General features: G+C 40.5%; 1 protein-coding gene across 2 annotated transcripts; it reads right to left on the bottom strand.

Annotated features, from left to right (window-relative positions):
- Positions 1–10,678: 10,678 nt before the first annotated feature.
- Positions 10,679–123,812, bottom strand: znf385d (zinc finger protein 385D). 2 transcript variants are annotated; one of them, XM_075466239.1, is made up of 8 exons: positions 123,574–123,812; positions 110,049–110,191; positions 64,130–64,237; positions 52,661–52,829; positions 31,325–31,609; positions 27,419–27,600; positions 18,515–18,616; positions 10,680–12,588 (listed from the first exon to the last, which is right to left on the bottom strand). In XM_075466239.1, the coding sequence occupies exons 1-8, from the start codon at positions 123,593–123,595 to the stop codon at positions 12,358–12,360; spliced, it is 1,242 nt and encodes a 413-aa protein (XP_075322354.1). In that variant the 5' UTR covers positions 123,596–123,812; the 3' UTR covers positions 10,680–12,357. The 2 variants fall into 2 exon arrangements, with proteins under 2 accessions (XP_075322355.1, XP_075322354.1); XM_075466240.1 differs by lacking the exon at positions 64,130–64,237 and having other exon boundaries at positions 10,679–12,588.
- Between the last annotated feature and the right edge of the window lie 4,120 nt (positions 123,813–127,932).

Raw genomic sequence — 127,932 nt, 5'->3', positions numbered from 1 at the left:
GCTGGCGTCAGATTGGTCATTGGGAATTTTTGTGTATGTTATCTTTGCTGAGAAGAACAAAAAAAAAACCTTAAAAACAGGCACCAACAAAGACAAAAGCAATAGACAAAACCCACAGTGGTAACACTCATTCCCAGCAGGTGATTACCTTGTTAGGCGGCTATTGTTCTGGAATCATAATCAGTACCTGGTTTTAAAGGGATAGTTCGCCTCTTGACATGAAGCTGTATGACATCCCATACTAGCAATATAATTTATTAAATTTTCTTCCCCCCTGCTGCGTCCTGTGAGCAGAGTTCCAGCCTCGTTTTGGCGTTGACGAAGGTAGTCCGGCTAGTTGGCTGGGGTTTAAAAAATAAAGCGTTTTGCTTCTCAAATCAATATGCGTTCAAAAGAGTAATACATTTGCATCACAAAATCGTTAGCCAGGAAAAAGTCAGACCTCACAATCGCTTGGCGCTATTTTCTCTCGCTTCGTATCACTGCCTGCTGTGCAGACCGTGCAGACCGAAGTGCAAACCGAGCAGTAAACACCGAAACAGGCGCGGCAGGTGGCAGCAGTGATACGAAGGGAGAGAAAATAGGGCCAAGCGATTGTGTGGTCTGACTTTTTCTGTTGAACGACTTTGTGATGCAAATGTATTACTCTTTTGAACGCATATTGTTTTCAGAAGCAAAACGCTTTATTTTTTAAACCCCAGCCAACTAGCCGGACTACCTTCATCAACACCAAAACGAGGCTGGAACTCTGCTCACAGGACGCAGCAGGGGGTAAGTCAAATTTAATAAATGATATTGCTGATATGGGATGTCATACAGCTTCATGTCAAAAGAGGCGAACTACCCCTTTAAGATATACAGGTCAAGGCCAAGGCAAAGGAGTTCACGTCACTCAGTGCTGTATACCGGCTGGGTTTTATATTTAAAGTGACAGTTAGTGACGGCAGCTCCTGAAGAGGTTAGCATAAGTGTTGCTACAGCTTTAATTATTGGAAGGTGCATTTCAAACTCGTATCTGATGAGTTGTCAGGTCAGTCCAGTGGAGATTAATGGTGACAGTCCAGTTACCTGCAAAATATTTCTGTCAAAGTGTCTGCTCCTTTACAGACACTTTCCAATGACAACTTTACACATGGTTCTGTTTTAACAAGCCATCTGCTGTGAGGGGTTATGTGGTGCAAGGGTTTAAAATCCCACATGTTGCCTCCATGACCCGAACAACTGTCAGGATGGCTGCACAGGCCAATGATAACCATGTGATTCTAAATGACTGGTACTCTACCCCACTTTGGGGAAGACTCTTTGATGAGAGGCGAAACGTCCCCAGACCCCAAATCTCCATTTTCCGTTGGGGTTGGGCCACAGCTGGCTCCGACTCTGGCTGCAACCTATGTCGAAGCCGGCCTACGACATTTGGGCCACATCTGGCTCACACAACGATCACCACAGCTCAAGATAGGCTCAGCTCAGGCTATTTGCCAGTGGCGCCAAATGAGCCACAAGTGCCAAAAGTAGCCCAGATTAAGCCCAGATGTGTCTGCTGTCTGGAATATGAGAAAGTCTGCTGCCATTTTTTTCCCTTTTTTTCCAGATTTTTTATAATCTTGTTATCATTTTTCTTTTTACAAATTACAGCTCAGCCTTTTGCAATGCATGAGAGAAGGTTTTCAGGATGGTTACTGTAACAGTAAGATGGATATCTACCTTACGTACCACACACACACACTTTGATGGAAACTTATCCAAGCATCACAGGGAGGATAATGAACACTTTGTAACAGCAACAGTCCCAAAGCACACAAAGGTCTGAACTCTGAGAGCTTCGGTGCGACTCTCTAACAGCCGAACTGAGCGAAATAAGCTCAATAAGCCGGGGCAGAGAAATCATATCACTGTCTAAGCTGAGCTACTCTGCAGGTTTCCATGAAGATTATAATAAGATGTTGGGATCTTCCAGCATTGACCACCTTGCATAGCAGTAGATCTTTTTGATGTAGTGTTTCCAGCTTCTTAACGGATACTTTCCCCCCCATATGGCCCAAATTAAATGTGCTAATGTCTCCTACTGGAGTGCTTATTTGGTTCTTTGAGGTGAAATGGAGCAGTGTAAGTATTTATACCATCCTAGAGGCTGATATATGAGCCAGTCATTGTCATGGGCACGCTCCTTTTACTAGTTCCCTGCCCTCAGAATTTATAACACCCCTGAAATGTGTTCATACACCAGTGCTCATGGCCGGACGGTCGGACTAACTCATTGTTTATGGTTCTGTGTTATTCACCAGGGTTAAAGTGTCCGTCTCACTTGACTGACATCTGTTCCAGGCAATAATTAATGGCTCAATAATTGATGTCCTGTCATAGAGGCAAAGAGATGACGGAGGGTTTCAGGTCAGTCAGTGCTGAATGCTAACAAGAGGTCAGACAACCTCCACAGAATTGCAGCTACACACTGAAGTGGTGAATATTTCTCTGTTCATCATTAAGGCTTGTTGTGTTGCCTTGAACACATGAAACAGAGCAAATAGAAAGCTTAAAAAAAGCTTTTTTTGTTTGTGTGTTCGCACAGCAAACGCAGCCCCAGCTGGTGTATGTTTGTCTGGATCTCCTCAAATCATTCATGAGTGCCAAAGAATTATCGCTGCTTACATTTTCTACAGAAAGAAGAGTGAATTCTATTCATTATTTCACTCCGTGTAACAGCTTTTATCAACCGTAATTCGATAGTTCTGCAACACAGATAAGTTCTACAGGATAAAGCAGCAGTCAGCGGATTAGACGGTTATTAAACAAACCTTGAGGTTTAACTTTGTGTTAGTAAAGTCGCCTCGATCTTCGTGAGTTTGATAAGAATATTGCTTCTAAATCTGATACAGCTGAAGCCTGAGGTGTTAAAACAAAGCCCAAGAAGTAGTTTACTGTATCCTTTAAGTAATGTGGAGTCTTCCAATATGACCTGGGCTCAAATTCAGTGATCGGTCGTTTTACACCAAAGTCTACAAATACTTGTCCCCTAAAGTAGGCTGTGATACCAAGACTCAGCACCAGCATCTGTTCTTTAACGATGTGCATCAACCAGACATTGCGTTAGTCCCCGCGGTGGTCATTGAAAGATTTGCCCCATTTCAGATGTCAATCAACGTTACAATTCTCCATTTTTAGCTTATTTAAGTTTATTTTTAGGGAAATCAAACAAAAATGGGGAATAGCAGCACAAATCTCACACGTCATGAGTTCTGTTACGTCTTCCTCTCGTGAAGTTTCATGAAATTTAGCCTGGAAGTGTTTGCGTTGTATTTCTTTTTTAATAAGCGGACTACATCTTGGAGTTGTTTGTTCTTGGTCTCAGTCAGATCTTCCCTTAGTTTCCTTTCTTCATCCATCAGTGATCCCTGGTGACTTTCTCGCTCCTCGTGAGCTCTCCACCCATCACACCTGCCACTTGTTGCCATTCTGCACACCTGTTTCCTCTTACAGGAACCCCCTCAGTAGTACTTGACCCTCAAACTTTTAATCATCACTGGTTGAGGTCTTCTGTTTTGGAAGTGGATGTTAGCGTTTTTCTTAGACTTTGTCTCAGCAAACCCGTTAGTCTGCTTGTTTATTGAACTTGATTTAGTTAAACTGCACCCCACCATTGACTGCAAACAGAACTCTTGGCTCTCTCTTTTGTGAATTGCACAGCTCTTTGACAGTTTAAAGCAAATATCCCTACTTTTAAGATGTCTTTGCCTTAAGAATGTGCTTACAATGGCCTAATATTTCTAACCCTTATCTGAACACAAGGAAAATTCGTAAATGTCTTCACCAGAAATCTTTCACAACACCCCATATGATGCTACTTTTCATATTCAATTCAATTCAATTCAATTCAATTCATTTTTATTTATAAAGCGCCAAATACAATAAATGTCATCTCAAGGCACTTATATAATAAAGTCCAATTCAAGCCAATTGGAATTCAAGTCATTGTAATCATAATTATTTATAAAATAATCCAATTCATTCATATAGAGCCAATTCAAAAACTATTTCCTGGCTAAGGAAACCAACAGATTGCACCGAAACTTGTCTTGACCTATATCTATTCCAGATTATTCCTGTGGGTGGATACGGATCGGTGGATATTTGTATGTCTTACACATATCTGTAAGGTGGATTATAGGGTTCTGTTCATGTGAAGTTAGTCCCCGTCTCTTAACTCTGAACCTGTTTTGGGCTTCAGTGAATCACCTGGATAAAAAATTGCAGAGGTGTTCTTCAAGCCTTTCAGCGACGCCTCTGCACGCCTCCCCTCTCGTTAAATCTTCATCTTTTTTCACTGGAGCCTAAAAGCATTCTGCAAAAAAACACGCAGGGCACCATAAAACCGGGACCACTTTTAATGTAGGTGTTCTGTCAAATTCACAAGGAGATCGCTGGCCTGGAGCGAGGGCCTTTGTAAACTGTGAACGTCCAGATGAAGAAATATGTCTCAGCCTTAATGGACTGGAATGTTAATTGAGGCATTAGTCATGATGTTGAGTCAAAGCCTTTACATGCACATACGAACGGGCTGCCTGGACCTGCCCGGCCCTGCCAGGAGTCCCCACAGAGTTTTCAGTGCAGCACAGTGTGTTTCGACATCCTGTCTGAGCGCCGCGGCCTTCGGGGGGTTTCTTGTCTCAATCAAAAATGGAAAAACAGCGAGCGATAACTAATGAAAGGCAATGACTTTCCTTCTTGTTACAGTGACATAAAAGCACAAAGTGATTAATCTGACAGAGGAATTTGGCCGGCACACTCGGTCCAGCTGTGCCAAGCAGGTAGCCTGGTTATAAATCAACTGGCTGTACACTGAAGTAAGCACGGGGGCTGTAGAAATGAAGACCACATGGAGGCGAGTCTGAGGCAGCGAGATGAAATCATCTATTTATTGATTTCAATAACACCGAATGTTTTGTTTTTAAAGCTCACATCCATTAATCCCGTCGCTGTAAGTGTGTTTAACGCCTCACTTGCCTCTGAGCTTGATGTGCAGAAGCTGTATATCCCATCGGTTGTTTCAAAGTTATCTGTTGCCCACTATTCCAAAACCAGATGTCAAAATGCTCTTAAATGTTACTGTGGGCTTGTAACTTTGGAAATGGTCATAAAAACTTTGTCCTGTTATTATTTTTTATTGGCTGAAGAGTCAGAGCTGCTTCTTCTTCGGTCGTAACACAGCAGACAGGTCGGAGAGTTGAAGCTTTTGGTCCATTGTTCTCTTTGTGAATAAGGAAATGTCACGCGCATCAAAAAGGGCTGTTTTGATCACAGGAGCTGAAAATGTCACATCATTATGACTCCAGATCCGTGACTACAGACTGTCTGGCAAAGAATCTTTTCATATTCTCGGATCGTAATGAGCTGCGTGTTTGCCTGCAGCTTCATCAGGCCTGATGATAATGACGCACAGGTTTTGCCCATTAAAAACTAATGAAACAGGAGTGCGTCGGCTCACTTTTCTTCCAGGTTCTTAATGTATATTTATCTCATTCGTCTTTTTTTTTTTGTTAATTTCTGGATCTCCAAAAATGGAGAATTCTATCTGTTCTTGTTATTTCCAGTTGATACATAAGCAGCAGCTTGATGGAATATGATACCCGCACCTGTTTCATTTTCAACTCACGCTCTCTTTCCGTTATGAAGCTGTTGTTTTTGCCAACATTCCTCTGGCTCGAAAACATGAAGTAAACATGTTCTTTTTCTTAATCCCGCAAACAGAGCTCCATTTGTTCTGCTGTTTTTTTTGCAGCACAACACCAGACTGCCTTTAAATCTCTTTAAACATTAGAGAGGTGGGCTGAAATCTGGAAGGAGACAAAGGAGAACACCAAGGTCATGTCTTCCATTTTTAGTTTTATGTATTGTGAATAGGTGGTTTGACCATAAAGGAGGGAGATTATTGCCATTTTAATCTAGCTGTATAATTAGACTTGTTGGGTTTCAGTCTGGCCTGCAGAGTTGGGTGGTGTTCACAGCAAGAGGGTCTCTGATGCATGGTGGGTTCTCTTTGGGTACTCTGACTTAAAACTAGGGCTGGGCAACGATTAAAATCTTTAATCTAATTAATCACGTGATTTCCCTGATTAATAACGATTAATCGCATTTGTACGCAAAATCCAAAAATGAATTCAAAAGTAGTGTATAGCTTTTAGCTTTTAGTTTTATTTTAAATGTGCTGCCATATGAATGAAAGTGCCATAACATTTGTTGTGCAAACACACTTTTAACATCAGCATCTTTCTGTAGTTTTTATGTAGAAGCCTCGCTCCACTGTCTGTTTCCTTGAATGACTTGCTGCTATCAGTTGTGTGTTTTGCCTTTAAGTGATATTTTAGACTGGAACTACTACGCTGAGAAGACAATTCAACTTGGCAGTGTTTACAGATGACTTTGGTTCTGTTGACTCCGCCGTCTGGAAGAACTTTAACATGAAAATGGCCGAGTAAAAGTTCCGTACCCTTCTCCATGTTTGGTGGATCCGCCGATTACTTTCTTTTCTGGTTCCACAGCAGACAGCAACAGACTTTTACAAAATAAAAGCCTGTGAGCAACAGACTTTTACAATAATAAAATTAATAATAAAATAGGGGTGGTTTGTGGCGTAGTGGGTTGAGCAGGCGCCCCATGTACAGAGGCTATAGTCCTCACTGCAGCTGGTTCGAGTCCCGCATCGGTCGGCCCTGTGCTGCGTGTCGTTCCCCCTCTCTCTGCCCCTGCTTCCTGTCTCTCTGAACTTTCCTATCCATTAAAGGCACAAAAGCCCCAAAGAATTATACGAAAAAAAAAAAAACTGCCTTAATGAAATAAAATATTTAGCGGCATTAAATAACTAACGAGTTAACACAATAATAACGAGTTAACTCGCCCAGCCCTACTTAAAACATACATGTTAGAGTATTTAATGAGTCAAGATTAACCCTAGAAGTGAGTGTACATGGTTGTTAGCCCTGTGATGGACCGGCGACCTGTCGAGCGTGTACGCTGCATCTCATTAGATGGCAGCTAGGAGGATGTCCCCTTTCCCACCTGCAGATTGTAATGTTTAGGAGCTAAAAGGTTAGAGTTAATGTAGATGTCACAGAACTCCACAGGATTTTATCTGTTCTGAACCAACACGCTGAACTGATCCACATTCTCGCTCCTGCTTGGCTGAACTTCCAGCTGTTCACACCAACTTTCCCTGCTGACTGAGGAGGAATAAGTTGCTGTTTTTCTGCTGACGCTCGCCTGACCAGCAGATAGAGCTGCTCCCTATCCCACTTACAGATGTTCGGATCTTTGTTCCAGGGAGATTAAATGGAGGTGAAACGATGGCCAGAGCCTGCGCTCGCAGAGCGGCAGGCTGGTCTTCAGGCAGCTCGCTGTATGTTGATCTTGGAGGCAGGTGGGAAGAAGCTGCCTTCATCTGGCTGGACGGCCAGCTTTCTCTTGTCAGGGAGTTTGGGGGGGTGGGGTGTGCTCCAAACGAGAGGTGGATGAGTGAGCTTCAGGGTTCGTGGAAAAGTTCAGTGAACAACTGAGTTAAATATGTGGCAGATGAGTAATGGTGTTTTCAGGAATTTGGATCAATCCGACATTCCAAAACATTAAGGCCTGCTTTGGTCAGTGATATTTCCAGGATGGATGGAAGCCATGCGAGGTTTTAGATGTCAGACTCGATCTGTGTATTTATGGTGAGTGTGCATGCGTGCATTGTCTGTAAAGTTTGTGTGCATATTCGGTTAATATGACCTGACATTTGTCTGCCATGTGGACGTGTTTTTATAGAAGGCTTCACCCCAGTTATGGATTCTCTTTGTCTGTTATTTTGATTCAAACTATTTCGCAGAAACTGTGAATGACTTGCTCCATCTGCTTATTTTTTGGTCTCATTTATTTCAAAAGTTGTGCACAAATTTAAAGTCTATCACACACAACATGGATAGAAAAGGCTCGAGTAAGAGGGTGTGAAATGGCTTCTGTTCTACAGTTAAAAATAAAGCCACTGGTAAGCCACAGGATGGCACTGGGTTAACCTATTTTAACTCATCAACATAAACACACACACTGGTTTATTTCGACTCCATCTGAACAGTGAAACACTTGGAGCACCAAATGTTTAATTATTCACAACTGAAAATAAGAGCTTATTCAGGTTTTTTTTTTGCTTTAAACTGCAGCATCTCTGCAGCATTTTAATTTATAAATATATAAATTTGTTCTTTAATGGAACAACAGACGAGTGTTGTGCTGACTGGGTGCCTCAACATGACAACATCCAGATCACAAGTACCACAGCGGCCCGTTTGCTAACTTAAGCAATGAATTCACAGAATTTCTAATCACTTCAAGACACATCAGCTCGACTTCCTCATTTTAGGTAAAACAATATAAACTAATTCCACTAACGACACTCCAAATTCATGTCCTCAGTTAGACATGGTGTAGATACGGAGAGTGAACAACCTTTCAGGAACAGAATACAGCTGTGCGTGGAGTTTTAATTCTGTATCCTCCCTTTAAATGTTTTATTCTGAAGGTGTGTATTAATGGAGCTCTGTGTTGTTTCTACCTCGACCCTGAAGCTGAGTGATTATGGTCATCAGTCACATCTCATTGCATGCAGAAGGCATCTTTTTGCCTCTTTAGTATTCTCAAACTTCTTTCAGATATACTGCTTTCCATTAAGCTGTCTGCGGAAGTCTGTCTGCATCACGTCTGAAGAAGAGCAGCAGTACTTTTTTTGTAACAAAACCCTGACTTAAAGCTTTCAGTCACTGGAACATCCCCGGAACAAATGACGTATCTGACTATATTGACTATATTACATAATAAGTTGCTCTGAAAAGCTTCAGAGCAACTTATTATGTAATATTAAAGTTCCAATAAATGTAATTTTACACTTAAATACTGCGGGAATAATTACTTGTTATGTGAATATCTAAGAAGGCTTTGATGTTCCTTCCAGAGCATGCAGCATCTCTCCTGATTCCCTCCTATTTTCTGCTTGGTCTTGATGCCAACATGCATGCGTTTCTCTTTCAGATCTTTTCAGTTTAAGCTTTTCCCAAAGGTAATAACACACTTTGCTCAGTTAAAAAGAGAAGGTTATGATTCCAAAGGCTGCACCTTGGGCTGTGCTGTGCTCACAGTAGCTTCATCAGGTCTCTCCTTTCATAGTCTGCGGTTTTCCTCACCGTTATTCTGAGCGGCCGAGTAGCTTCAGTCTTTGAGCCAAATGAACGGAAAAGGATTTGCTTTACGTTCGCCACAGCGGGCAGCTGCTCTTGCCCTTATGCATGCACAGCAGACAGCACAATGATGACAGTGGAGATAGTATATACACTTCTTCTTTTAACCCCAACTGTACATTAAGTCCAAACATTTCCAGTTGATCCCATTCACCGCTCTGTTCCGTGGAACCGCACCAAGCTTGTCAGGCTACATGAATTTTTATAGCAATACTTGCTTGGGGTGCTTGGCAACCTTGTGTGGATGTAAATCATGCGTGTGCGCCCTGGCTTCATTGTCACTATTGAGATTATGTCTGAAAAAAGGCTGTGAAGAACACCTTTGACCAGTTTCACAGATCAACAAAGCCGTTAATGTTGTGTATGTGATGCCACCCTGCAGAGGAAACCCATTTATGTTGCCTGTATACACAATCTCATTTCAGTCGCTACCCAAACCTTAGACGTGGATCATGCTGACATACAACTTCATGCTAACATGCATTACATACAGTCTACCAAAGTGCACTGATGTTTAACTAATTTGAAATCTTTCACGCACTGTTGCTCGCTTCATCTTCCAGCTGGATGTTGCTCTTTGCCTCATCAGACTCAAGCACGGGGACCTTATTCACAAAGCTATTCTTGGTCTCATTTATTCATGTCTGGTGATCAATTAAAGTACAGGAAGTACTTTTTATTTGCTCTCCGCTGTATGATCTTGGGAGTTGGCGGAGAACTTCGGGAAAAAGTATTAGATGGCCGTACCTATCATCTGGAATCAGCAGCAAAACCACTTTAATCTCAAGCTTATCTTCAGAAAGGAACGGATCCTTCTGGTCTGCCCTCGTTTTCATCCTGCTTCACTTTGTCACCTCAGTTTTCCCACGTTGTCAAACTCACTCCATTCTTGTTTCTGCCAGATTGAATCCAAATGGTCTTGTTACCTGCTACTTTTGATGCCAGCCGGTCTGATCTTTGTTTTTAACCCTCCTGTTGTCTTGCAGGTCAAAAGTGACCCACCACCATGTTTAGCTGTAGAAAAAATACCTTAAACTATCTTTTTCCAACTTGAAATTTTATGACTTTTCCTAAAGGGACCCCATCATTAGAAAAAGTCACACTTTATTTTTCTTTATGTTTCAATGTTTGTGCTGTACACCACTAGGGCACAAAGATTGTCTTATGGGTCATTTTTGACCCGTGAATTATAAAAACATTTAAACACCAGAAAAAAGTTCAGTTTTTTTTGCCCTTTCCACATAATTAATTCAGAAGTAATTACTTCACATTTATATAATAGCAATAATAAACCTTTATTATGTCAAAGAAAACTGAGAAAACAAGAAAACTGTTGGTCCAACTGACAGTTGGTTTGTGGTAAAGAAAAAAAAGTGTAATCCTGAAAACTGGTGATTGTCTTTTTGTATTGTGTAACAAAAAATACATGATAAAAAATGTATTGAATTGAGCTGAATAGATGAATAACAGGTGGTTTCATCATACAAAATAGATTTTGGATTTAAAATTCAATTAAGTTGCTTTATTTTGGGGCTTTGGTAGGGCGGGTCACAATGTTAAGACCGCACAAGGGTTAATGCTTCTTGTCTGTTCCATCATTCCACCTCCCCATCTCCATCTCTTCCCGATGCCCAAGAACCTCATCAGAAATCTGTTCATCCACCACCAGTGTCTTTAGACTGCAGAAGGGTCCTGTTCCTCCCCCTTCCTTCATTCATGGCCACAACCGAACAGAATTACACTCTTGTATAACCCAAATTCCAAAAAAAGTTTGATAAAATGTAAAAAACAGAATGCAATGATTTGCAAATCTCAAACCATAATTTTTATTCAAAATAGAACATAGAAAACATCAAGATGTCATGCCTGAGACATTTTACTATTTCACTTACATTTTACAGCGTCCCAACTTTTTTGGAATTGGGGTTTACATAAAAAAAAAACTTTGTTCCATCCGTCCAGTAAATCTCTCCTCAGGGTATTTAATTTGAAGCAGTTTTCTGGATTAGGGGCGGCTACACTGAGGTGTAAATGTTTAATCTGCCACAGAGGGTTTGCGGGTGTGGACACGTTGTGACAAATGGCTCGGCATTTGAAAGCAAATCTGCAGAAATTCTGGAAAATTGGGCGCCGCAGGTTCTCGGCTCCATGCTCCACGCGCATGTTGGTGAGTGATTCATCCAAATGTTTTAACCATCCATCAGTACCATGACTGCTCCCACATTATATTTACCATTGAACTACCAAGGGACACCGGCAATAACAAATTAGGTCTCTTTTATTTTAAATTTTCCACCACTTTTTACACACTGACAGTTAACACAGACAAGCCTTTGTGGTCCCTCTGGCCCGAGACATAATGACTATGTGTAATGGATATCAATTCGAATGGCTTAATGGATGGAAAGCTCTCACTCTTGCACACATATATATCCTAGATGACATACTGATTCAAACATACAAAGATATACACTCTCACATACGTACAGATATGCAGGGACGAGTACAAAAAAACACACATTACAACACTTACTAACCATCTAACACAGTCTAGCCATCTAATGTGGACATCAACAGAGAAGGAGCTTAAAGTGCATACAGGAACAGAGGAGAGCCTCGTTAGCTCTTATCAGTAACGACCTTTTTTAAATTATGAGTGACAACAATCCTCCACAAAAGCAATGATCTTGGTGCCGCGCTGTAGCTTACAAAAAGCTCATCCCTACCACGTCTTCAGCTCAAACTGTGCCTGAATCATGACGTAATGACACTGCATAGTTCACGGGGGTTAGTCTTATACATTATTGCGGTACAATGTAGGTCCAAAGTCTGGCGTCCGGGGGCACGAGCCATGGGCTGCAGGGTGGTACAGACAACATATACAGTCCAGTGAGATTAGAGAAATAAATCCAGCACCAGAAAGCATCAAGTGCTGCGCCATTTTGAATGGATAATCCACCCGAGAAGAGAGGAGAACTAAAGATCTAGAATTGGCATGGTGATGTTGAGTATCCCAGATGCATAGTAGGAGGCCGAAAGGGCTCCTTGGTGTGGTTTGGGTGAGCCACATGACGTGGTCCTTGAGCCTGGGTCAAACCGCTCAATATGGGGCAAAGAGGACTTGTGGATGGGCGGTCCTGACAGGCCCGGGGGCCGGGCGGAGCAGTGCAGCGGGGAGCGTCTGTGCCTGGAAGAGGCCAGGGGTTAGGGTGTGATTAGTGGCGTTGTTCGTGCGGGATGCGAAAGAGTTGAGCACTGCTGCCAAATGAGCAGGTATGATCTGAGCAGTGAGAGGCTGGCACCGTCGTTCCTTTCCCAAAGTCAGCTTTACCTGGTCGCAAAAAAGACAAAATGCAATCATTACAGCCGGCACACAATATACACTGGAAAAAATTAAAGTCTTACCAAGTATATTTGTCTCATTTCTAGTCAAAATATCTCATTACACTTAATATAAGACACAACTGCCTAACAAGCACCATTTCAGCCAGATATAGGGACTTGTTTGAAGACAATACATCTGGAATATCTTGTTAAATGAAAAAGTCTTGAAAACAAATTGTTTTGAGTCGGATTTCATATGAAACAAGCTTTTTTTGACATTTGAAGAGGTTTTTAAGCTAATTTCAAGATTACTTTTATCTCAAAAGTCCTAAATATCACATTTTATTTCAAGAAATCTTGACAAGCCGATTTTCACGAGTTCCATTGGCAGATTTTTTTTTGCTTATTTCAAGCAAAAACGTCTTTTATTTGTTGTTTTTCTTACTTATTTTTGGAGGGGCATTTTTCCAGTGTATAAATAAAGGTTTAGTTTCCACTTTATGTGTGCAGAATAAAGTAATAAGAAATCAGTGTGACAGTGTTGGTGCATCTCAAGTAGGGCAGGCAGTCGATAAAATGTTTGATAGGAATAAAAATTAATAATGTTCCATTTTTCCCCGATTTTCCCATTTGATGTAAAATATTGATGGGCGCAGAAATGTTTGTGAAAGGATCGATACTGAGTGAAAACACCATGATTTGGCAGCTGCTTAACAGCTACAGCGTGGTAGAAAGGAGCAAATAAAGGCTGCATCGTGTAACTGAAAGGCTCAGGTTTGTTATGAGTGTCGGACAGCATAACAGAAAAGATGCCTCCTGACATTTTGGCCAGAGATCCCCAGTGAGGTGAGTGGTTGCAGGAAGTTGGCCTGCAAATGAGGAAGGGGAAGCTTCCCCTGGGAAGACTGGCGTCACGCTCCAGAGCAAACTGTAGCAACAAAATGTTGAGCATCACTCAACAAAACCTATCACATTTCTGATCCATCCATCCATCCGTCCAGTCTTTCCACCCTGCTTAATAGACATTTTTAAATCAGGTTAAAAACAGTTATTTTCTCATGTGTCTATGCATGAAATCTGCACGATATCTTTGAACTTATCTGGACTGTTGCTTGTTTTTAAATTCATTTAAATGATTTTATTTGTTTCTCTTTATATTCTTTTATGTATTCTTAATGCTTCTTCCACTCCCTGCTGCAATGCTTTTATTTTATTTGAAGCACTTTGAATTGTTTTGTACAGAAGCCTATTGCATTCACTTAAAAAAAAATAAATAAATAAAAAATATTCCAGTTTTTCTGTCAAATTTATTTTTTGGTTTGTTTTTGGGGGTATTTTTTTTTTTAGTTTAGAAAGCAACAATCAACGCATTCATTCCTTTATGAGGGCTCGATTTAATGGAAGCGAACATGACTGGTTTGTTTAGTTTAATCAGGTTTTACTTTGACCTGGGTTTAAGACACTGGGAGATAGTCCTGTCTTTAAGTCATGTAGATGGTATAACTGTTAGTTTGTCGCCTTTACGGAGGCACCTGAAGACTTTGTGGTTGTTCAGAAGGAAAGCCAGATCTCCTAGACATAGCAATGTTGTTCAAGACGGGGCATGTATGGGCGGGGGCAGGAGTCACCTTAGGTCCACCGGAGTCACTTGAAGGCTGGATAACCTCGCAGGATTTCAAAGTATCTGGATATTTCCAAAAAAAATTACCCCGAAAAACAGAAAACAATAGCCAGAAAAACAGAAAAAATTACCCCGAAAAACAAACCAAAAAATAATTTAGAAAGTTTTTCTAAAGTTTTTTTTTTTTTAATACGTACATGAAATGTGCTATACAAATAAAATTGATTCAGGTGGAAGCCTATCCCAGGTGCCATTGGGCGAGATGTGGGGTTGACCCTGGATGGGTCGCCAGTCCATCACAGGGCCACACAGAGAAAATTCTAATCATCATTAATATTTAAAAGATAAAAAATAGATAAATATAGAATAGATAATAAAAATTTAGATAGAATAGAATAGATAAATAGATAAATATTTTATATTCAGTCCTCACAAGTGCCCCTCCCTCTCCGTAATGTTGCTAGTGTTGCAAACACAGACATTTTTACTTTGCCACATTTAATTGGTTCGTTAAATCACACTGTAGCTTTGTAGCACTTGCCAGTGATGGGATTCTCACTACAAAGGTTATCGTGATCCCTGTTCTAGATGATCAGTAAGACAAATCAAACCAATCTTCAATTAAACAGTTTACTCTGCAATCGGGACGTCGAGCATGTGGAAAGCTGTTTCTCAGCGCTCTGTTACTCACAACTAAAGGATGAATTATAAATCTAGATTTCTTTAAATAGACATCAACTAGATGAAGTGTTATGGTTGTTCTCAGAGGTCAAGTCAAAAAAAGGGATTATATCCAAAATCTGTAAAGCACTACAACACGAATGCAATGATAACAACTTGGATATCAAAGAAAAATGGGAACTGGAAGTGAATATCATAATATCAGAAGAAGAGTGGGAGGAAACATTTAAAGAGGGACATAAACTAACTAATAGTCCAACATGGAGGGAATTCGACTGGAAAGTGAAAATGCGTTACTTTTACACTCCGTTCATTACATCGAAATACAGCAGTACAACTAATTCATGTTGGAGGGAGTGTGAAGCAGTGGGCCACTCCACTCATATTCTGGGATTGCCCAAAAATACAGGATTTTTGGAAGAATATTCAAAAGGAAATTAAACAGATTACGGGCATTAAGCTCCATCTGGAACCAGCGCTTTACATTTTGGGTATAATTCCTGACAGTATGACAGATAAGAGCTCTAAATATTTACTGAGAATCCTGCTGCTGATAGCAAAGAAGACTGAAACAGCTTCCTGGTTGAAACCGCAGCCTCCAAGCATAAAGCAATGGAGAGACGGGGTAAAAAATGTGTTTGTCATGGAAAAAATAACAGCAAGACTACAGCTAAAAACAGACGTGTTTGATTAAACATGGTCATTATTAGTACAGGATGCCGGGACTCTAGTTACCTCTAAATTCTTGTTTTTCTTATTTTTTTTCTATTTAAATTTTTAATTAAAAAAAAAAAAAAAAAAGTAAGGAAAAAAAAAATAGACATCAACTGTTGCAAAACTTCCTAATGAGGACAATGGAAAAAAATCTAAATCTTACCAAGTATATTTGTCTCATTGAGTATCTCATTACACTTGATATGAGACACAACTGCCTAACACAGTGTTTCCCCACCCTGGTCCTCAAGGCACACTGCCCTGCATGTTTTCCATGTTTCCCTGCTCCAGCACACCAGGGTGGGGAAACACTGGCCTAACAAGTACCATTTCAGCCAGATATAGGGAGTTGTTTTAATACAATACATCTTGAATATCTTGTTAAGTGAAAAAGTCTTGAAAACAAATTGTTTTGAGTCATATTTCACATGAAACAAGCTTTTTTTTCATTTGAAGAGGTTTTTAAGCTAATTTCAAGATCACTTTTATCTCAAAAGTCCCAAATATCACATCTTATTTCAAGAAATCTTGACAAGCCGATTTTCACTAGTTCCATTGGCAGATTTTTTTGCTTATTTCAAGCAAAAACGTCTTTTATTTGTTGTTTTTTTTACTTATTTTTGGAGGGGCATTTTTTCCAGTGAAGAATTTGGTGGCACGTTTCTACAGTGGAGACTAATTATTCCAAAGTTAGTCTTGTTTGCATGTGAAAGTTTCACGTCGTGGTGTTTTCAGATGCATGAGAAACAAATGTGTGAAAAAAAGAGAAGACAAACCGCCTCCAACCTTCAACAGCAGCCTGATGGGGGGGGAAAAGGTCACCAAAGTTATCTGGCTTAATCTTGTGTATCAGTGATGGAAAATGTACATTCTCACAGCGCCAGTGTAGCAGCAGTTGTCACGGGTTATCAATCACTGACTCAGGCATCGGAACCCTACGGGAAGCATTCTTTACTCTGCGCTCATCAGAGACGCTCCTCTCCGTTAACTCAGTCAATGATGGGTTTCAGGAAAAGTCATTTCCCCCACACTGATAAACCTCCTGCTTGGTCTGGAACAGCGGGTGTGATGCATGCCGTTTTCTTATGCTCCTTGTAAAATGAAAACCAGGGTTCCCCCTTTATCTTTGCCAAATTGAAACCTTGTGGCTTCTCAAACCGTCCTCTGTGTCAAGCAGAAACCTGAGCTTACCGTGTCCCAGAAAGTTAAAAGAAAGGTTACTTCAGTCCTCTCTTTTTCTCTGGGTTATCACCTTGCCTGACTCTAATTTGAACCGCTGTGATGGTTGAAACCAAACCACCACAAATAAGCCTCTGAACAGTAACTCACCCAAATCCACATTCCCTCCAAATGGTTGCATCAAAACAGCCTCGATGCCATTTTTGTCAATTAAAAAAACTATGGCTGGGCAACAATTAAAATGTTTAATCTAATTAATCACATGATTTCCCTGATTAATCACGATTAATCGCATTTGTACGTAAAATCCACAAATGAATTCAAAAGTAGTGTATAGCTTTTAGCATTTAGCTTTATTTTAAATGTGCTGCCATATGAATGAAAGTGCCATAACATTTGTTGTGCAAACACACTTTTAACATCAGCATCTTTCTGTAGTTTTTATGTAGAAGCCTCGCTCCACTGTCTGTTTCCTTGAATGACTTGCTGCTATCAGTTGTGTGTTTTGCCTTTAAGTGATATTTTAGACTGGAACTACTACGCTGAGAAGACAATTCAATTTGGCAGTGTTTACAGATGACTTTGGTTCTGTCGACTCCGCCGTCTGGAAGAACTTTAAAATGAAAATGGCCGAGTAAAAGTTCCGTACCCTTCTCCATGTTTGGTGGATCCGCCGATTACTTTCTTTTCCTGTTCCACAGCAGACAGCAGCAGACTTTTACAAAATAAAAGCCTGTGAGCAACAGACTTTTACAATAATAAAATTAAAAATAAAATAGGGGTGGTTTGTGGCGTAGTGGGTTGAGCAGGCGCCCCATGTACAGAGGCTATAGTCCTCGCTGCAGCTGGCCCTGTGCTGTGTGTTGTTCCCCCTCTCTCTGCCCCCTGCTTCCTGTCTCTCTGAACTTTCCTATCCATTAAAGGCACAAAAGCCCTTAAAGCCATAATGTGTAATATTTCACGTTGTCTATTAACAAATTTGAGTCTTATCATTCACAAGTATTACCTCAATCGTTATTAATTACCTCCATCACAAAAGTGCAGTGTTCTTATATTCTTTATATTCAGCATGCGAATGTACATAAGAGTGTTACACCCCAATGGATGTCGCCATGTTTCTCCGCCATTTTTAAACTACGGGATTTGTAGAAGGACATGTCATCAGCTTCGCATTTTCCGTTTACACATTGGAAACGGAAAATGCGAAGCTGATGACATGTCCTTCTACAAATCCCGTAGTTTAAAAATGGCGGAGCGACATGGAGACATTCATTGTCCGTGAAATATTACACATTATAGCTTTAAAAAATGTTTTTTTTTTTAAATAAAAAAATAAAACATTCGTTAATGCACGATAAAATATGCGTTATGCGTTAACACGATAATAACGAGTTAACTCGCCCAGCCCTAAAAAAAAAGTTACATTTTAAAATCATCCTGTTTGGGGATGTCGAGTGGACAGATCATCACTTGTGATAGCTGCACTAAAAAAGAAGTGAAGGATTTCTTTTCCCTGACAACCAAAACATGTCTTGTCCAACATTTTCTTCCATGAAAACTATTTGAAAACTGCAAAAACTGCAGAAACTGCAGAAACTGAAAGCAGCCGCAGGAGAGAACGACAATGTACACGCAGACTGGCACTCGTGAGTCGAGCAGTCTGTCCCCTAAGAGGTCATTGTGTCGCCGCTGAGGCTCGTTGCTGCTGATAAGACGACGGAGGGGTGCAGGGACTCACCGGCTGCTTGGTCTGGCCTTTCTGCGGCTTGCTGTAAGGGCTGTATTTAGGTTTGGCTGGTTTACCCGCTGCTCGGTCTTTATGACGCCGACTGCTGATGTGCTGAAAATGAGACAGAAAACAGGCAAAGAGGTTTTCAGTGTGTCACTTTACTCCAGCTGATGCAACACGTAAGGGTACTTTTCACATCACAAAAGGAAAAAAACGTGAGATAAAAGACTTTTTGGTATATCCAGGGGTTCCTGGATCCAGGACAGTCCAGGTAGAGGAGATGAAACTAACATTTACTTTAACTGTGTTTTCAGCACGAATGCAACCAGGTCGCCCACTATGAGCAGCAACAGCAAAGACTGCGGAGCTGGTTGACAATGCTTGTGAATGTAAACTAGTGTTCCCCATATTCTAATGGCTGGCTGTGTAACCACACTGAAAAAAACAACTCATACTTAAAAAACCCTTTGTAAGTATTTGCACTCAAATGATTGAAGTAATATTTAATGATGCAATATCAAGTAAATTTTACTTATCATAAAACATAACAGTTTTGAAGATATTAAGTAACATTTACTTAATTACATCTAAGTTTTAAGTTTTATTTATTTAAACAAATTAAGTAAAGTCTACTTGTTTTTCATAGGCAGGAACATCATTTTACTCAAAATTTTAAGTAAATTTTATATATCTGTAGTATTTGCTGTTATGAAGTAATTTAGTAGATTTTAACGAAACACTTTCAGTATTTCTAGGTGTATGTACATACAACTATTAAACATTTAAATTGTATGAGGAAACCTAAGTAAAACTTACTCTTCCCCCATAATTCATGTATTACGTTAATAAAATGTTTAATTTTACTTAAGAAGCTCTAGTTCTTACTGATTCTTAAAAATACAAAGTAGAAATGATGACAGTTACTCTAATAGAGTTTACTTCAGCAAAAAGTCACTTTTTCAGTGCATGCAGAGGGTAAAAACAACACAGAGTCTAATCAGATCTGTTAGCCAGCAGGTTGACTGTGATGCTGAGCGTATACATCAACACTGAAATGCATGTAAAGTTTGACAGGAAGCTGACTTTTGTCCTGTTGACATTTAGGCGTTTCAATCAGAACTGTTCCTTCTTCCAGCAACTTTCATGCAAAACGAAACTTTGAGGAAAAGAGGAAGAGGAAGGTTTAATTAGACGTTGACGGAGCACCTCGCTGCCTCGGCTTCTGGATTTAATTAGACCACCTTTAAACCATTCCTGCTTTTTGTGAAGAATCCCCCTCCATAGGGCGTGTTTTATGATACCCTTTGTATCTTTTCACTACGTGGCTTCATTAAATCGAACATAAGCAATCAGAGTAGCGTGGGAATACTGGTTATCATGTCAGGTTTTCCAACTCTAGCTCATCCGCGTTGGCACGAGAGGACCAACTCCAAACCCTGATCCAGAGAGGCGTATTTCTCTGTGATCTTAAACTAAAAATAACTGCTGTGTCCAAAGCCGGGGAGAAAATCTGACTCTGAATGAGAGTTAACAGGCTTATTAATGTTGATGCCGCATAATTAAGGCTCGAGCAGACCTGACAGTAATTACAGTTGTGTATTTCATTAAACTGGTGTGCAGCAGCAGGTGTGTTCTTATATTGTGCAGAACGGTTTGAGCCTTTCTCTCTCAGCTTCAATCCCAGCTGTGTTAAATGTTCTTGGCAGCAAATGGATTTCTCCTTCAAAAGGTCTTTTGTGACTGAAACATCAACCCTTTTCAAATGAATCAATGCAAAGGTGCAAAATGGCCTTTTTCTTTCACCGTGGGATGCTTAGCGGGGGTGCGTGTTGCTTTCTGTTCATAAGAAAATGAAGGTTGAAAAAGCATAAGTCAAAGTGGTAAAAAGGCAAACTTCCTACTATAAGTAGACCTGCCATTTGAATGAACATCTCAATTAAAGTTACTTTGAAATCTAAAAAATGCAACATGTACAAGGCTTAAGAGCTTTAGTGCAATCATTTCCCATTTTGTCAAACCACGACCAATTCCCTCCGCTGACAGAGACGTTTATAAAGATGCTCAAAGTGGGTTTAAATGATCTCAGTCTATCCATGCATCACTGTGTTCCTTTTACTTTTGCTTATTTCCTTATCTTGAATGACCTGTTTGTGCAGTGATTAACAAACTTTACAATGAAAACTCAGGGTTAAACCTCGGCTTAACTTGCACTGAGCACCGAATCTTGTTGTACAGACTTTTGTAACATGAGCACAAACCTACAATTTTTTTTTCAACAGTACATGTGGAAAATAATCTGCTAATACACACCAAATCTTATGAACATATTGGCACAACCTTATTTGCAAATTGAATCAGAGAGAGAGAAGAAGGAAATAATATACACATCTTTAGTTCTGCGGATCCATTTTTGTAGATTCCTTCACACAAATATGTACACATGCAGCATCAGAAACAGTAAACCTGTGTGATACCATTTAATTTTGCCTCTATTTGCTGTTATCAGTTTTTAATAAACATAACTTATCATGTGTGTAATGGCTATTCGCCCTCAGTGTCAATAACCAAAACTAAAAAATGTCAAAACCATGATAAACTAAATCAAATCAAATCAAACGGCCACTGAGACACCTAGAGAGTGAATTTATGCAGGAAAAATGAGTCCATTGTCCGGGCAAAAAAATGAAGTTTCTTTAGGTTTATTGCTCAAACCAAGCAAACGAACGAAGAACAATGGGCCTTTGCCGCCTCTCTTGTCCTGGTCAAAAACCTTTAGCCCTCCCAGGTGCCTGCCCATCTAAGTAAACTCTCCCAGTGCGCCCCAGCTTCCCAGTGCTTTCAAAATAAAAGCACAATTAAATACCCAAATTAACTCAAACAATACTAAATATGATAAACAGCCAAAAAAGGTGTATTCCCCAAACTAAACCCCCAAAAGATAACTAAATAATAAGTGAGCCAAATATTACAAAATAACAAATCGCTCCTACAATGTGCCTTGAGTAAGATAATTCATCAGGCTTGAAAGGTAGAAGCGGACACGCGTTGCATTGATTTTTAACGGGTTAATCTTCGTGTTGAGGTGGGAACATGACAAACAATCACACACCTCCCTGCTTTGCAGGGATTTGAGCCCCCTGTGGTGAAAATGACTGCAGAAAGCATCGACCGAATGACACGTTGTGTTCCCATTTTAAATACAGCTGAGAATGCGGCTTTTCTCACGCTGAAAGACCAGAAACAGCTGGTGGATCTGAATAAACAAAAGAATCTGGATTGACACATACAGAAATATTCTCCAACCTCAAGCTCGTAATTAATTCAGTGTGGTTTTTATGTTGATGACAGAAGATTGATTTCTGGCTGAGTCGAAATTTCACAAGTCCTCACAGCGGATTTAACAATCACACTTTTCTTCTGGTTTCAAGCTCTAAGGGAAATTTGTTGTGGTGGATTTTTTTAATTTCTTTTTTTACAGAGAATAGCTGCTGTTTTAGGCCCGAGTGTGAAGAATTCAAAGAAAGTCTGTTTGTTTTTCACAGAGGAAGCTCAAGGTTAGCTCAAAGCTGTTGTTTTCACATATTGTTGAAAACATTCCACACATGACAGAATGATTGTCATCAGCAGGAGGAATATTTGTGGCGTGCCTAACAGCACCCATCTCGTGTTAACCAGAAACATGCTGTCCTTTAACTTTGTCTGCAGTAGAGTTTCATGCTTTAGTACAGTAGCACAGCGGGATTAAAGGAAAACCATCAGCACGTGCATCCGAGTCCAACAAAGTGAAATCTGATGCTAAAGCCAGACTCAAACTGGTTTGTTTTTTAAAAACCAGCCGAAATGTTTGTGTCTTTCATGTATCGTCAGTCTAAATCAGAGATACTCATTCTGCGGCTCCTCAAGCTTTAATTTGCGGCTCGCACTCGCATAGTAGCTTATAACAATATGATAACAATAACAATTAATTTTTTCAAATAATATAAAGTGAATACTGCACAGTATTAAATATTTTTTTTTATCAAGTTTGCGTTTTTGTAGTATTAAGTATTTTTATTAAGTATTAATTAAGGCTTAATGGTGTTTCCTAAAGGGGGAACTGTTAAACCTGGCAACGCAGCCCGCTTAAACCACCTCACATTTGACCACAGAGCACGCTAGCTCCTTTAGCCGGCGCCAGATGCAGGCACAATGGATCAGTTTTTAATTTAAAAAAAGGCAAAAACCAGCACAAAAACCATGCTCACCCTGAATGTCTCACTATGATTACAACAACAAACTACAAATACAACATGAAGAAAGTCAAAGACATGCACGCCAGCTTCCGCTCATCCCAGTATTAAAGGTAAATGTGGTCTGAATTGAAAATGTATTGGCTGTGTTGTTTCTTTTTTTGTGGGATGTTTTATATGTAGTTATGCATATTTGCAAAAGGGGACTTTAGTATGTTGTGGTAAAAGTGGCTCTGCCCTTGATTTTGCTGCCAATGTGGCTCTTGTGAAAAAAATAGTGAGTATCACTGGTCTAAATCCTCTCAAGAAAGAGAAAAAATAAATAAACTGCAGAAATTTCTGTGTAATACAAGGTCCAACAGAGCCAGACTGTTTGCATCAGCTGACTCAACAAAAACCAAAACCCCAATTATGAATAACAGGTAACACAACAGTTTTCATCAACTTCCTTTGCCACATGCCTAACTCAGTGTTTCTCTTTTAACGCCAGCTGCTGACTGGAGCTTTTAAACTATAAACCTGACAATATTTAAACAGCTCATTTAGATCTGAAACTTCATCGATTGAAATCCCCATTTTTTTTTTGGGCCTAATCAATATGCAATACCAGCACATAGAAAACTGATTTGTCCCATGTTTTTTCTGCAGATTAAGCAGTTTCAGAGGCACTTTGGAGGGATTATTGAGAAGCAACTCAACAGGTTTGTATGTATATAATGCAATCATTAAAAAAATATGATCAGGAAAAGAAATGTAGGCAATTACAGACAGATAAACTAAAACTATGAACATAGCCTCTTCTATAGCACTGCGCAGTGTGTTCTACCATGATCATCTAGACAAAAAAACCCTCATGACATTAATATCTCTGACTTTAGGCTCAGCATACCTGTGTTAAACAGGTGCTGTTCTGGTACCAGTGGAGCTTCAGTTCAGCCGTCAGAAGCTCCGGTGAAAAGCTTTTCCGCAGAGCCACAATGTCCCTGTAAACATCTGTTCCAAACACCAGCTGTATGTCACTTGAACCTTCCTCTAATGGAGTGTGGATTTCCGTAAAGGACCACAGTGCAAGTTGGCTTTTATAAATGCAAACAGCAGTTATGTTTCTAAACATCTCTTGCAATGTGGAAGCTTTTTTAAGAAGAAAAAGTCCTTTTCTAAAAGAGAAAGGAAAAAAAACACACACACACGCAACATGGTGGTCACTATAAATGCTCAAGTCTCTGATGTAATCAGTTTTTAGATCTGGACCAGCAAAGAGCAAGAGCTTATCTAAAGCCCTTTTCTGCCATGAGTTACGAGCTATGATTACCGCTAATCTCGGCCTTTTAACTGGACCACGGACCTTGCGCCAGAGTTCATGCACGAGAGCAGAACGAAGCAGAACTCACTGTGCGAGGTACGTTCAACTCGGACCGTGTGAAAAACATTTAAGACATTCCGCTGCCTCCAACCTTCTCTGCTGGAGATCGTCCTACATGTTCGCACAGCAGGATTTACTGCACAGATGTCTTTAAGTTACTTGAACGGCTGATTTCGTCAGATAACTCTGTGGTTATAAATTCAGAGCAGAGCAACAGCCTGGAAATGCTCAAAGTGAGTTAACAAGTAGTCCTAATGGGCTGATTTTCAGTCCCAGCCGTCTGACAAAAAAGAAACAGAAAAATATTTCATTGGGAATTTGGCTGTATTAATTTGCACTTCACTGTTTTTACAAAAAGAAGCAAAGAGATGGAACCTTGGAGCATGTGCTGAGAGCCCAGGCCTTTATTATCTTTCATTATCTGGGCGCATTGGTCCAGATTTTTTCATCTATAAATTATAGATGAAAAAATCTTTATTTCTCCCAAAGAGAAATTATATGGGAATAAAGAATGAACCAAACAAACAAGCAGCAGTGTGTTGTGCGACTGGAGGATTTGAAAATATTTCTGTGTTATCAGACAGACAGCAGAAAGACTCCCAACTTCATTTGCCTCAGACATTGTAAATGGAAAATGGACTGTACTTATGGCACTTTTCTACTCTAGTTGACCACTCGCAGCGCCTTTACACTCATACGGCACGTCTCTCGATAACACCTCGATGGTTGGCACTGGGGTTCAGTGTCCAGGAACACTTCGACATGTGGTCTGCGGAAGCCGGGAGTCGAACTACCGACCTTCCCATGGGCAGACGACTGCACAGAAAAAAAGGATTGTGCTGCATCTAATTATAGGTAAAACCAGAGAAGAAGAAAGCTCCACCATCACTGTTTATTTAATAACTTTATCTGCCAGATTCCTCTTCACAGCTGATCAAATGAACCCACTGATGTTGTGTGGTTCCATCCCTTATGTGGCTACAACAGTTCAGATTTTTTCCTCGTTTTCGAGTGATAACTAGGCCGAAGTTTGTAGTCACAAGATGTAAAATATGATTTACACGACACAGACACAACACGAGTTAGTATACAAGTTTGAGTGTGCGAGAAGTTCCCGGATGCATACTAGATTCTCCGAAATGTTGGGTATGCATCATGAGGTTACTACTCATACTCAAACTACCCAAGATGCAACGTAACGTGACGTCGCCGATCGTCATTTCCTGTCAAAACGGCAGTTTAAGCTAGCTACAACGAGGGAAGGTTCACTTCCTGTTTTCAAAACAAAAGCACCAATTGTATCGTAATGGCTTTCCCTATGATAAAAGGCAACGGGTATTTTATTTTGTGAAAATAACCAGAAGTGCGTTGCTCACTGCGGCTAGCTTTAGTAGCGCCGAATTCGTCGGAACAAAATTGTAAACAGCCGGTATTTTGTCAGGTTTTCAACACATTGGGGATCTAAACGACTACTTTCTCGCCTGAAAAAGTTTCAAATGTTGCTAAAGTTTACAGAGTTTAGAGCTTAAAGCTATGGTAGGTAATCCTAGAGAGCTAGCAAGAGAGCTAGCAAGAGAGCTAGCAAGATTCGAAAGTGGCCCCTCCTCTAAGCTCCACCCCCCCCCCCCATTCCGTCAGTGCTTCATCCAAAGCCGGTAGAACCGCCTGCGTGCACGGAGCAGGGAGCCAACAGAGGGGGGCGTAGGCAGAAAGCGCAGAGGCATCTGATTGGTTTTTTGTAGGTGCTCCAATCGGTCAGCTTTTTCTCAGTCCTGCAGCTGCCACAGAGGTCTGATCATTTTCGTCCCTTTTTCTAAATACATCTTGTATAGATTTCTCTCAGGATAGACGGACCATTTCACCCAGTATTACAAAATGTGTTTCTGAACAGGATTACCAACCATGTCTTTAAGCAAAATCAGCTTCAGGCCGGCTGATTTCGGCTCGGGCAGGAGCGAAATGCATTGTGGGTAAACGCTCTGCATACTGCAAGCAAGTGATGATCGGATGAAGACAGGAGGATGAAGGTGAACTGAAGTAATTTATCACTTAACGAAAAGCGAGTTAGAGCCGGAAATACATACAAACTAAAACTGGGGGGAAAAAAATCCACAGAGAGAAAACCAACCAGAACTAGACTAGAACCTTAAAACAGGTTGTAACGGCGAGGATCTGACAAAGTGAGGAATGAGCAGGGAGCTTGAATACTGCGGGAGCCTGATGAGTAAATGGATGCAGCTGAGAGGACTGAACACAGGTGAAATGAGTGGAACTAATGACCCGAAGTGGAGGAAACCGAGGAAACTATAGAATAAATATCATGAACAGATACAGAACAGAAAGCAGCAAAAGGAACACAGAACCAGACGAATACAACTATGATCAACTATGAAAAAACACGAGAAACTCAAAACAAGCCACAGATCATTATACAAAACTACTAGAAAACCTCAAAATACGGGAAAAACAGAGCATAAAACCAGATCCTGACAGACTTAAGAGAGACAACTGATGAGACAACAGTTTGGAAACAGCATTGGAACCGACAGATCTAACCTTTGTTTTTAATATGCCTGCAAACAGATGGAGTGGACGGTTGATCGCAGTGTTTATTGTCCACTTCTCTTTGTTTGTATGATAAATATAGCAAGAAAAGTTGCTGCAAAATTAACTTTCTCCTCACTAAACTTTCCCCCAAACCTGCTACAGATGACACATCTTCATACTTTCATTTATCAGTTCAGTTTCATAGAACAGCATGTGCTTGAGTGTCAGTCACCAAAAACATAATTTGCATCAAGTGTGTGGCTGTGCTCTGATTTATCATTTCTTCCCACATCTTCCTCTTGCTGATAGAACTGAAGATGAGGGAGGAGTGTTGGCATCCAGCAGCCCTCCAAAGCTCCATATAGACCCTTTCATCGGAGATATTTTGACACGTTATGTAAGTGTGAATAATTTATGAACGTTGAATTCCATTTAGCTATGTGCCGGACCATTTCCCGGGCTGGTGCACGATTTTAGAGGTGACTGATATGCAGGGGTATCAATCTCCTCCTGAATGGGAATATTTTCAAATGCAAAACGACTGAAGCAGTTTTTCTTTTTTTTCCCTCTAAATGTCAAAAAAATTATTAATGTCATTACTTTTAAAGTGTTATGACATTTGTACAACAAGATAACCTGGTAAAATAATATATTAGCATTTGATTAAATGTCATTCCAAACCAGATCTGTCCTATATTCTTCCAGCTTTGATGCTAAAAATGTAGAGATAATTTAACTTGAGATCCATTTTAATGAGCAGTCTACACGTCTCACCTGTTTTAGCTGAGTCTCTGAATTGACATGCACATCACACGTCTCACAGTAAAAGGTTTTGTTCTGTAGGCCTGTTGATGATTTGGACACTGTGGCCAATTTGCTTTTGACGCCCGGTCGAGGAAAAGACTTGATGGAGCCCACGCCGGTCCGGGCCTGGAGCATAGTCTTGTGCTTCGTACCTATGGGTTCAAACAGAAAACAGCCTTGTCAGAACACGATTTTCACCATGGAGATGCAGCCTGAGGAACTGATGGAATCAAAGGTTTGCTGTTTTTTTTTTTTGTTGTGATCGGTGAAATATGAGGGTCACTGTGAAAGGGTCAGCTTGTAAACTATAAGAGAACATCCCTGATCAAAGAGAGTTGAGAACGCTGTTAAATTCTATGGCGAAAGTGACATCTTTGACCTTTGACTTCTGTTTGACACACCAGAGCAGTTACCAACGCTTCTCTCACAGTGGAGTGCTGCAGGAAAGGAAAGTTCTCTACATTTTGTCTTCTTTCAGGTTCATTGTTGATTAGCAACGATTAAAATGTTTAATCTAATTAATCACATGATTTCCCCGATTAATCACGATTAATCGCATTTATACGCAAAATCCAAAAATTAATCCAAAAGTAGTGTATAACTTTTAGCATTTAGTTTTATTTTAAATGTGCTGCCATATGAATGAAAGTGCCATAACATTTGTTGTGCAAACACACTTTTAACATCAGCATCTTTCTGTAGTTTTTATGTAGAAGCCTCGCTCCACTGTCTGTTTCCTTGAATGACTTGCTGCTATCAGTTGTGTGTTTTGCCTTTAAGTGATATTTTAGACTGGAACTACTACGCTGAGAAGACAATTCAACTTGGCAGAGTTTACAGATGACTTTGGTTCTGTCGACTCCGCCGTCTGGAAGAACTTTAACATGAAAATGGCCGAATAAAAGTTCCGTACGCTTCTCCATGTTTGGTGGATCCGCCGATTACTTTCTTTTCCAGTTCCACAGCAGACAGAAACAGACCTTTACAAAATAAAATAAATAATAAAACAGGGGTGGTTTGTGGCGTAGTGGGTTGAGCCCCATGTACAGAGGCTATAGTCCTCACTGCAGCTGGCCCCGGTTCGAGTTCCACATTGGACGGCCCTGTGCTGCGTGTTGTTCCCCCTCTCTCTGCCCCCCGCTTCCTGTCTCTATGAACTTTCCTATCCATTAAAGGCACAAAAGCCCTCAAAATTTAATTATTATTTTTTTTTAAACTTGAATTCATTTACTTTTTTAAAAATTTAATTAATTAACTTTTTTTAAATAAATAAATAAATCATGCGTAAATGCGCGATAAAATATTTATCGACGTTAAATAATTAATGCGTTAACACGACAATAACGCGTTAACTCGCCCAGCCCTAGTCTACACACAGCTCTCAACAATGATGACGCAGAAACAAATACCTCTGGAGTGTGACTAGGAGCATATCCCGCTTTCATTGGTCCTTCAGCTTTACTTGAGTTCACCAAAGACAACTCAATTCATTCTACGTATGAAAAAGGCTCACATCTGCTGTCGGAGTGAGAACCGAGGCATGTCTTTTAGAGACCTGTGAGACAGGAATGTGTAAAACGTATCTGGATTTAGAACATTTAAAGAGTTCAGAGACACGGCAACCTCCTTCCTTTTCAACTGGCCCGTCTGCAGAACTCCTCGAACTGGTTCTCAAACTGAGTAATTGGGGCTCTGTGCCCTTGGTCAGACAGGTGACCAACAGGTCAGGTCAGAGGTCATTATGAATGAGATTCAGAGACAAGAGAACTTCACAGAAGGACAACAATCAGTGCAGACGAGCACAAGCCTTTCCCCTCTGCATGGGTACATGTGGAACCTCTGGGATGAATAAAAAGACTTTCAGATCATGACAAAAAAAATAAATCTCTGATCTGATTAAACAGCGAGGACGAAACCGGGAACTAAACATCCCCTATTACCATTCCTATTGTCAGACACGGTGATGGCAGCATCATCCTGTGGGGACTGAGATCAGTCAAGATAGAGGGGAAAGCTGAAGAATATATATCTTTTCAAGAGTTATCAGGATTATATTACAAGAAGACAACGTCTCAAAGCGTTCTGCCAAGTAGCCTGTCAAATTCCTGGAGTGATGGAGTCAGAGTCTGGTCCTTCACCCAGTAGAGCGTCTCTGCACAGACCTGAAAATGGCAATGCAACCACGCTTCAAATCCAGAAAAATGGAATAAAAGTCCAATGGAAAGGTACAGATATCATTCATCTATGTACAGTAACTAAAAAACATGACAAAGAGCAACAAGCAAGAGACCTAAGGAAGAAAGAAGTGATCAATGCCGGTCTATTAATATGCTACTCATAGCTCTGCCACCAACCAATATTGTAAACGGGTCACTTCCAGAATTGGTCTCCATAATCATCCAGGAGCTGGCATTGATAGCATACTTCTATAGTAATGGTTATTGTAGCATTACAATTTATAATGTTTATATATATATAGGAAACATGGTACCCCAATTCAAGGGCACTATTCCAGAAACTCTTTCCATTTTCAGTACAGTATTTTCTGACTGACTTGATCCTCCAGCTGGGAGCCATTACTTTGTTCTTTATTTTGGTCCAGTGGTTGCGGCTCAGAGGAGCGATATCTAACAGGTTGGACTGCCGAAGAAGGAGTTCCAGTGCTCTGCAAAGCTGTCTTTATCAATTGGACTCAACCACTGAGGGAAAGAACCTAACTCTTTCTTTATTGGAAGCAAATGGAATATTCCACAACAGCTACAAAGATACTGCTGTGACAATAATGGGCTGTAAAGAAAACAGTCCAGCTGGCTGGTCATGAAAGGATTCTCTCTTTTGAACAAGCTTGATCGGTGTGAGTTCACGTGGCATTTTGAGTGCACTCGTGTGATCTCGACTGACCACGAGTCTGCCGGCAAACAGCTTAACGGTTGTTTCTTTCTTTTTGTGTGTGTCATCTCGGACACCTTGCAGATAAATCTTTGTATTAAAGTGTTTCCTTTTTCAAAATTTCAGTAAAATTGCTCTAAAAAAAAGCTGTCAGTCAAAAACAGAGTGACACTGTGCTGTCCTACACTGACATGAGGACTTTGACACGATTGAAGGCAGCAGTTTTTGAAATCAATATCTCACAATACTCGATCAATACTCGTATTAAAGGTTTCGGTAACACTTTACAATAATCATCATTTATAAAAAGCATATTTAACATTAATAAGCTATCTGTTTACCATTTATAAACGGTGAATATGCCGTTTATAAATGATGGTTAAACATTTATAAGCTGTTTACCATTTATAAATGCTGCATATGCTGTTTATAAATGATGGTTAAACATTTATAAGCTATCTGTTTACCATTTATAAATGCTGCATGTGCTGTTTATAAATGATGGTTAAACATTTATAAGCTATCTGTTTACCATTTATAAATGCTGCATGTGCTGTTTATAAATGATGGTTAAAAATTAATAAGCTATCTGTTTACCATTTATAAATGCTGCATATGCTGTTTATAAATGGCCTATTTACCATTTGTAAATGATGGTTATTGTAAAGTCTTACCAAGGTTTCTATGGAGGCTGAGTTTTTGTCCATGAGTCCTGAAACTGATTAAATATGACTAATGTAACTTGACAATGATGACAGAACAGTGAAGAAACCCAGCAGAGAAACCTCTCCCCTGCACACTGACTCACCATGTAAATATTTTCAATACAGATGTTGGTGTATTTGTAGAGGAAATTACACAAGATGGATTGAGAAACATGCTTAGTCAGTGTTTACTGAGGAAAAACATGAAACCCAGCACATAAACACTTCCCTCATACAGTGGTTTCAGTCCCTGTCATAATGAATGAATACACTGATGTCTCACCACTGTTATGAGCCTCCAGCTGCGATGCCGAGTTGACCGCAACTTTACAGAGCGAGCAGTAGAGGAGACGCCGAGCTTTTTCCTCCTCTGTCTCTGTTTCCGCCTCCGTCTCCGGTTCCGCCTCATGCTCCAGGTCTGGTTCTGAGGGTGAGTCGAGCTTTGGCGGCCTCTCTTCTCCTCCGGCAGCCGAGGTAATCTCTGGGGTGGCGGCGCTCGGGCCTATCAGCAAGGATACAGGTGCAGGAGGTGGTGCGAGCAGCGCCGCCAAGGGTTGCACAGGCCCATCTGTGGAAAAAAAATCACATTGATATAAAACAGTTCTATTTAGCTGTGCATATGACAACTGGAAGTATTGTATCTGCCCTCTTTGCTTTTAATTTAATTAATTAATGATTATTTTTTGGTTTTAATGATTTTATTTGCCTTCTTGTTATTTTATGTGGCTGTAAAGCACTTTGAATTGCCTTGTACTTGCCTTCACTTTGCAACAGTAGTTTAATGTCTACTAAAACAAGCAATCGTTTTTCTAATCTTGTGTTTGGTTGCTCTAAATCAGCGAGAAGGGAGAAAAGCTTTCTTTTCATTTTTGTTATTCAAATAAAAGAAAAAGGTCATCATAACCCATCCATAATCTTGAAAATGATTTTGGTTTTGATTTCGAAGCCAGGAATAGATTTCGGTTTTAAGTTGAGGCAGAAGCAAGAAAAGACTCAAAGAATGAGATGTGAAATCTCTTTACGAGGGAAAAAGCCTAAAACTAATAACTGCCGATTTTCTATCAGCCTTCAGGCAGCTCGTCATTAAAAAACAAACCCCGCTCTGTAGTGTGAATCCACACAGAGACGCTGTTGAAAACCACCATCAGTGAGCACACTTTGTCGCTACACCCACATCTGCTGGTTAAAGCTACCAAACACAGCTCGTTTGGGCAAACAGCTGGTCATCAGCTCACGGTTAAAAGTATCCCCATTCATGACGTTGGGAGGGTTCAATGGTAACTCCAGTAATGCTGTATGAGCTCTACAGGTTTTAAGAAAAGGCACCCGACAATAAACGATAGAGGAAAGACACAAAGGACACTTTGATCTCATATCAAGAATGTGGGAAAACATTGTACAGTGTGTTCCTAAACAGGGCATTACTGAAGATGATGTAATGCAGCACAGTGGTGACCATGCTCTTCTGTATCAAATTCAAAAGGGTGCATAACTTAAATAGTTAAACAGTTACTTTCTGTACATTTATATGTGGTCTCTGAACTATTTCCAAGTAAAAGCCGAGTTGAAATGACCTCTAAGTGTCCTCAGATGCCAAAGTTGGAGAGATGGAGGAAATGATCTCACCAGAAAAAAACAACACAACAGGATTGATTTCACAACCTTCAGTCATGTTGGGAGTAAACAAAGCAACATAAATCCCTGCGTGGCTGTAAGACAGAACAGAGCTTCTAAAAGTGTGTCACATGGTGCAGTAAGTCATTCAACTTTAGACAGGCACACATACAGCTGCCTCTTTTGTGTTAAAAGGCTGCGGTGTCGGGTCAGTGAGCCATTTTAAACAATGAATACAACTAAGATGGGAACTCCATGGCTGTGGGAGAGTTGTGAGTTTGGGTAGATCTTTGAGCTCAAAAGATGTAAACTTGTTGTTTTCAGATCTTTTGACCTTGTGCAGACACACTTATTGGGATGCATTGTTATAACTGCTTGAACTGCCATGAAACTCTTTTCAAAATAAGATTTAGAGCAGTACAAATGTGCCTAAAAACTATAAAAGGAAGTTAAATAGTAACAAAACTTCTATATATGGGCTCATGTGGTATAAACCTGAAATCTGCACGATATCTTTTAATTTATCTGGACTGTTGCTTGTTTTTAAATTCATTTAGATTATTTTATTTGTTTCTCTTTATATTCTTTTATGTATTTTTAATGCTTCTTCCACTCCCTGCTGCAATGCATTTATTTTATGTGAAGCACTTTGAATTGTTTTGTACATGAAATGTGCTATACAAATAAATTTGATTTGATTTGATAAACAAAAGGAAAGATGTAGAACAACTGAACTCCTTCAGCTAATACCTGATTTCTATTTATGATGAAGGATAAGACAGATATGTCAGATCGTTATTTATGAATGCATCAAATCAGAATCGGATAGCTACAGAAATCACATTAACATGTACAAAGAGCTGCTGCATCCATCCTGAAAGAAATCTCTGGTAGTTTTAGGAACAAAGACAACGACAGATCGATATATTTGACTCATAAAACAACTCCACATGTTTCAGGCTATCGAATGGAGGACTGCTGCCACATTTACGAAAATGAAATTGTGCCTCTGGCGGCCCCGCCTGATCGATGCCAATGTCTCAGAGTTCTCCGCACTTCAGCATCATGGAATGAAGATCAGCCAGCCAGGAGAGCAAATCAATAGTGAATTATGTCATGCTATTTTTGGGGGCCATTATATACAGTTCTTATTTGCCACAACACAGGTGTCGGCAATTGGCACCACAGAAGCCTTTTACACTCACACTGTCACAAGGATCACTTCTGTCAGAGGTTAGAAAATGTTTTTCTGCTCGGTGGGGTGAAAGAAGACATCATTTGCAGGGAAAAAGGAGCTTTTTGGTGGAAAAACCGCCTGGAATACTCTTTAATGATATAAAAGGATTGATGTTTTTACTTTTGCACTGACAGGTGGAATGAATGCTTCAGCTAAATGCCTCAAATGTATGTAAATATATGCGCTGTGGGTTTTTCAGTGTTTGTGAGCATCAGTCCATTAACCTCTTGAAATGGATTTGAGGCACATTTATACTTATAATTCTCCCTTTTTCCACTTGACTGACTCCAACTATGAAATTTGCTGCATGATCATAAAACTCGGTGCATGTTTTGAATGCAAACCTTTGCAGAAATGAACAGCAGCAGGTGGAGTATAAATACACAAAAATTAGATGAATTCAATGAAATACAACGAGCTAAAGTTGGGAGCTAAACAGCATGACGGTTCTTCTGATATTGTAGTGATGCAGGTTTATCTGGAGTGTCAGCCTGTGTCTGTCAGACTCTTTTAGTGGATACGAGAGTTCAACAGTCAATGCTTCGATCAGAAACCACATTTGTTTCACCAACTAAAGTACAACCAACAGCCAAGTTGTCCATCTTGCAGCCTGCTGATCTTTTCATATTGAGGAAGCCCCAACTGAGGATCTCCTCCCTATAGAGGTCTCAAATGAGCTATTAGTGAGAGGTTTACGTGGATTTAAAGCCTGCTCTCTAAATGCAAGGTTTCAACTCATCCAATCAAAAAGTGATCACTGCCTGCATATCTCTCAGTCAATTATTAACCTAATTTTCACCTCTGTTTCTCCCACCTTCTGGGCTCGTCCTAAACTGTTTCTACCCGAAGGAAAAGTTATTTCTGATTCCATTTCAAGTTTGTAAAGGATCCGAGGAGCTTTTATTGGACATCCAGGAAATATTAACTCAGAAGCCACTTGGATGAAACTTAAGTAGTGAGCTGTAACCTGGATTAAGAGGTCCATAGCTGCAGTTTCCCGTCCTTAACTGTCTATTCGGTTTTCTTTCTTTTCATTAAAGGACGTCTCATGACATTGTTTCTACAGCTAACGTCCTCCTGGACAACCTTATGACTCAGATCCACAGTCTTCTCTGCGGAATGGCAGTTTATTGTCACAACTCTTATTAAAACTAAAACTACTTCTGTAAATATCTAAATCACGAAGCCTGACATTGTTACGGTTCGGTGGCGGTGGGGAGAAGAGGACCCAAATACACAAAAAACAGCAAACTGGAGGCTCAAGGAAACTTTCCAGGAGGTTTAGAAATGTTGCAGAGCCGGAAAACCGTGAATAAAAGCTAAATTACAGACAAATATCATGTCAAAAACAGAGAGGAGCAGAACTACAGAGAATTACCATGGAGACAATTATGGCGAGGATGTGACAAGGACTGAGATTGACTGAGGGAAATATATATATATATATATATATATATATATACATATATGGAGGGGAAAAAATGAGGAAGTGATTGGTGCTGTGGCTGATTGAGTGTAGACAGGTGTGTCACTGGAGCTGTGGACTAAAACAGAGGAAATGAGGATAACTAGGAGTAATGACCAGAATGAGACTCTGAAACACAGTGAAAGGTATAAAGTCAAAGAAATGTCCAACTAAGAGCATAGCACAGAGAGCAACCAAAGAACTGAGAAATGATTAAACCATAGAAAAGACCAGAAACTCAGGAAAGCATCTTCCAAACTTCCACAACTGGCTCATTTAAACACAGGAGAGCAGCAGGTCTACTGCAGTCCCCCTGGACCAATAGCCCTTTTACACTGACATTACCGTGCAGATGTGAGTTTTAACATGGGAACACAAGCTTAAACGAGCAATTTAATCATTTCACATTGCCAGGTGAAGTGTGGTCATCCTAAAAAAGTCCACAGGCTACACATGTTCCTACAGAACCTGACTTAAGTCCGGTGTAGGTACCAGATCGGCTCGGGTTCCGTCGTCGTTTGATTACGTCACACAATATGGCTGTCCACTTGAATGGGAGTACATTGTGATTGACTGTAGTAGCCATAGTAACCGTAACTAGGCGCTGTGCATCGGAGAGTTTTTTTTCTCGTTCTTTCAGTGATCGGCAGCAGCTTTTATGAAGAAATTAAATATTTCCTACAAAATAGTGTGTACCACACCTTGACCACCACTAGCCCCAAACCTTTAAAATCGAGTTTGTTTTGTTGAATCATTTTGGCCTTGGTTCACTGAAGAGAAGCTTCATTTTCAGTTTTGTGTATTGTTTGTGTGCTGAGCAGCAATAACCTGTTTGACTATATGCGAGCTCCTATTCATAAATGTACAAAAAACTTAAAAATTGTTCTGTTGGATATGTGTGTATATACATACACTACATATATATACATACAGTCTAGGTAAATAAGACAAATACACACACTGAAAAATTAGCTTAAAGAAATGGAATCTATCTATCTATCTATCTATCTATCTATCTATCTATCTATCTATCTATCTATCTATCTATCTATCTATCTATCTATCTATCTATCTATCTATCTATCTGTATGTCTGTTGTGAAAGTCGAACGCAACAAAGTTTGTCTGAGCCAATCTCAACTTTTTTTTAATTTATTTATTTTTTATTAAAGATTTTTAACAAAATGTACAGAAACATGTGGCATGTATACACAAAGGTAAATCGGGTTGTACATGTTCAAGGCACACATAAGGTTATAAGATGAAAGAAAAAAACGAGCCAATCACAACTGTCCGACGTAAAGCCAATCACAATGTACTCCCATTCAAGCGTACAGCCATATTGTGTGACGTGTTCAGCAGACAACGGACCCCGAGCCGATCTGGTACCTACACCGGTAACTATCTCCTGTGAGGAGACAACCCTGTAAGCTTCTTAAGCATCATCTCTGATTCGTGCGGGGATTGAGAGAAATAGTCAAAATTTTGATTGGAATTAAGAGTGAGCTGCCACCTGCCTTGTTCTGGTTGATAAAGCTAAAACCTATCCATCATGTTTCTTAACATCTGCTGGTTGCTGCGGTCAGTTTCAGAGCCTCCATGTGAGACATCGCAGCTAGTAAACCGTTCTTTCTGTCAAGAACCGAGCTGTGCCCACTCCTGCAGCCCCCCGAGCACAGCCGACTGAGTGAAAATTAGTGTCTGCACCCGAGTGTTGTGTTTACTTTGGTACCAACTGGAGCTGGAACCGATAAATACCCATGACTACTGCAGTCATTTGATGTACTTGATCCATTTCCCACGGTAAACAAAAGCCAGATGTTAGCAGTTATTAGTGAGTCTGTTTAGTCCAGAGTGAAATGGACCTAAAACTAAACACACAATTTCAACGTTCAAAACAAAATCACGATTTCCAACAACACACATGATGATCTCCCCCCTCCCTCACCTAACACGGCATTCTAAGCAGCATCCAGCGGGAATTTGCCAACGATGTGAGGCAATGAGCTTACTCTGGAGATGAATGATGGAAAAGTTTTCATGTCAAGTCTTATCAGCCTGATGTGCCAGATGTTTCTTTTTCCACATGTGGGAGGTCCTCTGCAGAAAACAGCTTGGGAAAAAAAAAAAATCTAAAAAATTAGATTGAGTGTCTGTATCAAAGTCAGAAGCAAATTTCAGCCAATTAGATTAACCGAAAGTAGCATCCAGAACCAGTTATAGAACTAAAACTAACAACTAAAACTAAAAACTGTTGTGTTTCAGGCCACAAACTTAGAGCCCAGAAATGATCTTGCAAATATTATAAGAATCCAGCTGCTTTGAAAGGTTATTGTTTTCTCAAACTGTAATAAGTAATACTCAGTGCTTATTGTTCCATCTGTGCAGCCTCTTTGATGTCTGGTCTTAAGGTTCCAGGAGACCAAAATCTATTTGGACACATTTAAAACTCATGATGGTCACTTATATCCAGGGGTGGAAGTAACGAATTACAAATACTCACGTTACTGCAATTAAGTAGATTTTTGGGTACTTGTATTTTTATGATTATTTTTTTCAAGTGTGTAATTTTACTCATACTTGAGCAAAATTTACACCAAAATCAAAAGTCGCCACTGAGTACGCCCACAACTTGAATTAATATTCAAACCGTCAGATTTTTTTTTCCCCAATGCAAATCCTTGTTGGCCGTCAGATTGCGCCTGGGCCGATTAATCTAAGACGTAATGTGAGGAAAGGCCAACTCTGCTGCTGCAGCAGAAACAGGTTTCTGGAGGAAACACACCTGCACAGGTGAGCAGAGAGACTGAGGAGACAGCGTCCAGAAGCAGGGAAACTCTGTTTGAGCTCCACGGTGACATCAGTTTACAAGACTTCAACGTCTAATCTCAAAAAACACACTGCGGGAAGAGGTTTTACATCTATACCTTTAGATATTGCTTTCTTATTTTACATGTCTTAAGGTTATTAATTTGGCTGAAGCTGCCATTTGTCAGCCTGATGATAAAATGGAGCGAGCCAACACCAAAAGTATTCATGTGTGTGCCATCTGTTTACACTCCTGCCTCATAATAGTCACATCACTGCAGTAATTTCACTGTATATGAGCTGTTGATTGGTTCAAAAACCTGTTGCTCAGTGCTGAGCTGGATCTCAAATTAATATTCAGGTTTCCAGCTCTCTGCTGACATATAGCACGAGACCAGGGGTCAACAGGGGTGGATATTTCATACCGGTGAATCCAATAAAACATCCGTTGGTTAAAAAGGAATTAATATATATTAACTTTATTACATGCTCTAGGCCCAATAGGAGGACATAAAACATATACATAAAAAATAGGCAGTAAAAGAAGAGAGAAGAGGGGAAAAAAAGACAAGCAATGATGTATGTACAAACATACTATCAGTCATGACAGTCTTAAAAGGCAGCCATACCAATGCTTCCACATATAGGATTGATATCTGACAGAGCTGCATCTGGGGCTTGTGAGAATCCTTAGACTGTAATACAGTTTTGAGACTTATCCACACGACACATGAACTTAAACATTAGGTTCCTTAAGAGAGCCTGTAAAGTACTTAGTCCTGAGTCACAAAATAGTTTACTAGCACTGCAACTCCTAGGCTTTTTTAGCAATATCCTCAGGCAGTCATTATATGCTATTTGGAGTTTACGCAGGGTCTCTTTTTTGTAGCTGACCCATAATGGGGCTGCATACATAGGAGTACAGTAGGCATGAAACAAGCTTACTTTCACATCATCAGAACAGAAATGAAATTTTCTTACTCTGAGTAGTTTTTGAGAAGAGTACTTTGTACAAATTTGAGTACAAATTTTCAGTACTATTTCCACCACTGCTTCCTGTCACCTGGAACCAGTCTGCCCATTCTCCTCTGACCTCTCACATCAACAAGGCATTGTCACTGTCTTTGACATATTTATATAATACTTAGAATATTTACAGATATTTATAGCACATTAATCTTGCCTAAAAAGCTAATTTTGCGTTAAAACGTTAAATTACCCGGTAGTAGCGACTGGCACTAGTGGAAATTTCATTTCCGGTCTGTTTACGCGTTAGCGGAAATTGACGCGTTTTCCGTTCCGCCACTCATTCGACTGCGACCGAAATCGAGACTCGTCAGACCAGGCAACGTTTTTCCAATCTTCTATTGTCCAGTTCTGGTGAGCCTGTGTGAATTGTAGTCTAGTACTAGAATATTCTTACTTTTACTTAAGTATTTTTTTAACACTAGCACTTTTACTTGTACTTAAGTACACATTTTCAGTACTCTTTCCACCTCTGCTTATAGCTGTGATCTCTTAGTTTGGTTCTGATTCGATGTAAACTCACAACCACTTGGCTGGAATGTAGTTTGACGGGTAAATTAAAAAGCTTAATCTTTCAGAATTGTTCCTTCTGTTAGCACGGCACCAGTCCAGCCATTGATCTAGGGCTCCATCTTTGCGTTCACTTAAAGATAAGTCCCTAAAAACTCGACTTGAACTCTGTTTTTTAACGCACCCACACGTGTCTTTGATTAAGTGACATGAAATGAATGAATTTGATTTAATAACCCAAAACTTAAACAGTTTGGAACGGACTTGGAAGCCCAGACCAAATCATGAAGTGTTTTATTTTCTTTAGCAGCTGTGTCGTTTCTCTCTGCGCTCTGACTTTCTGCTGTGGTTCTTTTTCAACATTTACAAAGTGTTCCTGACAAGATCTGTCCATCTCGTGACCTTAAGTAAGGGCTCCTTTTGATTACTGTTGCCAGCAGATGATTGAGCTCTGGGGAAATAGTGGGGAGCACCTGTGGGTAATTGACCTCTACCTGTGTGTGTTTCCTGACTTTAAGGACAAACAGCTGGTATGAAAAGGGCTTTAATCCCAGCTGTTACATTCAATATCAAAGGAAACATTTATTTAAAGTTTTTTTTCCCGAATTCGAAAGTAGGAATAGTGACATCACTGTACAATGGGGAAGTAAGCAAACTTCAGCCTGAGTGTAAGTTATCATTAAACGTCATCAAGCCCAGGTGATACCTCAAGAACAAGAAATGATTAGGGAACTTTTTTATGATATGGCTGACCTTGGCAGTCCTGATGAGTGATGTTTATGCCACAAGCAGAGCGGCCGCGACCTCTTTGCTCGCCGCAGTTAACGACCACCTACTCCCATTCTGCTCTGGATTGCCAAGCATCAAAACAACCTGAAATCACAGCGATTAACTCGCTCAGTGTCATCGTGCTCATCGGCGTCCGTCGGGCTGCCATCACACCTGCTTCTCTGGGCAGCTGTTCAGCGGCACGGTGACCAGACTGAGTGCGTTTTTAATGGAAGAGCGACAGCAGCTTTGGAGTTCATGCGAGCTCGCAGCAATTCTTTGCCTTGTAGGCTGTCGCCAAGAGAAAAATCTGAAAAACTTTCAGCTAATAAACAAGAATTATGTGGTCCAGGTCAGGGGCGATTTGGTTTTACACCGCACTGTTTGTCCTTCATGTGTCGTTGCCTGAGAAACAACGACGAGTCGCCGTTTTGAGCAGAAAATTCAACGGAGGAAATGAGCAAATTTGGAAACTCATTCCTAAAAACTTCAAACTGTTCATCAAAACAAAGACAGATTCAGCTTTTCAAGGCTCCTTTCTTGTCTATCTCCCTTTAACGTGCATTTAATATAATTATCTCCAATAACAAAAGGGTTAAGTTTGACTCCTGTATTTATTCCCCAGTTTGTTTCAGCCACTGAGTTTTTTTTTGCTGGCAACAATGCAGAACAGAAAGAAGAGATCACTGCCAACACTTTAAATCAGCAAGTTTAGTTTTCACCAAAACGAGCCAAACACAAAACTGCTACCAAGGCTGTGGCAGTGAAGTCACTTTGAGTGCATCTGCCAGCAGCTGTTGCCACTGTTCGGGCCAGCTACTGTAATGTGTGTGTGCTGGACCGAGCACTCATGCAGGCACATGTTGAAGTGAAAAAATGGGTTTTTATTTCAACATGTGCCTGAATGTCTTTTTTTAAAAAAAAAAAAGAAAGCCAAGAGCTTGTGGAAACAAAGGAAATGGGACCGTAAAATAGGTGAAAGTATCAAACCAAGGCACCAACTCAACCAACTGACGCAACACGATGAGACAAAATGGAAACTTAAATCGTGGCTAATTGACGGAAATAGGCAGAAAAAAAGGGGGAAAACACACAAACACCTACTGAAACTAAACGCACATCGACCCCATTCTCATGCCGTGATGTCACTCACGTGCAAATAAACTTGTTCTAAACCAGGTTCTGGTCTTTATCCTGTGACTTTAATGATTTACAAATACATCTGTGATATGTCAGAGAATATAAAGCCAGCAGAGCTCTGAGATCCAAGGACTCAGGTCAGCTGGTCCAGTCCAGAGTCCAGACTAAACATGGAGAAGCAGCATTTAGCTGTTATGCTGCAAACAAGTGGAACAAACTGCCAGTGGAGATTAAACTTTCACCAAATGGAGACATTTTTAAATCCAGGTTAAAAACATTTCTGTTCTCATGTGTCTATGCATGAAATCTGCACGATATCTTTTAATTTATCTGGACTGTTGCTTGTTTTTAAATTCATTTAAATGATTTTATTTGTTTCTCTTTATATTCTTTTATGTATTTTTAATGCTTCTTCCACTCCCTGCTGCAATGCTTTTATTTTATGTAAAGCACTTTGAATTGTTTTGTACATGAAATGTGCTATACAAATAAATTTGATTTGATTTGATTTGACCGAAAGAAAAATAATAATCAAAACTGTACGTGTTTGTGAGATGGATTGATATCACCATGTTTTATTCAATAGGTATAGCTGTGGATGCAGCCATCACAGCGTGACACAATCTATAATTCATGGTAAAAAATACAGCAACTCAACTGTAGCGTTCCAGTTATCTGATCACATTCGTTATTATCAAACGCTGTATCAATAAACCGTGCCTCCTGTGTCTTAATGTCACTAACAGCTGATTACTTGTTGAGATCTGCAAGGACGAGGAGAGATACTGAGAACGCCGAAGCGGTACATTGATATCATAGTTGCTCTGTAACCTTGACCCATCAGGACACTTGAAGATAAGTTATTCAGTCACTACTTTCTGGAGACGTCAGCTGCTTTCTGCTTCCTTTAACAGCTCACAACCCCATTATCAACAAGGTGAACGCTTCACTGGGAGGCTAATAGTACATTTGAATAGAACTTATTTGTCTTTTAAATCTTTCGTTTGCAAGGTTTTTTTGGCAAACAGTCCCTGACTGTTGGGCATTCACCAAACCAGATGCAACCTCTACTTTTTCTCTTCATTTGTGGAATGAAAGCAGCAGGCAGTCATCTATTCTGAAACCACACACACTACCTCTTCTGAAACGCCCCGAAGGACACATTATTACACAGCGTAAATGTCTCCATCATTTGCTGTTGGAAAGCAACTCATATAGTTCCTGAAATGCCTTCAAAAGTGAAAAATAAGAAACTCATGCTAGTAGAATAAAACAGGCGACGTACTGGAGGAACGTCCAGTTGACCCACTAAATCGGACACTGTCGTACACGGTTGTGTTGAGCACGAATGTGTTAAAATCATAATATATCCCTTCTGCCCTTGGAGCGCCTCGGGATCCCCTGACAATAGATGGATGGATGGCAAAAGTTTCTTTGCTTGCTTTCTTTTTTTTATAACCCTCTGATGTTGGTGCTTTGATTAAGGAACTGGAGCCAAGTGTCTGTTTATTCTTTTAATCTCATTAACCCTTGTGCGGTCTTAACATTCTGTTTACTCACCTTGTCCTACGGGTCAAAAATGCCCCGTCCTACCAAAGTCCCAAAATAAAGTAACTTAATTGAATTTTAAATCCAAAATCTATGATGAAACCACCTGTTATTTATCTATTCAACTCAATTCAATACAGTTTTTATCATGTATTTTTTGTTACACAATACAAAAAGACAATCACCAGTTTTCAGAATTACACTTTTTTTTTTTTTTAACCACAAACCAGTTGGACCAACAGTTTTCTTGTTTTCTCAGTTTTCTTTTACATAATAAAGGTTTAGTATTGCTATTATATAAATGTGAAGTAATTACTTAATTAAATAATTATTTATTTAATTAATTATATTGAAAGGGGAAAAAACAGTGAACTTTTTTCTGATGTTTAAATGTTTTTATAATTCACAGGTCAAAAATGACCCATAAGACAATCTTTGTACCCTAGTGGTGTACAGCCCACATGGAAACATAAACAAAAATAAAGTGTGACTTTTTCTAATGATGGGGTCCCTTTAGGAAAAGTCATAAAATTTCCAGTTGGAAAAAGATAGTTTAAGGTATTTTTTCTACAGCTAAACATGGTAGTGGGTCACTTTGGACCCGCAAGACAACAGGAGGGTTAATATCTGCTAATAGATTAAACAGATAAAGTTGTATTGGCTCTGGAAAAAATGAGGTATACAGTACACGGGTTAGAGGACGAATGTGACAGAACCTGGTCACAGTTCATAACTCATATCAAGAGCCTGCATGACTCCTTGTTTTTATTTATTAATGTATTTATTTTTCTTTTTTTCTCTTTGACTGCCGTCCAAGTCTTCTCGATGCCCATATTCTCACTGTTGGGACTTTTGTCTTTTTTATTATGCCAGAGGTCCAGAATCTTGGTGTTATGACCATAATGATCAACATAGATTGGTTTGAGTCTTTTCTGTGTATTTTTCTGTCTGTTTTTGTATTTGTGTATATTTGTTTTCTTCTTTTGGTGCTCTGCTTGCACGTTTGATACGTGAGTGTTTTTGTGGATGTGTTTGTGGCGAAGCCACCTGGATGGAATGGGGGGGTGGGACGGGTTCACAACTTTTGTAAGAAATGCTTAACTAATGATGTCAATGTTTTCAATATGGAAAAATGATAATTAAAGTTGTAAAAAAACAAACAAACAGATAAACAAACAGTAGACAACAAAGTATATGCAATATTCTACATGAATTTTTATGTTGTACAGTTGTGAATTTATTTTATCAATGGAGAAATTGAGCCGCCTTGCTTTGTTGTCTACAGTAGCAGATCAACCCTCATCTTACTTTGAAGCTCCCAGCTCTCTGAAGTGACGTTGACGCAGCTTTAGCAGCAGAAAAGCTATCAGGCTTGTGTTGATGATAATAATAAACTCCTGGACTATGTACAAACTTCCAAATGCATCGTTTGGTGAGTACAGACCATATTTATACTACTGTAGAAGTTTGGTGTCATGACATGTGATTTTAGTGGTAATTTTGGAGATACTGCCAGGGTCCGTTAGCGCTTGTACTAAGCTATTGGGGATAACTCAGTAACTCAGCTGATGTTCAGCCAATATCGAAAAAACTGCGGGTGGGCTACTTGGCTGGATGTCACGGTTCAAATGACCCTAGGGTGAATCTAATCCGAACTATCACTTTAAAGCAGCAGCAGTATGACAGTTCATGCATATGTAACCTCTTGATGTAATAATCCTATCAGATAAAAAGCTAATTTGTCATGATCATCAACAAAGTTCTGCTGTTATCTGCGTGTTATCTACAGAAGCTGAGAATTTGTCCTTGTGTTGGGGTGAACCCATCTACCACGCTATCATTAAAGGGCCATTTGCTGTTGAAGGGGCAGGTGATTAAAGTGTACTTTGGCTGGCCTCGGACACCCTGCGTTCTGGGAAGCCTCCAGTAATCCATATCCCCCCTCAGAGTGACCTATCGGGCTCTGCGAGGCCCAGTTAAGAACTCAATCCCCTCTCATTAATGGAGGTAATGACTGTGATCAATCTGAAGTTGGTATGGGTGAGCAGAGTCCCGACAGCAGAGTAGGAGGGAGAGAAATAAAGAGATAGAGATTAAGACCAGGTAAAAGAGAGGATAAGAGACGAAAGATTAGATTTGGACGACAGAGAGAGATGGAACCAATTAACAGGTGAAGAGTAAATGAAAGTGAAAATGGAAAAGTGAGCCAAGTTTGAGAGCAAACAGATGTGGAGAAGAAAAGTGAAGGAGAAAGAAGAAGCTGGGTAAGGGACACGAGAAGGTGAAAGGATGAGATAACATTAAAGACGAGTAATCGAATATGGTACACAATGAAAGGAGAGCTGGAGACAACAAAGACGAAGAACTGAGAGACAGGCCGACCAGGACAGGTGCTACGACCCTCTGAGACAGTACACATCCTGTTTTTATACTCTGTACCTTAATCTCACTCGACTCTCCCATCATACGTCATGTGGAGGAGGGAGTAACGCTGCCCTGACGTCCTTCCACTTTGCTTAAGCTTTCAGGCAATCACGGGACTCCCCAGAGACGTGGTTACCTTTCTCAATGAAGCTGGATTAGGCTCTTTAATTAAAACGATTGGGCTTTATTATATGCTGTCACAACCTAAAGGACAGAAATCCCTCATGGCTCCTAAGCTCTGTCAAATTTCATTCAACCTCAGATTTTTTTTTCTTGTCGGTATTCAAAGTCAATAAATGAGGAAAGTCACGTCTGAATAGGACAGCCGAGGAACACACCGGTGCTCGCGTCTTCTGTGATGAAGGATGAGAAACACATTATCTCAGTGACAGCACCAGGTGTCATTGATTTGAATTCACTTTGATTTATCTATTTCCAGTTTCGTCCGAAAGCAAATGGGCCGCAGCTAATTTCCGTCGGGAAATTTCTGCGGTTGCGCATCCCCATCCGAAATCTTCCCAAATGAGAACATTTGCGCAGCTAATCTAATCACACACTCATCAGGTCTGCTGCCATCTCAGACGTCTGGAACTTTTTTTCCCAACCCATCACATATGCACGCAGACTTTGGCACAAAAGCACTTTTTTTTGGGGGGGCGGAGAAGGTTGTTGGAGGGCGTCAGCTGCCGAAGGCTTCCTGTTGTGTGTAAAAAAAAAAAAAATGGCTTGAGCTAGCCTCCTGCCTCCCTGCAGCCTGCTCCGCTGTACAGCTGCTGTCAGTGCTGGCATGGCTCCCTTGACAATCTGCTCTTTAATAGCTAATATCAGGGTACATTTCCTCAGGCACTGGACTGGAACTGAGAGATGACGGGCTGTGCTGTGGGCATTTCTCTCTACCTCTGCTCTCATTCTGGTGCTGGTGTAAGGACACACATTTTAACTTAACAGGCTGCTGCTGACTCTTCCCGTTAATATACACCATCTGAGTCCAGGTTGCTTATCCAACTCAGAAAAACATGCATGTTAATGATTAGGTAACAAATTTGAATCCATGAAAAAAAGAGTAAAATAATGGGTGGGGCATCCGACTGCAGGGTAGGTTACACACAGTTTGTACAAGTGAGAATCAAAGCCGGTAATTTTAATAACTACAATTATTCTCACAGCCGTAAAGGGATAGTTCGCCTCTTTTGACATGAAGCTGTATGACATCCCATATCAGCAATATCATTTATGAACATTTTCTTACCGCCTGCTGCGTCCTGTGAGCAGAGTTCCAGCCTCGTTTTGGCGTTGACAAAAGTAGTTCCGGCTAGTTGGCTGGGGTTTAAAAAATAAAGCGTTTGGCTTCTCAAAACAATATGCGTTCAAAAGAGTAATACATATGAAGGGAGAGAAAATAGGGCCAAGTGATTGTGAGGTCTGACTTTTTCTGGAGAACGATTTTGTGATCCAAATGTATTACTCTTTTGAACAAATATTGTTTTGAGAAGCAAAGCGCTTTATTTTTTAAACCCCAGCCAACTAGCTGGACTACTTTCGTCAACACCAAAACGAGGCTGGAACTCGGCTCACAGGACGCAGCAGGGGGTAAGAAGATGTTCATAAATGATATTGCTAATATGGGATGTCATACAGCTTCATGTCAAAAGAGGTGAACTATCCCTTTAAGGGTTCACATTCAAAATATCTTCTACTGATCTGAAAAGTCATTTGAGAAATCCCTCCACATGTCAGTTTTTATATCTTTTTTCACTCTTAAACTGAACCATATGCTGTGAATCCCTGATTTCAAATGAACATTTTTAGGAGTGAATCACTGTTTACTTGAGCTTTCAGCTGCTGTTTGGTGACTGGTTTACACATGCAAACATGTGTTTGTCAGACGCTTTTATCTAAAGCAACTTACACTCATATCTCAGACAGGCAGCGTTAGGGGGTCTTGCCAAAGGAGGCAGTACCTTTCATGCAGGGGGGAAGTCAGGATTTGAACCCCAGTCACCCACATAAAGGGCAGCAATCTTCCCACTACACTATCCAGTCACTAAAACATGATTTATGTCAAGAGAGACAGGGAAAAAAAAAGCATGTTTCAAGCTGATTTTAAGCGTAGTACGAGTGGCATGTAGAGAAGAAGGATAAAAGTTTTGGTTGACTTCACACCATCCCAATATACACTGCACTGTGAACTTAAAGTCACACCCTCCTCTTTTAGTATGCAGAGAGACTTCTCACTTCCACACACATCTGTTTGGCTTAAGTTTTATAAACTCAACTGTAATCTTGGGACTTTTTCTCATTTGTAAGAATCTGGTTCAGCTCAACTTTTCAAGTCAGCGGGGGAAACGGCTGAAACATCTTTTACATTGATGGGAAAGAACGTTTAAAAGCAAAACACAGCTGTTTTCTTGACACAATCAAACACATTTCTAAAGATAGAAATTAATAATGTGGTTACATTGTTCCCACCGTGGTTTTCACAGATCTTTTAAGAGCAAAAAAAGCCATTTCGTTGTTGTCTCTGCCTCCCCGTTCCCACCTACTCTCACTACAACCATTACTTTCCCCTGAACTCAGCTTTTCATGAGGGCAAGCTTAGCGCCCCTGATGTCCCATCAAAATCTTCACCCGCACAGATAATGCTGCATTTATCCGCCTCGACAATTAATTCTACTGACATCTGAGCGCATTAATATTCATTACCTGGTGCCACTAGTGACAAACCGCCACCCCCGTCTGCTGAAAATATGTTGGTGAGATGGTGTGGTAATGTACTGGTGTTTTTTTTCACTGAAATGATTAATATCTCCAAGGTCTCCGAGTCCTCTGTCAATGCATAATGTGTTCACAATCCTCCTAATATCAGAACTATGCAACTAATTTCAGGTTGAATAAGAGGGGCATTATTTAGCCCTCTGGTTTCCATGATGACGGAACATATTTGAAAAGCGTGGCCATCCAGCGTGCTTTAATTTTCCCTTCACATGGTTTCAAGGTCCCATAGACTTCTCTTTAGATTGTACTAAGGCTAAACTGATGTGAGCACAACAGAACAAACCCCCAAAAGGATCACTTTTGGAAATGCAGTGTTTCTCAAGCTGGTGAGGCATCAGCCACCGGGACATGTAACCATGGTGACGTGGAAGAGACCAGCTTTTCTGAATAAAAATGTAATACATTGAGCCTTTTAACTCTTGGCTGGATGCTTTCCTAAGTTTAACCAAGTATTTTGTTCATGTCTAATATATATTTATTGAACATTTTTCTTTACAGAAGTACAAACTCACAGTTCTCCATCAAATCAAGAAATATGAAATATCGATTAACAAGAACCATGAACAGAAAAAAAAGAAAAAGGAAAAAAAAAAAAGGAAATAAGTATTTTTTTTCTGGAGAAGTAAGACAGTAGGATCATCAACAGAATTAAAGGTTTCCTCTCCCAAAAAAGACCAGGAGAAACTCATCCATGCATTCATCTCCAGTAGACTCCATCACTGTAATGCTCTTTTAACTGGAGTTCCCAAAAAGAGCATTAAACATCTGCAGCTCATCCAAATGGAGACATTTTTAAATCCAGGTTAAAAACATTTCTTTTCTCATGTGTCTATGCATGAAATCTGCACGGTATCTTTGAACTTATCTGGACTGTTGCTTGTTTTTAAATTCATTTAAATGATTTTATTTGTTTCTCTTTACATTCTTTTATGTATTTTTAATGCTTCTTCCACTCCCTGCTGCAATGCTTTTATTTTATGTAAAGCACTTTGAATTGTTTGTACATGAAATGTGCTACAAATAAATTTGATTTGATTTGATTTGATAGGAGAGGGAAAAAAGTCACAATAGAAACCAAAAGGAAAGAAATGACAGCAGTCTCGAGGTCGTGCTCTGGAATCAGTGGCCTATCCACGTCTTCCTCTTCAAACTCCTGACACAATCACTGATAATCCAGCACCGCTGATGTGAAGCTACAGAGAAGGTCACTGTGCATTAAAACCATGACGACATGAAGGGTGTCGGAAAAAAAGAAATTCATAATTTCTTTCCATTTACACAAACACGATATTCAAATTAAAAAGAGTTATCTGGCATTAGGATTAAGAAATAATTCTATTTGTTAGTTGGACTTTTAAGTGCTGTATATATTACATTATACACATTTTATGTCTGAATATGTTCTCATAACATTTCTTTATTTTTAAAAAAGAATGAAGTAAAATACTGCAAAACTGGCTGTTTATTTACAAAGCCTGGATACTGAAGGTTTCCACAGCACATGATTGCCCCTCAATTCTCATCCATTATGAACGGAAAAAGAACACAGTGAATGTAATCATAACAAGTAACAAGTACTTCTGTTCAGTTTCATGGCAGCGTACTTCTAATTGCACCAATTGTGGGGGTTTTTCAAGGCAAATTGACATGTTCTTTTGACAAGAATCTAATTTACATATCCACTTCTCCACATGAAATCTCTCTGAAAGTACAAGCTGAGAAACTGTAGAGCAGATTAGTTTTGGGAAAGTGCACATTGCTCCATTTACTGGTTTGACATTTCCATAGCAGCAAAGTAACTATGTGAAATGTGTGATAGATTGCTTCCAGCTGTACAGCTCCAGCTGTCATACAGAATATATATCGAAGCAGTTGTTTTTGTGTTTTTTTATTATCAAAATAATAAAGAGAATCAGGATCATTATGGATATTTGAGTCCAAAATCACCAAACCTGGATGTTCCCTCTCAGACATAAGTCATCTGTACCAGTCATAAATTGCCTTCAGTAGGTTTGAGGCCAGATAGATCAACAAATAGTTCACAATGCAGCATGAGCTCCAGAAATGTGCTCCTAATTTAAATTCTAAAAGTATTGGATTGAGGTCAAATTAATCCCAGTGTGTGATGGCTCAATGTGTTTCCAATTTTTTGAAAAAATATTATTGTTACAGATAAATGAAAAGACATCCTGCCCGTAAGAATATTACAGTGAAAGAGACAAAGCAGGAACCCTCAGTGGCTTTGGTTGTGGAACATCAAGTAATCATACTGGAAGTAAGTTATTTGTTATTTACCCTTTTAAAACATCTATATGTATGAAAAGGCCACAGAGAATATTTCTCAGAAGACACCTGGCCAAGATAACTGGATTCAAGCAGCCACCTGGCTGCAACATAATGAATTCCAAGTTACAGAATCAGCACACAACAGTGTGCACCAAGAAAAATGTAATTAAAAATGGGATAATGGGCAAATGCAAAATACCAGCTCAACAGAGATGAATGAAGGTTGGGTTTTAGAGTGAAGATTTGAGTTTACTCAGAGGATCTGGCTGGTGGACATGATTTCCAACCATGTCTGTGTGTTTATACCAGTTTTAAACCATCAAATAGGACAAAAAGTTAGCAAAAGCATCACACACCTCCCCTGTTATCTCTCCAAGAACTCTCAGAGGCAAAGACAGAAACAAATGCTCAAGTTTGAACCTTATTTTGATCTTTTTCTCTCTGTGAAAACCTATGTAGTGCACACAGATAGTGCCATGTGTTTTCTAAGTTACTAATATCGCTATACTAATGCAACTTACTGACAGCTGCATTATAAAACACAAGCATAATTTACAAACCAGGTTGAATGAGCAGCTGGCTTCTCATTTGACATCAAAACATTGAAATCTACAAGGCTGCTTTATGCAAATCAGAGAGAGCCCCCCGCCTCTGGAAAAGTCAACAAAACTTAAGTTATTTGGTGTAAATATAAAATAAAGACACATTAAGCAACTGCAACTATCATTAACTGACTCGAGTATTTTACCAAAACACTTTGGCTCACGTCTTTGGTGAGGAGAGAAAGTTTCCAAGCAAACCGCATGTTAGTCTGGTTAAAACCTGGAAGTGGACATCATGAAAGTTTTATGAAATGTACTGCTTTCCAACCCCCATTAGGACGGACAAAATGGGCATAAAGCATTAGTCATGATTCACACAGAGGAGTTGTAGATGCAACTGTTTGTCACGGGCAGATCAGCGGCGGGGCAAGAGGGGCAACAGCCCCTGAAGAGCTCATATCAAGTCAATGGTGGCTCACTCTGTACAGATTAGTAAGAATGATGCACAACTTCTTAAAACTATAGCAATCGGTGCTTATATATGGCGGGAAATAAAACAATCATTGACAAAACTCGGATATTGATAAAGGGATGCAGCAATAATGCCGCAATACCGAATTTGCTGGAAGGCAGCATGATGGATCACTCCAATCAAACCATTTAACCTGTAACGCCACCAAAGTTCCTGGCTGTATTAAACAGTTTATTATCACAGCCATTTTTACTTTGAAATTACTAGTTTCACCGCTGCTGTTTGTGTTCTTTTGATAGATATATTTATTTATTATTATTATTTATTATTTATTATTATTATTTTCTATACTTTTTTTTGTTCCTTATTATTATTATTAGTTAGTAGTAGTATTTTTAGTAGAATTGGTATTATTATTGTTGTTGTTAATACAATCACTGTAAATATTTAAAAATTTTTTGAGCTACTTGACTAATTTAAATTTCCCCCATTGGGGGACGAATAAAGTATTTTTCTATTCTATTCTATTTGTATCCACAAATTCAGGCTTTGTCGCATATATTTAAAGGTGAAAAGCAGAATAAAGCCTTTGCATTATAATGACATCGCATTGCAGCCCAGCAGAAGCTGAACCCAGTTCAACATGCTTGTCGTACAATCATACATTTGTGCCAGTGTACTGCAACCAATGTTGCATACAGAGTGGTCCCATTAAAATAAAATAAAAAAAAGACCACTTTGACAATTTAACAAGTGCTGCTTTAACCTTCCTGTGTCTGACTGTCCTGTCTGGACTCTCCGGTTTAAAAGTCCTTTTTGAGCCAGTGAGTCAGCGGCCGGCCAATGCCAATCAAGCCAACACAAGGTTGATGTGATCAATACAAAGTACATCAACATCCAGAAGTGATTATATGCCAGAGAGGTGGGTTTTGGAGTTCAAACAGAAAAGCAGCAGCTTCATAAAGAAAACTAGTGAGTGAGTGCAGAGGGCAGGAAAACACAGACCTTTCCTGTCGGTGCCGTTGGGAACCTGTGAGGTCTTGATGCCCTTGGCGATCTCCTGGCTGGCGGTTTCCTTGGTGACAGATGAGCCTTTGAGCTTACTCTTCGGGGTTTCCAGGGATTTTAGCTTCTTGGCATGTTTGGTGCCCTTGTAGTGGGCCAAAGCCTGGCTCTGTGAAAGGAACCAGATTAGAATTATTACATGTGCAGCTAAAATGCAGCTAAACAGGGTGAAAATACATCTGAAAACTGAGTCCACGAAGCCAACAAAACATGTTAACAGGGGTCACTTAATATCTGTAATCTTTGAGGAAAATAATTCGAGAAACGTCCAATATACAAAATATGAGTCACTGGGCATCACCCTCAGAATCTCATGCCAAAACAAACAGATCTTAATGAAGGTGAAACCCAACCTGAAGCCCTCTAAGCACCACATCAGTCAATCCATATTTCTTCCTTTGTTCCTGTTTTCACTTTTATAATGAAGAGATAATGCCCGAATGTCAGTGATTAAGAAACTGGATGACCCATGAAGTTTAAATTATGAAGTGGTTTGGTTTACAGTCCGAACACGTAGGGCCACCAAGATTCACCTTCACAAAAGACTCATCCAGGCACATAGACAGGGGACATAATGCAAAGACTTTGAGCCGCCCTTGTTTACCGCTGCACATTTCCCTGCATACTTTGCCTGTGGCAGGAAGGAAGGTATCAGGAGGGATGCAATTGTCTCTTAAAATAAATAAGTCTGCCAACCTCACGTCCCCAGAAGACGCCGGAAGGCATTTTTATTCATGGCCTACGGTGAGACAAACACCCTTCTCTGTAGTTTCACTGTAATAACCTCATGATAACATTTAGTTTAAGGTGCTGTATGTTGTTTAGGCTTTTCCCAATTTATCCCCCACGAATGTTTGAACTTTGAACGATGACTCAGAGGGTGTGTATGACGAGCTAATAGGATGACACGAATAGTTTCATTGCATGGGGGACATGAGCCGCCATAAATCTGCAGTTCAGTCGTGTTGTTGGCAAAAATTATGAAACTGCTGGACTACCTCAAACATTTCCCTTCACTCAAGAGGCCATTTTGGATGAAGCATCACTTTTTCAAATAGAGTGCACATCTTGTTCTGGCATGAAACTGTTCATTTCAACCAGCATTCATCACCCTGCAGGTACCAGAGACATAACTTACACTTTGTCATGAGGCTCCCGTAATATCGATGGGTGTTTAATGCAACCGCGGCCATAATTCATCTTTCATTAGAGCACTGAAGTGGAAGAATTGCCTGAATTCCAAGTCTGGCACATGCATTATTAAAACCAGGAAAGAAATCATTTGTTTTCCTACCAGGTGCTCTGCGGCGAGAGTGAAAGACATCATGCAAACCAAGTTGTTTTTGGATTCAGAGAGGCTGTTCAGAACCGAAAAGGTCACAGTTTAGATCCTCATGTATCCATCATCCACCATGTGCCCACGAACTAGTTGCACCTTACGTAAACCTTGCTGTGAGTTTCAGCCAAATTAAAGCTGAAAGCTTATTTAGCCGAGCCATCAAGCTGAGACGTTTGATTCTTTGACACGCACAGAAACAGAGTTTGGATAAACTACCACGCTATTTCTCCTTTGAAGCTCAGACAACAGTACAGGAAAACCTTTTCAGAGACAAAGCTCTAAAATAAGAAAGTGAAAGCCCCTTTGTGATCTTTATGATTGTGAATATGCATTTATTTCTATTCTAAAACAAGTATGAATGGAAAACAGATGTACTCAGGTTAACAGGCGATGGGAGAGGGAATAAAAAGACAAAAGGAATGAAAGCTTTGATCAGAATCCTATAACAACTATTAATGCAACATTAATTCATTCCCGGAAAGCCAGAATTCATCCCATGAGGGGAAGCTTTTATCCCACTTCTGCAGCTTTTAACAGTTGTTTATTTGTTGTCTCCCACTTTTCTTTGCAGTGCAGAGTTTAGGCACCATTTTCAGCCAGTAATAAATCTTTATGACCCAGATTTACAGAGTAAATATATAGTCTTGCAGCCACAGCGGACATAAGAATGCAAATAATAGAAAGAGATTTATTTAAGGGCAAAATCTATACTGCTGCAGATCTTAGGCATTTTTTTCTCCTATTAGGGAAAGATGGAGTTCATTGTTGCTCCCTCTGCAGAAATCATCATTCCTGTGGATGAATTAGGACTGCCAGAATGATTCAAACTTGCTTCAAAGAACCAGTAATAACAGGTGCAACTCATGATATCCACGAGGGAGCCAGACTGGGTAGACTGGGAGTCATTGAGTGGCTCAAATATGTTAAATACACATGTTCTTAAAATGCATGCTCTTCTCTTACCAGCCAGCACCTGCATATTTCTTATTTTTTGTTTAATTAAGTTCCATTTATATTTACCTTTTAACCAGCTGAATCAAAATCAACTTATTTTAGCTGGATTGTTGCTTATAGGTTTTATAAAGAGCAGTGGATTTGGATCTAAGGACAAATGTTTGATTCAAAGCGGAAACACGAAGTACTTTCTTCTGCCAAAAAAACGTGTTCTTCAAAACCTTTAAGCTCTAATTCAGTGGCTATAGCTTAAAGAACATGCAGAAACACACAACCAAATTCTAGATTGTATGGAAAAGATTAACATATTTAAACATTAAACATATTTAACAGCACTCAGATGTTAAGCCAGGAAGGAGGTGCCCATTCAGTAAAGACTCCCATCCAAAAAGCATCAACTACTCTCATGAAATACTAAGGAAATGGATTTTTATAGTTATTCAGGTGTTATGAGCTGGTTATTAGCCCTCTAATATTTTTAATCAGTGTGCTGGTGGTCCTTTAGAAACAATCTCATAACTATATAAATATTAGACCTCAAATGGGTGCATTTTTTGTCCAGTCAGGTTTCACGTATCAGTCTCCAGCTTCACCTCGTTGTTCAGACACGGTCAACCTTTGGCCCCAAAAAGTCCAAAATGGCAAAAGCTGAATAAATTTGAGGCTTCAAAACAGCAGTTGAAACCAGTTGCGCTCAATACTTGTATACATATTACATTAACTCAATATAGTGGCATAGCAACCTATCTGTGAACAAGCATTTTGGCTTGCAGAGCAGTGTAGCAACGAGGCTTTATTTTAGAGGCCCTAAAAGGCAAAAATATGACAAAAGAGAAACACATTTCATGAAATGCAACAAAATTCGAAATTAACAAGATAATCCCACAGATGGTAAAGATTCTTTAGAATAGTTTGTACCTTTATTCTATTTGTGAAAGTGCAACAGTTGAAATTTGACCAGGTCAGTGTTGTGGGTTGTAAACTGGCCGGTCTAGATGCTCTTTACTGGCTTCATCTTTAACTGCCGAATCTGAAACTGTGAATCGAATGACAATTTAATCATTTTTTCCAGGTAAGTTGTAGGCAGTGATTGTTACAACTCAAGGAAAGCTGCAAGGGCACTTAGTTTGAGGGGCCGATGAGTGGTACACACCACAGGAAACAGGAAACTACATCAGCCTGAGTCCCTACTTTTTCTGTCCTTTCTTGGGAAATGTCGCTTTTTTCCTCTCTGTGCTACTGTGCGATGCAGTGATCTGCAAATTAAAATCAGGGGCTGAGTTTAAGAGTCTTAGAAGTCGTCATTTGAAATGTCTTCAGAACAAGTGGAAGTGGAGTTAAAAAACTGGTCGTTGCATTGATGAAGAAGAGATTTAGAGGGATAAAACATCATTTAGAATAATTAGTATTGGTGCACCTTTTCAGAACGTCCTACCAATGAACACTTTTATATTATTGTACTGGATTGTAAAAGAAAAGGACATAAATAGTTGTAATGAAAATGTATAGGAGAGCTAGACAGAGACATACAAAGGCTGACTCCTCTTTCACCTCTTCACAGATGGCAAATCATTGTGTGAAGTGAGTGTGAATGTCAGCTTGCTATTTTGTGAAAATGACATATAATAAAAGACAGACACCCCCTTATTTGAAACCGTAAAGGTGAAATTTACCAGCTGATGTGCAATCCAGACAGGCCGTAAATCCTGTTTAACACTCTGTGCAGCATCTTTTAAACAGTCCTTTACTGCGAAACTTCAATGGCAGGAATCCAAACAGACTAATTGGGGGTATTTGAGAATTAGGGCAAAAATACTCTGTGGTTAATCAGTTTTGACTGCTGAAATCTATTGGCGATGTTTCATTTCATGTATGAGACTAACACAGTTAAAATCATTTTAATAAGTACACCTTATTATTATTATTGTGATAAAAAAGCGTGTTGTTTGAGCTGGTTTCTAGAGGCATACATAGCAGAATGGGCTTTTTGTGGACTGTTCTGTTTTTGTCACGTTTTAGCAAAGAAACAATGTGATCAGCACCTTGTGTTATCCATCCATCCATTTTCTATACCTGCTTAATTCACCTGTAGGGTAGCGGGGCGATGGAGCCTATCCCAGCCGTCATTGGGCGAGAGGCGGGGTGCACCATTGCCATCACAGGGCCACACAGAGACAAACGAGACAAACAACCACACACACGCTCACACTCACTCCTAGCGACAATTTAGAGACACCAATTAACCTAACAGCTATCGGCAGGTGGCAGCACGCAGTGATATGAAGGGAGAGAAAATAGGGCCAAGCGATTGTGAGGTCTGACTTTTTCCTGGAGAACGATTTTGTGATGCAAATGTATTACTCTGTTGAACGCATATTGTTTTGAGAAGCAAAACGCTTTATTTTTTAAACCCCAGCCAACTAGCCGGACTACCTTCATCAACACCAAAACGAGGCTGGAACTCTGCTCACAGGACGCAGCAGGGGGTAAGAAGATGTTCATAAATGATGTTGCTGATATGGGATGTCATACAGCTTCGTGTCAAAAGAGGCGAACTATCCCTTTAAGGCAGTGGTGTAGTCTACGTTGAACGCAGGTATACGGCGTATACCCACCTCTTTTTTTGGGGGATTTGGGGGATTTTTTTTTGGCTCAGTATACCCACCTAAAATGCTCAGTATACCCACCTAAAATTCGTTTTTCAATATTTAGAATAGCACAGCCACGTTTCATCAACTACCACTTTTCATGGAAGCCTTGTTATAATTTAACAATACAACGACAACACTTCAGAATTGCATTCATTCGGAAATTGCGGCAGTCAGTCAATCTCCAACCAATCAGACGCGTTTTTTATGTCTCGCTGTCAGCCAAAACAAAAATCTATCATGGGGTGCGTACGTAGGTGCTTAGTGGCTAAGGAAAGGACTTTGTAAAGACGAGGCTTCTACGAAAAGTCATTGTACATCTGTAATGGGCTGATACGATATGTTCTCCATGTTCTCACCATTCTGATGGGATTATGGAATTATTATCTCATCATCTCAACCCGAGAGTTTGCATTTCCAGGGCACACTTTTCCATGGCTGTTGACAGGTATGGTAGTGATTTATTAACACGTTGTCTAACTTTCGTGAACATATTGTAATGACTTCACGGAGGCTCTGAGACCGGCGGTTGCCGAACGGCTCTTTATTAAGTTATTACAAGCAGTACAATCGCAGAACACGGGTGACTCTCAGTCCTGCTCCGCAACCAGCCCCAGGAGAACACCAGACCTGCACACAGACTGGCCCACGCCCACTCCTCTCCCCCAATCACCAGCCCACACCTGAGTGACATGACCTGCGGTCCAGTGATTGACAGGGAGAGGAGGAAACAAGCCAGTCCTTGTGCTTTTACCTTAATTCTTGGTCGTTACAATATATTATTATTATGATGATGATCATTATTATTTGAAAAGCCTCAATGCGTGATGAAAACATGCCAGTGAATTTCGCTAGTTAGCCGACCGCGAGCTGCCAGGTTAAACAAAGCAGCAGCGTTCCAGGTTTTTAGTTGGGGACGACGAGGATCATGGCCAGGCGCAAGGGACAGCAACACCTTAGGAACTTTTTTAATAAGGTTGCCCGACCTGACGTTTCCGAAAGTAAGTTAAGTTGAGTCAAAAACATAATTCACGCTTTTTATGAGACTAGTATTGCTACCAAGTTACCCTTCTAGGTTGTTTAAGTTGTGGACATAACACGGCAATAACACAGGCTAGTCATGCTGTAGTCTAGCTTTCGTTCTTCTCTCAATACTAGCAAGCTAGCTACTCTGATCCACGTTTGCTTACTTAGTTTAAAATTCTAGATGTTTGTTTATCTGGGATTCTTCTTTGGGAAAAACTCCTAATCGCCATACCTGTCTGTATATGGTCTACATGATGATATGTACAGTGGCTGTCTGGATTAAGTAATTTATCTATCATAAACTAAACTTTATTTACTAGCCAGAACCATGCTATCTCCATGGTATGCATGGATGGGGAGACGTATCTGTACATAAGCAATGGTAATTACATTATCTACTACACTGTTACTGCGATATAATGTCAGATGCAAAAACCTTTAGTGCATGTGATGAGTTTACAAAACAGGCTATATTTCAATAGGCCTACATTTAAAAATCAGTTCATTTCATTTTGTTTGGGCTTGACTTGCTGTAGGCCTACTTGATAGTAACATTTTTGATTGTCATAGATGAAAATGCTTAAAAATGAAACTTTACATTGGCCTATTTTTTGTCATAGTTTTTAGAGGGCTTTTCATCTTAACTGTGTTATGTCATAGTATTGTAGTACTATGGTACTTATTACTTTTCAATGACTATTACAGCACGCCACTGGAGGTACGGCGTGCATTGAGGGGCTACTATTGGTTCCGAGGGGTCCCGAGTCCCGACCCCTAGTTTGGTACCACGGGCCAATGACTGGCCAACTATACAGTATACCCACCTCAAAAAGGTAGACTACACCACTGCTTTAAGGGTTAGGGTTAGACAGGTAAGAAGGTAAGAAAGCCATAATAACGAGCTGCTAACATTAGCAGTAGCTAGCTAGCGCGCTCCTGGCTCCAGACTGCAAATCATGATGGTCCATTTTGACCAATGCAGTACACAGCTTCTGTACGCTGCTTTAGGTGCACTACATGGCCGGTTTGTTGTGCACTACATTGTGAATGGAAGGTTTCAGGTGAAATAGGCCAACTAACTAAATAGTGGGCTACAGAGAAAACGAGTGGACAATTCAAACCGAGCTCCAGTCTCAGTTTCTGATAACCAAAGCTATTGTTCATTTCTAACTACTCCCCGCAGGATTTAGTGCCTCGGCTTCCTTTGTTCAACTCAAGGTCTTTGTCATTTCTGCTGCTTCCCATCCGCATGTCTGCCCTGCTGCATAGCTTCTTGTATTTCTATTTTTCTTATGTGTTGGTTTTCCTGCTTCTGCAGTGCTTCTTTTCGCTGTAAGTTACTTAAGTTTATGTTTGCCGTACACCTTCTGCCTCCTGCCTGTTGGTTTTTTGGTCGTCCTTCAACCACAGACCATTAGAAGGTTGCTTTAGCAGCACAGTGGTTGTGAAGTCTTTAGACAGTGATGAAATCCATGGTTAAATGGTCTAATCCTAACTCACCATTTCATACTCCTGGATGTGTGAAGTGCAAAAACTTGGTGCATATATTTAAGGAACATTTCAAGAACATTTTAACAAGCTATCATTTGAGTTTACTTTGGTCTGTACCTCAACTTGTTCTAGTGAACTTTAACTATTTACCTTTCAGATCTTTAACAAACTGATATGAGGTAATAAAATGCGCCCTGATGGAGTAGATCAGACTACCCGCTAATTCATTCCTGCAATTTACAGACTGGAGTCCAGTTTATGACCTCGGCTAATAAACGTGACTGCATCCAGTAAAACAGAAACATCTTAAAATCTTTTTTTAAAAAAAAGAGGCTTTTTACCTCTTAACGATCTCAGGCCATTAACTTGTTTACAACAAACTGTTCTCCTGAAGAAATTCAGCAGTCCTGCCTGTCACCAGGCTGAATTTAAACAATCCTCTGATGAATCTGTAGCTGAAATAAAAACTGCATTTGCGGTTCATCACTTGCAGCGTTACCTCGTGGATGACAGCTAAACACAGGCTCTGTTTCTCTAATGAATCTTTAAAATTAGCAGCTGACGAACAGTAAATACGCACAGAGATAGATTTCCCCATGTAAAACATAATCTTATCCCAAGTAATCACAACCTATTCAGCATTGGAAATGGAATGATTACTGCTTGATGAAAGGTGCCGTGACACTGGTAGTTCGGGATGCTTCTGATTTAACATGCGGCAGCAACAGTCATTTTCTTTTAACTTTTTTTTTGATTACATTCAAAACTGGATGGAAATTAGATGCTGGTAAACATCGAAACCCATCTGCTCGCTTAGATGTTTGTCCATCGGTTCGATTTAGCCAGTTTATATCAGTGATGTGCATTTCATTACAAAGCGAGAGCACGTTTAAGCCGATGCATGCGGAAATATATTAATAAACAATCCATTCTTTGTTATGTTAGTCAAACATTATGTAATGATGACAGGATCATGGAAATGTGTTATAATCGAGCTATAATGGGCTTGATTTAGAGCGCAAATTACAGGATTGGAGGAGTGTGGCATGAAAAGAGGACAGGCTATTTTAAGATCTGTAGCCTCTTCACTGGCCCCATTATGGACCCTCAGGCAGCACCTGATGTCAGGTGACTGACGTCCTGCTGTTCTGAGCCGTGCAGCAACCTTTGAAGGGAGACCCCCAGCCCCCCCACACCCAACCTCACTGTAGTTTTACCTCTCTCATCCACCATCTTGTTCATTAACCCCAGCATGAAGTAGAAATGCTTTTAATAGAGTTTTGGGGATGAAAAAGGAACCAGTGATGAGTGATAAAGAGGCACTTTCTTCCATAAAATGTGCTGCAGATTCCAACATGTTGGAGGCCAAATGGGAGACTGACCTTGGGTTCATCAAGGATCTGAGCTGCTGGTGAAACATGACACTTAGATGAGACTCCTACTGCCCCCACGTGTCCAGCTTGAATGCCATGAAACACTGGTCTCCAACAAGAGAGACAAACCCTAACCAGTCTACATCTGGACACAACTGTGCGATTATGTAGTGTGACTATTAGACAGGGTTTACAACCACCATTTCATTCAATTTCTTGGGTCCTTTGAACATTAAAAGTATGTCATGGTATTGATTTTTAGAAAACTTCTACAAACTACACAATACATGTATGCTTTTTATTAGGGGAGGGCAACGATTAAAATTTTTTATCCAATTAATCACGTGATTTCCCTGATTAATCACGATTAATCGCGATTTTGTACACAAAATCCAAAAATGAATTTAAAAGTAGTGTATAGCTTTTAGCATTTAGTTTTATTTTAAATGTGCTGCCATATGAATGAAAGTGCCATAACATTTGTTGTGCAAACACACTTTTAACATCAGCATCTTTCTGTAGTTTTTATGTAGAAGCCTCGCTCCACTGTCTGTTTCCTTGAATGACTTGCTGCTATCAGTTGTGTGTTTTGCCTTTAAGTGATATTTTAGACTGGAACTACTACGCTGAGAAGACAATTCAACTTGGCAGTGTTTACAGATGACTTTGGTTCTGTCGACTCCGCCGTCTGGAAGAACTTTAAAATGAAAATGGCCGAGTAAAAGTTCCGTACCCTTCTCCATGTTTGGTGGATCCGCCGATTACTTTCTTTTCCTGTTCCACAGCAGACATCAACAGACTTTTACAGAATAAAAGCCTGTGAGCAACAGACCTTTACAAAATAAAAGCCTGTGAGCAACAGACTTTTACAAAATAAAAGCCTGTGAGCAACAGAACTTTACAGTAATAAAATAAATAATAAAACAGGGGTGGTCCGTGGTGTAGTGGGTTGAGCAGGCGCCCCATGTACAGAGGCTATAGTCCTCGCTGCAGCTGGCCCCGTTTCAAGTCCCACATCAGACAGCCCTGTGCTGCGTGTCGTTCCCCCTCTCTCTGCCCCCTGCTTCCTGTCTCTCTGAATTTTCCTATCCATTAAAGGCACAAAAGCCCCCCAAAAAACTGCATTAATGTGCAATAAAATATTTATCGGTGTTAAATAATTAACGAGTTAACTCGCCCAGCCCTAGTTTTTATCCATAAGAGGCAAAACAGGACAAGATGTAAACTCTAGTGGCAACTTCTTTGTAGGAGTTTGAACTTAAACTATCATTTGTATCTCTTATCTGATCAGCGCTGCTTATTTGACCAGCTGTGAGAACATCGTCAGTGATGGTTGCAGCAAGAGCCGAGGCCAAAGCCGAGTGCTACTGCTAAGGCTAACCCTATGGCTGCAGATACCCACTGCACATAAGATACAAACTGGATTTGTTCTGGTCAAATGATGCCATCAAAATGCTACGTGAAACAACCTCTGTTGTCAGCACTGAGGCCTGGCAACAGGATGTCATGGCGGATTGTGGAAAATACCTCAATTTACCTGCAATTTCAAATGGAAACAACAATAAAAATAAATGATTGAAATCTTTTTGAAAAATACAAACATTGCATTTCCCTTTCTTGGTTCGCTGCTGTGTTACGATGTCAAAAGCCGACACTGTTGGTGAGGGCGACCATGTTATTTCGGGGTCCTTTAGTGGACTGTGTCAAACCAAACTCTCAAGATTGCAAGTGCAAACCATGTCCTGAATAATATTCTCCACAGTCCTTCACTCTTCCACTTTGCACCCACCCAGAAATTGTAAGGATTAGAAATACAGATTACGAAATACATGGTTAGGGGTGTAAAATTCAGCTCCCCTCGTGTAACCCAAAGCTGTCAAATCACAGTTTTTAACCCTGGATTGTGGTAAAAAAGGTAGATACTAAGTGTTTTCTGGTGACATTGGGCTGGACTTGCAGTAAATGCCACGTATTTTCCTGCCATTTTCAGTTCAGGAGCTCTGGAAGCTTGTTTCAGGTTCCAACAGATTTGTGAAAGCGCCACATGTCTCTCTGCCTCTCTGCAGTTTTTAGTTTGGTGTAAAGAAAATTTTCATTGTCCGCTTTCATTATAGTCGAGTGAAGGCTGACACATCTGTGGAGTCAACGTTCAGAGCGATACATTTTCCATTTTTGTCTGTCTCATAATTGAGCTGCAAAAGGTTTCTTTTGGGCAAATGTTGCTGATCTTATCGGTCTGAGTGACGGGAGGCTCCTGGTTGCACGTCGTAAAGTTCCCGCAGTGACTACCAGTCAGCTCTTTGATGCAGTGAACTATTTCACCTTCAGAGGACTGAATACTTTTACTGCATTTCAGTGCTTCGTGTGTACTTTCTCAGCATCAAGCTTAACTTTTACACGACCTTTTAAATGACCTTTTCACTTTTATCATTGATTTGTATTACTAGAATAACTCATTTGTGCACTATTTTTTAAATAAACATGTGACAAACGGCATAGTTTCCAGATTAAGCTATTATATTTTCCTGCTGATGTGGTGCTGATTGTACTCTGACTCTTCAGAAGAAAACTTGCACACCTGTGAGTTGAACCTCAGCTGGCAAACGCTGCAGGACACATGCCTCCTCTTGGCCGTGGGAGGCAGGCCAAGGGTGTGATGGAGGACAGCTTTCTGCACAGGGTCCATCTGGAGGACAGAGAGACACAGAGTGAGGCTAATTAAAATGGTGCTAAAGCTGACCTGTAGATCAGCCCGACTCTGCCCACGCTCTCTGGGCTGTGAAGAGGAAACAGGTTGTCTGGGAGCTCCAAGAAAACCAGGCATCAACCTTTCACTTCAACAGGTGAATTTTAGCTTATCCTTCAACGTTTTTTTTATTTGTTTTAATTTAATGTTTTGCTACGGTTGCCCATGCCAATGTGCTAATTCATGCTATCAACACACATTGACTGTTAATACAAGAAACGCATTGTGACAGCTGGATTGGTCCACAGCGTTTAACGTTCAAGGTTAATTGTAAGTTCTCGAGAATGGTATAAATCCCTATTTTTTCACGACTAGTTTCTATAGAAACTGAAAAACTGAAACTGAAAAAAGGGACTTTTTGGTGAAGTAAACTCATAATCTCCACCTTGTATTTTTAAGATTCAGTAAGAACTAGAGCTTCTTCAGTAAAATTAAACATTTTATTAACGTAATACATGAATTATGGGGGAAGAGTAAGTTTTACTTAGGTTTCCTCATACAATTTAAATGTTTAATAGTTGTATGTACATAAACCTAGAAATACTACATAAACTTTACTCTGAAAGTGTATCATTAAAATCTACGAAGTTACTTCATAACAGCAAATACTACATATTTATAAAATTTACTTCCTGCCTATGAAAAACAAGTAGAGTTTACTTAATTTGTTTAAATAACCCCCCTTAACGCCTATTGTCGCATATATGCTACAAACCGTTTGACTCAATCAACCAGCTGAGATAGCATCTTTATTCCCCCAATGCCGGTTAGTCCATATTCACCACAGACCTAGGAACCTTTATATAAATAAATATATTTTTAAAAAAAGGGTGAATAAAAAAACATTGTTTTTTCACTGTTATATTACTGTGTTGTTGTTATCTTATTATTGACCATTATGCCTGTTGTCGCAAATTTGCAACATACCAAAATTTCTATTTATTTTTTGTGCTAAAGTGAAATCAATAATCTTAGCATTATTTACCATCTGCTTAAAGGCTAAAACACACACAAAACATTTTTTTATATACAGCTATATAAATTCAGGCGTTAAGGGGTTAAAACTTAGATGCAATAAAGTAAATGTTACTTAATATCTTCAAAACATTTATGTTTTATGGTAAGTAAATATTACTTGCAAGTGAGTGTTACTTGATATTGCAGCATTAAATATTACTTAAATCATTTGAGTGCAAATACTTACAAAGGGTTTTTAGGTAAATCTTATTGTTGGGTTGTTTTTTTCAGTGTAAAGAGAAGTTAGTAACGTGCCAACTTGGTCGTTACATGTTTCATAGATGTTTAATACCATCATTCTAGCCAGAAAAACATGATTTTTCCCACAGAATTTTGACTTTTCTACTTTGTTCCCACTACTCAGTTTCTGGTGTAAGTGCCAGTCAACTTTATGTTTGTTCACAGAGAGAATGTTTTGTATGTTCCAGCAAAAGTCTTGTTCAAGAGGAAGTTATGCTCTTAAATCTAACGAGTTGCAGGAAGACAAAAGAAAATGTGAGTTCTGCACTCTAAACCTTTGGGATTTCAGAGGCATTGTTGCACATGTTTCATATCCTAAAGCCGTCAGAAAAAAGGAACATGACAACAAACATGATGGAGAGCGTGGTGAAGAACCAATAACCTGCTCAGGAAACAGCAGAATTTGATTAAAACGTCGGCGAGAACATTCGTGCCCCTTTGATGTGTCGAGCTTCTAATATCATGACAGAGAGAGAGTGTGGAGGGAAACACACCAGCAGCTCCTTGTATCATAATGCAACGTTAATAACGAGACAGAGACTTGTCTTCGGGACAGCTGGGACTGCTTGATGAAGATAAAAAAGAGGAGTCAGAGGTTAAGTCTGAACTTGGCTTAATTGGGATACAAACAGATGAAAACCTGCAAATGATCATGTGTGCAGAGTTCATTTCGACTCCTGCCTGTCAAACTGGTGAAGGAACAACACAGCTCCCTTTCCTGAACAAAACCTGTTCCAAGACTGCACTGGTGCAGAAAAACACCAGGTGAAAACATTAGTGTTTGGTTTTTGTGCTGACCGGGTGTCAGTACATACAAAAAGCATCCCAGCTTGACAGCAACAACAAGCTGTTGATGCACACAGTTGCTCCTCAGGCAGCAACCAATCTGCTTTCCTGTTGCCAGAGTTTTTATTCAATGTTGGTCAGACATAAAGAGGAAGAAAAATATCAGAGATGTGGACTCAAGTCACTGTGACTTGGACTCGAGTCGCTGTTTTGATGACTTGTGACTTGACTTGACAAAAAATAAAAGACTCAAGACTCGACTCGGACTTGGAAGTTAAAGACTCGGCACTTGACTTGACTTGAGACACGATGACTTGAATGACTTGAGAGTTATTCAGTTCATGTTTTCAGTTTGAATATAAAATTAATAAATTAATTAAAAAAATAATATGGATTACCCGGTAGGAGCGCAGGCTGAGAATGGCGTCATGATTGGATCCCTACCCTGTCAATCAGTCATGCCCGCTCTACATACCTTAGTGTTTATTGAAGAGAATAAACTCATATCAGATATGCATCAACATGTCAGCGGGACCGAGAGTCGTTGTCTTCGGCTTTCGTAATTACCATTTTGACGGCAAAAGACGAACAGCACAGTGCAAGACATGCGGCGTCAACATCTCAGACAGCCAGACGACAACTTCCAACTTTGTTCGTCATCTGAAGATCCATTCTGACCATTAAGTGCTTGTAAAATTAGCTAATATTAACCTGTTAGCCTAGTCGGTAGTTAGCTAACGTTAGCTTGATATGATACGGGGTGGACAGGTTGGACACATTGGCCAATGATGTTTACTGACAGTTACTTATATCTTTGTGTTTTCACTTTATCTTAATCTTTACAAGATCAGATCCTGCGGGTAAAATTGCAATAATAAGATGACTTGACTTTGACTTGACCTGTCACAGGACTTGACTTGACTTGAATTGCCCAAAAAAAATTACTTGAGACTTACTTGAGACTTGCACATGTGTGACTCTAAAAAATATGCCCAAGCTTAAAAAACACTTTAAAAGAGAACAGCACTCGCATCACATTTTTCCTTCACCTTTCTTTAAATGAACACTGATTATCTTCTTCTTATTTTCCTTTTTTGTGCTTTTTGGCGCAGTGTCTGATCTTCATTTTTCAAACCCAGCGTGCAAAACAATGAAAAACAACCAGAAGATAACGTGTTTCAGCCAACGGTCCATGTGAAAACTTTATGTGAGCTTTAAACTGCACCAGGACCATCCCTTTAAACCTCCATCTGTACTTACTTTTCAGTGAATACTTCAGTTCGTATTCATCTTCTTTACTTCGGTTTAACAGCTGGCCTGGGAGCCTGCAGCTGCACCAGCTTGTTCCTCCGCCAAGACAAGAGCCGAGAACATTTTTGTTTTAGATCCGAGTTTTTCTCAATAATTATATCAATTACTTGTTAATCTTGTTGGAGGATGTACTCGTGATCTCTCTGTGTTGGTCACAGAAATGCAATGACAGTGGAAGACAGTGGAAAGGTGATAACACTTCTAACACTACATATGTTGCCATTTTTAATACTGTTGAATGTTTGTTGGGATTAAAGGATGCTCAAAATTCTTCCGTGTTTTGCTTGTGAGAATTTTTCCTCTACAGCAACAACTTATGTTCATTTATCTTGGAGACGCCGCCGGCGGGGCTGCGACTAGCAGACAATGTGTAGTACCTCAGGCCCAGTATCCCCCTCATATCTCACTCTTTCACAGCTCAGCTCATTAATCTAACGATGCAGGAAAAAAAACAGTGTGTAGTTGGTTTATTTCAAGTAGAGTTCCATGACGTGTAGGTATAAGCGATATCATGCTGTGGCTACTTATATGACTCCTGGTTGGATGGATTCATTGTTCATTTGACAAAAGGAAAAAAAATACCAGTGCCCAGAGCACACAAACACACACAAAAGACCTTCTGCTGCACGGTAAAACTGGTGAAACTGCAGAGTTGCACGCTGCTTGTCTGTTTGGTGTGCCTTGCACTGCGAGGTGGCACAGCTTTGGGAAATGAACAAACACATCTGCCTTCCTCGGAAAAATTCTCAATAGGGACCACTTGGCGGGAGAAAGTGGAAAGGTGCTGGCACAGCGTGGGAGGATTAATCCGGCTCGACAATTGTTCCGCAGAGGGTAGGCATGATGATGTACGCTGTTGCTTCCTGTGGATGCTGTTTGGCTGGAATAGAACATCACTTAAGACGGCTGAAAAATATTTGTGTGCGGGAGCAAGAAAAATAATACTGAGATATCCATGACTGTGGAACTTACACTAAAAAAAAACAACTCATAAGATTAACTTAAAAAACCCTTTGTAAGTATTTGCACTCAAATGATTTAAGTAATATTTAATGCTGCAATATCAAGTACATTTTACTTACCATAAAACATAACAGTTTTGAAGATATTAAGTAACATTTACTTAATTGCATCTAAGTTTTAAGTTATATTTATTTAAACAAATTAAGTAAAGTCTACTTGTTTTTCATAGGCAGGAACATCATTTTACTCAAAATTTTAAGTAAATTTTATATATCTGTGGTATTTGCTGTTATGAAGTAACTTAGTAGATTTTAACGATACACTTTCAGAGTAAAATTTGTGTAGTATTTCTAGGTTTATGTACATACAACTATTAAACATTTAAATTGTATGAGGAAACCTAAGTAAAACTTACTCTTCCCCCATAATTCATGTATTACGTTAATAAATGTTTAATTTTACTTAAGAAGCTCTAGTTCTTACTGAATCTTGAAAATACAAGGTAGAAATTATGACAGTTACTCTAATAGAGTTAACTTCAGCAAAAAGTCACTTTTTTCAGTCTACTAATGAAGAACCACACAGCTGGAGTTTCCTTTTTGTCAGAGTACACAAAATTATTATCTTTACTTTACCATTAGCCTGAAAGTTCCTCTGAGATTTCGATTGCCACCCACATTGGCAAAGAGCGAGCAGTTGACATAAGACGAATATTTCTAAAAGGACTGACGTAGGAAGAGGAATAATCAGGTGCAGCTGGTGCTGCGGCTTCGGAGTAACAATCTGGCCATAAACCGGTTGGGGCTGAGTGAATGAAGAGCAGCTGGGCGGGCGAGCAACGGGGTCAGCTGATCTCTGAAGGAGGTCATCTCACTGAGGGCAACTAGAGGCCAGGTGATGTAAGGCAGGGGACAGGAAATTCCCCAGAAGACACAGTTGGAGAGGAAGAAAAAAAAAGAGCTGGAGAGAGATAGGAGGCGGGGTGCAGAGATAATCACGACATAAATCCTTCTCTGGGGACAGACACCAACATTCCTCCTGGAGACAAGATGACCCGGTTTACCCTGCTGAGTCTAAAGAAAAGAATAAAGAAGAACCAGCTGCTTCAGAGCAGCTATCCATACTTTTTTTTTTTTTTATTGTTAACAGGGTTGGAGAACACATCACACTGACCATGTTTGATCCCAAATTGAATACAAAGAGTGGACAGACTCAGAAATGAGAGAAATGTGGAGGTTTAGCCAGATGTGACGAGCTCAGAACAGAATCAGGTTCAAAATGTGGCTTCAAGTTCTCATCGTTACCCCATCGTAACCATTCATTATGTCATTTAACAGATCTTTCCCCGAAGATCCGTGTAGCAACGAGCGACACCACCAGATCAGGTTACAGATGAATTATTCTAACTCATGTCTATTATGATGGCACATTAGAGTTAGGTCCTCTCATTATAATTCTGAGGTTTTGAGAGTCACTAAAAGGATAAAGTGGAAATTAGAGTTAGTCCTTAATATGGATAATGAAAGGAGTGCCACAATAAAGGATGTGCAAAATAAGAAATGAGAAAATAAACAAAGATAAACGTTTTATTAAATAAAGTTTAAATATAGATATATATATATATAACACAAATGAACCAACATAAAAGAAAAATCATTTAAAAACATTTTTAGATTTAATAGATAATTTTTTTATGTACACATTTAATTCAATCTGTAATTTTATTTGTCTCCTCTTATCTAAAACATTGATTTGTTTCTTCTTCTTTGCTTTTCCCCCCAGCTTTACGTAACTAAACGTTAGAATTTAAATGTAGTATTTCTTCATTTCCATTTCATTCTTTCTGTTATTTATTTGCCCTTTTATTTCCACTTTATGTATTCATCTCCGTGCACATTTCTACCTTTATTTTCTTATTCTTTTACAGATGTAAACCTTTGTGGCAGTCTTCTTCCACATTAAAGTGGCTTGAATGTAATCTGACTACATCAACAGACAGCTAATAATGTGTGGCTATAGAAGCTAACGTTGTTCTGGAGCCCTGAAAAGCTGATGGAACTGGTTTCTCAGGTTGTTACGAACAACAAACATTTGAATCTGTGTCTTGGAGACAACTTGTTAAATGTCTTCTAAGCTATAAAAAACATCATGTGGACATGTTAGAAATATTGAAAACTTGAGATAACAGAACAGAAGTATTCCTCTACTTTGAGCGAGTAGGCTTTTTATGTAATGTGGACATTAAAATGTGGTCTTTGTCATTTGAAACATGGTTATTGTCATAGTTCTCAGGTGCTGACCCGCCGTCTTTCCTCCCTCTTTGTGTGTCCGAGGCTGTGGGCACCAACTCCGTGTACCCCCCAGTTTCTCCTGCACACCTGACCATCATCATTCATCTACAGTATCAAACCTGGACTCTCTTTCCACTCATCGTAGTCTGATCAAGACCCCTCAACCATAGTGTCAACTTGCATTTTCATCAACGTTATCTCTTCATGTACTATTTATCTGAGATGAAGTCAGCTTTACTCTTTATTTCAGCCAAAATGAGTTTTCTTGGTGTTTTTTTTAATCAAAGTCTCACTATAATAAGATTTTCTCTTCAGACACAAAGAAATGGTGGCAATTAAGTCTATCAGAAAAGAGTTTTTAAGAAATCGCTCGGCGCTTATAGTTACAAACAGCACACAATAGCCCAGTAGGTGTTTTCAGACACTTCTGATCCACTGCTGTGATCATCACTCAGGGGTGTCATTGTATTTTCAGAGCTGCAGTCAAATTGCTGTGCTTTGATGCAGAATATGTCACAGTATGGTTTGATCCAGTCGGAGATTCGACTCACAAAATGCAAAAAAATACAGGAAAGATGTTCGCGTTTGGAGCCGATTTATTCTAATGCAGGAAAACGACACAGGCCTTATTCATGATTACCGGTGGGAGGATTATCTCTAAGGGATGGAGTCCTCAAAACCTGGTGCCAGCAATCAGCAGCAATGGGCTCACTGAAGCAGCTGACTAGCACTCAGAAAATTAACATAATTGATGCCCATCAAGCAGAAGAAAGCTATAAGAAGATAGAGAACGCATTTCCAGGTAACCATTTCTCCAGTTCACAATGCAATTATGAAATGGGAGTTATCAGGAACTGCCGAGGTCACGCTGAGGTCGGCAAGACCGAGAAAACTTTTTCAGACGACTGTTCACAGGATGGTTTGGAAGACAAATAACCTGGTTTGACTTTAGAGGATTTATTTTCCGCTCTACTGCGTCAGAAGCCTGCAAAGAAGCAAACATGCCAGATGTGTTTTTGAAACACGTGCTGTGGACAGAAGAATCCCTTGAATAGAATTATGTTTTGGCCACAATGAGCAAGTCTTTGGAGAAATGAAGGTATATTTAGTCTCACTCTGTGCTGCAGCCAGTGGCACACAGAACATTTAAATGGTAAAACGAAAGTAGAATTCGATGAAATACAGTCAAATCCTGGGAAAAACAAGCATCAAACATCTGTAAACAGTCGAGTTGAATAAAAGGAGAATGGCTTCTGCAACACAATAACAACTTAGAATAAAAAAATCTCCAATGGATAAAGGCTTTGCAGCACGGATGTCATCAGAAACATGTGGACAGAACTGCGTAAAAAGAGCCAACAGTCTCTCAGAGCAAGAAGCTTCTGTAGATATAATCAGCGAAATCTGTCGTGCTGGAAGCCTCCTCTCCTTTTTTCTTTTTATTTCTAAAATTAGATTTTACTCAAGATATTTTTAAAAAAGTGATATATTCTGACTACTTTTACATGCCACTATACAACAGCAGAAGCATCTTCAGACGTTGGAAAACGAAGCGATGACTCGATCTGCAGCAAAGTTTAAAGAAACTTCTGATGACTTATGATTGTGCAAACGCATCAGCAGAGGACTGCGAAGCATTAACTGCTTGTTCTCAGCAGGTAATGATCTAACACACCTACTCAACAGATGGAAGAAACCGAGTGCATAATAAGCTTTTAATGGTTAATGCATTTATAGAGAATATCACATATTTAAAGCAGACTGCTTTAACCCTCATACCTGATTTAAAACACAACTTAATTTCTGAAAAGGGACATTTTTGTCCCCTTTTAAAACGACCTAAAAACATTATATGTTAATATTTTTTTCCGCTTTTTTTTTCCGTAGATCTTTTATTCCACTTCTGATTGTAAAAACCAAGTTTTCAATTTATTTAAAAAAATTTAACCCTTTAAATACTGGTTTATATGATGTAAACGCCAATTTCTGTAAAAAAAAAAAACCACGAAAACTGCTATATTTTCAATATATAGAATGCAAAGTGGAATTGTTTAGTGGGGATAATTATGGTCTGGGATATGTCAATGATTAACAACAACATTGATTTTCAGGGATTTTTAATTTTTTTTGTTATGCCTGATTTAAAGGGACCATCCGGGATTTTGGACACAGGACCTCATTTCCAAGTCAGCCAGGGTGTAAGAAATGTGTCCAGGTGTTTTTTTTTACATTCCATGCAGTCCTTGTGAAATCTCGTGTTCCTGTTGCTAAGCTCGCGCAAGTGAACGGCTATGCTCTAGCCTGCCCCGAAAACACTCTAAACCTATTTATTTAACACTGAAAGCAACTCAATTATCATGGCAGGTTATCGATGCAAATATATGTGTTGATGGGGGCGTTAAGGAAGTTAACCAACCTTGCAATTGTGTTTGATCACCATCAGCAATTCGGACTGAAATGATCACTGCAGATCACCCGGGTACGTAGCGTCTCCATCGGCGTGTTGATGTCTAGTCCTGCAGCCAAGAGCCAGAGTTTGGTTCTTTCCACATCTTTTACCGGAAAATGGTGAAAACTTGCTGGTACCCATCTGTGGGCTTTATTGTTGCAGTTTATATATGCACATTGATGTTGCGATGTCGCTGTTTTTTAATCAACTATTCGATCCGAAAGCAAGTTGTAGAACTAGCCTTGCTAAGCGACGTCTCTTGCGCCTCAGCTGTTGATGACAGTGTGGTTACATCACAACTGAAGACAGCGAGGTAAAATTCCGCTGACCCCGAGAAAATAGTCCCTCAACATTCTAAAATCCAGGCAGTGCTAGGTCGGTTTTATTTCAAACCTCATTATATGAAGACAAACATTTACATTCGGAGCCTGGCATAATTACGGTTTTGTTTTGAATGTTGTTTAAACTGGATAAGACTGTTTTTGGGACAGGCTAGAGCATAGCCGTTCACTTTCGCTAGCTTAGCAACAGGGATATGGGATTTCACAAGGACTGCTTGGAATGCAAAAAAAACGTTCTGGACACATTTCTTACACCCTGGCTGACTCGGAAATGAGGTCCTGTGTCCAAAATCCCGGATGGTCACTTTAAAAAAAAAAAGTGGAAAAAAATATTAATATATGGTATTTTGGGGACAAAAATGGCCCTTTTCAGAAATTAAGGAGTTGTTGTTGTTGCTAATCATTGACATATCCCAGACCATGATTATCGCTACTCAATAATTCCACTTTGCATTCCATATTTTGAAAATACTGGCACCTAAAGGCTTAAAATTTGGGCTAAAAAGTTCAAATTGGCATCTAAAGGGTTAATTTTTTGTAAAATAATTGAAAACTTGATAGTTATGATCAGAACTGAAGTAGAAGAAAAGATTTATGAAAAAGAAAGTGGAAAAAATATTAATATATGATGTTTTTAGGTCGTTTTAAAAGGAGACAAAAATGTCCCTTTTCAGAAATTAAGGAGTTTTTTTCTACACTATGAAAAATTGCATTGTATATGATGTGTGTTTGAAATTCGAAAAAATAGTCAAAAATGCACAATTGGACCAAATATGATGAGTATCACTATCTATAGTGTGAAATTAGAGGAGAAAGTACACCCCAAGGATCAGGGATTAGGGTTAAATTGTTGGATAATTTAGAGTAGTGTGCAACCATTAGATAGTAGATCCCTGAAATGCACAAACAGCAGTATTACACATGCCGTAATAGACGTGCTGGCAGTGTGGAAAAAAAAGTTAAAGCAAGAAAGTCCCAGTTCCTAAACTGAGAAAGAATCAGACGATAGTGAAATGTGAAGCCTGGCAGCGAGATCAGCGTGACAACACTGAAAACTCTGCATCACATTTCCGCAGCGGGGGCTCCTCTCTGCCTTTGCCTTGACACACTTTGTTGCTGAACTGGAGAGAAAAGAAAGTGTTATGCAACAGGCTACCTTTGTTCTATGAATCTCACCCAAGTTTTTTTTTTTTGTGAAGAGTGAAGAGGATGACACACTGAGTTGGCGGCAGCTCGCTGGCAGGGGAAATACTACAGCCGAGATCCAGACTCGCTGAAGCCTTCTGGGAAACTGAGCTATGGAAACTAACCCCAGTTAAAAACATCTGGGCCACGAGAGAATGGGTGACCTCTTACTAGAAACATGCGCTGGGCTAGAAACATGTTATTTCTTACTCACTCCAGTGCAGATGCTGGGAGATGAATCTGTAGTAATGAGGCCACAAAAATGACATAATCCAGGAAAATGATCAGTAGAAAATTTAATGCCTATATGTGGAAATATCATTAATCAGAAGCAATAATGTTTAAAAAGAAAATACACTGAAAAAAGTGACTTTTTGGTGAAGTAAACGTCAGAATTTCTACCTAAGAACTCGAGCTTCTTAAGTAAAATTAAACATTTTATTAACGTAATACATGAATTATGGGGGAAGAGTAAGTTTTACTTAGGTTTCCTCATACAATTTAAATGTTTAATAGTTGTATTTACATAAACTTTACTCTGAAACTGTAGCGTTAAAATCTACTAAAAGTTACTTCATAACAGCAAATACTACAGATATATAAAATTTACCTAAAATTTTGAGTAAAATGATGTTCCTGCCTATGAAAAACAAGTAGACTTTACTTATCTTGTTTAAATAAATATAACTTAAAATTTAGATGTAATTAAGTAAATGTTACTTAATATATTCAAAACTGTTTTGTTTTATGATAAGTAAAATTTACTTGATATTGCAGCGTTAAATATTACTTCAATCATTTGAGTGCAAATACTTACAAAGGGTTTTTTAAGTAAATCTTATGAGTTGTTTTTTTCAGTGTAGCATGCATCTTTTTTAGAGATCCCCCAGTGATGTAGCATTTCATTCCTCCCTAGACTGAAGCACCGTGTCTGCAGAGAGCAGCTGCGATGCCACTGACATGTTTTCCCCAAGTTCCACACTCATCAGCCACCCACTGAGCCACACAGGACACACCAGGCACGCCTTCCAGGAAGAAAATGCAGCCTGACACAGATAAAATCCACTCAGTAACACACCAAAGTGTACCACATATGCCTGTTCTGAAGCCTGCAGCAGTCTCAGGCTGCGGCAAATTCAGTGTCATCTCTCAAATTACTTCCTAAAGCACTAATATGCAATTTTTCCTCAGCAGGTCAAGCTCCAGCACCAAGACTTGTCAATCATCCTGATGAGCTGTCTGCTTTGAAACAGCCTCTGGCCTGAGGCGGAGGGAACAGGCAGAGAGCAGTCTGCAGATGTACAGAAACCAATGAACAAAAAGCTTTTCAGCAGGTCTTCACAGTCCAGTAAATATCATTAAAATCATCAAAAAAAGTGGTTTTAGGGAGCGAAACATCCTGCACCTTAGTCCTGCGTCTGCCGTCTACGTTCTGTAGGTTTTTACTTGTTACACAGGGTGTGTGATGCATGTGTGGGCGTGTTTTTTTCAGTCCGTCTTTGTGTCAGGCTAAAGATACGACAGCAGAACAATGTCAGCATGCTCAGATTCTCTGTGCAGTCTTTCAGAATTCCCCCTTCCCGTTTTTTTTCCTTGACCTCATATTTTCTGTTGAAGAAAAGCAGTCAAAAGAATCAAAAGCATCAAAAGTCAAAAAGTAAACACAGCCCCTCTTTTAACGTCCCATTTTCTATGCCCTCAGAGACACGAGAGCACTCAAAGCATTCGACAAAGTCAGTCAGCTTGCATCAGAGGCAAGATTTTAATCAAACACGAATAGAAAAACGACATGTTGCACAGCTGCGTCAGCTGTCCTCTGTTTTATTACAGCCTTCTGTTGTACTTTATGATTTCTGTCATAAATTAAAGAAGCTCACGACAATGTGCATATTTACTTTTAATTACAGGATGGCGACCCCCTTTATACGTGATGGAAGAGAAAGAGGATACACCTGTGCATATTTTGGCCAGCCTGCTTTCTTTCGCTGCGTTTTTACAGTTTGCCACATCTTTAAATATGTCACTCTGAGACTGATATCCAGGTCACAGACAGAGGGAGACAATAAGACAAAGATTAGCAGTCTGGACACCCTACACTGGAAAAAAATCAAAGTCTTACCAAGTATATTTGTCTCATTTCTATTCAAAATATCTCATTACACTTAATATCAGACACAACTGCCTAACAAGTACTATTTCAGCCAGATATAGGGACTTGTTTGAAGACAATACATCTTGAATATCTTGTTAAATGAAAAAGTCTTGAAAACAAATTGTTTTGAGTCACAAATAATATGAAACAAGCTTTTATTGACATTTGAAGAGGTTTTTAAGCTAATTTCAAGATCACTTTTAACTCAAAAGTCCTAAATATCACATCTTATTTCAAGAAATCTTGACGAGCCGATTTTCACTAGTTCCATTGGCAGATTTTTTTGCTTATTTCAAGCAAAAACATCTTGTATTTGTTGTTTTTCTTACTTATTTTTGGAGGGGCATTTTTTCCAGTGTACCGATGTTATATGAGCTATATGTTGTAGGCAGGGGTGGAGCAGTGATTTTAAATGTGGGGGTGTTACAGGGGGGGCACATGAGAGCCACATCAAGCTCATAGACACAACGCTGAAGTTAGCATCCGATTCGCGAATTAAATGGATGGGCATAAAGGGCCATTTCACAGCATTTTTGCATTTTGATCGCCCTAAACTTGGTCCTGTATAGAAACTACAATGGTTAGACTGCTCAAATCTGGATGGAATTATTCTAAAGAGGGTACAGGGTCTTTAAAACACATTGTATGTTGGTGCAATATGAGGGTGGGCAAACCGTTAATATAATACATCCATGGGGCAAACGGGTTTACCTTTGGAAAATGTGGGGGGGTGAAATCCCCCATCCCCCACAGGTGCGACGCCCATGGTTGTAGGCATTCATGATTGCATACATTGATCGTTTCCTCGGTTTGCAGCTTTTGCATGTGCATTAACGATAAAAAGCTATTTTAGGGGAAAAGGAAGGTTTTAAGATCTTAGAAGACACACAGATTTATGTGGCTTACAGTTTCTTTACTGTGTTTATGTAAAATCGTTGCCTAATGGAGCTTTTATTGCTCTAAGTACATTTCATAGGAGTATGACCACAATCTCTGGTCTACAGACACAATTTAAAGCTTGCAAATCAGCAATTCATCACAGCTGCTACGCTAGATTTTTTTCAGAAAACACATCAAACTTTAGTTATGCGAGAAATATCAGTGAATTTCTCTCTTCCTCCCCCCTGTTTTCTGTCTGTGGGTGCCTCCTTTCATTCATCTGCACAACTTTGATTTCCGCAGATGTGTTTCCGTCAGGGGGAACATCAGAAGAGTGTCAACAGCGAGGGAGAATAAGCAGGTCATTTGGTGGATGCTATCTGACAGCCCACAGAAGGCCTGTCCATCTTAAAGTTCAGCGCTGCGGCGGCTGCTGACATTCCACCGCTCAGCGCTGCCAGATGATGTGACAGAACAAGACAGTGATGAGCTGAGCTGGCCGACTGTTACTGCAGACGACTGTTAAAGGGTCATAAACACACACTGAGTGCTATCTGTTTCAGGCCGCACGTGACCTGGTCCTGCTCCTAATCACGGGTGTGTGACGGGAGGATTTAGAGCCAAACAAATAAGCTGCACCTAGAATATCCATTTCTTGACATTTAGCTGTTTTTCCATCTCTCACAACGGTTTCAGGTGGATTAGGATCATGCTGAAGCAGCTGCAACTCACATGTTTACTGCTGTGCATGATTAATTAGCTTTAGCTAAAGTGCATAAGTGCAGTGGGTTAACTGATCAATACCAATAACATGATAATTACCTTAAGGGGAGTTATGACATTCACTTTAATATTTCTGTGAGCAGAAACCAGCCTCTTACCGGATTTACCTACAAACTGGCTTTGAATTTTCAAATTGGAGGTTTGGATGTTTGCACTTTCCAAAAATCCCAACTCATAGTGCACGTATAAACATAAAGAGGTTATTTCCTACCAAAGAAAATAGGTCTTCACTGTCACATTATATTCCAACACCAGACAGAAATGATTCACCTTCTTTACTGGAGACGTCTTCCTGTCATGGTGCGTTTACATCAGTGAAGCAGTAAATCTGGTGTGTATTTGATCTAATCATCCAGAAGGCAAACACAAAATGGTGGTTTACAGTGCTGTGTAACTCAGATCTTTTCATTATGCATGTGTATAGTCATACATCATTTAAAATGTATGTTTCTAATCTCGTGCGTGGCAAACTGAAAAGGATAAAGGGTTGTCTGAGAGGCAAGTTTATCTTCAAAACACTGCCATATGGTTCTTTTGACAAAATCAGAGTCGTCTGCCGTTAATGTCCCTGCGACTTAAACATCACCTTTTTAAACGTTTTAAACATCACCTGCTTGCTAAACAAATGGCTGATGCAGGCATCCCCACTCCCTCTCCCAAAAGGAAGGCCACGCCAAGCGTCTTACAGCGGAGATGCCTGAACAACCGGACCCGCGGCAAGGTTAGACCCAGTTAGTGTGAATGTCACACATGTGAAAGAATGTTGCTGCCCATCTTTGGCCGCAGGCTAAAAAACCCTTCTCTTTAGGAAACACTACCCAGATCCGCCCTCTTAGGACATCACCTGTTTCGTCCCAGCTCCTTACGCACTTAATTGTTTTCTAAATTGTCTTCCCATTTGTCTAGGTACCTAACTTACTGCACTTACTCTAGCACTAGTTATGCTTTTAGCTGTTTGGTTTTGGAAGGAAATGCACTTATGATTTCTTGTGACCTGAAGTTCTATTGCCTACCGATGTGGAACAGACTTATTGTAAGTCGCTTTGGATAAAAGCGTCTGCAAAGTGACCGTAATGTAATGTAATGTAATGTTACATTCATGTTACATGTTGTTGCTTGTTGGGCTTGGCTGTCTTTGCCATAATAAGCTTTCAGCATATATTTTGGGAATGCTGAAGAATGTTTTGTTGCCAGTTTTTTTGTTTATAAGAACAAATGGTTCATTAACGAAGCGGACTGGTCTGGTCTGGTCTGGTCTTCGATCATCCGAAAAGAGCACACGTCACCCCTTTGCTCATTGAGCTCCTCTGGCTACCCTCAGCCGCCCGCATCAAATTCAAGTTACTGATGTTAGCCTACAAACCTCTTCAAATCTAGGCTAAAAACCTACTTATTTAGGATTGCTTTTAATACCCAGTAGTATGATGACACTTTTATCGCATTCGATTTTGTTGTATTTTATTGCTTTCATTGTTCTTTTATTGTTTTTATTTGTTTTTACTCATTGTTCTCTTTGTTTATTACCTGCTGTAAAGCACTTTGGTACATCGTAAGGATTGTCTGTAAAGGGCTGTATAAATAAAGTACATTTACATTAACAAAGTCCTTAATGGAACGCCTCCCATCTACTTGAACGCTCTTGCTTATGTCACGACTCGGTCACTCGGGTCGTCAAAGAATTGTCGTCCAACAGCGCCTACACCACGCTTCAGACCATCAAGACTCTTCTCATGTGTCGTTCCATGATGGTGGAATGACCTGCCAAGTGCTACCAGAACATGAATATCATCAAGAAACTCTTGACCCAGCTTTTCAGAGAGCATCTCCCGCCCTGTACTTCATTCTATGCCACACTGTGACCCCTGACAGAGCCTGACCAGTGGTTTCCTTCTACGTAGCTCATTGTTAGCTTTGATGTTAGCTGTAATGTTATATCCTCATTTGTAAGTTGCTTTGGATAAAAGCGTCAGCTAAATGCAGAAACAGAAATAAATATAATATGCAATTGCATAAAGCAAACATACTCCTTTCATTTCAGGAGATTTGTTCGTGTGTCATTAACCAACAAACGTAGCACAGTACTTTTAAGATCCAAGGCTCAGAACCACAAGATCAATCTTTTGCCTCTCCTAACTAATTTTAGGGCTGACATATTTAACACTCCGCCCCCTCACTTCTACAATGAATCTGTACCATTTGAATTTGTTCGATTTTTTTTTTTTTTTTAAATCAAAGAACCAGAAATCTTCTAATCTTGTTATTTGTAATTGTTGGCTGCAGGATTGCTCTCCAACTGCGAGTCACATAGCGTCACCTACCAGCAAATTAAAGGCTAATATGACTTTTATTAATGGCAAACCTTTGCGTCCTTTTTTTTAGGAAAAAAACATCTAGATTTTTATTGATTTCGAACCCATCTCGTTCTCAAAATTCAAAATAAAACACTAATGAGACTGAAACTGTCCCTTCACAAATAGGAGATCTATTTTCAGCAGTGGCAGATCTGGAAGCTTTCTGATGTCAAAATGAAAGTATGATAGCACATACGGTGCCTTTCCAACAAAAAACTGCTGTCAGTGTTATATTCAATGTCGGCTATATTTGAAGATGTATAACTGAAGCTGTCATGTTTATACTTGGTGTTCTCTTCACACCTCCCTGGGATGTGAGGAATCTAGTCTGTAATGGAAAAGGCTAATTCAAAATATACCCTCATATATCTGTCTAAAAGAAGGAAAACGACTGGGCGATGACTTCTCCACTTTTGAGGTCTAAATGCTGCATTCACGGTCACCAGACTTGTTTACCACTAAGTAAAGTGGGATGAATGACCTGTCGAATGCAATGCTCCCCTCCGTGTGTCTCACGATTACCTCCACTGCCAGATCGAGTTCTTTAGTTCATCACCAGCCGACGCCACACGTAAATGACTTTAGAAATTAGCAAGTTAAATCCAACAATGGGCCCCAGGTGTTCATAAAACAGAGAGCTTTACAGCACAGGAATGTGAATATCCACCAAAATATTAAGGACAGCAAATTTATCAGATAAAAACAAGAAAACCTTGAGATGGAAGCTCCTTAAAGCACTAAAAACAGCGTGTAATATTTCATTAAAACATACTACAACTGCAACAGAGGCCCAGAAGTTACGAAATAAGTTATAATGGCTTAAACGAGTAAAAATTCAAACTCAATATATTATAAATGTGATTGTAATGGAGCGAAATCACGGTTAATACTTTTCCTTTATCCCCCTAATCCCTGCTCCTGGTATGCATGTACACACTGAGTGCGTTCATGGGAAATAAAAGACGTTGTGGAGATGGAAATATTCTGTGGGCAAAAACAGAGTAAACAGTTAAATCTGAGCCAAGGCCGGTAATTAAATCACCTTGGCAACCTCCGCATACCATATACCCGGTCACGGTACAGGAACCACAGGGATGTTAGGTGTTTATTTTTGTTTTTCTTTTCAGTTTTGGATGAAAAATTAGTGAAAAATTAGTAAGACAGATTGATATAATAAAGTCTGAGCCAAGAAGGCCCGACAATAGGTCTGTTGGAGACGAACCTAAGTGGAAAATTAGCTTCGTTGGCGATTCCATTGCCTCCTCATGCTGAAAATGAGGAGCAAACTCAAAGCCGAAGAGATCTCAGAGATTAATCTTCACACTGACAAGCTTGTGATGGTCTAACAGAAACACAACTGCTCTGTTGAGTCTGTCCTTCATCATCTTGAGGTGATGAGTCCCATCCTGGTTGTTGGTGACGTAAACCGATGTAGTGAAACCTTAGTGACACTTACAAAATAAGTTGTTGTGATCGTGCTTTTCAAATACTTGTTGAATTCGATAAAACGTGGAAATTATTTCTGTTTATATGCTGTCAAAGCAGGCTTAATGCAACAGAAATCCAGCATGCGCACACAATAAATCCTATTAATCAGTTATTCTGTGTAGAATTGAATTAAATCCGAGTTAAACTTGTATAACTGCCAAACCATTATACTGTGCCTACCTGCGTTACTGCTGCTACATGCAACTTAAATCGTTGATATTCTCCACTGTGAGCCATGTAAATGTAAAGGGTACACACAGGGTACCCTGGGGGGGGGGGGCAAGACGAGAGGGTGAGAAGATGGCGGCGACGGGAGGAGCACAGGTGTACAGACGTAGCCGGCTTACAGTTGTCCAGAGGACGGTTTAATAACTTCAGTTCACTTCAAGTTAACGTGGGAGATCAAGCCAGCTCGGAGTGGGTGCGCCACTCATGAAAGAAAGACAGTCAGAGCTTACGAAAGAAGTGCGGCCGGGACGTCACGAGGACGAGTGGTCTGAGCGGCTGCACCCAGAACCAGAAATGCATCTCCATTCGCAGGGGATGCATATTTCGAGAGACCTTTGCCGAAAAATGCATCCTCTGTTGGTCCCCTGCTTTAAAGAGAGTCTGGAATGGAATGATATAACTACATTAGAATTTGTTAACCTGATTAAATTAACAGATGTGAATTTCAACAAGTCCAAAATTGTCTCTAAAATTAAATTAAAATAGTCAAATTTCATAGTTCTAGGTTCATTTTTGGATTATTTTATTTGGGCTACACTGAGTAAAGACTGATATTCATAGAAAATGTCTCCAACCGGCTTTCTGGCTTACTGCAAAAGTGATAGTCACGGCCCTCACTTTGGAATATTTGTATAATAATAGGTGAAAGACATGCTCTAAACTGTACAATTGTGGGATTATCATAAGTGTACTGTACATGTATTATTCATCTTCATGAAGAAAAAAGATGAACGAATGAAAAACCATTGTCAGCTCAATATCATCACTGTGACTTTATTGGAAAAATGTAATAATCCACACGCCTGAAACGGTTTACGCGCGCTCCCGCGAATGGGGATGCATTTCTCGGCAGGCATGCACTTCTCGGCATAACACCGGCCAGCGAGACTGACGGTGGGCCGTGAGTATTTCCCTGCCACATGAGATTCTCCACAGTCGGCACAAATTAGTTAGCCGATACGTTAGCCAACTAAAGACTCCATGGGATAATTACAACTCCTCGGACGAGTGAAAAGACTGCAGAGTTTAAACACAAAACTGAAGGACTGAAAAGCATGTTATGTGGTTGTATTTATGCAAATTCATAAGGTTGTGAGTCTAAGACTGAACCAATTCCATCCTGAAGTTTGAGATCCAGTGTCATGTGGTATATAAAAAAATATTGTTTTATTGGAGATTTTTGTTACTAACCCACAGTGACTCACCGGTGAGCAGGAAGGTGTTTTATTTGTTGTGCTTAAGAGAGGTTCATGTTGTCTAAAGGGGTTTAACACTGGAATAAATGTTCTATGTTTGATGTAATACATTTACTGTAACGTACTTGAGTCCTAGTAAGCGTTGTTGGTTTCATCCGTTCCATTTTGGCGTCACGAACAGGATCGATACCTAGTCCAATTCCCTTCTATTGTTGTTCTAGCTTTTAATTTGTTAGCACTGGTGGGAAGTGGGGTCCTTGCCCTCATACAGTCATGGAAGAATTGAGAGAGCAATTTGAAGAACTTTAAACAAGGTTTGCAGAGCAATCCACACATATGAGAGAACAGCTGATTCTGCTTGAACAGGCTAGAAGTGACCAGAGGGAGACACCATCACTGGCAAAGCTGGTCATAGACCAGAGAAACTCAACTGCAGTATATGTACAAAGGGACAGAAAATGTCCAGATTTCAGTGGCATTCGGAATCAGGGAGAGATGTGTGTTGAAGATTGGATTGCTGCAGTTAAATCCTATTTTTCTGTATGTAAAATCCCTGATGAAGATAGAGTTGAAGTGGTCAAGAAGCATGTGACAGGATAAGCTAAAGCAACATTGAAACTGATGGTTGAGGACACAACCAACGTTGATGTTGTTTTCAAGATCCTGGAAGAGGTCTATGGGGACAAGGTCCCAGTGGGCGTCCGATTGCGAGACTTTTATGATAGAAAGCAAGCAGCTGGTGAGAGAATACGGTCGTATAGGTATGACCTCCAAGAGAAACTTTGCTGTTTAAAGTGTCGTGATCCAAAGTGCATCGCGGACCCCGACACCATGCTTAAACAGCAGTTTGTGCTAGGTCTTAGGGATGATAACTTAAGGAGAGAAATAAGGAAGCAAGCAAAAGAGCAGTCGGGACTAACATTTAACTTGTTGATGCAGTCAGCGATTGATTGTTCAGACGAGGAGGAGTCCTCTCAGACTACCCAGGTCAAGAGCCACGCTCGGGGCTTGATTAACAGTGCAGCCACAGACAATCCAACTTCAGCCTTGTTGCTACAAGCGAAACATGAGTCAGTTCAGAAGTTAGCTGCACAACAAGAAGAACTTTACCGAGCTGTTAAAGAGATGGGAAAGCGAAATGACTCGAAGGTTAGACAACAAAAATCTCCACAGAGGGATGAGACGGGACAACTGATTTGCTACAGCTGTGGTAGGCCGGGACATATAAGTCGAGAATGTCAGGCAGACCAGGGAAAGCGACGAAAGTCTGATGCTATTACATCAGAGGGGCCCACTGAAGATCTCGATGATTGGGCTGAGGGGTCCATCAGTACAGCTACATTAGGTCCCATAACACAGGCTCCAACACTTGTGGCTGACAGTGGTCATAAGTATAGATGGTGTGAAGACGCGCTGTTTAGTGGACACTGGTTCTGAAGTTACAACCATGTCCGAGGCTCACTTCAAAGAACACTTTGTGGGGAAGAAGTTATCCCCAGCCAAATGGGTAAAACTTACCGCAGCAAATGGACTGGACATTCCTGTCCTGGGGTGCTTTTATGCTGATATTGAGAGTTTTGGGAAGAGATTGACTGGGAAGTGTGTGTTTGTGTTACGTGATGGTGAAAAGGGTGAGAAAGAGCCCAGCGAAGTCCCTGGCATACTGGGGATGAATGTTTTAGGCGATCTGCGTGACCTTTTCAATGACACCCAGGGAGTTCAGATGATGCATAGACATAAGCATTCAGAAGGAGGAGGGAGCTTGCGACGCGTCTTTGCAGAGATGTCAAAGGAAGAGCAGTATGTGGGCCCTAAGGGTGAGATAGGCTATGTTAGAGTGGCAGGTCGCCAAGCCGTTGTGCCAGGTATTGGTCGAAGCTTCACCAACCGTCAGCATGCCACCTGGTCTGTTAGTTGCAAGTGTCTTGACCCATGCAGTTGAGGGCAAGGTGTCGGTAAGGCTGCTCAATACACGTCGAGAGCCTGTTGTGTTGCCACGTCGGGCAAAAGTAGCAGAGCTTCGCAAACCACAGAGGGTGCTTCACAAGGACCTGTTGGCATTCGAGGAGGCGAACGGAGAGGTTTATGTTAGGGCCTTGGAGGCTGAGGCTGGAGACCGGTTGATGCCAAACCCCTTGCTCTGCCAGTCCAGGCTAACTTAGAGGGGTTAACACCCACTGAAGTTTGTGAGCTGAATCAGCTGTTGCAGAAACATCACGATGTGTTCTCTCAAGGTGATGGGGATTAAGGCTATACCACCACAGTAAAGCATAGTGTCCCAACAGGTGACACTCACCCTATTAAACAGCGTCATCGGACGATCCCACCTCACGTGTTTCAGGAGGTGAAGCATCATGTGCAGAACCTCGTGGCTCAAGGAGTTCCCAAAGAGAGTTTCAGTCCATGGGCCTCACCAGCAGTTATTGTGATGAAAAAAGATGGGTCGGTGCGATTCTGCTGTGACTACAGAAAGTTAAATGGTGTCACGCATAAGGACGCTTACCCCCTTCCCAGGGTGGAAGAGTCACTGGATGCTCTGGGACAGGCACGCCTCTTTTCGTCTCTTGACCTTACTTCAGGTTATTTTCAGGTGGCGGTTCAAGAGCAAGATCAGGAAAAGACAGCTGTGACCATGCTTTTTGGTCTGTTTCAGCAACGTTTCAACGACTGAAGGAGTCAGTCTTAGGTGATCTGGCGTTTGACGTGCTGCTTGTTTATCTGGATGATGTTCTGGTATTCTCCAGAGATTTCAGCAGCCATCAGGAAAAGCTAGACCTGGTGTTTAGGCGCCTTCATGGCCTTAAGCTGAATCCAAAAAAATGTTTTCTCCTGAGGCCAGAAGTTAAGTTCCTTGGACATGTGGTGTCTGCGGCAGGGGTCCAAGTTAATGAGGAGAAAGTTCATATCTTGAAGGTCTGGCCTACTCCCAGTTCTATCAGGGAAGTGCGGGAAGTGGTACGGTTCATGTCTTATTACAGACGTTTTGTCCCTCACTTTGCCCAAGTGGCTAAGCCTCTACATGCCCTAATGAATAAAGCCAAAAAAGGGGGCCACAATCCTGTTAGGCATTTGGAAACAGCCAATCTTGGGGCTGTTGAGCAGAGGTGGGTGGCTCAGTTGGCAGAATTCAACTTCGAGGTTCTTTATAAGCCAGGGAAGTCTAACCAGAATGCAGATGTGCTATCCCGCCTTCCTATAACTACAGAACCGGAGGCAGAGGATACTGGTAAAGACTTCTTAGTTATCCAAGAGGACGAAGTGGGGGCTAGTCTGTGGCCTGCCCAGTGGGACCAGCTCAAAGAACAAAAGAAGCCTCAGGCTTCTATAGCTGTTGTGAAAATGAGGATCTAAAGTATAAAGTATAAAGGCTTTAATAAGAGCAGCCATGAGTACACTCGGTGAAAGACTGGTGCGGTATATAGATAAAAGGGTAAAAAGAGCTAAGAATTCCCACTGTGCTTTGAATTAAATTTAGGAAATTAACGTTCACTTCTCAAACATCAAAGTGTATTTTGCTTTTGTTATTAACTTAACGTTCTTCTGGTTATTCTTTTAATCAAATTATTCAGCTCAAATAAAGGAGAATGTAAAGTTTCACTCAATTTAAAGCCTTTTCTAATGAACTCATCTCATATTTTTCATAGCGAGGTTGCTAAGAGACGGGAATTAAGTAATAAAAGGGACACACGTGAAACTGAAAGGATGACATGTGGGTAGATAGATGAGACATGTGAGGAAGGTCGAACGCAACGCCCTCCATGTCAGCTTCAGTTTTTGACTTTATTTCGGTGAATATTTTCTTCACCATCCATCACTTCATTTAAATTTCTTTCACAATTCAACCCTGAATCAAGTCTCCTCTCTTTGATCCTCTTCACGTGGACACGGTGTTGCTCATCAGGTATGTACTCTATTCCTTCCACATTCTCCCATTGCTCTTCCATGCTGACCCCTCTCACACCACTGGGCTCCATCAGGATGAAATATTTAACTGGGAGAGCTCCTTGGAGCCATTTGGCAACCTCATTCTCAGTCCCCAGTTCAGCTTGAGATGAAATATAAAAAGCTAACACCATAAAATGGTCACACTGCATTCAGCACTATCATACTGTTCTGTCAGCTCTTATGACTCAAGTAAATATATGTGAATCTGATCTAATTAAAGCCACATTTGTCTTTGATATAAAACAGCTTGTCAAGCTTTTCAGTTAATTCCTCCAAAGTTCTCCAAACAGGAAAAAACAAGGTTTATTTTCTTTTGATAAAAAGAAACAACCAAAATCCTTAATCTTGGATCTCAAAACCAAACCAAACAATGTTTTAAAATCTATATTAGATTGATATTTATTTTTTATATTAAATTAGAGTTTAAAACATGGTTTGGTTTGGTTACGAGATCCAAGATTAAGGATTTTGGTTGTTTCTATATTAGATTAATATTTATTTTTTATATTAAATTAAACTATAAATAAGAAAAACCGAAAGAAACTCAACATGGAAGTCCAGTTCCAGCCGTGGCACTCGAGCTCGAGGCCACGACAAAAATGCTTTGTTTCAAACCTCCAAAACCTCAGAACCTTTGGTCATTAAATCCTCACCCAGCAAAATGCATTTAAATCACTCACATGGATATTGAAAATTAACAGTAATGGGATACCTGGGCAGTAAAAAGAGATGAAAAGGGCTCCTCATCAAGTGTCAGAATGTGATGAGTTTGGCATAAAAATGAGTGAGCATGTAAAACCATGTTTATGTTAGCTTGTAGCTTCAGCTCCACTTTGCTGCCACACATCAACCATCATGTCTTCAGACTTTTAGCATTCTACTTCTTATTTTCATTAGACTTGAGACATACGCACAGTCTTAGCTCACCTAAGGATGTCATTAAAGTGTCTTCACTGCAGATGGGACTGGTTGAACACAGATTTTCTCAAGTGATCCGTCAGATCTGCTGTGATGAAACAATAAAGGACTAAAACAGTGTAAAACTTTAGTGAATTTTGGAATATTTTCCTTTTTGATAGGGCACATGCACTTAAAGAAATGTATTTAACTTGTAGCACTGACCTGAGCAAGCTTTGGAAAAGTGCAACGTCAGTAAATTGATAGTCTTTTTTGCATATAAATCACCAAAATTAAACTGCTGGTCGATTGTATTTTCTAAATTCTCACACAGGCTAATTTCTAATCCATCATTCTATCAAACGGCTGCAGCTGCACACACAGTATCGGGGGGGGGGGCAGGTGTCTCAACCATGACAGGGCTCAATGAAAACTAAGATTAAACGATTTATCTTTTCATAATATTGCACCATGAATATCAAACAACCCTGATTCTGTGGTAATGAGAGAGGAGCCCGAGGAGCGTGGCTGCCTATTGGATTTCCAAAATCGATGGTCTTGGATAGAAAAATGCATGAGCCACCAGCAAACACTGAATCTTAACAATGTGCACGACTCTCTGTGACGTTCCTCCCGGACCCTGCAGCCATTCAACTTTCTAATCCTGCTTGTTGGTGTTTTTAGCTTCACTTTATGCTGGAGAGGTTTGCTGAGCAAGCACGCTTCTTATCAGAGCTCCCTGCTTCTCATTTAAACAGTTACACATTATCTGCTGAAGCAAAGCCTGGAACTGTTGAATATGGACGCGCACTCATGTGAAGCATCTTTGGGGTCACATGCTTTCTCAAGACAGTAACACAATAAACAGTCGTTGCATAACATCTACCAATAATTTCCCAGGAAAAGCAGGAATTCTAACAACTGACTTTGAGGGCAGTTTCTTGAGCTCCGAGCAACTGGCACTGTCCTTTGGGGGGGGGGCTTTTCCGCATGAATGGTTTATGGCTGATCCTTGTTTTAGTTCTCTGGGCGCACAGGGGACACATTTATGTAAGCTCAGAAAGACAAACACGCTGCTCTGCAGAAAAATACATATGAGAACGCCTCTCAGAGGGGAAGTATCAGCGCAGACAAACAGGGTGTGTTTCGAAGACCTCGTACCACTGGCACGCGGCTGTGTGAGCCCCAGGCCGCCTCATCCAAATAATGATTTAGTTCTTGGAGTCTGTCACTCTCGTAAATCCCTGGGTCAGCCTAGTTTCTGTACAAAAAAAAAAAAAATACAGCGCTGAACTCTCCTCTGGGCCTGGTGTGCTTTTCATTATGGGAACAATGGTGTTGCAGGTGCAAACTGCTGGGACTCACACCCCAGCTGGTTCTGCTTTGCTGGTGTAACATGGTACAGCACCACGCCAACCTTGACACACGCACACACAACGGAGGAGATTACCGAAGGACGGATGTCAGGGAAGAATGTTCAGTTCTGGTAAACTCAAACACAGCTGTGTTTAGGGTAATTGTTCTCCATTACACAGTATTCATATATTTGCAGAGTTCAGGTTGTTAAAGTATCAATCATAGAAGCATTTCTTGGTGGGAAAAAAGTATTTTCGGGTTGAGTTAAAGCTCGATGGGTGAAGACGCAGTGACATCACTCAAGCCCCCAGTGAGAAAGGCTGTTAACATGGGATAGAACGGTATTGTGATATGAATGCTCCTCTCACATAATAACATGTTATAAGACTTTATAGAGTCAGTCAGGTTATCTGGTGATCTTCCAGAAACTGAAGGTCTGAGTTTATACCCGCCATGCTGTTCCCACAGTCGTGGAAATCAGGGATTTCCAAACATTTGGACTGTGACCCCTCAGAAAAAACAACTGCGAGAAGCTGAACCAATAACCTCTTCATTCGATTTGTTTTTACAGGCCTAGAAAGGCTGATTTGACTTGCCAGATGGTTTGTAACGCAGAACCATCTGCAAAGTCATCCATAGAAACGGTTTGGGAAAGGACCATCTGTCTGTCACTGGCTGACTTCGACCAATCAGATCAAAGAAGCACTGAAAGAGGAGCGAGCCAATGAGCAGAAGTTGCCATTGAAACACCTAAAACTTGGTAGGATATGGCAGCTTAAGATGGTGATCGGTCCAAGCCGAGCCAGTTGGTGTCATGTCTGTGGGGTTTTGCCATGTTTTAGTTTCTGCTTAAGTTCTTAGTTTTCTCACGTTTTAGGTTCAGGTCTTTTAGTTTTGTTCCATGTCATGCCACCTTCTCCTGCCATCAGCCTCACGTCCCTCACCTGTGTTTTCCCCATCAGCTGCGCTCTATCATTAATCACCACAGTATTTAGTCCCCAGGTCTTTTCATGTTCATTGTCAGATTCTTCTGTCAGAAAGGGTGGGTGTGAGGAGAAGGATGCGGATGCAGATTCTTGGAACACAAAACTTGATTTATTTTCTCAAAAAGGTTTTAACAGAAAACGCGGCCAAGCCGGATATAAAAAAACTGGATGAGACTGTAAGAACAAAACAAGACTGTGAAAAAACAAAAGACTTGACTTGACTTGAATAAATACGTGGCTTACTGTGACCTGGACCATAGATGACGGGGAAGAATCTGACAATGAACATGAAAAGACCTGGGGACTAAATACTGTGATGATTAATGATAGAGTGCAGCTGATGGGGAAAACACAGGTGAGGGATGTGAGGCTGATGGCAGGAGAAGGTGGGATGACATGGAACAAAACTAAAAGACCTGAACCTAAAACATGAGAAAACTAAGAACTTAAGCAGAAACTAAAACATGGCAAAACCCCACAGACATGACAGTTAGTTAATTAAAACAAACAAAGATAGTTATTGTCTTCTAGTGTTTCTTGCTTTTACTGAAGCCCTTTGTACGTGGAGCCTCTAAGAAGGAAATATGTCATTTTGACTTGTTTACCACCCACCCACCGGCTGGCTGTTAGTTACTTCAGTTCTTATCTGTGGTGCAGTCTTATTTTAACTAGGGCAGTTCAATGCGTGTCCCAGAACGAGACTGTGCCTAAAAGGAGGATCTGCATCAATTCTCTGTGGCCTAAATGTAAAAAAAGGGGAAACACAAATATTTGAGGATAAAATCGTCTGAGTCTACATCACTTTGATGAGTGCTAGCACGAGTTCTCAGCCGAAGTGCTGGATGTGTGCAATTTGTATTTAAACTGAGGTTTGCATGGCAGCTCAAAGAGCGGTGGACTGGAGACACCGCTCTGCCTTATAGACCTGCATAACATAACTGCTTTAAAGGCCCAGTGATGGACTGGCGACCTGTCCAGGGTGCACGTCACCTTTTTCCTGATGGGAGCTGGGAAAGGCTCCAGCACAGCCTTAACCCTGAATTGGATTAGGCGAGCAGAGAAAATGGATGGACGGCTAGATGGATGAATGGATTATGGTGCAAGCATCTCCACTGGCCTCTTAAGGAGGCACCACTGTCCATTAACAACTTCCTCATGTTGAGAGGACACAGGGTTTTTCTTCTGCTGCTGTAGATGGCAACATGTCAGTGTGATTTATGTGAAACAGTTCTGAGGCCTGTTTGTTCAAAAACACCAGCTGTAATGAAGTTCCCATCTGCTGTTTTTGATGACTGCTGATGACCTCATACGATTTCTGCAGTACATTCTTTTTTTAAATTTGCATCTTGAGGAATGTAAACAGCAGCAAAAACATGGCTGTAAACCTTGCTGAGAGTTTTGCATGTTTTTAAGTTCTGATAGTGAAGTGTAATATAAGCGCATTAGTTTAATTCAATCCAAAAGCTGTTAAATTGTAATTGCATACTCAGAGATCATCAGGGAGGAAGAATGCTAACCACACCAATATGCAATAAAGTGCCTAAGCTCTGAGCATCCGTACTTCAACTGAGCTCTGTCAGCAGTATGATAATTTGTGCTCATGCAGTCACAGACAGTCACAGACAACACAAATCTTCAAAGCTTTTACTGTTGTTTACAGCAATCCAGAAACTGTCTCCCTCGAACAAAAAAAAAAAAAAATCAAAAATCAAAAACACACTCTGCTGTTTCTAGCTGCTACATACGGTCTTGAATTCCCAAATTGAGTAGTAATCCCTGTTTTAAGCTGACCAGATGGGCAGTTAAAGTTGAAATATTTTTGTTATCGCCTCAAAAGAACCTAAAGCACATGGCACCACCATCAAATCAAAAACAGATTGCCCCTGTCTCCCGTTTCTCTCTCACTGATGGCAGAACAGAGCAGAAGGGCAGCTGTCTTTTCTCAAGTAATGGTGTCCAGTAATTATCATGCTGTGGTGGACGCTTTGCAGAATTCCAACAAGGAAAGTTTGTTTGTTTGACTGCATAGTAGAATTCCAGTGGGGGGGTTTGCATAACAACATCAGCTCGTCTGGGAAGCTGGCACTAAGCGCCTCCATAAAAAATCATCTCGTGCTCTCTGGATTCCACCAGAGAACGCACGGTGAGCTGGCAGCTTTCCAGGGAGAGTGAAATATTATCGTGGGAGAACACATCGAGATGAGCTCCGCCGACATCAAGCTTCCACTCAGTTCAGGGGGTTAAAAAGCCCCAGAGCGCCAGCTAAATGATAAGGGCCGCCGCGCACGCACATTAAACAGATACACACTCAGCTCCACTCCAGCAGGTGCGACTCGCTGGAAGGAAGACGGCTGGCACTGTGGTGGTCCGCTTGTTCTCAAGCTTTGATCATTCCCTGTCGTTTTGTGAGCTCGCATGCTTCCCCGAGGAATACAATTTATAGAGTCCATTAGATGTTTATGGGACACGTGTAAATCAAATGAGTCTGCAAAGCAGCCTTGACTCACCCTTTGTTCTTATTTTTTCATCACACTTTGAGCACTTATTTGCCATTAAAGCAAATGTGTAAAGAAGAAGACAAAGTTTTTTGTGTGAGGGGCTGCGCCATCATTCCCCTTTTGAATGATATTCTAAATGTTCTCGAGCGATACACGAAGATAAAAGACTTTCTTTTGTATGAAACGCATTTGTTTTACAGTGTTATTAAAAATGGATAAAACTTCAAAAGTGTAACTATATTCAGTTATACATAAAAATGAAGTTCTTCACTCTGTGACCTTATGAAGCACAAATATTCTAACCTGACATGTTCACGAGTCATTTTTTCCAAGTCTAAAGTCTTTGAGGACCAATAACAAGTCACGTCTCAAATGACTGAAGAAATTGTAACCTATATTATAATATGAATAAAGCAGAGATGGGACCAAGTCACACATGTGCAAGTCACCTTATTATTACAATTTTACCTGCAGAATATGATCTTAATAAAGTGAAAACACAAAGATATAAGTAACTGTCAGTAAACATCATTGGCCAATGTGTCCAACCTGTCCACCCCGTATCATATCAAGCTAACGTTAGCTAACTACCGACTACGCTAACAGGATAATATTAGCTAATTTGACAAACACTTACTGGTCAGAATGGATCTTCAAATGACGAACAAAGTTCAAAGTTATGCTAGATGCTTAACACTCAAGTCATTCAAGTCATCGTGTCTCAAGTCAAGTCAAGTGCCGAGTCTTTAACTTCCAAGTCCGAGTCGAGTCTCAAGTCTTTTATTTTTTGTCAAGTCACAAGTCATCAATCATCAGTCTTCCCAAATTTCACAGGCTGCTGCAGATAAATCAGCAACACCGTTCAGTGAACAACGAAGCTATGATCTGCACATAGTTCACAACACTTAGTTGCTGTTGATACGCGGCAGGGATGGACTGGCTATAGGGCTAACCGGGCAATACCCGGTAGGCCGACGCATATCTTTGGGCCGGGGCCGTCCTAATTTTATTTTGAAAAATATATTATTATTATTTTATTGGCCGTGACGGTAATTGGAACACATAATGCGGCCATAGGTAGAATTTCTCGGAGGACAATGGGCTAGTCCAATGAAATCTCTCAGCACTTCTTTGGCCCGCCCCTCCCCTCACCGTTGATCCAGGTCATCAGTCCTACCATTTGAGCTGAACGGACTAGGAGAGAACAGTCAAAAACCGAAATGGATATGAAACCAACCTATGTTCTACTGTCTATTACTAAAAGACTGAAAATGGTAGAAACAAACTTTTTTTTCCTGATCAAAGAAGAGAGTCTACTCTTTCTTTTGGTAATTTCGGTGTGTACATAGTCATAAGACACACTTTTCTGTGGGTCTTGGAAAATCAGTCAAAATACTGAAAAACACTTGTCAGTATGGGTGTCTGCACTGAAAATGGCTGGCAGCCAATGAGTTAATGAAAAACTTCCTTTTGTAAGGTGAGGAGATTTATTTAAATGAATACATTTGTGTTAGGATTTAATTGCATTTTTCACAGGAAGTGATGCGATTACTTTTGTGATCGTATAAATATTCATGGTGGGCCGCCATGGCCAAAAATGCCCGGGCTGGACGTAGTTGAGCCGGCATCATTTATCCTGACTCCACACACTTTGCAAGTGGCCGTTCGCTTGTTTGCTGTCTGCGTGAACGCTTTATAACCAAATGTGACAGCATATTTTTGTTGGGGTTCTGGGGATGGTGCCTTCACTTTTTATCCAGCAGGTGGCGTCAGGGAGCATGCTGGAGTGAGCCGGTCGTTTACCAGGCACACCTGTGGTCGATCACACCTGATTACAGGGAGCATTTAAGAAGCACGCTGCCAGTTCTTCAGCGCCGGATTGTAAACCATACGTGGTACTCCCAGCCTTCTAGTTTTGAGCCTTAGTCTGCTAAAGCCAAAGCAACTTCCATGTTTTTTGACCTACTGTGTTTTACCTCTCCAAGGTTTTTTCCAGCTTCCCGATCGGACCAAGCCTGATTTCCTGCACCTAGGATCCTCTCTAAAAGGAACTCAGTCACGCCCGGATCAGATCTACAACTGGCAACTACAACCTCTTTCCATGCTCCGTTCCAAATCGAACCTTGTCCGCTCTCCACCGCGCTCCCCAGAAGAGGATTACCTATCGCCATCTGTGAGTTCAAGCTCCTTCCCAGAATCTCAAGAGTAACTTCTCCATCTTCCCTGTAAGTGAACCATCTAACCCTGTGTTCTCTCTCGAAGTGACTGCCGAGAATTCGAGCCATTACACCAGACGTCTCAGCCGAAGCCCCCCCCACGAACCATACTTACCCGAGAAAATAAACTACTGTCAGATTCCTGAGTTTTTCTGCATGTGGGTCAGACAAGTAGGCAAAGTCATGACAATTTTTCTTTGTTCCCACAGCCATAAGGCTTTATAACAGTGACTGCTGAGTTCTTCTCAAATTGATTGATTGATTTTTATTTGTTTATTTTGCCATTCATTATTTAGTTAGTAGTAGAATTATTATTGTTGTTAATTCAATCATTGTAAATATTTAAAAAAATGTTGAGCTACTTGACGAATTTGAATTTCCCCCATTGGGGGATAAATAAAGTATTTTTCTATTCTATATGGCACAGTTCCAGATGAGCTTGACGCTGCCATGGTTACAGTCGTTTTGATCCAGTGGCTGCACGCATGCGTGAGGCTATGTTGCGCTCAGCCTTGCCACACATCGGAATGAATGAAATACAGATCAGAAACAATAATATTCACCATATTATCTCTGAATGCTCCACTGTCGTAACCAACAGGCCACAAATTTTATTGGAGCCTAAACGGAGAACAAAGTAAAAGCTTAAAGTTGGTGATATGATTTGTACTGCTGAGTTTTGTTGTTACTTTCAAGAAAAATCCATCTAATGTTTTAACCTGAATCCGAGTTGATTAAAGGTCCCACAACAAAAATCTTAAATGTCTGTAGAATTTAAGACTTTCAGGATTCATCTCATTATATTCTATCCTGCAAGGCTGCCGACACAGCACTTTCCAGTAAACTGGTGGTATAAAACACAACGTTTTATACCACGTTTTACAGGTATTGGAACTATAAGTCTGTATGGTTTATTTGTTTGTCCTGTTGGTGGAGTCATTAAAATAAAGTTATTGATGGAATTGCTTAAACTTTTTACGAAAGTTTGGGCCCATTTTAAAAGCGTTTGTCTGTGATGTTGATCCAGGACCTGATCTGGATTCTGTTATTCAGCCTTGGAAGTATACATTCTTGCCCTGTTCTTGTTTTTGAAACGTGCACGCTATCAGTTAACAGCAACAAAACAGTAAAATGAGGCTCTGAGGCATTATGTAGATAGTAACCTTCATGCTCTCTTTGTCCATTAGTTTAAAATTGGCCTTAGTATCCTTAGCATAACTAAAGGCTGGTTGCATACAATGAAAAGCAATGCCACATCAGCCTGGAAACTTGCCAATTTTTCCATGTTTCTCTGGGGACTTTACCAGCAAAAATAAAAAAAAATTCCTCTGCTGCCTCAAGTGCACAAAGACACCCACAACAGCACCTATTTTTCATGGCAGAGACATTTTAGATTGAGCAGAGGCAGGGTTACCTATATTTAAGGCCACCACGAAGAGCTGCAACGCAGAGCTGCTGTTAAGAGACACTTTCACAGCGAAGGAAGTCGATGAAGGGGGAGATATTTGCATTTTATGTGTTTCTTGTCATCATGTGGACATATATATTGTTAAAAAAAACAATGTATTTCTCCTCATATCCCTTCCTTTTTTTTTCTTTTTGGTTGATAAAAATCAATTTTTTCACCCTCTTAGCCAGCGTTCCAGATCCTTTTCACTAACAAAGACCACGTCGCAATGTTGTCATTTATTGATTGCATGATCTGAGGCTAGGGGAGATGTTGAAGGGATGGGATAACAGAGTCAAGGAGGAGAGATGAGAGAGGCTGAGAAACGTAATGAAATTCTGGGGTACATCTGGGAAAGCTTTCAGCTCCTTGACCTCTGGTTCCTGTAAGTAAATAGGAAAGCAAGATGGAAAAGAAGGGCTTGGGATCAGGGGCTTTTGAAGACTGAGACACATGACAAATTTGTTAAGTGAGGTGTTGGCTCCGTTCCTGAATCTCAGTTTAAAAACTAAAAGATTTAATGTTTTCCTTTAAATCATCTGTCTCCTTGGTGTATTTACATGCAAAAAAGACAACTGCACTTCTTCTTTTAGTCCTTGAAAATTCACCTCTCATCTGAAAAGCTTCAGTTCTAACTCACTGGTGGAGAGTTTCAGGCTTAGAAGCTTTTACTGAGACGTTCACATTGCTGTTGAGGTCACATGTGTGCTCGTTCTGTGGCTCATTTAGGTTACTGCCGCCTGTGAGCCGGCACTTACAGCTCGATTAGTCCATTTAACTGGCTTTCTGTTGTTTCCATGCATGGGAGTAAATCGAGTTATGATTTGAAGTATCTCTGACATCACAATGCTGTGGACTGTGTGAGATTATCCTGTGTAAGTTTAGCTGAATTCACTGCACATATGCTCTTTAAGTTACTTGAATGTTGTTTTTGTGGGATGGTGCTTTGGTTATATTGGATTTTATTAGAGCAGAGCAACCGTCTTGAAATACTTTGAGTGACTGGAAGTTGACAGGTAGTGGTAAAGGACTGATTTTATGTCCCAGTTTCAGCCATGTTTAGCCATCTGACGAAAGAAATAGAAAAATGTGTGAATGAGAACAGCTTTTTGGGGAATTCAGCTGTGCTAATATACAATTCTACTGAATGGTTTCCAACTTCGCAGCATGAACAGAGCAGCCAGGCCCATTTGAGTCTAGTTGAGTGCATACATGCAGGAGTGATTCAAAGCCCGACAGTATTATCTGGGCGTGTTATTTAGGTTTTGAGAAGCTTGATTTCGTTGGATTTTGGTCAAATTAACATGTTTTCTTTTTACTCAGTACTGTCATGTATACTTGCTGATTGAGCTACCTCATCAATTTGTAGGATGTTTTGGTCAAGATACAATTAATGAATGATTATAAAACTGGGAGAGGAGATTCAGGGCTGCATTGTAAATGTTAGGTGATACCGAATGTGCAAAGAGCCGCTCCCCGATCATTAGTGATTAAGACTTTGAGCTGAGAGTTCCTCTGGAACCAATAAAAGAAGTCCAGTTGACTTCTATTCTACTTAACTCACCACTGCTGAATGAGTGAAGAGCAACTTCTCTGGCTGAAATGTGCTTTTCCTGCCCTGGTAGCTGTGCTGTAACATCTAAAATCTTACCTGTCAGTGCTATCATCATCCCCAAGACTCCACCTGCGCCTTATCTGCAGCCCAGCCAGAAATTAAAACCACTGGAGGTCAGAGAGGATAAAAGGAGCTTCAAAGGCTGCTGAGATACTGTCTGGTGCTAAATCTGCCTTGTTGCACCACCACACAAATCTGAAAAAAGGGCTTGTGTGGAAGGGCTCCGGCTGTCAGTCAGCTTACGTTGTTTATGCTCAGAATAAATTGGACTTTTACTCAAATGCACAACTTCACAGCTCACTGTGTTCTAAGCTTTGTTAAAGAGCACATTTCCATTACAGCCACTGACACCAACATTGACTTAGCGAGGGTGGGTGCACATCGAAATGGACTGTGATGCCGTCGTGAGTGCAGACTGAGGCCGCTGTGTCATTGCAGCTGCAGGACTACAAAGCAATTTCCCAGCGTGCAGATCTGTGCACAGAATCGATAAATCATATTCCTGATTACTCTGCAGGGGGAAATGGAGTTTGTATTGTTTCTCCAGGACAAATGGAGGTTCCAGGTGAGATAGATCTTATTTTCAGGACCCAGATGCACCTCCTCCCCGTGCGCCTCCCTCCCTACCGTTAAACAGAAAACTACCCCCCCCCTTCACTTTTCTTTCATCACACTGTGAAGCTCTCCCGTTCCTGTTGAGCTCTCCCTCAGTTTCTTCCCCTTTTCCTCTTTGGTTAGCTCCCATTCTTTCAAGATGGCAGTTTCAATAACTCTCCTGTAATTGAATCAATTGAAAGTTGCACAGCAATCCGAAAACTTCTTCAAAGCTCACTTTCTGTTTCCATTACTGCAAACTGGCTTCTGTGTGCCATCGTCGGCACGACGGTAGGTCTGGTTTTGAAGCAGCAGCACATCCTGACGCACAGACTGCGTTAGCTTTTATTTCTAAATTGTCTGTGACATTTCCTGAATTACATTTCAGTCAAACAATGTAATGGTTGAAAAGTTCCAGTGACAAGAGGAGGCGATGAAATTTGACACCGTCTCTCAGTTTCTCGATGACATGAAAACAAAGGAATGTTATCCGAGACACATCAGCACAATCTGATTGCACTAGTTATGTTTTGAGAAACTTTGTATATTTTTTTTTGTGCTGGCTGGAGGTCCTGCAAGAAATTTCATGCATCCTAACATGTTAAGACAAGCCCCCCTGATGCTGATGTCTGCCGACCGGGGACAAAAACACAAAAAATTGAGTTGAATTTGGACGAAAATGGTTACATGAAACAGCCAGATGGGAAAATCAATTTGTTGGAGAGCCCAGAATCTGTCATTGAGAAAGAAGCTGAAATAATGAATAAATGCTCTGCATAACAAACAGTGAAAATTGTAATGTCATAGATAATCTAATCTAAATGAGCTGCTCAGGTACAGCACAGTGTTGTTTGTATTTTTTGGTAGATATACATGTCGGCAAATTTAGTGTTTAGCCCAATGAAAATAAATCACATGCAGCTTTATTAGACTAAAACACAGCGGGCAACTTTTGGCCTTTTTTTCTCTCCAACATGCAGGATTAATGCTGTAAAGAGGTGTATTAGAAGTCAAACACATTAACTCCAAACATGTGCTGAAACACAACACACTTTGTGCTCCTTCACACTGCAAGAAGAGGTATGCAGACAATACTAATCCTTAGTTTCCCGTGTTCTTTTATCTATCACACTGCTGTCCTCCAGGGCTTTAGCACACTAAAGCATATAAAGAAAAGGGAGACTGATGAGGAAGCCTCACTCAAATCACTGTGATCCACCCACCAGCGGCGTCAATTCAGCCAAAGCTAAAGCAAGCTCACTATAGTCACATGACTACAGTATCAATCAATAAATACACATGCCCAGCAAATAATCACCACAAAAGTCTGCTATGTAGCTTATTTGCGTGCAAATGCAGTCTCACTCACACTCCGCTAACATAACAATGGACTCGTCTCCGTCTCCCTGTTAGCATTAGCATTAGCATTAGCCTCGTTAAATGCCTGAATCCCGCTTTCACTACCTGGTCCTCCTTCCTCCGCCGCTGGGGCAACATTGGACCCCTTTTTTTTGGTGATAAATAAATCTAAAGTTTTCTGTTTCCTTTTCATATTTTACATTAATTAGCAAACAAAAAATCCCGCTAATAACATCAGCTTTGACCTCCAGGCTCCGTCATCTCGTCTCGTGGGAGGTGGGGGGGGGGGGATACAAGTGTTGGGGAAGATGATACTTAGATAAATTTATTGTGCTGTTCAGAATTTCAATTGTAGTTAATTTATATGTATTAAATAATAGAATAATCAATACAAATTGACACAGAGTAATTCCATAAATTCATTTAAAAAAAAATAAAAATAAAAACGAACATTTCCATTTTCTCCTGGTGTGGCAGCTGCCACACCTTGGCTCCACCTCAGCACCACACTGTGATGCTTTCCTAATCCCTGCCAAGAAGGTTTTGTACCTAATAAAGTCCTTCAGATGGAAGTCAAAGTCTGCTGTGTCACCACACTAAAGGTTCACTTCATGCGTTAAGGCTGCAACACGCTGCGATTTTTAGCTTCTTCAAGCCACACTATTCGACAGACGTCCAATGAACTTGGCCGTGACATACATCTCAATGTATGCAGACTCTATGATGACATCACCTACTGAACTGTAGTAGGTTAGGACTGAAAAGTGACACAGACTCCAAGGTTTATATTAACATAATGTAGGTTTTATGAGCTGGCAAAGTGAAAAAACGACCTGAACTGTTAACTGCAGTGTGCATTCGTGTGTTCACCCGTTTCCCTCTCACCTGGGAGCTGCAGTCCCTCTGCTGTTCGTGTCCACGCTGCTTATCAGTTGGTCACAGTAGAAGCTAGAGGACGCATCATACAGACAAAGCCCTGATCATTCCAGGTTACATTCTCCGGTGGGTCAGAAGACGCAGCAGCAGTCACACTGCAGGATGAAACTGCCAGAAGTTTGTCTCAGGCTATCTTGGCTGCAGGATTGTCGCCACAGTTTGTGGACTTCTCACTGTGCAATGCAGAAGTCCATCAAAGATATCTTACATCTGGGACAGCCAAAAGTTGCACAGTGTGTGCGTTGGGTTTTATTCAGAGATGCCACCAGCTTTGATATCCCAGATTACACACAGTTCTGTAGCTGCTCCACAAAAAGTGTATTTAATGGAATGTAGTTTTGAAAATTCCATAAATGATCAGAAACACACAATCAGTGAAGTATCAATATCAGAAATACTTAGGAAAAAAAATGCCTCAGGCAGAGTATAATATGAATATTTAAAGGATATCTTTAAAAGATGATGTTACAAAACACAACAACTAGAAAAACTACACTCATAGGGTATCGATCACGATGGAATGTGGACTGTTTTGTCCACAGATTTCGCTGCTGTTTACATTCATCCTGATGAAAATTTAATTTTAAAAATGCAGCGAAGTAACGGAGCCCATCAGCTGCTGATCTCAAGAACTGATTAACTTCTGTTCCCCAACTTCTTTCTGGAATCTTTTGTTCTGTGATGAAGAATATCGAACAAACACAGAAAATACAGGCACTGAAAATTTTAATCAAATGTGGGTTTGTCCCTCAAAGGACAAGCCTCCAATCCCTTTTACGGATGGTGACGTAAGTCCTTGTTGCAGGGAAGCTGAAGTGTCCTCGGTTGAAATATGGTAGTAAAAATTATAAAGGAACAGTGTTTAGAAACCCATACATGCCAAGACATATAGCTAAGCTAAATGAGAGAATTAGGATCCAACTTAATCTATTGATTAGAAACAACCTTTACAACCCTTTACGTACCCTTGAGCAAGGCACCGTACCCCCATGCTCCCTGGGCGCTGTGAATGGCTGCCCACCGCTCCAGTGTATGTATGTCATCTGTCTCCATGAGTGTGTGACCCTGTGCATGTGTGTGTTCAACAGGTGCCAACCTGGATGGGTTAAATGTGTATCTACATGACAATAAAGTGTAAATCTTAATTTTAATCTGTATATTTATGTAACTTTTGGAATTAGATAGAATGAAACATTGAAAACACGTACACAACCCCTGGCAAAAGATATTAAATCACCAATCTTGAAGGATGTTAATGACCATGGCCCTTTTTTTTTAGCTCAAGTAGAGGAAATTTTGCGGACCACCTGGCAATTTGAAAAAAAAATACCTGCACAAGTCTAGATATGGAAATTAATTTGCAGTTCAAAGAGAGTAGCTTGTAGAGCTTAATGAGCTGCTTGCATGGCTAATTGGCAGGAAACAGGGCCCCAACAAGAGAGTTGTTAGTGGAAACAATGGAAAGGATTATAAATCTCCTTCAAGTAGGTAGTTCAACTCAGAGTGTGGCAAAAAAAAGATGTTGGCTGTTCCCAGGCAGCTGTGCCTGAAGTTTGGAGCAACTACAAACTCAATGGGAAGGTTGTAAAAGGTAAACATTACGGGTCGACCAAGGAAGACGCTTGTGACTGAACTGTAAGAAACTGGCTGAAGTAAAAAAAAAACAGACGTAAACCATCACTAACAGCTAAAGAGAAGCTGTCCCGGACTCAGGATGGTAGGAAGAAAGTGATATTTAGGCTACATTTACACTGCAAGTCTTGATGCCCAGATCTGATTTTTTGCCTATATCCGATTTTTGTTAACATGTGGTTACACGTATTTTAATAATGTGACTCATATCTGATTAACGCGATTACACTTGCCTATCACCTGAAACATCGCGCATGCCTACTTAAGTGTTTACCAAACTCTACTGCTGAGGCAAATGGACGACGTTGACATAGGTGTGATGCTAGTGTTGCGGAACATGAGAAGTTCGCCCAACATTGGCAGGATTTTAAGGCAGAGAAGGAGGAAAAGGGCCATTATTGCATCCTGTGCACATGCTGCAATAATTGCCTCATCAGCTGTTCAGAGGAGTGTCTGGGTGCGAGACCGATCCCAGGACTGATGGGAGAATGTTGTGGCGGGCTTTGATGAAGAGCAGTGGGTCAGCAATTTTAGAATGAGCCGACAAACTTTTGATATGCTGTGCGAGAGTTTTCCTACCAAGACACCACATTTCGTCGGGCGATTCCACTGAAAATGCGTGTCGGTGTCGCTCTTTGGTGGCTCGCAACAGGTGCAGGCTATCGCACATTGGCTCACCTATTTGGCATCAGCAACGCATCAGTGTGCCTGATTGTAAACAACTTCTGCCAAGTCGTGCAAGACGAGCTGTGGCATCGGTACATACGGCTTGCATGAGCTGATGAGCTACAGAACGTCCTCCGAGGTTGACGTGTGGAACGCAATGTGTAAGAACATCCGATCTGCCTGTTTACACGGCGGTCGCATTGTCACATATCCGATTCGTATCTGATAAATTTCCACATATGAAGGAGGCCTGTATCCGATCTCAAAATATCCGAATGCATGCGTCCTTGTCCTATTTACATGGTCAAAAAACATATCCGATCTGTGTCACATGAGAGCAAAAAATCGGAATTGGGTAACAAATAACTGACAGTGTAAATGTAGCCTTAGAGATGGATCATCAATCCGCTTCAGACAAGGATAAGATGCTGGAACTTTAGTTTGGTGCAGGTCCAATGAAACATAGAAAGATGCCTGGCTGAAGAATACAAGCATTTCCAGTCATTAATAATATGGGTCTGATGTCGGGTGAAGGACCGGGGGTATGCCGGGGTTTGGGTTAATGATAGGGCCGGAGCCAGCAGTAAAAACAAAGCACGAAACAGTAAACAACAACATGTACCAAACACTTAAATACTGTCACTTACAAGGCTGATGACGGCAGTAATAAATGTTCTATTATGAGGCTCCATCCGCCAAAACTGATGTCCACAGCTGTACTACAATCTATTGATCACAACAATTTGGCCAAACTGTTCGTGGCACATGTGTGACTTTTGTCTTTTCACTAAATAAACTGCTGACTGAACAACTATTAGAATAGAAAAATACTTTTTTTTAATTCAAATTAGTCAAGTAGCTCAAAAAAAATATAAATATTTACAATGATTGTATATTAACAACAACAATAATAATACCAATTCTAGTAAAAATATACTACTCCTAACTAATAATAATAATAATAAAAAATGACTAAATAAACAAATAAAAAATAAAATAAATCACTCAATCAATTTGAGAAGAACTCAGCAGTCATTGTTAAAAAGCCGTAAAAATGAGCTGTTAAAAATTAGGAGTGGTGATTGGATATTTTTTGCCAGGGGTTGAAGACTGACATCCCCTCGTCAGTCTGAATGCTCATTTTGAACTGGAAACTCTCCATAAAAGACCTCTTTACCCCATGGCTCTCTTAGCACATGTTGTAACATGCATGAAGTCTTTTCCTATGGCTGGAAGCCATATTTTCTGTTACATTTTATTGTGTTGAGGCGCCCCACTGGGGCAGAAGAAAGAGACGGAGAGAGGAAAACAAGCATCTTTTCTTCCCTTCTGGCTATGGACTTCCTGATTTTGTCAGTCATTCTTCTGCAGAACAAGACTGCACAAAAACTCAACAAGAGGCCTTGGTATAATTCCCATTTCGCGCAGGTGTGGACATGCACGCACTTCCATGATTTTCTAGTCCATTTTTTTCTGTGCCACACATGAAAAATGCATCCAGTGATGTGAATCTTGCCAAGATTAAGTATGTTCTTGCCGCTGCAATGCGTTAATGGAAGAACTGTCATCATCAGCTATAGGGTCATGTGGTATTTTTTTGAATATGGGAGTATAAACGTTTATTGAGCCCCGGGGGCACGTAAGCAAATCTGACCTCATCTGAGCAGATATAAAGCGTCTGCTTTCAGAGGGAGTACAGATGGAAACTAGCTTCAGCTTGATCTGTAAATCACTAAAATCTGCTCCACTCAGTCAAACAGCTGCTGGCTCTCTGTGCACAATTATCATCAGAGATCTTCAACTTCTATCAAACTGCTTGCGTTGACACATATCGGGCACATGTAGATTAATTTCTTTCATTTGTGTGGCTCTATTTTCGTATTCCACACACTTTCAAGGAGAACTTTTGTATTTTTGATCCAGAATTTACAATTATCACATATCTTATTGGTGTGTTTCCTCTCTGGCCTGGTGAAGCATTTCCAGCTGTTCCTCTTTTCCCACTCTCAGCCCATCCTCTGTGCGCCACATCAAGAAATCCAATCAGACCCAGACCTCCAAGGTGGCAAACTGAGGGCTTTGTTGCACACTTGAAACCAAACTTACACCCGTGTTAAAAGGGCTCACACAGGCAGCATAGCAGGATGTAGAACAGACACATGCGTATGAACTCTTTTGAAGCCTCTGGGATGAGCTCCAGCTTTTCTAAAGTGCACCACATTCTGCTGGTGATAACAATTCAGGAGCTCTGATGAAAGTCTGAGAGGAATCAGTGACAAAAAGGGAAAGAGATGTAAGCTAAGGGAGAAAACTGCCTCTGGGTGTTAGTGTGTCTGCATGCCAGAGAGCAAGAGGTGATTACTTTGCGTTAATCTAGTATCAGCTTTCCCAGTATATAACTCATTATCTGCAGACAAGTCCGTTAAATACAGATTAGACAGGGTGAGTAAAGGGACTCAATATTCCTGAACTTTCTCATGAAACTCTCCGTCTGTCTTTTCATGGGTTCTCTGGGCTTTTCTCTGTGATGTCCCCTCTTTCTGCCCTCTTCATGTGCATGTTTCTTCTCACTCTTAACCAGCTGCGCTCCATATTTCAGCCTTTACTTTCCAGCAGATTTCAAATTGAGCTATCCCCCTAATTCAAAAGCAGACAGTGGAAGAGAGAGAGAGAGAGAGAGAGAAAAAAACCTTTCGGGCTTTTATCTGTCAGGGTTTTTTCTTTTTTCCAAGAGTCATGGAATTTTTTCGAGGACCTCGAAGATTCGAGCCGTGTGAGGGCACATACTTCTTCATAATTACTTTCTTCTGAATAAAAGAAGGGAAAAAAAGGAAGAAATCGATGGATCCATACACCGCGTGCTGGCACAGTCAGTGCACCTCGGGTGAGTGCTCCATTTAAAAGGCAGCTCATCACCTCTCATTAATCCAGCGAGGTCTGTGCAGCCACATGTTACCGTTGCTTTTCAGGAAAGTGGTCACACCAGCTACAGCAACACCCCATAAGGATAAACACGTCTCACAAACACGCAGAGTAAAGCGGGTTTTATTTTGTGAAATGTCTTGTTTTTGCTGTGTAACACCAAAAAAACGAATAAAAGAAGTTTAAAATCATTTAATAAAGTGAAACTCTGCAACTTTCCACATTTAAAAAACAACATTCACTCTTTTTGACCCAAAAATTTGAATATAGCATTAAAGGTTTTGCTCTTAGGCATATTGTGCTACATGTTTGTGCCTGTAATGTCTGCAAAGTCCACCCCAAGGAGAGTAATTATCTCCCACTTAATCTATCTTCCATCCATCCATTTTCTGTACCCGCTTAATCCAGCTGTCGGGCCGTGGGGGGGCTAGGGGGGCTGGAGCCTATCCCAGCGGTCATTGGGTGAGAGGCGGGGTACACCCTGGACAGCTCTTAATCTATCTTAATCCAGGCTTTTCTCTTTTTAACGACATCTCCGTAAAACACATTTTCATAATGCCAACCTGGTGATTAATTTGCCCCCCCTCAGAGAGGAGAAGTCCTCAATTTTCGAGGAATCCGAGCAGAGGAAGCTCTTCGGGAGGGACATTCTTAAAGAAACATGCACCAAAACAAAGCATCATAAACGGAGGAGGACAAGAGGCACTGCAGCAATGTACAATTATAGAGAAAAATTATGCTTTTCTTGAACAATAAAGAATGCAAGATTGTCAAAATAATAATATGAACCTGTAAAACGGCATAATATGGCCTCTTTATTACAAAGACGTGTCCACATGGTCTTGTCTCATTAAATAACTTTTGAATCACACACCAGGCGTGTGAGTGTGACACATGTCATCCCAGTTCTTATTGCTTTTTTCGCACCATTGAGATCCTGCAGCCTGGTGTCATGTTATAGTGTAGTTATAACACGTCAAGTTGTGTATCACAAATCTTTTTGTTGACGTTTGTGTCATTTCACACTATGTTCAGTATGCACAGTGAAAGTATTAGATGTAAAGTACATGTAAGAGTGTGGGTCAATGTGATGCTGTGTCTATGCCATGAGATGGTGGTCTACAGAAGTGTTTAGGCGTTGTATCTACAACTTCAGTTTCAATAAATCTCGTTGAAATGTGCTCCTTCAAATTGTCTTTGAGGTGCTAACTCCCCCCTCAGGGGCCATTAAAACACATCAGAAGAAAGGGGCACAATGAGATCATTAAAGTAGCAGAAATAATAGCTTAAAATCTGCAAAACTACATGAGAAATATGGAAACGTAACATCTCTGTATGGTTTCAGCCAAGTGAAATAGTGCAACCAGGCGATAAAGGGAAAATTTCGACAGGCAGGTTGATGACCATTTATTACATTTACCCTAATCTACTCTGTGTTTTTAATCAAAAATGGGCCCTAAAGTTAGCTTTAGCTTTCTTTTTGGATGTTTTTTGGAGGTTGCCAGTACTGATCAACAATCATAAAAAGTGGACAGCAGGGACACTTCTTCAGGAAAGTGTTAATGTCCTTATTTTTGCTCGGAAAGATTCCTGCAACTAGTCTTATCCCTTGGAGTGTTAAGCATCAAGCCAAAAAATGACAATTACCAATAGCTCAGTCAGGAGCACTTTGTCAAAGTGATGATCATAACAAAGTATAACTATAGCAGCAATTTATCGTGGTTTATATTTGGCTTTTTTGGGTCTGGTTTTGGTTATTTCTGCCCCTTCGTGTGCAAACATTGTCTGAGTCAGGGAGAGCAGCAGCCAGGGAACCGAACCAAGAGAACAGAACAGACCAGCATCGGTGACTAAAGGAGAATTTGGGGTTAAGTTGGGTTGGAAAGCAGCTTGTTGGAGGAAGGAGCCAAAATATGCAGGCATGCACAGTTCAAATAAAAAGCTGTGCATGAGGCTGATTGATCAGCTGATGTGAGCTACCAATATGAGGGCTGAGCTGTCTGCCTGAACTAAGGTTGTGCTCAATTTGTCAAAAATGTAACTTTTCCAATGCACTGAATCCTTTTTTTTTCTCCGTACAATTAGTACCACAATAACATAATTCTTTCCTGGAATCATTTTATAAATCGTGGACTGAATATTTGGACAGACGCGTTAACTTTAGCTTTACCTCTTTATTTGCAATGCTTTGCTAGATTCCTAACAGACCAACTACCTCTAGATGCCACTCTCAAAAACTCAAAGTTCCAAGACCATTTGTCATGTTCTGGATCGGGTTATTATGTACAACTTCAAGCCATGTGGGTCCAAAGCTGCATTTCAACATTTTTTATCATGAACTATTCTGTGTATCTGATGTGAACAGATGTGAATGATGACAACGAGATGAGTTGTGCCTTGCCGGTAAATTCCTCCCGGAGAAATACCCTGCTTTTAGTTTATGAGTTTGAATGTTAAGCTTAAAAACAGGGCTGTCTATAAATCAGCAGATATAGCGGAATATGCTAACTGTCTGAGGTGTGAGTGCACAATAGTCATGTGTTCCAGCGATGATTCTCTGCATTTTGTTTGCATTTTGTGGAAGAGAAAACACGTCTTTAACACCAGAAACTCTCAAATGATCGAAGATGAGCCACAGCTTCTGTCTAATTCTCTGCATAACAAATGTATTTTTGTCTTAAAAAACACATGTTCATCTCGAGTGATATGCTTCAGAGACATTAAACATATTCCTTCCATTTAAATTTCTTGCAATTATGCAGCTTTAAAAGAGTCTTAATTAGATATTTTGTGCATGTAAGAGATAATTTGATTAAATACAGACACATTGTAGTCTCAGGAACGTAATTACAGGTTAAACGAAGACAAATGTGTAGATTTCAGAGATGTCTGACCAGTACTTATAGAGAGACTATTTTCAGTGCCACAAAAAAGCAAAACCAGTCATCTCTCCTGTTGAGAAGGTGTTTGAAAGCCAGCGAGAACACCACATTACGCACAAAGAGATAAGGATGAGACTCACTGTGCTGAATCCTGGGAAAAGGCTGACCGCTGAGGCTGAATCCAATGGAATCGGGAGAAATTGCTTCATGCCCAGTGAGGTCTGGATAGCGGGCAGGGTTGGGCGCAGCAGGGCAGGCATGAGGCCATTCTGACATGTGTTACCTGTGGGAGGGAAAGCAAAAGCAACGTGTTGAACGGCTGACAGCAGCAGGGGAACGCGCTTCAGCCAAAACCTTACAGCTCGCATCAGAGCCCACTCAGTAAGCGTTTCTGTAGTCTGTGGGATTGTTACCACAATGTCCCTTCATTACGTTCGTCGGCATTCCAGCTACTTAGCACCTATGCCTTAAAGACAGTCAAAGCAAGACATCCATTGCAAAGCTCACAGTAAAAACTGTTTAAACTTAGATTAATGCCAGGGATAAGACCAACTTCATGCAGTTTGAGAAGTGGGAAATCCCCTGAAACCCCAGTCTCTGAGGCTACGTGCCCACGACAACGCTCTGAAGCATAAATGCAGATGTCCGGTTTTTTCCTCGACAATTTATCTGCGTTCTCACGAGCGCTTGGGGGTGGATATCTGTCTACCCATGGGAACAGGGAAAACGTATAAAACTCATAAAACTCGCAGTTTGCCGATGTAGTATGCACGCCCCGGACGTAGGTGGCAGTAGCAACAATACCTTTGGTATTGTTATATGAGTTATATTGTTATATATTAATAAATTTGAGAAATGCCTGTTTTGTGGCTACTTCCTCCGCGTCAGTTGGAAGAAAATGGCGAAGCGCGGCGGCAACAACAGTACGCCTTCAAACTTTGTTTGGACAGATGATGAGGTCCAGTTGCTCCTGAACACGACACTGAACTACAAAGCCAGGAAGGCAGTGGATAATGGGGATTGGGAGAGTGTCCAAAATAAATATAGTGAGATATGGGAGTCGTTTATGGAGAACTACCCACTTAACGTGTGCAAAAAACGCACTTCTGCGTTTTGAACTGTTCCTACGGCGACGAGAGGTTGGATCGTTTTCAAGATCTCCACTCTGGAGGGCGTTTGTGTTTTCTCCGTTTTGAACTCCTAAAAACACCGTCGCCGTGTGCAAGATAGGCACATCTGTCGAAATGTTCTGCGTTTATCTGTCGTTACCGTTGTCGTGGGCACGTAGCCTTAGTGTTGTAGCATTTTAAAGCAGGAAAAACCTTAAATGTTATACCCATTAGGGGATTTTCATAATTTCAAAGCAACATTTTTCACCCAATTTTTGAATATCTTCTTTAGATACTCCCCATCTCAAATCTTAAGAACTGTTCAACCACTAAATGTTATTTTTTTTTAATCTATTTCAACCTTAAGATCTATGTTTAGCCATTCCTGCTGATTAGGACTATGACTATATGCTACAAACTAGAACAAAGCTAGTAAAGTAAGCAGATCCATAAAGGTTTGGTAGAATATTGGCTGGTTACGGTGGCTCTTAAGGTGTCATGTGGGTAAAACTGTATAGCAGATCAAATTCGACAAGAACTGGACTTTCACAAGTAGAAAAAACGTATTTTAAAGGGTGTTTCTTCTGTGGAAGAATTTCGTCCAGGTTTTACCCGTCCAGGTAATGTGGTTTTTCATCTGGACCTGGTCTAAGATCCCCAAAAGACAGTTTAATGACCCTTTTCTGCTGATTAAAGTTAAAATATTCTGTTTTTGCCTAAGTCTTTCTCCTGCCCTGCCATCAGCTTCACTCCTTTCACCTGTGTTCATTATCGTCTAGTCTGTTTTTTTTTTTAAACTAGATATCTTCTGTATTAGAACCCAGACCACCCTGTATTGGTTGTACTGTGTAACACCTCTTCTAACATCACAGCTTTTTAACACTTTTTCTTGCCAACTTATTTTTTACTCCCAAATTCTACATTTTTTAATCCCCACGCTAAAGCATTCTTCTACAGTCAGATTCTCGGGTCTTCTTGCATCCACAGCTCTAATGAGATCTGTCCACAGGTGGTGTTACTGAGTCACGGATGTGTTCTTTTCATTAAACGCTTCCTTATTTGTCTCTAAACACGGATTTTTTCATTACTACAAACAAATCTGTTCATTAGTCCCTAGAACTCAAAACAAAAACTTTGTGTAGGAAACGCAACAGATTTTTTTGGGGTTAAATCTTCCTTGAAAAATTATATTTTTAGTACTTATAGAAGCCCAGCGGAGCAGTGCATCACCCCTCAGAGCCTGATAAATCTTCCCAAAGGTCTTCACAGTCAAAAAGGGCCTTTGATTTGCCTTTTTAGTCATCCTGCGATTCCTCGTGGAGTTCTAGACCTTAACTTGACCTCCAGTGTTTTATGTATAGCCAACTCCTGGTTACATAACAAACTGAGGAAAATGCAACATGAAAATTTTCTTCTCTTCTCTTCTCCTTTTTTTCATGACCATCAATTACTTTAATTTTCAGAGTGCTTGGCAGCTGCTTTGGGGATGTCAATAGCTGCTGATTGCTTTTACAAAATCTGGCGTTTTAGAAAGCTTTGAAATTCATGTGATCTTTCCTCACCACTAACACCTAAAAACCAACCTCTTCAGGGGGCGGCTACATGCAAACCTCCCACCATTCCCACATGCAAACCTCCCAATCCCGCCATTCCGACATGCAAACGTCCCGCCATTCTGACATGCAAATCTCCCAATCCTGCCATTCCGACATGCAAACGTCCCGCCATTCCGACAAGGCTTTCCATATTAGGAAATCTGCGTTCCTCAACAGGTGAGTCTCTTCTTTCCATTCATGCATTTAACATGTTTTAAGACATGTACAGATGTGATACAGTCTTTAAAAGTGTAATTAAATTTCGTATAACTGAGGTATAACCCACATAAAACGCACTCCAAAAGCAAATGAATGATATTCAAATAGTTTATTCCACAAAAAGGAGTGACAAACATGGACAAACACTGTTCACTTATTGATTTAAAACTAATAAACTAATGAAAAATGATAATAATACGTTTTGGGTAGCCTAATATATGAAACTGGTTTTATTTGCAGGATGTCCGACACAGGTGAGCTGTCATTGATGTCTGTAATTATTAATGTTGCATATGATGCCAGCGTGCTAAAGACGCTCTGTGGCTGTCTGCTGTGACAGGTCACTGACGCTCTATTTCTGCTTAATCTAACATGTTTCAGACTCGCCCGATTTACATTAATACCTGTATTATGATGTCTGAAATTTCAGGGGGTTTTGATATTAAATTATTAAAGTTGGTTTACGAGGTAAAAAAATAGGCTTTAATAGGCTATTAAAGTAACTGTCAGGAAGGCGGGATGTTTAAAAAAAAAAATAAAACAGACCGCTATTCCGACCATAGGTGGAAAAAAGTGTTGGAATGACAGGATGAAACCCTCTTCAGGTGCCCATATGTATACATGTTTCTCTGCTTTTTTCTTCTCTTTCTCCCTAATATCGCACAAAGCTAAAATATTACACGAATCTTGCCTAAAAAAGTCATGATAGATATTCAAGGCAGGTTTTATTTCCTCTCTTGAACAAATTCCAAACTAAAACACAAATGTAGACCTTTGAAGTGCTGACTTTGGAACGCAAAGCACTCCACAGTCTGGAATTAAGCATTTACTGACCTATTTGTTCAGTTTTTAAAAAATTGTGAAAAGGTGGAACACTTGGTAGAACACTTAAGGAAAATAATTACTCCTTAAAATGTAGTTTGGATTCAGAGAAAAGCTTTCACTTCACAGAAGTTGATGGTAACTTACACAAATGGACACGTGAGACAACTCAAAGTTAAATACAATAGTGTTTTCTCAGATCCTACTCCTATTTCAAAGAGCACATCAAGAAGATGGGTAATAAACGTAGCAGAAAGTCAGTTACTGACAAAACATCAAGGGTGTTTTCGGAATGCCTTAATAGTCGGGTGGAAAATGACCCTAAACCGTCACCTTAATAGTCTTCGTACGTAGAAAAGGTTGAACTGAGAGAATCTTGTGCTCGGATGTTTCGTTTGTTTTTAAAGCTCACAGTACTGCACCTCCACCACTGAGAGGACTTGTAAAACATTGCTCAGAGCATAAAGGTCAACTGCTCGGTGAAGAGTCCCTCAGAGGAGCTCAGCCTTTGCACAATCTGTCCTTTCATTTTAGGCCACTGGAATGGAACGCACTCCCTGACGGTCTTTTGTGGGGCAACAAACGGATTTTACTAAACTAGTGTGCTCAACGTCATCTGGACACAGACGCACATATTCACAGAGATGAAACACCTTGACGGAGTAGCTAAATGTGTCTGTTTTATGGCATGAATGTGTTCGGAGTTGGGAGTTAGTGGGATTGTGTCGTATCATATCTATCACAGTATACATGCATTTTTTTAATCTTATATTTACTATTGTTCCTACCTGTCCATGTAAGGGCTGCAGAAATTCACGTTCAGCTAACAGCTAAATATGGTATGATAAATCTCTGCTGCTATGAAAAGAATGTTTTTTTGAGCACAGTCCTTAAAATATAAATAAATAAAAAAACTTGGTTGAAATTATTTTTGTCCCACACTTTCCTTCCGAAGGTTTCACATGTCAGGACATAATAATGATTTAGAGAGAAAAAAGTAATATAACCTCAGATGACCAACAACTAATGACTTTTAATAACATCCCGAGGAACAAAAACAAAGCCGAAAAGTCCAGCCCATGATTCAGCAGTTTGTTGAACCACCTTTAGCAGCGATAACGTATTTTCTGTGGGATGTTATCAGTCTTTCAGCCCACTTTCCAACATTGTTCAGGCTGAAGTCTGGACTCTGACTGGACCATTGCAACACCTTGATTCTTCTCTTTTTCACACATTCTGCTGTAGATCTGCTGCTGTGTTTGGGATCTTTGTCCTGTTGATGAGCCAGTTTCAGCCCAGCTTTACCTCACATCTGACTCTAGAACACTTTGGTATCCAGAGGAGTTCATGGTGGACTCAATGACTGCGAGGTGCCCAGGTCCTGTGGCTGCAGAACCAGCCCAGATCATCAGCCCTCCACCACCGTGCTTGACAGCTGGTGTGAGGCGTTTGTGCTGATATGCTGTGTTTGGTTTCCTCCAAACGTGCTGCTGTGCATTATGAGCAAACGTCTCAGCTTTGGTCTGGTCTGTGCAAAGGACATTGTTCCAGAAGTCTTGTGGTTTGTTCAGATGCAGCTTTGCAAACCTAAGCTGTGCTGACATGAAGTTTAACCTTTAACATGCTAACTGAGGCCCGCAGAGTCTGAGTTTGGGTTTGTAGCAGTTCCTCTGAGCATTGCACGGTCTGACCTCGGGGTGAACCTGCTGGGACGTCCACTCCTGGGAAGATTGACGGTTGTCTTGAATGTTTTCCACTTGTGGATAATCTTTCTCACGGTAGAATGATTGGGAAATATCCTCATGACCGGGCTGTACAGTGATGTGTCGGTGGTTCAAATCTCGCCTGGGGCTTTCTGTGTGGAGTTTGCATACGAGTGTTCTCTGCAGGTACTCCAGCTTCCTCCCCTTCATGGTTCGTCTCAGTTGTCTCTGTGTAAATGTCCATGGTGTCATTTATTTTTCACATTATAGGGAAAATACATCTCCTGTAATCTATTTACTGTATCTAAAAATGAGCATCTTTACATTCTGTACTTGCATTTAAGTAAATATTTAAATATTTCATTTCCGTGGCATCTGACTTCTAAATCCACTGAATTCCGTTTCTTTATCTTATTTGTTAGGCCTGACCTGTCTAATAAGAACAAGTTCAACATGTCGGTGAACACTGCAACACTTCTACGCGTACCTCCCTGAAACAGGCAGCCTGTGTGGAGCGGCTGCACCAGGCAGCACAGCGTTTCTTATAAGATGATTCAATGGCAAGAGAGGCCTGGCCCACACATCTCTAAGAAAAACAAAAGTAAATACTCCACTTTTATTGTCATGTGAGAGCGCCTCGCCAGCAGAGTGCTTTCTTAACCACCAATTGGAAACAGGACAGGGCTGATTTCAACACAGCAGGATTGAAAAAAAAAAAAAAAAAAATGGCAGAAAAAAAAAGTCACAGCCTTCCAAAACATTAGGAATTAAAGAAGGTATTTCACAAAGCTATAATGAGAACCAGAGGGTTGATTTTTTTTCTTCTTCTTCTTTCTTTGTGATCGCTGCACACATAACAACAGTGGAACTCTGAGGCAGCAGGCTCCAAAGTGCTGGCAAATACAGCATCAAACCACCGTCGAGAGACAAATAAAAACAAGGTTTGCCACGTTTCAGTCCCCAGGCGGTGGTTAGGGGTAAATAAAAAGGAAAAGTCATAAAGACAAGCAGAGAAGTGGGGGAAACCACAAAGTGTCCCCTCCTTTCTCTCACTCCATCTTCTGTCTTCTCCCTCCAGTGGTCGGAGCGCTGCCATCTGTTGGAAAAAGAGCACATGCAGTCTCTCCTGTGGAGGCATGTCCCGCTCCCAACTTCAACAAAGCATGTCCTTCTGCAAGGATCATCCAACCGTGCCATCTCTCGACATCCCGCTCTGACGTCAGCCCTCAGGCTCGCCTCACCTTGCTCCGAGCCAAATCCACCACTCATCAGCGTGACATGCTCAGTCAAAGCAGCCCGCTCAAACACACCCGGGCTTGTGGGGCTAGGCTGCAGATAGATGAAGAGTGACAAACTGAAATGTGAATTTGTTGGATGGGGTCATGTTTGGTTTGCTGATTGATAGAAGCTGAAATGTGACATGTCACCACGGCTGAGGTCTTGGATTTTTTTGTCTATTCTGCAACATCGCAGCTGAATAGTTCCACCAGTGAGCAAGAACTGGAAATACAGCCTTGTTATTCCTTTGACACAGTGGAGGTGTATGAGCAGAATGAATTGGATTTTTTATGCGAATATTTAATATTTCTTGTAGCCGATTGCTTATGCAAACAGCAACATATGCACATATTTTTTCCCACCTAATTCCAGAGAACATCGTGTGCCTTCTTTAGGGAAATTAACATTTTTATTATGCCAAGTTTTATAATGATGGCCCACTGGCTGATGCAAACACAAGCGAATGCTATTCTCATGTATATATACTCCGAGGAAAAGAATAAACATCCTTAAGTGACATGTGAAATGTCTTCTTTGCAATATTTTCAGACATAATTGTTCACTAAAAATCCGCGATAAGAGACTTGCCAGTATTATTGTGCATCTCTACAAAGTGAAACTGAAAAAGACTTGCTTGACTGGGCCCTTTAGGCATATTTTATCATTTTCATTAAAGATTTCTGGATGCTGACCTGTTAGCAGCATTTTAGTGTTATAGTTGCTCGTGTTACAGCTGCCATTTTATTCTCTACGTTACAACTTTACATGATCACTTCATCCTAATTCTCATTCTAGTTGTTGTGAAGTGGCTGGTAATATAAAATAAGGTGAAAAAAATGGGAAAAAGAAGCTAAAAAGCGAGTTAGTATTTACTTGCTTTTCGCCTTTATAAACAATGAACAAAATGTACTGAAACAGTCAAATTAGCGTGTGTTCGCACGTCGGAAATACAGCAGATGGGAATGTTCAGTTCTGCAGGTGGGATCCTAAAACTTTACTAATTGACAAACATTAGTAACCAGCTTATGTCACTGATGACCAAAGCAGTCCAGGAGCAGTGCAAGCGAGAGCAGAGTCACGAACAAGCCGACATATTCCTAGGTGCTGCTTCCATTAACTTAATGACAACACACACAGCTTACTTGTTGTTTACATGCCCCAAAAGAATTAACCTGATTACTTTTCACTGCGTCCTTAATTACATTTTATTCTTCTGTGCTTGGGGACAAAGCGGGGGAAAATGTGCTCAATGACACTCCGACTACAGAAGTTCTGCTATGTTCATTAAACAAAACAGAAGCTAAAACAACTGAATAACAGAACATAAAGAACTGTAAATGGTTTTGCTGTCGCAGATACCGCAGGACTTCTTCTAGGGTAGAGGTCCCAGGTCGTCTTGGATTTTCTCAAATCAAGTGAGGATGACGTAGCTTTGCATTCAGTCTGGTGATCTTCTGGCATTCAACGTGCATAAAATGCTTGTTTCACACAATCATCGCCTCTGCCAGACTTGTGAAACACCTGGACATCCTCTACTATGGCAGACATGTCACATGCAAAAGTTAAGACACCCTCATTTTTATATATATGTTGCACAGCTCAAAGCTTAGAAATTCAGTTCAATCTTTGAATTTTTCACTGTGAAAGGGAAAACTCGGATAAATTCACACACAACAGGACCAGATGCAAAGATGCAAACTGTTTCCACGCCTTTTCAGAGTTCAGTTACCACAACTGAACAGATCAACCCTGTAACAGTTTGCAACAGGCTGAGAGCCACACTGCAGTAATGCGCCTCAGTGTCTGCTGCTTATCAGATGCAGGATCTTGCACTGCATGTTTGTAGCACAGCTCGTGTTTCAGGAGCTTCACACAGTGTTGCTTTTAGCTAAATCTTTGCGTCAGCTCCACAACATGCTGATGTGCAACAAGATAGTAGCTTATCAACATTTGCAGATCAGCACTAAACATGAAGTGCAAATTAAATTTTATGAGCTGAGTTAGTTGAATTGAAATTTGTGCCACACAGAAGCAGCAGAGGGAAGAAATGTGGATCACCAAATGTGCCGCAATTTCCCCCCTTAGGGGAGCATGGATGCCTAAACTTTAGGGAGAGACTGCTGTCACAAGGAGCAGCAGAGTCAGTCAGGTGAATCCTCTGGGGACCATGAATATCCATGCAAAATGTCAAGCAGTTACATTCCATAATTGTTCAAAGATTTCAGGCTGGAGCGCACAGACAACCTGATCACTTCTTACATAAAGAAAGAGTAGAGAGATGCTGCTTCTACGGCTAAAAACCTGAAGCACACGTAAACTATAACTGTCAGATCAGTGTAGTGTGAAAAGTTCAATATTTCCCACAGGAACGTGCTGAAGTCAAAATCTATTGTGGTGCAGAAAAATACTGCTTATAAAAACACATAACCTCACACAAATCCTACACACTGCGAAACCTGAGGGATTTTAATATGGAAAAAGTTAAATGAGCATGTGCTCTTTGTCCCCTGGTATGAAAGGTAACACAACAATCACAATCCAGCCAACAAGCTCAAACACATGAGCACATTCCTGCAGGTCTTCTAAGTCTGAACATCTGTCACCACTCGCAAAGGGGCAGAAGATAAAGCAGAGCAGGAAGACGAGTCACTGGCTGGTAACCTGAACTTTGACCCCTGAAACCTGAGCACTAAACCCACAGCACTCCGTCATCCAGGCACAAAGTGTTGCGTCGGTGTCGCCAGTGTGGGAATGGCACACCCAAATATCACAAGAGGAGGAGGAGATCAGTTTCAAAAGCTTTGATAAAGAATCTGAGCAAAAGAAACTGGGAAAAAAGACTGTCTGACAAGGAAAAAGCAGTGGAAAAGCAACTACATAGAGACATACAACATGGAAGAGTTAAACAAGGAATAACTGAAACCCAGGAGAAAGGGAATAAATCATAATTATTATGTAAAGCACTTTGAACTGTTTGTACATGAAATGTGCTATATAAATAAATTTGATTTGATTTGATTTGATAAATTTACAACAGGTGAGACAATCAGTCATGAAAACCAGGTGTGACAGGGAGAGTAAAACAGAATACACAGGGGGGAAGCTCAACAAAATAAAAGAGGAAGTAAGGAGAATGATGTACAAGAAGAAGATAAACAAGTGACAGAAATGAGCAAGAACACAAAATACAATGTAACTCAGAAACGACAGGGCCAAAACACAAAAACTCAGACCATGACGGTCAGTTATGGGATGCTCATGCTGAAAAACACAGATGAAATAAAGGGATTACTAGTTTAAGAACTGTCACGATCAAACATGCTTTGGGCTATGAATGTTAATATTTGGGTTACGCTGACAGTGTCTAAATCCCGCCCCCACATGGTGGGCAGCGACATCTACTTTGCATTACTGAGTCCCTCAGGAAAGGTCTGCAGGTCAGCGTCATTAAAACGGCTGATACAAGACTGCCTGAGCAGCCCAGGAGTTTTCTCCTCAGGATGCTTTTAGATGTCGATTTTACTGTCAAAATGATTCATTTACGTGCTGAATAAAAGGTATCCTCAAAGAGAAGGCCAAACAAATAGAACACAAAGGGTCATATGTCAGTGTGTTAAGCTACAAAGAATCTTTCCAGAGCTGATCTTTTTACATGGTGAGTGGAGCCGAATGAAAACCTCTCACTGTCAGCCTGCTTTGCAGGCACTGACACAAGTGTGCAGTGGCTAAATAGAAAATGTGTAAGTAGCTGAGGTTGTCAAATGTTTGCCGATGCAAATTTTATACACAGATTTGAATTTGAGGCTGCACAGAAAGCTGCGTGTGGAGCTTATTTTCCGTCTGCAGCTCACAACCAACCAACCAACTCATTTCAGAAATTCAAATAAGATATTTGGGACTTTATCACAGCAAAAACAAAGAAGTTGGTGACAGAAGCAACTGTTTTTACTTTTTCCTACATTTGTCACGTATCAAAGGCATCCATCAGGACAAGAATTTCAGATCAGGTAATAAAGAATAATCCACCATAGAGCAGTGTATTTACAACAGGTCAAATTAAAGTGTGCATCCCTTGCATTTCAATACCTATTTGCATTGTTTTGGTTAACAGGTCACTGCTTTAGTCTTGGATTGATTTCTAGACTCAGCAAGCATTTATAAACCTGCTATATGTTACCTTTCCAATTGCAAATGTGAGCCGGACAATCCTGATAATTGGTTTGAGAGCAAACGGCAGCTAAAGATCCATTTGCATGCACACATCGCATTTACATATGCCAGGTTGTCGTGTGTCACAACTCAAAGGCAATGTTGCTCTCTGTCTGCTCGATATGCTGCAACATTGACTTCCTTGAAATTTGATTGAAATCCAGATGATGCACATTCAAAGTTGGACATTTGGAGATGCACTTTGCTCATAGATGTTTTGCAGCAGAACTGAGAGGAGATCTGACTTCTGGAAACATTTGAAAATGATTGAAATTGATGAAAGATTTCCTCCTCTGGTAATCCATTCTCTTTGATACTGTGTTTAATGGGGGATTGCAGACGGTAACCCTGCACAGGATGTGTTTGGCCACTGTATCGCCCTGTGCCTCAGACTCCGACTGTCCTCTGCCTTGCCCTTCCTGAAGGATCTCTGTATCTGGACTCCAGTGATTTTTACTCCTGCGGCAGTATGTCGAGAGAGGGGGAGAGTAAAAATGATGTCTGGAGGACGCCGAGTGGCATTAATAATTAATCATCTTGTGCTTGTGCTCCTCCACCTTATGCCTCCCCTCGCTGTCCGCAACCTGGCGGCTCCTCAGATAAGATCTGTCCAGAGAGCCTGAAAGTCCACGCAGTCAAAGAGCCTCATTATGAAAAAGATTGCTTTCGCACAGTCATCCATTTCCCTCGGCAAATACAAATCCAATTATTAGATAAATCTAAATTCCACTGAAACTCATTTATAGTCTGCTGGCACTCGGAATGTGATTAACACCTTTGTGTTTTTATGGAGTTTGCTGATTGTGTTTGTTGACCCTTAACGTGCTGTGAGATCAGTACTTCCCTTGAAACGGAGAGGATAAAATCATTTCACCCCTATTAAAACGAACAAAGTGAGTACAAAGGGTGGATTTAAAAACATTCTGAAAGCTACACTTCCACTCATTTTCCAATTAACCTTTACAAGATAAATTCTGTGTTCTCTAAAAATTTCATGAAGCTCTCCGGCATACATTAGGCTTTGCGCTACAAACCACAAACTACCTTCCCATCCTTCAGATTAGCATACAGTGGCTCTCTCAGCGGTCATGAGTGTAGCTCACTAATAAACACAGCTGTTTGTGGATTGGCTCCAACAATCACTTCCCATGCACCCCTGCAATCTGAGGTTAACCAAAAAGACAAAGACGACAATGGCAGACACAGCGGATAGATTACCTCTGGGCATTCGATTCGACGCCACTAATAGTTTATGATTTTAGAACACAGTAAACAGCTATTAGCCGGTCGCAGTTAATTTACTGCCTGGCCTTGATGTGTGAGAGGTGAAAGTTTCTTTTTTGGTTTCAGAGAGTTGGACGGGCAGATTTAAATCACGTCCAGGGATAGCATGATAGCATGTTCCTGTTAAACAACAGCTCTGCAGAGTCGGTGAACAAACTGTTATGAATCTTTTAAGAGATCTTACTTCCCCCCGCAGTGCACTCAGGGCTGCATTCGTAAATGCTTAAACATTGCACATCCAATACGCAGACAGTGACCTTTACTACCCTTTTGTTTTGTTTTACACTGAGTGGTGGAGATAAGACGGGTCCTGTCCAGCTACTTTGTCTGGAAGAAACGAGCATCAGTGGCCACAGGAACCCGTCTGAATTGTTCTTTGGTTGAATGCCAGATTACTTTTCCACTTTCACTTCTCATCATGTTGGGTTAAACGGGCCCGGGCTCAAAATCCATCCATCCATCCAAACTGAACCGCACCACCTTCATTTTCTTTTTGCTTTCCAGCAGTTTCACACCTGAGCGACACCGGCAGTGGATCTCAAAGAGCCGAAGCTGTCTCTGCACCTGACAGCTTATTCATTTCTGAGCTCCCAGTTCGCTTTCCCTTTCTCTCCTCCCTCCTCTGTGTATAGCATAACAAGAGAAAATCCCTCTCGCTCTCACGAGCCACGGTCTGTAACTTCAGATCACTTTAATCCCTGGGATATTAAAAAAAAAGTCTTTCATTTAACAAATCACCCCCTTAGAACTCCAGATCCCTGTGTAATTATTCCTCTGATGTAAGCCAGCCATGAGAAAAGCACTTGACTAGAAGGCGCACTCACATTAAATCTCCCAAAGCCTCTTCCAGTGTCCTCCATAAAAACTAATAGAAGGGGCCTTTCCCTCAGTTTCTCTGCATATCTTGAATAGAATATCGAGTTGGCCGACAATTCCAGACTTCATGCAATAGTTGGTTCATTAAGTAACTGAAATCCAAAGCGTCTCAAAGTCCAAGGAACCAACACATAGGGTAATCTGAGGGGCAGGTTCATTCAACATTTCTGGGAGCCCTGAGTGAGCATCTCCACGCTTTCAGCAACCTCCGCTTCTATGCATCGTTTTTATTTTCCAAAACAAACAACAGTCAGATGGAATATATCGACATCACGGGGAGGGGGAGAAGGTGCACTTACACTAAGCGTTTGGCTGTGATAAAGCACAAGCAGGGAACACGTACACCAGGAAAAAGACAGGTCTTCTAGGTGAGTAACTTCACGCTCTTTTTTTCTTTAATAGAAACCAGTGCTTCTGCTGCTCAGGCTTTCAGTAGGGCACACATTCAGGGAAGAAAAAAGCACACACATTCACACTTCGAGGAAGGACTCTGAGCAGACACACCTGGGGATAAGAGGATGGAGGTAAACACTATGCAAACAGACATTTAACACAAACACACACACTCACCAAAGAACATGCTGCTTTCCATAGCTCCTTAAGCTCAGGGGTTTGCTGTATTTCCTCTCTGTTGCCCTGCCAGTGCGTGTGTGTCCATGGGCAGCAGCCCCTGCATGTCTCATACACTCTTCAGGGGTGTGTGTGTCTGTGCATGTGTGTTCAGTCCAGCGACAGCGTCAATGACCAGCCTGCATGCTGCACTCTGCACGCTGTTTGTGGAGCTCCGTTTCTGCCTCTCTGACTCTCCTCGCACTGGTCCTCCCTTGCCTCTTTCGTCCCCTCCCCTCCGCTTTAGCTCTTCCCTTCCCTCCTCCTCCTCTTTCTTCCTCCTCCTCCTCTTCTCTGGCCTCTCCACACGCTGATTCCTTTTCTTTTCATTCTCTGAGCTGTCTGTCTACATTTTCGAGCAACAGCCTCTTCTCCTTAAATGCCTCTTTCTCTCTGTCTGTCTCTACTTGTCTCATCTTTGTTTCATGTGTCAACTAAGCCTCTCTTTCTCACTCTCACTCCTTTATTTGATCTTCTTCTCTATTTTAACCCTATTTTTTCCTTATTCTGATTGTTTCTCATGCTTTTTCTTTCCTTCGCCATGTTTAAATGTAAAAAAAAAAACTGGCCAAGATGAAGGCAGTGCATCCCCTTTTTCAGAGTTATGGACAATCATCTCACAGATCGGGTATTTCAGCCACTTGGCCATTAAGAAGGATGTTTGAAACTAACCGTTTGATTTTAAAGCAACATGAGAGAAGAAGGAAGCCATTTTAATACAAAGCATGTCCACAATAGTTCCACACAATATACTTTCAGGTCTGTGGAGAATTTGACCATCTTTCAGCTCATTGTTTTGACTGTACAGCTGTAAATTTACGGTTGGTTGACCTTTAACCCTTTTAGTGGATCTTTGGTGAACAGATTTCTTTGCACAACTATGTGGGTCAAGTGGAAATGATGTGGCTGTTCTCTGACACTAGTCCCAGTTAAAAGCATGTAAATCTGTCTGCACTGAAGGTCTTAACCAGTTCAGTTGATTGAATGAAACAAGTCAGCTGTGCTGCTGCAGGGTTGGAACAAAAACCTGCAGCCACACCGGCCCTCTCACGGATCAGTTTGGGACCACTGATGTACAGGTTTGGATCTGATATTACGTCATCTGTTGTGTTTCTGACAAATACATGTCAGAAAGACATACAATCTGTTAAGCAGGTTAACTGCTTCTTTGAGTTCTTATCAGTAACTAAAGGTGTTCCACAAGGTTCAATCTTGGGTCCGGCTCAGTTTCCCATCTAGATCAATGATACTGCAGCATACAAGCACATTTTCATGATCATATTCATAATCCTGCCCGAAGGTTACCAAAATCATTGTATTTTACATATTTACTTTGGGACGTTCTCTCCATGTTAGCCTCAGCGGCTCCAGTATATAGATGAGTTTTATCAGACTCGCTCCACTGACCAGCTTCTATTTCATGATCCATGAGTTTAATCTGAGCACGGGGTAAAAAAAGGTTTAATTTCTGTGACTGTACGTGTCTATATCCACAGGATGTTGAAGTAAGTTTCTGAAGTGGTGCAACTGTAGGGTTCCATCCACACAACACAGTGACTAAGACCATCAATACTTAACTTTTGATAGCAATATCATATGGCTTCAGATTATATAAGAAGCCATGTGTCATAAGTCATCGGGAGCTTAGTTTTGGTCGTGCTCAAATCTCCGATGTCTCACACCCACCTGATTACACCTTCAGGATCAAACTTGATCATCTGTCTACAGAATTATGAGATACAATATATCTTCTTTGTATTCCACACAGGTGTAATCATTAATATTCTTGTATCTGTCCTTAAACAGCTATTTCAGCTTGCAGGAATTTGCGATGTCCATCCATCCATTTTCTACGGCTGCTTAAACCAGTTTAATCACTGGGAGGCTGGGGACCATCCCAGCTGACTCTGGACAGGCCACAAGAGCAAAAATACTTGTTTGTTTAACCCTTTGTGCGGTCTTAACATTCTGTTTACTCACCTTGTCCTACGGGTCAAAAATCAACCACCCTACCAAAGCCCCAAAATAAAGCAACTTAATTGAATTTTAAATCCAAAATCTATTTTTTATGATGAAACCACCTGTTATATATCTATTCAGCTCAATTCAATACAGTTTTTATCATGTATTTTTTGTTACACAGTACAAAAAGACCTTTTTTTTTTTTTAACCACCAACCAACTGTCAGTTGGACCAACAGTTTTCTTTTACATAATAAAGGCTTATTATTGCTATTATATAAATGTGAAGTAATTACTTCTGAATTAATTATGTTGAAAGGGAAAAAAACAGTGAACTTTTTTCTGGTGTTTAAATGTTTTTATAATTCACGGGTCAAAAATGACCCATAAGACAATCTTTGTGCCCTAGTGGTGTACAGCCCACATGGAAACATAAACAAAAATAAATATGACTTTTTCTAATGATGGGGTCCCTTTAGGAAAAGTCATAAAATTTCCAGTTGGAAAAAGATAGTTTAAGGTATTTTTTCTACAGCTAAACATGGTGGTGGGTCACTTTTGACCCGCAAGACAACAGGAGGGTTAAAATCAAATATTAAATAAGCTTGAAATAATGTTTCCTTCAAACCCACTTACCTCAGCTGTGGCTAAGTTTTTCATCTTCTGTACACTACGCTCGGCCACAGAAGCAAGAAATACACATGCAGCAGGTCCATCATCACATTTCTCTCATGAACCCAGACTGAATTTATTCCGTGTCGTTTTGTTGTCATGAGTAAGCGTTGGAGCACTCGGACTGATGGCACCATGACAACGAGCCCACCGAGGTGAAAGAGCACGCAGCTCGTCTCCACAGAGTGAATTTACCAAATAAATTACTTTTCAAACCAGTTTTATTTTCAGCCAAGAATTAATTTCTATTTGCAGGGATCTTCCCTTTCACCCTGCTGCTTAGCTGTCACATTGACAAGCCTGTCTGAAGGGAAAACAGGATTATATAATAATTACCGATAACAGGTTGATTATTAACTTGATTTTGAATAAATCTGATTACAGTAGTGAGGTGACAGTGACACAGTGAAAGCCCTGATTAAATCTGTCTTTCCTGCCTTCTTCCTTCTCGCCTCCTCTATTAATGGCACTCACGTCTTTATATTCTCTTGAAACCTCGGAGCGTGTCTTTGTTGCATTTCAGTCCCTTTCTGTCTTATTTTTCCTCACACATTGTTACTCTATACTGTGAACTTCATTTGCCTTTCTGTTTCTGTTAAGACTCAACAGGCGCTGATATCAGGCTGCGGCTCTGCTTCTGCAGCCATGAGACGTGGTTGCTTCTCTTAATCTTCAGTCTTCACACACACACACACACGGAAACAGACTCAGAGCATTTTAGGCGCAAACTGTGCACACGCTCACATCTGCTGATGCGCGCATGGAGACAAACTCACGAGACGTACACGACAGGCTGCTCTGAGGAACAGATACGCACTAACACACACACATGGATGTAAACAGAGATGACACACACATGGACACAAATGTACACAATCAACACGCAAGCAAATTTATAGTGACAGAAAATCTTTTTATACAACTGTAAAACACATGAAAATAACACTGAAGGACTCACAGACGGCCCCACATTTCAAGCTTTGCCACAAAAACAAATCATGGAATTGATCAAATAGGATGCTTTCATGATTTCCATATGAATAAATACAGTTTTGGTGATGGGTCATATCTTCAAGACAAGCAGGGAAATGCGTTTGCAAATGAATTATTCATCATCTTCTTTGTTTGGTTGGAGGAGTAGAGACGCACTGATCCTGCAGCTCGGAGGTAAGTTTGGCTGATGAGACAGGTCCTCTAAACATCAGTAAATGCTGTTAAACAAGATGTCTATATTCTTCTATCCAACTGAGACATTTTGCATAAAGAGAAGTCGATTCTATTCCCAATAGTTCAAAGACGTTTGGTAATACAGCTGTCTGATGCAGAAGCGTAAAAGTAGTAACAGTGAATAATAAGAGTAAAAATCCTCCATAAAGCTCTGCCTCGAACAGATATAGAATTTCAGGTTTTCATCTTTTTTTTTTTTTTAGATGGCTTCCCATGGCTCTCTTCTGGCTCTCAGGCCAGCATTCCTCCCTGCTTCTCCAGGCCGAGGGCTCTCTGACTGCAGCCGACTGCAGGCAAGAAACAAACAATGATGATCAGGAATATTCAAGATTGAAAAATGAAAGTTCGGTAAAGAGATTTTACAATAGATCCAAGGACTCAGGTCAGCTGGTCCAGTCCAGAGTCCAGACTAAACATGGAGAAGCAGCATTTAGCTGTTATGCTGCAAACAAGTGGAACA

The sequence above is a fragment of the Odontesthes bonariensis genome, chromosome 5 (assembly GCF_027942865.1).
Source record: "Odontesthes bonariensis isolate fOdoBon6 chromosome 5, fOdoBon6.hap1, whole genome shotgun sequence".
Classification (NCBI taxonomy): Eukaryota; Metazoa; Chordata; class Actinopteri; order Atheriniformes; family Atherinopsidae; genus Odontesthes; species Odontesthes bonariensis.
This window is presented reverse-complemented; position numbering and strand designations above follow the sequence as displayed.

Coding starts and splice junctions, on each gene's coding strand:
- znf385d (XM_075466239.1), bottom strand. CDS start 123,595: ATGGAAAGCAGCATGTTCTTTG. Junction 110,192..123,573: donor GGAAAGCAGCATGTTCTTTG/GTGAGTGTGTGT, acceptor TCCCTCCCACAG/GTAACACATGTCAGAATGGC. Junction 27,601..31,324: donor GCTGGAGGCTCATAACAGTG/GTGAGACATCAG, acceptor TTGAACCCATAG/GTACGAAGCACAAGACTATG.